Here is a 111,091-nt window from a genome sequence, read left to right as displayed (position 1 = left end):
TCAAGCTGAGACACAATTTCCCCTCCTCCTGGGACGCTTTCTCCCATTCACCGTAAAACCTTAAGTTATCACATCTATGTGCTAATATCACTTCGTTGATAAATTGATTATGACCTTTCTCATATTATTTTAGTTATTTATGTATCTGTCTGCCCAACTAGAGTTTGGACTCCTTTAATACAATGATACCCCCCACCCCAACCACACCCTCGCTGCTGTTGCTCAGTGGTTGAGCCTCAACCTATGAAACAGGTCATGGTTCAATACCCGGTCAGGGCACATGCCCTGGTTCCGGGCTCCATCCCCAATGTGGGGCATGCAGGAGGCAGCCAATCAATTATTCTCTCTTCATTGATGTTTCTATCTCTCTTCCTCTCCCTTCTTCTCTGAAATAAATAAGAATACATTAAGAGAAGAAGAAGATGAGGAGGAGGAGGAGGAGGAGGAGGAAGAGGAAGGGGAAGGGCAAGGGCAAGGGCAAGGGCAAGGGCAAGGGGAAGAAGGAGAAAAGAAACAGCCCTAACCGGTTTGGCTCAGTGGATAGAGCGTCTGCCTGTGGACTGAAAGGTCCCAGGTTTGATTCCCCTCAAGGGCATGTACCTTGGTTGCAGGCACATCCCCAGTAGGGGGTGTGCAGGAGGCAGCTGATCCATGTTTCTCTCTCATCGATGTTTCTAACTCTCTATTCCTCTCTGTAAAAAAAAAAAAAAAAAAAATTCAATAAAATACATTTTTAAAAAAAGAGATAAGGACCCTATCTTATTTTTTTCTCTTACCAAGCCTAGAACATTTACTCAATAAATGTTTAAAGGCATTTTATGTATTTATCAGGGACTATTCATGCTAGGCAAATTCTCAGGAAACACTTTATTTTTTTAATTTTACTTATTGACTTGAGAGAGAGAGAGAGAGAGAGAGAGAGAGAGAGAGAGAGAAATCAATTTGTTAACTTGTTGTTCCACCCATCCATGCACTCATTGATTGTTTTTTGTATGTGCCCTGACCTAGATCAAACTTCAGCCAAAACCTTGGCCTATGGGGCTTAACAAAGCAGTCATGTGACGGGTGGCCACAGTGCTATCTGTAGTTCTGTTTTGCTTTGTTTTGTTAAGAAAAGGGGAAACAGTGCCCCTATTTTGTTTTACTTTTTTTCCTCTTCATGACTGTCTTTGATATCCATTTTAAGTTGTCAGCTGTATATAACTTTGTCCCTATATCTTCTTAAGAGATGGCCTTGAAGAAACAAAATCTGAAAAATCCAAAACGGTGCTTGAAGAGTCTAAAATCAGGGCAAATAGGGTCACATGATCATTTTCTCCTATAACGTATAATATGTGTTTCTTGTGGTAAAATTAGACAACAGTTATGAGTAAAAATAAAATTAAACCTGTCTATACTCCCACACCCAAAGAGAAGCACTGTTCACATTTAACGTGTGTCCCTTTTATATAATCACACTATAGTGCTATTTTATAACTTAGTCTTATTACAGCAAGAACACAGTTCCAAGTGGTTAAATATATTTGTACAGTCTCTTCTTAAAGGCTACAGAGTGTTCTACTTCAAAAAACAATTCTGCAATTTAGTTAATCTTACCATCCTCTAGAGTTACTTTCATAAACAACACTGCAGTGGCCACCCTTCTACATAATATCTTTGTGTATCTAACCAGTTAAAGTATTAGGCTAAGTACGAATTGGAAGAGTTTAAGAAAAAATTTTCCTTTAAGCTCTGATAATACCTGAGAAATTATCTATCTATATATAAAAGGCTGCCCTAACGGTTTGGCTCAGTGGATAGAGTGTCGGCCTATGAACTGAAGGGTCCCAGGTTTGATTCCGGTCAAGGGCATGTACCTGGGTTGCAGGCACATCCCCAGTAGAGGGTGTGCAGGAGGCAGCTGATTGATGTTTCTCTCTCATTGATGTATCTAACTCTCTATCCTCTCCCTTCCTCTCAGTAAAAAAAAAATCAATAAAATACATTTTAAAAATAAATATATAAATAAATAAATAAAAGGCTAAGTGACCTACCGTACATCCATCTGACCATATGACTGTCTGGTACATATGACGCACACTAGCAATCCTATATAATCCTATATAATAAAAGCCTAATGTGCTAAGTGTCCGACCATTCGCATTCAACCAGTTGCTATGACGCACACTGACCACCAGGGGGCAGACGCTCCAACCGGTAGGTTAGCTTTCTGCTAGGGTCCAGACAATTGGGACTGGATGAGACGGCCGGACATGCCCTGGAGCCCTCCTGTGGTCCCTCCCCAGCCCCAATCAAGCACTGGTGGGGTCCCTCGGCCTGGCCCGCACCCTCTTGCAATCCAGGAACCCTTGGGGGATGTTGGAGAGCCAGTTTCGGCCCAATCCCCACAAGCCAGGCCGAGGGACCCCACTGGTGCACAAATCCACGCACTGGGCCTCTAGTTTAAAAATAAACGTTGACTCTCGCATGCGCGATACATATAAAGCTCTCACTGGTGCCAGTTGCACGCATGTGTTTTGATCTGTCATTGTTGATCCTGAATTTGGTTGTTTTTGTTGACATTCTGAAGCCGAAAGAAAGCAGCATCATAGACAGAATATGTCTGAAGACCAACTATTGGCACAACGTACCTCTGTTGTTATAGCACGTTGTTATTGTATATTTATGAATCAATTTATATCTTATTTTCATATACATTTTACTAATTTTCTTTCATCTCTGACACTTCTATAATAGAGAAAGGGCAAATAGCGATATTAAAAACTTTCTTCTAATTAAATTTTTTTCAATGTGCACAAATCCATGCACCAGGCCACTAGTTGTAAAATAATATAACTGGTTTATTGCAAAATAATGTAATTCTCAAAATTGATATTTGTACCAACTAGATAATGTCTTACCCTTGGGGCTGCCTACAAGCTAATAAATTTGCTTGAGAGAGAGACAATAACTAACGTTTATTTAAAAAGCCTGAGTTCGCCCAGCTGGCGTGGCTCAGTGGTTGAGTGTCAACCTATGAACCTGGAGATCACAGGTTCAATTCCTGGTCAGGGCATACGCCCGGGTTGCAGGCTCAATCCTCAGTGTGGGGTGTGCAGGAGGCAGCCGATCGGTGATTCTCTTTCATCATTGATGTTTCTCTCTCTCTCTCCCTCTCCCTTCCTGTCTGAAATAAACTCAAAAACAATATTAAAAAATAAATAAATATAATAAAATAAAAATAAAAAGCCTGAGTTAGAGAGAAGACATGGTATTTTGAAAATTTTAATGGGGCCATCTTTTGGATGCCCCACCCTGTGTTTAGTATGTACTTGTCACTTTATCTACATTTTCATGACATGCCCCTGCAAAACAGGCATTTTTTTTTCCCTTTTCAGAGGAAGAAGCAGGTTAGAGTAATATTTGACAAGGTTACACAGTCAGCAAATAAGAACAAGACCTTAGATTTAAACCAGACATATAAGATAGTCAGAATCCAAGCTCTTCGGCTGCGCTGCTCTGTATGAAGGAGAGGGCAAAAGAGAGATTCTTCTGGAAAAGGAGGCAAATAATTGATGGAAATCAAGGGTTGGTTTCTCACCTGAACACCCGGAGAGAGAAGCACATTTCCGTAGAATACGAGGGCAAAGTCGCTCGAGTCTGGCTACAGCATGGGAACAACCAAGGCTAATTCCATGGAGATTCCAGGTACAAGTACTCCCCATTCTTCTGATTCAGACAGGGGAAGGATACACGTGACCCAGACTCTCTCTAGGGTAGGGATTGAGGTTACCTGCTCTGGAATAAGTGGGAAAAGTCTCAGGAGCAAGGATGACTAACCAGGCTGGCTCTAAGGATGAGTCACTTTCTGTGGGGAAACACTCCCCACCTTATCCAGCCAGAGGAACTTCAGTCTCATATCTGAATAGCATGATTTAGGTTTCTTTTTTTTTTTTTAATATATTTTATTGATTTTTTACAGAGGAAGGTAGAGGAATAGAGAGTTAGAAACATCGATAAGAGAGAAAAATCGACCAGCTGCCTCCTGCACACCCACTACTGGGGATGTGCCCACAACCAAGGTACATGCCCTTGACCAGTATCGAACCTGGGACCCTTCAGTCCGCAGGCCGACGCTCTATCCACTGAGCCAAACCAGTTAGGCTAGGTTTCTTTTTTAAATATAATATACTAGTGGCCCGGTGCACGAAATTTGTACGGGGGGAGGGGGGGAGTGTCCCTCAGCCAGGCCTGTAACCTCTCCAATCTGGGACCCCTCGGGGTATGCCCATCTCACAATCCGGGACCACTGGCTCCTAACTGCTTGCCTGCCTGCCTGCCTGCCTGCCTGCCTGCCTGCCTGATCGGCCCCTAACTGATTCTGCCTGCCAGCCTGATTGCCCCCTAACTGCTCCCCTGCCGGCCTGATTGCCCCCAACTGCCCTTCCCTGCTGGCCTGATTGCCCCCAACTGCCCTCCCCTGCCACAACCTGCTTCCTCTGCTGGGAATCGACCTCCTTCACGCCACATGGAGCCATGGGACCCCCAGGCATCACTGTGCGGAGCAGCTGCCAGGCCCTGCCTCCACTGTGTGCATGGTCATCTTGTGACAGCCATCTTGTGGTGGCCATCTTGTGACGATGTTGCATGCAAGTGCCACCCAGGCTTTTATTAGTATAGATATTTTTATTGATTTCAGAAAAGAAGGGAGAGGGAGAGATAGAAACATCAATGATGAAAGAGAATCATTGATTGGCTGCCTCTTGCATGCCTCCCACTGGGGATCGAGCTCCCAACCCGGGTATGCCCTGACTGGGAATCGAACCGTGACCTCCTGATTCATAGGTCAACACTCAACCACTGAGCCACACCGGCCGAACTAGCTTTCCATTTTGTCATTAATTTAACAAATAGTTGAGTTCCTGGGCTAGCCTAGGACCACCATGAAACCCCAATTCTCTGATCCTCACCATTCTGGTTCTGTTCTCCCAGGCTCTGTGAAGTCGTGTTTTCCTTCTGTGTGTGCCTTCTATTGCACCCTCCAATTACAACTTAGAATTCAAATCCTGCCCTATCTGGTTTGGCTCGGTGGATAGAGCGCAACCTGAGGACTGAAGGGTCCCAGGTTCGATTCCAGTCAAGGGCACATGCCGGGGTTGCAGGCTCGATCCCCAGTGTTGGGCATGCAGGAGGCAGCCAATCAATGATTCTCTCTCATCATTGATGTTTCTATCTCTCTCCCTCTCCTTTCCTCTCTGAAATCTATAAATATATATATATATATATATATATATATATATATATGAAAAAAGAATTCAAATCCTTCTTTTACTACCTCTAGGCTAATTATTTCAACTCAGCCACTCAGACCCTGAAACTCCCAGGACTTTGAATCTTGGGTGAGAGGGGATGCCAGTGATTGGAGCCATCATTGGGCCAATGGTGGTGCTAGGGCCAGATGTTTCTAAGTCATGAATTTCCTGTGGGTTCTATGCCAAGTCTCCATTACTACCTTGATTCTATGACTTTCTACTCTCCAATAATCAGATCCTTAATTTCAGGAGCTCCTGATACTCTTTCAGGATTTCTCTATTGATTGGCATCATATGGCTAGAGTTGGTTCTGTTCTAAGCAGCACAGAGCTGCATCTGAAGCTCCCATCTATTCAACTAAACATGCAACAAATATTTATTAAACACCTGTCCTATCTCAGGCAGTCTCATTGTCTGCCAAAGTGGTTATCCAAACTGATTCATGGCTGTATGCCCTGGAGAAGTCTGAACCATAGAAGTCCAAAATCAGCAGAACCATACCCTAAAACCCTATTGCTTGAGAAACTTCCCCAAAGTCCTACAACCAAGCCAGTAACTGGAATCTGCAGCAGCTAAAAATCATGAAAGCCACCACAAGACAGAAATTTTTCCCCCTCCCAGATGACTTAAATATGCTTTGATAGAGGTCTTCTGAAACAAATAGTTTTTTTTTTACTTTACACTAGGAAACAAACCAGATAGGTTGGGAGGAAGCACTGTGGCCAGGGTATTTTGGGACAAGTGAGTCTGTGGCACTTCTCAAATAATATCGTACATATGAGTAATAGCTTACCTGTAAGGTTACTTTGCAAACAATGCTTGGCAATTGAGTTTCTAGAAATGGAGAATTTTCTTTGATATTCATAAGCTGTCAGACTACTGATCTTTGTTTGAAAACTAGGACTGTCTAAAAGTTACTGAGGACTTATTACATAACTAGAGGCCTGGTACATGAAAATTCATGCATTGGAGGGGGGAGGTCCCTCAGCTAGGCCTGCCCCCCTCACAGTCTGGGAGCCCTCAGGGGCAGGAGGTGACCCGGCGATCAGGGGAAGGTGATGCCCCATCACACCTCTGCTGCTGCCACTGCTGGCAGCGCAAGCCTTGGCTGGCCCTGGTTACCTGAGCCTCAGGCAGCCCTGGGCGGCTGGGAGACTGAGGTGACTGGGGGTCTCCGGAGGCAGGCATGCAGAGCAGCTGGGCCTGCCTAGGGGTGGGCCTGGCCTTGCTGCGCACCTGCCAACCTGTGGGGCTGAGGGGACTGGACACTGCCATCTTGTGGCTGTGGGTGCCACCATCTTTGAGGGCATGGCAGTCAATTAGCATATTCCCTCCTTATTGGCTGTGGGTGCTGCCATCTTTAAGGGCAGGGCAGTCATTTTGCATATTCCTTCCTTATTGGCTGTGGGCGCTGCCATCTTTGTGATGGCATGAGGGTCAATTAGCATATTCCCTCTTTATTAGATAGGTCTGGATTGATTGTAATGTGGGCTTTTTTGTTTTGTTATTTTTCTTTCTTCTCCAAAATTGTATTAAACCCATTTGGGTGTTTCTTTTTGGGAGTTTTTTTTTTTTAGGAGTTCAAAGTCAGGTCATACTATTCCTCTCCTCTCCCTACCCCAAACAAATATGTAAAGAATGCTCTGAGAGGAATAAAATAGATCCCAATTTGGGGAAACACTATAGGTTATAGTTTTGCTGCCAGAACAAAATCACATTCAAATGTGTTTATGCTGAATGAAATTAGTAGTAGATCTAGGCACATCACATATATTCACTGTTTTAAGGGTCCTCAGGATTTGTTTCCATCAGGAATGGTAAGACACACAGTCACAGAAATGGCTGTCATGAAGGAAGAAGATCCCTAGAAGCAGGAGGCACAGAGTGCTGTGAGTGAGGACCACACAGGGAAGCAGAGTGAAGGGGGAAATCACGGGCACAAGCCTCTAGTGTGGTTTCAGTGGGAAGAATGGGTGAGGCAGGGAAAACAGATTTAAGATTGGTTAGTTTGAATAATCTCAGCAACTCTGGTGTATGGGCTGTTCCTAGTTGTCTGGTAGCTGGCCATAGGGTAGTTAGGAAAAGGGAATTTTGGCCCAGAGAGTAAGAGCTCATAAAAGAGGTGGTTGAGAGTTTGGAGTCTGGATTGGTTGGTTTACATATGAAAGGTGCCCATGTAGGCAGTCATTTACTATCTCTAAGAATTGACTGGCTCTGAGAGGGCTAGTGTGTTCAGCAGGCAGCTGATGATTGATTCTCTCTTGCCAGAAGCCAATTCCAACATGTCAGCAGGGCTGAATCATCTGGAGATGGCTGAGGGCATTTCCCCAAACCTTTCTGAAAAGGATGCATAAAATGATTGCTTGTTGCCAGACAGCTAAGGGCATCTTAATTTACATGTTATTGCCTTCTACTGGCCAAATTCCTGAATAGCCATAGGCAAATTCCCCAATCTGACAATGGATTGTGTATACGAAACCCTACCCTTTGATGTGTATATCTCCATCTTGCCTTAGGACAAATTGTATTAATAAAAAGCAAGGGGTCCTGAGACAAGAAGAACTTAGTTCCTTTAGCTAAGTCTTCTCTGACTCCCCATAATTATGTTTGGGCTTGGTTGGTTAGAGTATCATCCCTTACAGGTTCATTTCCTGGTCAGGACACATAAATAGGTTGTGGGTTTGATCCCCAATTGGGGTGCTTAAGGAGGCAACCAATCTTTCTCTCTAAAATCAATAAACATATCCTCAGCTGAGAATCTATATATATAAAAGCCTAAGCGACCATTACAACTGAACAACCGGGAGGACCGTTGACCAGTTGCTATAAAGCTCACTGACCACCAGGGGGCAGACGCTTAATACAGGAGCTGCCCCCTGGTGGTCAGTGTGTTCCCACAGCGGGAGCACCGCTCAGCCAGAAGCCAGGCTCATGGCTGGCGAGTGCAGTGGTGGTGGTGGGAGCCTCTCCCGCCTCCACGGCAGCACTAAGGAGCACCAAGTGGCCGAGTGATGAGTGGCGAGCGTCGAGTGCCCGCGCCGGGCCCAACTCAGGCTCCTCCCCGGCCAGCTGCTGCTTTGCGCACTGTGGGAATTGGGTTGAAACTGGCAGTTCGACATCCCCCGAGGGGTCCTGGTTTGCGAGAGGGCGCAGTCCAGGCTGAGGGACCCCAACAGGTGTGTGAATCCGTGCACTTGGCCTCTAGTTAAAATATAATAAAACAAATTTATTGGGACCTGTTTTATGGCCCAGCAAGTGACTAAGTTGGTGAATATATCATGCATACTTGACTGTATTCTGTAGTTATAGGATACTAGAGGCCCGGTGCATGATAATTCTTGCACTGGAGGGGGGGAATCCCTCAGCCTGGCCTGTCTGCTCTCACAGTCTGGGAGCCCTCAGGAGTGGGAGGCGACCCGGCGATCAGGGGAAGGCGACGCCCCCATCACACCTCTGCTGCTGCCACTGCTGGCAGTGCAAGCCTCTGCTGGCCTGGTTACCTGACCCTCAGGCGGCCCTGGGTGGCTGGGCAGCCACCATCTGAGGCTTGCCTGCATCTTGGGCTGGCCCTGGGTGGCTGGAGGGCTGAGGGAACTGGGCATTGTCATCTTGTGGCTGTGGGTGCCGCCATCTTTGAGTGTGTAGCAGTCAATTAGCACATTTCCTCCTTATTGGCTGTGGGCGCCGCCATCTTTGAGGGTGTGACAGTCAATTAGCATATTTCCTCCTTATTGGCTGTGGGTGCCTCCATCTTTGTGATGGTGTGAGGGTAAATTAGCATATTCCCTCTTTATGAGATAGGATTAGTGTTCTATAAATAAGAATTAGGTCAAGGTGATTGATAGTGTTTAGATCATGTGGCTTTGCTGACTTTTTTGTCTAGTTGTCCAATCAGCTACTGTGAGAAGGGGTTAAATTCCCAACTATAATTATGGAATTATCTATTTCTCCTTTTTTTAAAAAAAATTTATTTTTATTGCTTAAAGTATTACAAAGGGTATTACATATGTCTCCTTTTCCCCCCCGCCCTATTTCTCCTTTTAATTATGTCAATCAAAAGCCATAAGGTTGCTTCATGTATTTTGAAGCTATATATTAAACACATTTATGATTGTTATCTTTCTTTTTTTTTGGCTTTAAATTTTTATTTTCAATTGAATTAGGGTGATATTAATAAAATTATATGGGTTTCAGGTGTACAATTCTATAATACCTCATCTGTATATTATATTGTGTTCACCCCAAGTCAAGTCTATTTCCATCACCATTTATTTCCCATGCCTTCTTCTACCTCCCCTACTCCCTTTTTGTTGTCTTTCTAATGTAATCAACATTTTTATCATTATGAAGTGTTTATGTCTGCTAATACTCTGTCTTCACAAGTATTTTGCCTGATATTAATATGGCCACACCAGGTATAAATTGGTGTGATGATGACTTTTCTAACTATTTTACCTTTTCATTGACATCTATAGAACAACAAAGGACTTTCTAAATACTAGAAATAATTTTAAGTAAATAAATTTATATTGAATCTTCTTTGCACCGTGTTTATACTAGTTCTGTTTTCCCGACTTGGGTTTTTCCATGACCTCCTTCCCATGCTCTCAACCCCCTTCATTGAAGGCTGACTTTTCTCTGTTCTGGCAATTCTCATCTTGGTTACTAACTATGTATCTTTCCTCTTCTGGGCCACTGAACTCAGAGCAGAGTCCGTACCTTAGTCCTTTGTGGCCCCAGTGCTTGGCACATATAGGTGGTCAGCACAGGTCTGCTGACTTAATGAATGATTAGAGGGATGTGGCAAAACAAGCAAACAAATAATAACAAACTGCATTTTTATTTCTTGAAGCCATTCAGGTGAGAGGCTCCTGGTCTTCTGTCCACTGTAGCTCTTACTAGACCAGTGATGGCGAACCTGTGACACGCGTGTCAGAGGTGATATGCAAACTCATTTTTTTGGTTGATTTTTCTTTGTTAAATGGCATTTAAATATATAAAATAAATATCAAAAATATAAATCTTAGTTTTACTATGGTTGCAAATATCAAAAAATTTCTATATGTGACACGGCAGCAGAGTTAAGTTAGGGTTTTTCAAAATGCTGACATGCCGAGCTCAAAAGGTTCGCCATCACTGAACTAGACCAACCAGGCCAAAGGAAAGCCTTTGCCCCTCCATGCTTTGCAGGTATCTCCTCCTATCTGAACTCTCCCCAGCTGCAGAGCGTAGGGAAGAATGGTTATTCGGGATAGTGGCCAGTGCTGCCTCCTCTGCACCCCTTCCCCAGGCCCAGGATGGGGCCTCCTCCTCTAGCCCCTTTCCTGTGGGCGTGGTCCTGTGAGGAGCCAGCTTGGTTCCTATGTGAACATCAATTCCTCAAGCCAAGGGAGGCAGCACCCTTGGGAGAGGCAAGCAGCAGTCACCAAGTCCTTCTCTGCAGAGAGGCTCCTGCTCATCAGTCAGAGCTGGTCTCTCTCCAGGACAGGGATAGCTCTAAGCAGCACTCAGATAGAAGTGCTGAAGCTGTCTTGGACTTCTTAACATACAATTCCTAGTAGCCAGAAGGAAAGTATACATTTAAAACGTTAGCCCAGAGTTAATGGGGGGGGGGGGGGGAAAGGAGGACGTATGTAATACTTTCAACAACAGAGACTAAAAGAAAAAAAACAAACAAACAACTTTAGCCCAGCCCTAGCCAGTGTTGCTCAGTTGGTTGGGCGTTGTCCTGTGCACCAAATGGGGGCAGGTTCAAGTCCCATCAGAGCACATACCCAGGTTGCAGGTTTGGTACTCCGTCCATGTTTCCCTCTATTTCTCTCTCTCTCTTCCTTCCTCTTTCTGGAGATACAAATATGTAGCAATTGCTACAAAGACTCATTTCCCTGGCCAAATATTAAAAAGGTGTAGCTAAAAATAAAATAAATAAAACAAATAAACAAATAAATAAACAGAAAAAGCCCTAGCTCTTGTCAGGTGGATAAATAACATGGGGAGATTTCACTAATAAATGTACTGTTTTTCAGAAGAATTTTAAACTCATTAAATTTACTCCTTTAAGAGATTCCTGAAGATTTAAAGAGAAAAATTAATGTCTTTCAAATGAACAGGGCAATAACTCAACTAAAATATCAAATTCCTATTTCTTTCCATTCATAAAACAGACAAAGGCATTATTGTTCTCTAGTTTTATTATTTTTCAATCTGCCCAACACATGAACTATAACTTGGTTTGAGATTTTTTTCAGTGCATTTCACAGCAAAAATGAACAAGGGAATCATTAAAATGGTTGTACATAAACCAATTATTTACAATTTGTTGAAAAAATTATTTTGCTGTTTTTCTCCTATTAACCCCTTCAATAAAACACAATTTATCAGAGCACAAAGCTTAAATTTCTAATGATGATGCAACAGATACAGCCACCTTCAATGGCTGGTGAATAACAGGTATATATTACACACACTGATTGGAAGACCACATCAGAAGAAACAGAATAAGGCACCACTCTTGGAAAATTAAGGTAGCTTGCAGTAACAAGTATTGAGCACCATAAGTAGGTACTCAATAAATACTTGAATGAATGATGAGAGCTGTAATTAGCACTATTCTTTTAGTTGCCAGAAATTCTTTAACCTCAATAAAACACTTATTTAAAAAGATTTGTACCTGGATATAATTTCCTTGTATCTTTTAATTTCATGCTCTTTCTTCAGCATTTGAGTTTCCTTGAAAAGAAAATAAAACCATACTATACACGCTCTCAGTCACATATATAACTTCTGAATTACTGACAAATAGGAACAGTTGTTTTAAATTTTGAGTGAACAGAGGTAAGATAAAGCATACTCATCCAGAGGGTAACACATAATACTGTATATTAACCTACAAGTGGAAAAAGGTAACAGTTTTATTTCTTAATATCTGCTATGTTCTTTAATGCCTCAGTTCTTGAGAAAGACCAAAATCTCATCATATTGACATGAACACATTTAAAAAATTGTCTCTCAAGTGAAATATTTAATAAAACTAGGTATTGAAAAATGTTCTGAAATTTTTCAAGTCAATGTTGTTTTCAAGTATATTAAAATGCTCAGAAGAAAAAGTTCTCCATGGTTATAATTTGAATCAAAAGAGAGTTCTGACAGAGGTGGATAATGCATAAGATCCTGACACAAGCACACAGTCTCTTTGAAGGAATAGAATGCCTTGTTAGTACGACCTGGTTGATTTTTTTTTTTAACACTGATTTCAGGCACAATGGCTGAATCCACTTCTGGGTCGTCTTTCTCCTCCTCTTGGTTTATGGGTAGTGAATACTTAAGTTATTGACAGAAAGCAAAGCACAGACTCTGAAAGAGACTTCACTTTTCACTATAAAGAAATGAAAGTCATTGAGTTTTTCACTGTTGTGTTTATCTGCTGCCCCCATGCAAAAACAGGGGATTTAAATTTAGCTTTAGGAACAGGAACTAGATAAAGATCAATCATCTAACAAGTCAGGTGAAAGGTTTTCAGATGATATTGCTCACGTCACATGGACAGGTTGGTGAGAGGTCCATAGTGCTTCTTCAACACTTTGGTCTCGCTGTAGTTCTATGGTGCCCTAATAGATACATTCATGTTTAGCTAGTTTCAGTCTGCAATCAGGAAGTAGGTCACTCAGTGCAATAACTCCATTCTGGGAGGGTTTGGGTAAACAGAAGAATTTCATTTGGTTGAGTCTTAGTGTGTGTCACTCTGCTGGTTGTGTTGTTGGAATTATTTTCCAAAGGGGTTTGTGATAAACCCAGCCATCTCCCTGAAACAAGTAGAAGAATAAGTTAAAGAACGATTCCTCTAATATTTTCAGAAGCAGTAACCAGAATTAGAAGCAACACCTTCATTGAAATGGCATTCTGTTCTCACATTTAAAAACTAGAGTTTCTGTAAAGAAAAAAAACCCTCTGTGGTTAATTATGACATAAAGCAATGCCTGTGGCTTAGCTAGAATTGGGTGAGCATTCTGGTTTAGGGGGATCTAGTTTGTGCCCTACAAACACTTTCTTTTGCAGAAGTCATCTGTAGTAATTCTGCCAATTTTGCCAAAATGTTGCAGATTGAGGCTCACCCAGAGTGATAGATGAAAGGGCGAGGGCTATGCTCTCCATCTTACCCCGGATCCTCCATTTTTGGGCAGCAGCCTTAGCCACGTGCTCAGCAAGGAGCTTCTTCCCGGAAGCCCAAGCCTCTGCTAGCCACACCCAGGATTTCTTTAAACTAACCAATGACAATCAAGGGAAGTGTGCGCCATAGATATGACCACATCCTGTGTAACAAGACACCGACTTGCGCCTGGCCAATCGGCAGGGCCCACAGTCCTCTCTCCTCCTCTTACTCCATACCCCATAAGACCCCTCTTCCCACAGGGCTAGCTCTCTCTGCCGCTTGCCGCTGCGTCGGTGAGTGTGGTCGGGGAGCCGAAATAGCTCGAATAAAGACTCTTTGCTTTTGCATCGGACTTGGCTGGCTCCCTGGTAGTCTTTTGGGGATCCTGAAATCTGGGCATAACAATAGACAGCAGGCGGAGCATGAATAAATAGTCATGAACAGACTACCTGTTCTCTCCATCTCAACTGGCATCTCTAGTATCTAAGTATTGTTTCCTAGTTCTTTCCTGACTCAACTCCATTAGTTTTCCCTTGTTCCTGTGAATAGGATACCACAAGGAGATTAAGTCAGAGACTGAACTAAAGACCAAGTGAGGAAAAGAGAGCTGCAGCAAATGCATAATACTAGGGTGGGAGCTTGGCAGAATTGAGGTCCCAAAAGCTATGACTGGAGTTCAGTGTTTATGGGAGTAGGAGAAGTCAGCAGGATTTGAAACTCTGTCCTTAACCCCAACCTCCTTCAGTTTATTTATATTTTAAAAATATTTTTTATATATTTACTCTACCTTGTTCCAAAAATGATTTAAGGCCACCAATTATTTGGCTCGTAGTGACAAGGACTCTCTCCTTGACTAAGCCTTATCTTGGCCTGCTGAGCCCAGTTTTGGCAAAAGCACATCCTGATAAACCAGTTTATCAAGAATCACCTCATTCTTAATAGCTAATCAAACTTCTCTCATCCTTAATATCTAATCAAGTGCCTCTTTTCCCTCCCCCCCATCCATGATATCCAAACAAGTTCCTCTTAGTAATTTTCCATTCACTTCCTCACCCTGCCCATTGGCTATAAATTCCCACTTGTTCTATATTCAGAGTTGAGTTCAATCTCTCTATTCTATGGCAATAGTCTTGAGTAAAGTCTTCCTTGCCATTTTTAATGTATCAGAATAATTTTTCTTTAACAACAGCAGCCATTAAGTTGTTTATTACAGCAAATCACCTGGTTGTTAATTCTCAGCACCTATACTTGTCTTTGAAAAAAGATGTGGCTACCTAACTACATTACAGAAGGCTGGTTCAGAAATTAAGACATGCCATCTGAACATCCATCTCATTTTACAGATGAAGAAACTGAGGCTCTGAGAAGTGAAACGAGTTGCCCAACTTTACTAAGGAAGGAGCAGAGTACTTTTTAGTGCACCTTCCATATATTTATCCACATTTTACAATGAGGAAACTGCAGTTCTAAGCGTAAATAAACTATACAAGGTGAGAGCTGGGGCTCACACTTAGTCCATCTGACTCCAATATGGTCTATTGTACTATAAAAGCCGTCCTGCTTAAATTTATATACAACTTAAGAAATGTTAAACATTCACTTAAGAGGACACAAGTAATAGATCCTGCTGGACATGTATAATAAAAGGGAGTGGAAGACATCATACATTAAATCTCAGAAATAGGAAAAGAAGGTGGGTATAATTAAATGATTCTAGAACCACTTTAAGTTCCTCTATACCTTCTAAGGTTACTCTATCTTCCTCTTATACCAACTGACTCTATTCTTTACTCCTCCACCTAATTAAGATCAACTCCTCCCTGGTCTGTAAGCATGAAAGTACAAAACAAGTGGAAAAGCCTTTGCTTTCAGGCTTTATGAAACGTCTAAATGGAGTGCCTTTTTCCATTTAGGACCACAGGGGAGACAAAATCAACTTTCAATAACATATGATACTTCTTAGCAAAGGGCCATGCACAATGACAATAGCTCCAAATCTGCTATGAACTGTGTGGTACCAACCAACTTCAGCTAGCTGCCATCCTCATCAGAATCACTTGTACTCCACAGTGCTGTTCAGATGTGATGGCAACATGGACCAGCTGCACATAGGATGCAACCTGGCTGCTCCATGGACTTAGGGAATTAACATATGACACAAATCTAATGTTTCTGCTGAATGCTGTGCCATGGCATATCATTTAGGAAGCCCTGCTAATACCATAGTACCCAAAGGGGCCCAAACCTGAGTCAGCATCTCTAATCTACAGCAATTTTCAACCTTTTTCATCTCATGGCACACACAAATGAATTACTAAAATTCTGCAGCAGCAAAAATATATTTCTTTGCCGATCTGACAAAAAACAAAACAAAACAAAACAAAAAACAGTTGTAATTTTGATTGATTTACAATGATAATAATAGTAACTACCTACACTTTTTTGCTCCAAAGTGACTTTTTAAAAAATCAGGTGTCTATGTTTGTATATAAATAGGATTTCTGGTACTAAGAATTAACCAATCAGAGACAACCTTATTATGTGACATAACCAATAAGATGCAACTCTGTTATATGACCTATATATTTATGTTTCAAGACACCGTTTGTGTTGGCTATTGTCATTTTTTTAATTGACAATCTACAGGAAAAGAGGTCAGTGTTCCTGACTAAATAGGCAGGTACTGCATGTTTTAAAAATTCTTGCAGCACACCAATTGAAAATCACTGTCCATACTATCAGGTAGTAACTTATGATTGAAAGAAATTTACTCTTTTATTGGATATCTTGCCATCACTTTCTTTTTTAAAAAAAATATATTTTATTGATTTTTTACAGAGAGGTAGGGAGAGGGATAGAGTTAAAAACATCGATGAGAGAGAAACATGGATCAGCTGCCTCCTGCACACCCCCTACTGGGGATGTGCCCACAACCAAGGTACATGCCCTTGACCGGAATCGAACCTGGGACCCTTCAGTCTGCAGGCCAATGCTCTATCCACTGAGCCAAACTGGTTAGGGCTTGCCATCACTTTCTACATTTGTCTATCCAACACAGCAAAATGTAATAAAAGATTAAGTGGTAGGCTCTTAATTACATCTGTCAAATAAAGAATTGAGCCCTGGCCAATTTGGTACAGTGGTTACAGTGTTGGCCCATGTTCCCCAGTCCCTGTGGGGGTGTTTGCAGGAGGCAACCAATTGATTTGTCTCTCTCACATCAATGGTTTTCTCTCTTTCCCCCTCCTCCCTCCCTCCGACTCTCTGGAAATCAATGGAAAGGATATCCAGAGGATTAAAATTTTTTTAAAAAGAATTTTTGAGAAGAAACAAGTATACATGCAAGAAACAGGGTGTCTATCTTTTAAAATCCCATTGGTTGTATCTTTCTTTTTAGCCCCAGAGTTCATTCTTAATGATTTAAAGAAGTCCTGCCTTATAAATTTTTCTTTCTAGAACCTATTTCTGGTACATCTGCTTTCTTAATGAGCTTGAAATGAAAAAAAAAAACCACAAAAAACAACAACACAAAAAACCAAGGTTACCAGACTAGAATTTGAATAGTAATTAAAGGGCTTATTCTTATATATAAAAATGCAGAGATATAAAATACTTTCCCTTTTTATTTCTATTCATGAAATGGTATTTATATTAGATATCCAAAGACTAGAAAATGGAAGCAATGAAACTACTATAACAAACTATGAGATTTTAAGAGCAATAACTATGTAAAAATCACACTCAAATTACTTTTTCCAGATTCTATCCTGATGGACCAACACGAAAATTCAATGTGTGTCCTTAGACTTGGCTATAGACAAGAAAACTTTTCTTGATATCAGATCTGGTTCATTATTCACCTTTCTGAGTCCTACCAGAAAGTAATCAACAAAACAAAACAAAATCTTTAAATTTAGAAAAGACTTCAGAAATCATTTAGTCTAACTGTAAATAGTGCATTATACTCTTCTTTTGTATAGGTCTGGGGGTGGAGATCACATTACCATAAAATCTACTCTGCTATTACTGTATTTTTTTTTTTATTGTTATATAATGTCTTATGTTAAACTCAAAATGTGCTTCTTGGGCTTAGCTCAAGCCTGCTGTTAGAATTGATTAAAAAGTTCTATGTGAGACCAGCCAAGGTGGTTCAGTGGTTCAGCATCAACCTATGAACCAGGAGGTCACTGGTTTGATTCCTGGTCAGGGCACATGCCTAGGTTGTGGGCTTGATCCCCAGTAGGGGGCATACAGGAGGCAGCCGATCAATGATTCTCATCATTGATGTTTCTGACTCTTTCCCTCTCCCTTCCTCTATGAAATCAATAAAAATATATTTAAAAAAAAGTTCTATGTGATATATTTGAAGATGATAATGAATATATGTGAAGATGATAATAAATAGCCCTTATTTTCTATTTTTTAGGCTAAATACGCCACTTCATTATTTTTTCCTTAAATGCTGCAAAAATTCTAGTCACTTCACTATCCCTTGTGTAGCTAATTAAGTTTCTCATGTCTCCCTTAAAATGTGGTCTCTGGACCCTAGCCGGATTGGCGTAGTTGGTTGGGCACCGTCCATGCACAAAGGGGTTGCCAGTTCGATCCCAGGTAGGAGGTGTGCTGGAGTCAACTGTTTGATGTTTCTCTCTCTCAATATCTCTCTCCTCCCCCTCCTTTTGATCCCTTCCCCCCGCTCTCCTCTTTAGGATCAATTAAAAGAAATAATCTAAATCATTTGAACTGCTGGTTAATTATTTTAACAAATTGTGAGAAGCTCATAAATCAGCTCATGCTTAAGCTGGGCTATTTTCAGAAATGGAGGTGTGTAATGACAATCAAGAAAGCTTAGTAAGCTAAAGTGCCCACTAAGCAGACGAGTTTTGGTCGGAAGACAGGGAGAACATACCTCTTTAATAAAGTACTTGGTTTTCCAGGGTGTGCCCGTTTCAATACGATGCCTTTCTTCAGCCCTCTGGCGTTCTTCCAGGGTGCGTTTATGCTCTGTGGCCTTATCAATTTCAGATTCCCTCAGAGAGTCAGTCACATTTTTCCACAATCGCCTGAAATCAGAAAATCACACATTTCACATTCTTTTTTTAAAAAAAGATAATTTATTGATTTTTTTACAGAGAGGAAGGGAGAGAAATAGAGAGTTAGAAACATGGATGAGAGCCCTAACCGGTTTGGCTCAGTGGATAGAGCGTCGGCCTGCAGACTGAAAGGTCCCAGGTTTGATTCCAGTCAAGGGCATGTACCTTGGTTGCAGGCACATCCCTAGTAGGAGGTGTGCAGGAGGCAGCTGATCAATGTTTCTCTCTCATCGATGTTTCTAACTCTCTATCCCTCTCCCTTCCTCTTTGTAAAAAATCAATAAAAAAAGAAAAAAAAGAAACATGGATGAGAGAGAAACATCGATCAGTTGTCTCCTGCACACCCCCTACTGGGGCTGTGCCCGCAACTAAGTTATTGCCCTTGACCAGAATCGAACCTGGGACCCTTCAGTCCGCAGGCTGACACTCTATCCACTGAGCCAAACCGGTCAAGGCGTCACAAACATTCTTAAACAAAGATAGTAAATAGAACTGATACCCTCAAAATTAACAGCAATTTTAAAAAATTACATTTCCTAAATAAGATCTATAATTTCATGCCTATGAGTTATAAGAAATACTGATATCACATTGCTGATGTTAATGTCCTGTTATCAATTTTTTGCAGAATATCCATACTATTTTCCATGCTGCCTGAACTAATTTATATTCTTACCAATGGTGCAGTGTTCCCCCTCCCCCACCTTGGGTTCCACATACAACTGACATCATATAGTGTTTGTCTTTGTCTGGCTTATTTCACGTAGCATAATGCCCTCAAGGTCCATCCATGTTGTCACAAATGGCAGGATTTCCTTCATTTTTTTATGTCTGAATACTATTTCCTTATATATGCGCATGTACACACACACACAAACACACACACACACACCTTCTCTATTTATCCATCGATGAACACTTAGGTTTTTTCCATTTAAATTTTACTATTTGCAACAAATACTCAATTTTTTTCTTTGAAGTGCTATGTTTGCACTCTTTATTTGTAAGAAAATCTAATAGTGAAATTAGAACAACTACAGTTTGTCAATCATTCCTTTAAGAAAAATTGGTGTTTCATAAGGAGTAACTTGCTTGTAACTAAGACAACTACACAAATGCTTTCCCTCCAGATAACCAACCACTGTGCTTCAGGATTTAGCACAAGTGCTTTATGCCTACTCCCAATGTGTCATGTAAAATATTAAAAAGATTTATTTTATAAGAAACTGGCATTTTACAAATTGCAAGTACACAGTAGTGAAGACTACAATGACTACTTGGTGTCCAATTTGGTGCCATTGCCTTGATTTGTGTTAAGGCCCAGCAGTGCTATACCATTGCTTTGGCACCACCAAAGCAAGTGGCAGCAGAGTGAAATAGGTAAATAACATCTTAGCATTATTATGAAAAAAAAGAAAGAAAGAAATTGGAGATACTCTGAAAAGATCTCAAGGATACCAAGGGTCTGCAGACCAAACCTGGAGAATCTCTTCTTTAAGATAAATACCTAGAAAAAATTTTTACTTCAATCACTACTGTTTTATTTTTTGACCCAACCCCAGTCTTTGGTTAATGGGTATTTAATCCTTTTACTCATCTAAATTGTATGGTTCCATTTATGTGATTTAACTTAATATATTTAACTAGAGGCCAAATGCACAAAATTCGTGCAAGGGGCTCGGCCCTGGCAGCCCCAGCTTTGTCCAGAAGGTCGTTCGGCTGTCTGGTCTAATTAGCATGTTATGCTTTTATTATTATAGTGCTTTCCTGTATTTTCTTTATTCCATTTAAAATTGATACAGTAATACTTCCACATGATACAAAATGCAAGCAAGGGTGATCTCTTTCCTATCTCAGATCCCTGTACTCCTTTCCAGAAGTAACCACTGTCAACACATTTTGGAGGCTGTACCTTATTAACACATTTAGATCCATTTCACTTACTTTTAAAGGCCTATAACATATATTGCCAAAATACTCTACAGGAAGGCTGTTCTAATTTACCTTCTAACCTGCTGTATGAAAATGTCTACTTGCTCACTTTTCCCTCAAAAGGGAATTATTTTAAAAATTTGTCTTATTGTTTAATTCATATTTCTTTGAATTCTCATTACACTGAACATTTTTTTCATTTTCTTAATGGGCATTTTCCTCTCTATTTTTGTGAGCTACCTCTTACCTCTTTCTGTCCTTTGCCCATTTTTCTACTAGTGGGGAGGGTGGTATCTGTCTTTTTATTAATAACTAGAGGCCCGATGCACGAAATTTATGCAGGAGTAGGCCTCCCTTCCCCCGGCTGCTGGCACCGGCTTCCCTCTGGCACCCGGGACTCAGGCTTCCCTCGCAGCCCTGGCTTCGTCTGGAAGGACGTCCAGTCTAATTAGCATATTATGCTTTCATTGTTATAGATGTGTATGAGTTTCCATGGTAAGGATAGTAGTAATACTTTCTGTTAAATGTTAATATTTTGCCCAGTTTAGCAATGTTTGACTTTTACTAAAATGTGACTGTGTATATATAATGCCATAGCTGGTAAGGGGTTTAAGAGCATCCGATCAGACCAAACTCTTTGAATTTACAGATGAGGAAACTGATGCAAACTGGTGAAGTGACTTGTCCAAGACCGTAAGTAAAAAGGCTTAGATTAAGATCCAGAGTTTCTGACTCTTTGCTGGGTGGATGCACAGATGACGTACCTGGATTCAAATGGGTCCTGCTGCTCCAGAGGCCTTACTCTTTTCTTCGTCACTGCCAATTTAGTCAAGTCCACATTCTTTGTCTCTCCATTGCTGTAAGTGAACTCAAGAACACTATTCCATTCCCCTTGCACTTTGCACACCACAGTGTTGCTACTATTGTGCTTTACTTCACCGGTAACCCTAGAAGCACGCAGAAAAAAAGATTTGCTATAATAAATTGATATTGTGCTTTTTCTTCAGATTCTGAAACCCAAGAACATACTCTGGGAATTCTTTAAATTAATTAGTTATCCAGCTCACTTCAATGTCAGTGCCAAAGTCACTCTGTAAATCCATGTTAGCTTCATAGTAATTTTTTCAAATAACATCAACTTTAATCTTTAGATAGAACACTGGGACTCTTTGAGACTTAATTATCATAAATAATCACCAAGTGTGATCTTTAAAAATGCTTGCTACTAACAAAACTATTATAATATTAAAACTAAATAGGGATACGAAAAATATTAACATTTATTTTTTTTTATCACAGTTGGAAAATGTTATAATAAATAACCTATTTAACTTTTTAAAAACTAGTCCTATTTATGTAAAAGTTTAGAGTCTCTATTTTGAAGTGCTGGCTATATCAATTCTGTATAAAATCACATAAGCCTAATTTTAAATTAAATATAGAAACCAGAAAAATCAGTAAGAGGTAGAAAGACAGCCCTAGGCGGTGTGGCTCAGTGGACAGAGTGTCAGCCTGTGGACTGAAGGGCCCTGGGTTCGATTACGGTCAAGAGCATATGCCCAGGTTATGGGCTCAATCCCCAGTAGGGTGTGTGCAGCAGGCAGCCAATCAATGATTCTCTCTCATCATTGATGTTTCTAGCTCGTTTCCCCTCTCCCTTCCTCTCTGAAATCAATAAAAATTTATTTTTAAAAAAGAGGTAGAAAAACAGAAGTCATATTAAAATTTAAAAATTCTCTTGACAAACAAAATAGAAAAATTAAAAGAGCACTAGTATACAAAACCTATTATTAACACAGAACTCAGAACTCAAACACTAAAATTGTTGAAAGATGAATAAAGATTTAGTTATCTGGCTGGTTTATCAACAGACAGGATGCAGTACAAATGAAGGAATAGGAACAGGTCTAATTATTTTTAATGAAGTATTTTATGTTCACCAATGAACACAAATAACAACAGGGTCAGGTTAGACAGACATTCAGAACTCAGAGAACAGTGGTAGTTTAGGGTCTAATCAGTGTGACAGATTATGGTTTATCTGAATTCACAAGGGAATCCAAAAGGCCAAAGCCTGAAGGTGAAGCTCAAGAATCCTAACTAGCCTTTTTCAGTTACAAGCCAAGGGCCGAGGCATCAGAAGGACATGTTGGATTCAGGGAGTCCATAGTTCTTTATCAAGAGAAGTCAATGGTCTATAAACTCAGAGCTCAAGGCAGGGGTATAGGAGACAATAAGCAAACGATCAGTGAACCAGATTTTAAAGATCAAGGTTTACACAGGTTTGGAATCCAAGAGGAAACCAAACATTCAAAATCAAAGTAGGCATAACTATAGCTCAGAGGACACAAAGAACACTATGACTATAAGTCATCTGATTACAGCAGGGGTGGGAACTCTGGGTTATACTTCAAAGCATCTGAACATAAGTAATTACATTGCTAGGGGTTTTGCCTGACTGAATGTTTCTTATGATATCCATATTTCCTCTTTGATCCCACTTGCCAACATTGTTCCCGCCCTTGGAAATTTATCTCTAACCAAACAGAGTATGAGGCGATGACATTGAATACTTTATCTCTTCCCTTCTCCGCCCACACATACCCAGAACTATATTCTGAGAACCGAAGAACAATAATCCATCATATATATATATTTTATGGGTTCAAGATTGGTTTTATTCTAGAGCCTGTGATGGCTGGTTAGCAGTGCTAGCCACGCCGTACCTGAAGGCCACCCACCTCCTTCCAGGCACTCAACCAACAGAATCCCCACGAACAAGATCAGAGACCAAGTGGATGTCTCCCCTCCTGCTCCCCATAATCCCCCCCACACCACCACTACCACAAATTATGCGGTCGCGTTTCCCACATTTGGGGAAGTCGCAGGGGTCAGCACATCCGGAGTGCAAGGGATAAGCCTCGCCCTGGGAAAACCACCTTCGTGATCATGGTATCTCCCTTGCCAGGTAAGTATTCCCCATACTTTTCTAACAAGATTGTTTTATAGTCAAATATCCTCACTTGATCTCTCTTTTACTGCCACAGCACAATTTCTCAAGTTATCTTATCTCCCTCACAAGCCTTTCCACTTGACAAATAACAAGCCCTAGGTCCCTGTTCATGCATGCTGGGTTACATGGGATCCTTGCTGCTTAGTACAGCTCCACAGCAAGGGCAGCATGAAGAGAACTGGAGAAGGGAAGAAGAATCACACATATTGCCCGGCCAGCGTGGTTCAGTGTCAATCTATGAACCAGGAGGTCATGGTTCGATTCCTGGTCAGGGCACATGTCTGGGTTGTGGGGTCAATCCCCAGTGTGGGGTATGTAGGAAGCAGCCGATCAATGATTCTATCATCGATGTTTCTATCTCTCTTTGTCTCTCCCTTCCTCTCTGAAATCAATAAAAATATATATATAAAAAGTACTATCTCTGTAATCAACTGGAAGAGCCTTTAGCTGGAGCTCTGTCCTTCCTCAGTGCACACAAGACAAGACAACTCATATTGGGGAAAAATCCTATACACACAATAAATGCGGAAAAGTCTTTCACAGGAGAAAATCTCTTGTTGAGTACCAGAGAATTCACACAGCAGACATAAGATTAAATGAAATAAGTATGGGAAACCCTTTACTCACTGAGCCACACTTACATAATCTGAGAATTCACACTGGAGAACACTTTGAATATAATGAAAGAAGGAAAGTCTTCAATAACTATTCATTAAAGATCTTAATTAAGATCTCTTCCTGGCCCTAGCTGGTTTTGCTCAGTGGGTAGAGTGTTGGCCTGCAGACCGAAGGGTCCCGGGTTTGATTCCGGTCAAGGGCATGTACCTTGGTTGGAGGCTCCTTCCCAGCCCGGGCCCTGGTTGGGGTGAGTGAAGGAGGCAACCAATTGATGTGTTTCTCTCATATAGATGTTTCTCTCTGTCTTCCACTCTCTCCAAAAGATCAATGGAAAAATATCCTCAGGTGAAGATTAACAAAAAAACAAAACAAAAAAAGGGAAAACAGATAAAAAAAATAAAAAGATCTCTCCCTGGAGAGATTTCTAGTCACAGAACCAATGTAGAAAAGCTTGTAAATGGAACTCTCAGTTTATTTAACATGAAGAAAGCTTAAACAGCTATTTTCAAACCTCTGAATGGTTATCCTAAAGGAGATAAAGCTCCAAAAAAATCTAATCCAAGGTTTCATATCTAAGTAGTAACCAGTGATAGGTCAAAGGATCATCGAGAAAGCTATAATTTGATACAGTAGACTGACTCTATCCCAAGGAAGAAACTCACACTTAACCATATTTCCCAAGAAAAATACACAAATCACATACTACATACACAGCACTGTATAGATGCAATGAAAGCACTGTACAGATCCCAAACAGTACCAGTCTATCAAAAGCTTACAGCCATATTGTGGAAAATAATACAAAACAATCAAGAGAATAAGTCTGTATATAAATATCATTTTAAAAAATGTTTTTATAGGTAAGTCCTGTGGGATTTCAATCTCAATCTCTCGTCTCTCCTTCTCTCTCCCTGATTTAATTCCCGGTCAAGGGCACATACCTCGGTTAGGGCAAGTGTGGTAGCGAACCAATCAATATGTCTCTCTCACATTGATGTGGTTTTTATTTTCTCTCTCTCCCTCCCCCCTTCCATTTTCTCTAAAAAAAAGAAAGAAAGAAAAAAATCAATGGAAAATATGCCCTCGGGTGAGAATTAACAAAACAAAAAAAAGTGCTGGGTTTGGAAAATTTATCCCTGTATTTGTTTTCCCCTAAGCATTTTATTCAGTTCTATACTTTGGAAAATGGTTTCACCAGTGCTAAGCATGTTACAGAGATGTAGATTTCAGCTCTAACTTCATATAAGTAAAGGGAGTCTGAAATGCCATGGGCTGCCAATGACTTCTGTTCTGATAATGTTCCAACACATACTGAACAATCAGTTGTTAGGCATGTCGCAAAGGGATTTATGTGCCTAGTAAATGTCAGTCCAGTGACTTCCAAAGTCCCTTCTAATTTTAAGGTTTGAATCCTGTGGTTACTATAGAGCCTAATTAGAAGTACATATAACAAAGTGTGAACCACCTTCTGTAAGGGTTCTGACAATGCCTAGTGGTTCTGTTTGGGTTATCTGTATTTTTTTTTTTTTAATCTCTGCTTCAGTGTTTTGGAATCCATAAATTAAAGGCTTATTCAATGCCTGGGAGCTAATTAGTCTTTCTTTCCACTTCTAAGATTGTTGAATACTACTCATCCAATGAAAAAGAAGTAAAATAGCTATATGGACCTAAAAGTCTCATACAGGATTGAAGGGAGAGTATTTTGGTATACCCACTTAAGAAAAACTGGCAGTGCCCGGCTGGTGTGGCTCAGTGGTTGAGTACAGACTCACAAACGAGGAGGAGATGGTTGGATTCCCTATAGGCTACATACCCGGGTTGCTGGCTCAATCCCCAGGAGGGGGCATGCAGGAGGCAGCCGACCAATGATTCTCTCTCATCATTGATGTTTCTATCTCATTCTCCCCCTCCCTCTCTCTGAAATCAATAAAAAAAGAAACTGGCAATATCTAATGAAGTTCAACTTCATATCCTACAACCAGCAATTTCACTCCTACATATCTACCTCAGAAATTCATATATATGTTCACCAAACACTGACCTAGCAGCACTATAAATTGTGGCAGTCATACAATAGAAAAAAGGCAGTAAGGAGAATAAACTACGACTTTACATGGATGAATCTCAAAAACATAATTTGAGCAAAATGAGTCAGGTATGAAAAAGCACAGAGTATATGATTTAATTTATATAGACTTCAAAAACAGGCAAAACTCATCTACAGTGTTAGATAGTGGGAAGAATGTAAGTGGTTAACTTAAGAGTGTGTGAAAAAGAAAAAAAAAAAAGTGTGTGTGTGTGTATGTGCATATCTGTATAACTGTAACAGGGCAGGAGGAAGGACTCTGGAATGCCAGTAATGTTCCATGTCTAAATCAAAGTGCTCAAATACTCACAAAATCAAATTAACTTGTATACTTTTGTATATGTGTTATTCTTCAATAAAAACTTTGTTGAAAAAGAAAACTATCCTTTCTTCAGGAATATCTCATAATAGACATCAAAAGCTTAAGGAAAGCCCTAGCCGGTTTGGCTCAGTGGATAGAGCATCGGCCGGTGGACTGAAGGGTCCGGGGTTCGATTCTGGTCAAGGCCATATGCCCGGGTTGTGGGCTTGACCCCTAGTGGGGTGCATGCAGGGGACAGCCGAACAATAATTCTCTCTCATTACTGATGTGTCTATCTTTCACTTCCTCTCTGAAATCAATAAAAATATTTTAGAAAAAAAAAAAAAAAGCTTAAGGAAAGAGCCAGTCTCCTTTTGAGGATCCTATTAGAAGGCTTGTCCTCATATAGTTTGGGCGATCTGGACTAGTGCTAAAGAGACCAACAAGCCATGAAAAAAATATACATAATTGGCCAATTCCTGGATGGAATTAAAGATACAATTCAATACTGGTGCTTAAAGACACTGGCTTCCTTCATTGTATTTCTTGAACCATTTCTAATGGCTAGATGCAGTTTTACACTAACCTGTAGCAATAGCTGCCTCCACGGAGATCTGGATCCAAGTTTAAATCCCTTTTAAAGGCAGAAATTGAGCCAGAAGTTGCATATTCATGTTATGAATTCTATTCTACATCTTGTTAGCTATTTAACCAGGAAAATTTTACAAGAGTAGATAGATCTGTCACTATTTGTTAAACCAGGTCATGATTTCCAGAATGCCTTGAAAGATGAAATATATTAAAAAATAAATATGAATAAAAATCCAACCCCAATTCACATAAAACAAAGCAGAAAAACAGTAAGGAGTTATAATAAAAGGATCAAACTGATAGAATAAGAGCCAAATATCATTACAATGTTCTTACCGGTGCAGTTTGCCACCATAAAATGGCTTAGTATGAAAAGTGATGCTGGCTGAATAACCAGTTTTTGCACAGTTGACACTGACTTTGCCACCCAGTTCCACCCAAGGAACAGTTAAAATTGACCGGGCATATGCACAAGGTAGAGAAAATGTATACTCTTCTCCATGCTCCAATAGACTAAGGATACCTGAATGTAAAAACATGAAGGTTGTTAATATAGTAAAAATACAGCTATGAAAAATCCATATTATGTTTTCTCCTGTTTAGTAAATAAACATAATTTTGCTTAATTTTCATTTAGCTTTGGATGAAACTGGCTTCATTTACAATTGTATTTGACACCAATTCCTGCTAATAGTGAATTAAGGTTACTTCTACTATGACCTGTTTCTGTGGGGCCATAAAACCAGAAAATGTTCAGTGGAAATAGTACAAGAGTTCCCTCTAACGATCCTAAAAATAAAAACCCCTGCCCTAACCGGTTTGGCTCAGTGGATAGAGCGTCAGCCTGCGGACTGAAAGGTCCCGAGTTCGATTCCAGTCAAGGGCATGTACCTTAGTTGAGGGCACATCCCCAGGGGGGGGTGTACAGGAGGCAGCTGATCGATGTTTCTGACTCTCTATCCCTCTCCCTTCCTCTCTGTAAAAAATCAATAAAATATATATTTTTTTAAAAAAATAAAAACCCCTAAGTCAGAGTTTAAGGCCATGCTATACTGCATTATACTAAGATCTGATCATTACTAATTACATAAAGTACTTAGTACTAACAACTTTTTCAGCAGTTTGGAAATAACTTTGTTTAATGTTATGGAGTCGTAGACCTTAATCTTAGATGGTATGATGAAAAGTGTTCTTCATTCTATTTTATGTATATTAAGAAAAAAATAAAATTTTATGACAAAACTATGGTCACCAAAATTCTGTTTGCCAAATTCTGAGTATTTATGGTAAAGTTACAAGAGACAGAAGTGGTAGTTCCAAAAAATTACTCTAAATGGGCTTTTTACATATTAACTGATGCCATATTGAAGATAGTTTTAAAAAAACATGTAAAAAGGGAATTAAATTAATGACTAATCAATCTACCTATATATATAAAAGGCTAAGGGACCGTCTGACCAGTAGCTATGATGTGCAATGACCACCAGGGGGCAGACACTCAAAGCAGGAGCTGCTGAGCTGTGGTGACTTGGCAGCAGTCGTTTTTTGGGTGACACACCCAGCACCAGAGAGGAAGGACCCTGATTCTGGAGTGCGTCATCTGAGAACTGCCCTCTTGCAATCTGGGACCCCTTGGGGGATGATGGAGAGCTGGTTTCGGCTGATCCCGGCAAGCCAGGCCGAGGGACCCCACCTGCCAGAGGGACCCCGCTCACTCCGCAGATGCCCTTTGAGCCCCAGCACAGCCTCAGGTGCGGCGGGCCGGGGAGGGACTGAGGGAGGTTGGCTCCAGGGCGTGTCCGGCCCGTCACGCCCAGTTCCACCCCACCAGCCACTTTCTAATTAATCTCTTTTCGATGTGCACGGATCCGTGCACCAGGGCACTAGTACTAAATAATTAAGAGACTCTAAGAAGACTTGAGCTCTATTACCAACTTTAGCTTATTACCTAGTTACCATCAAAATAATTACTGAACTGGATATGTACCACTGGTCCGAACTGTTCCAGTATCTCTCTCTTAATGAGTGCTCATTAAGTACTCTGTTCTTAATATTCACAAATTAGGGCAAGAGTTACAAACTATTTTAATACAGTTAATTTTTAGGATAAGCAAATAGACAAACTGAGAGTCTACTTTACATGCAGTAACACCAACTTTTTTTTTTTATTGCCCTTAGTAGTTTTTAAAAAAAAGATATTTTTACTGATTTCAGAGAGGAAGGGAGAGGGAGAGAGAAACATCCATGATAAGAGAGAACCATGGTTCGGCTGCTTCCTGCATGACCCGTACTGGTGATCTGGGGATCGAGTCTGCAACCTGGGCATGTGCCCTGACCGTGAATCGAACCTGTGACCTCCTGGTTCATAGGTCGATGCTCAACCACTGAGTCACGCTGGCCGGGTACCCTTAGTAGTTTTCATAAAGGGCAACAATAAATCAAGAATTATTGCCCTAACCGGTTTTGCTCAGTGGATAGAGCGTCAGCCTGTGCACTGAAGGGTCCCAGGTTCGATTCCAGTCAAGGGCATGTACCTTGGTTGTGGGTGCATCCCCGGTAGGGGGTGTGCAGGAGGCAGCTGATCAATGTTTCTCTCTCATTGATGCTTCTAACTATCCCTCTCCCTTCATCTCTGTAAAAAATCAATAAAATATATTAAAAAAAAATTATCGAGCCATTTCATAGGGGATATGGTTCTGGCTATATTTATATATAATGGGAGATGTCAGAAGACATAATTTACTTGGGTATACTTCGTGTTTAATAATAAATTGATTAATTCAAAGTTGGAAAAGATATATTTTTATTACTTTTCTAAAAATATATGATCTTATAAACTGGATTTATAATCTTTTTGATTTCTAAGAATACATTTTACCTAAGTAGCATACACTGTGGAATTTAAGATCTGAAGAAATAAATACCCAGTTTCAAATGTATGTGATAATATACTAGTAGAAACAACTGAGATCCAAAGAATTCTAAAATCTCATTTATCTAATAAACAGAGCTTTCCTCAACTATTAAATAAAAACATGACTTCTGCCTGGCTGGTGGGGCTCAGAGATTGAACCAGGTCACGGTTCGATTCCCAGTCACTGCACTTGCGGGGTTGGGTTACAGGCTCGATCTCTAATGGGGAGGCAGCCGATCAACGATTCTCTCTCATCATTGATGTTTCTATCTCTCCCTATCCCATTCTCTCTGAAATCAATAAAAATATATTTAAAAAAATAATAAAATATAAAACATAGCTGCTGTAGGAGCAAAATGAATTGTCATAAGTCCCATTCTATGATTTAATTTACTTTCTTTTGAGGGTAACCAATAACAATTTAATTTCTAAAAGGCGATTCATGAATACTTAATTAGGACTTAAATAATAAAAAATTATCTATTATATACCTCCTCCACAATTAATTCATGGTTAAGTTATTAATGCTTTTCCTCATATCTTGAGGTATTTCCTTTCTTGGAGTGGGAGAGGCTACCATTACCAGTTTCCTTCTGTTATATGAGCTGATAAGATAACTGTCCTCAGGAAGAATGTGCCAAAGAATGAGGATCTATGCCTCCTTCTGGCTATGCCTTCCTTAACCTGAATTACCCAGACACATCCCATCATTTAGACTTCAGTTTTTTAATCTATAAAATAAAATGTATTTATGAAGAGCTCAGGGCTAATGTTAAAAGCTGTAGGTGGCAAACTTTATTTTTTTTATTTATTTTTTTTAAAATATATTTTATTGATTTTTTACAGAGAGGAAGGGAGAGAGATAGAGAGTTAGAAACATCGATGAGAGAGAAACATCGATCAGCTGCCTCCTGCACATCTCCCACTGGGGATGTGCCCGCAACCCAGGTACATGCCCCTGACCGGAATCGAACCTGGGATCTTTCAGTCCGCAGGCCGACGCTCTATCCGCTGAGCCAAACCGGTTTCGGCAAACTTTATTTTTAAACTAAGAAAATATTTTCTAATGTTATAAAACTCTTGCTTAGTTTGAAACATTATCTGAAAAATGGTTAGATTCACAACAGATGTTAAAAATACTATAGGAAAAATTGAAATGGGGATAAAGTATTTTCTTTGCAGCTACAATAACACAATCTCAAAATGTTAGAGTCACAGATTTAATTATGTCCTACACTGTTAAGTTTACATTCAGAACAAATTATTCTATGAACAATGGTGTTCCCTTAACATTAAAATGGTAGTTTTTTTTCTGCCTTTATACAGGGTAGGACAAAAGTAGGTTTTACAATTTTGAGTATGCAAAAGTTTACTCTTGTATTATTATTTATCATTGTATTATTTTCCATACAAACAACTGTAAACTTACTTTTGTCCCACCCTGTATTCTGCAATGATTTCTGTGGAGGTTTTTTTGTTTTGTTTTGTTTTGTTTTTTTGTATTCTTGGCCAAAAAACACTGTATTTCCTAAATTATTTTTTTATAATCTTTAGCTGAAGTAGAATTAAAGTTTGGCGATGTATTTTAAAATAGTCTGTGAATATCTCCTTACAAATGTGAATATATTTAAACGAAATAGAAAAGATGAAGATTTACCTACAAGTTATTTCTTGAGTGCTTTTTATAATAATGAAAACATATTTTAAAGGACTATCAGTGACATGGGAAAATTAGTATTTAGTGTAAAAAATAGTGGGACAGAAAACTATATGGAGAGAATTACTCCTAAGTTTATAAAACTAAAATAAAAGTATGAACATACACAGAAAAATACAAAATGTTAGCTAAATTTATTCATTTCTGAATGGAAAGATTAGAGATGCTTTTATTTTCTCCTTAATACTCTTCTAAATTTTCCGAATTTTCTACAATAAAAATATTTTACAGCCCTAACCAGTTTGGCTCAGTGGATAGAGCGTCAGCCTGCGGACTCAAGGGTCCCAGGTTCGATTCCGGTCAAGGGCATGTACCTTGGTTGCAGGCACATCCCCAGTAGGGAGTGTGCTGGAAGCAGCTGATCGATGTTTCTAACTCTCTATCCCTCTCCCTTCCTCTCTGTAAAAAAATCAATAAAGAAAATAAAAAAATATATATATTTTACATTTAAAATCAGGAAAAACTGATGTAAAAGAAGAAGTTATATTTTTCCATAAATACGCCCCATCGCCCCACTAGCATTCTGGAACATACTAGGAAACGGAAAAAAAAAGTAGTACACATAACATTTCAAATTTATAATTAATATTCATCTAGATTCCCAAAATTTAATATTATAGTTTGATATTAAAAATTGGAGAACAATTTTTCTACTTACCTTCTCCAACCATCGTCACGCCTATTGACATGCCTAAGAATTTGCTCTTAGTCCAGACATGCGCATTTACGCACATCTTCCTCTCTGCACATTCTGCATAAAATCCTGATACTGGAGGATGATGGGAAACCTGTTCAGCAACAAATCTGACCGTATAGCAGTCTGGTCCGACCTGGCTTAAAGCCTCGTCTGATAGAGGAGCATGATTTGTGACTGCCTGGGTGGAAGAGTTGCTAGTAACACTGGATGCTACCTCGCTTTTTGGCATCTTCCAGGAACAGTGAAAGGTTTCTCCAATGATAGGATTGTACGGTTTCTTAGCAATGGCTCCCTTACGGCCTTCATGAAATGAGGTAAGGTAGTACTCAACAAAACGAATCATCCTGTCCTCAGGTGTGGCTCCATTACTGATGGCTATAAATAGATCTGGATGAGACATAAAGTCTGCATACATTTCCAGCAAGGAACGCTTCTCTAGGATAAATGTAGGAAGCACCACCTAAAACAATAAAAACAACAAAATAGAGAAATGTTAATCCAATGTAGATAACTATTCTTATCTCTCAAAAAACATTTCAGCCTAAATGGGTATTAAACACAAAGCCACAAAGCTCATTAAAAAATAACTATTCGTTTTACCAATTATACATAAATAAATTTTTTTTAAAGATTTTTAAAAAGCATGCTTAGCCCTAGCCGGTTTGGCTCCGTGGATAGAGTGTGGGCCTGTGGACTGAAGGGTCCCGGGTTTGATTCCGGTCAGGGGGACATGCCTGGGTTGTGGGCTCAATCCCCAGGAGGGGGTGTGCAGGAGGCAGCCGATCAATGATTCTCTTTCATCACTGATGTTCCTCTCTCTCTTTCTTTCCCTTTCTCTCTGAAATCAATAAAAATATATTTTAAAAAATAAAAATGAAAAGCATGCTTAAAAGGAAACAAAAACCTTCCCAAGTGGAGAAAAAAGAAGAAAAAAAAGAGAGAACCGGGGAGTCCAACAGCCATGTAATAAGAGTTTCAGAGAGAGAGAGCAGCAAAAAAATGGAGAGAAAATTACCAATGAAATAAGATTTCAGAGGACTGAAAAATCTGAGTTTTCATACTGAAAAGGTTCACCAAGTGCCCAAAGACAATAGATAAAAAGAATCCTATCCCAAGGCATGTTACTGCTGTCGGGATGGGCTGAAGACACTCACTTCACCCACAGACACGCTGTGGCTTCCATCTACTGCTGAGAGTTGGAGTAAGTCATGGCTGGCTTAGAAGCAGAAAATACTGGGCAGCTTACTCTCACTGCCTACATTCCTTATACACTAAGCTTGTGCTGGCTGTTCACTTTTCTCTAAGAGAAATAACTCTGTTAAGGGACACATATATAAGTGGTAAAACTATAAAGGAAAGTATGAGGATGATTAACACAAAAGTCAAGCAAGTAGTTGCATCTAGGAAAAAGCAGGGGACTAAAACCAGGAGGAGCATTCAGAGAGCTTCCAAATTCTGACAATCCTATATATATAAAAGCCTAGGTGACCAGTCGCTATGACGTACACTGACCACCAGGGGACAGACACTCAAAGCACAGGATTGGGCTTCCTCCTGTCTGGATCAGGCCTGTGGGGATCAGGCTCCCTTCCTGTCTGGATCGGGCCTGCGGGGATCGGGCCAAAACCGACTATCTGACATCCCCTGAGGGGTCCCAGATTGTGAGAGGGCACAGGCTAGGGCCCAGCGGTCGGCAAACTCATTAGTCAACAGAGCCAAATATCAACAGTACAACGATTGAAATTTCTTTTGAGAGCCAAATTTTTTAAACTTAAACTATATAGGTAGGTATATTGTTATTAACTTAATTAGGGTACTCCTAAGGCTTAGGAAGAGCCACACTAAAGGGGCCAAAGAGCCGCATGTGGTTCGCGGGCCACAGTTTGCCGACCACTGGTAGGCCAAGGGATCCCACCGGGCCTCTAGTGTTCTATAACTTAACCTGAGTTGTGGGTACATGGGTAATCGTTTCACCATTGCACTTTGAAATATTTATATGCATTCTATTTAGTCTTCTGTGTGTATAACACATTTCACCAAAACATCTAAAAAAGTAAATGCAACAAAACTAGATATAAACTATAATTATATGAAAGATTGCAAGGGAATCTCAGAAAGTGAGAGTAAGGTCGTTAAGGTGGTAAAATTATAGGAGATTTTTCCCCTTTTATTTTCTAAAACCTTCTGTGAAATATTTAATTATACTAAATTCATAATATTATTTAAAAAGGAATAAATGAACAGTGGGGAAAATGTATGTTATTTATTTGCAACATGAAGGCTACAAACATGGTTACCTTCTTTTTCTTGCTGTAGTCCCAGCACCTAGTACAGTGTCTGGACTATAAGAGGGGTTCGGTAAATATTTGTTGTGTCAGTGTTATTGTAGATAAGAGGTGGATGTGACTGCAGTTTAGTCACCAGGTTCTTTGATGTTGTTCGAAAAGCACCATTTAAAAAAAAGTTATGTGAATGTTTATACTCCGTGATTGGTAAATATTAGTGACTTTATATACACACCTTTTGCAAATTTATTTATTTTTACTGACTTTAGAGAGAGGAATGGGGAGAGAGAGAACATTGATATTAGAGAGAAACATTGATCGCTTGGCTCCTGTATGTGCCCTGACCAGATATCGAATCTGCAACCTTTTGGTGTATGGACGACACTCCAACCAATTGAACAACACCAGCCAGGGCTATATATACATCTTTTTCTATTTTTTAAATACATTTTTATTGATTTCAGAGAGGAAGGGAGAGGGAGAAAGAGATAGAAACATCAATGATGAGAATCACTGATTGGCTGCCTCCTGCATGCTACACCCCACACTGGGGATGGAGCCTGCAACCCAGGCATGTGCCCTTGACCGAAATTGAACCTGGGACCCTTCAGTCCGCAGGCTGATATTCTATCCACTGAGCCAAATCAGCCAGGGATATGCATCTTTTAAATTAACAAGGCACAAATGTGGGGAAAGTATATTATATACCAGTGATGGCGAACCTTTTGAGCTCGGCGTGTTAGCATTTTGAAAAACCCTAACTTAACTCTTGTGCCGTGTCACATATAGAAATTTTTTGATATTTGCAACCATAGTAAAACAAAGATTTATATTTTTGATATTTATTTTATATATTTAAATGCCATTTAACAAAGAAAAATCAACCAAAAAATGAGTGTCCTAGGTTCGCCATCACTGTTATATACAGTTATTCATGCCAAGAGAGCGCTTAACCATCTGCATTACTATCATAGCACATTCTTTTCAAGTGTCTTATGCCTCATAAACCACAACACTGTACTTATGCCTTATGTGCCCACGTCTACTAAAGGACAGCAAATCCTTCATATGATTACTCGTTCTAACTAATTTTAGAACTAACAGTCTTTTCTGAACCATTAATACGAAAATATTTCTAGAATAAAAATGATACCCAGTTGAAATGTTAGATGAAGATGAAAGGTTAATGGGTTTCTTTATTAATTCCAAAAATGTCTGCTTCTTAGCAGGCTATTAATTCCATTCTTTTTATTTTTTTTTAAGCTTTAATTAGCTTTATTAAGTGATTCATGAATTGGGCAGTATTCCATCTATCAACTAGAAGTGTACTCCCCAATCCACTTACTTTTAAACTCTCCTATAATGACTGTAAGTTTAAGAAAATAAAAAAAGAAAAATAAAAAAAGAAAATGAATACGTGTGTTTTTTCAAAATTTGAAATATTTCTAATTAATATAAAAGGCAATGTTTTCTATTTAAATTGTATCTTCAGATGAATAATTTGCTGACTCAAAACAACCTTTTAACCTACTTTCACTGGCATAAAAAACCTCAATTTGAAATACACTTCATAAATCAATTTTGAAATGCCATTCTAATGCAAAGTAATATCAGAAGTAATTCAAAGTACATAATCCACAGTAGTAAATATTTGACATATATAGGTTTTAAACCTGACTTTGTGTGTGTGTGTGTGTGTGTGTGTGTACATATATATATATATATATATATATATATATATATATATTTATTTATTTATTTTTTAAATCCTCACTCGAGGATATTTTTCCATTGATTTTTAGAAAGAGTGGAAGAGAGAGGGTAAGACAGAGAGAACATTGATGTGAGAGAAACATATTGATTGGTTGCCTCCTGCAAGAGCCCCAACCAGGGTTGGGGCCCGGGAGGAGCCTGCAACCAAGATACGTGTCCTTGACCAGAATGGAACCCATGACCCTTTGGTCTGCAGGCTGACGCTTTATCCACTGATCCAAACCAGCTAGGGCTAAGTTTGATTATCTTTTTAAGTTGAGATATTTTAGGCCCTATAGCTCAAGGGTTAGAGCACTGGTCTTGTAAATTGACATATTTTAACTGTTAAATACAAATTAAGGCATACTAATTAAATAATCTAGGAATGGAGAAGACTGGCTTAAAATTAAAAACCATAGATTAGTGCTAATCAAACTTTAATGTATATATGAGTCACCTTGGAGTCTTATTAAAATGCAGTACCTGGTCCTCTGAGTCTGGGACTGGGGGCTAAGATTCTGTATTTCTAACAAGTTCTCAGGTAATGGTGATTCTACTAGTCTTCAGACCACATTCCTCGGCCCCCACACCAGTTTCATTGATGTATAATTGACAAAACTGTAAGATATTTTAAGTATACATTGTGGTAATTTGATATACACATATATTGTGAAAGGATTCCCACTATCCAGTTAATTCAGACATAGTCAGCAACCTATATATGGCCTTTGGGTCAAATCTGGCATCCTGTTTTTATATCTAAAGTTTGGTTGAAACATAGCCATGCCCAATTCAACATATTACCTATGGCTACTAAGGCAGAGTTAAGTAGTTCCAACAGAGACCTATGCCCATGTAGCCAAAAAAATAATTACTTTCTGGTCCTTTACAGAAAATGTTTGTTATAGATAATACCCAAAATGTGCTATCCAAAATGGGAAGTAAGAGTAAAGTAGAAGCATCAATGCCTTTCATGGTTTTGTGGGATTATACATGGTTGTGGGATTATACATCCTTTTCTTTTTCTTTTTTGTTAATCCTCACACGACGGTATTTTTCCATTCATTCTCAGAAAGAGTGGAAGGGTGAGGGAAAGACACAGAGAGAGAGAAACATAAATTGGTTGCCTCCTGCACACTGGGACCAGGGATGGGGGATTGAGCCTGCAACAGAGGCATGTGCCCTTGATCAGAATTGAATCCAGGACCCTTTAGTGTGTGGGCTGACGCTCTAACCACTGAGCCAAGCTGGTTAGGAACATCCTTTTCTTTCTTTTTTTAAAAAAAATATATTTTATTGATTTTTTACAGAGAGGAAGGGAGAAGGATAGAGAGTTAGAAGCATCGATGAGAGAGGAACATCGATCAGCTGCCTCCTGCACACCCCACACCGGGGATGTGCCGGCAACCAAGGTACATGCCCTTGACCGGAATCGAACCTGGGACCCTTCAGTCCACAGGCCGATGCTCTATCCACTGAGCCAAACAGGTCAGGGCAGGAACATCCTTTTCTTTAGATATTAGTTCTGTCTACCAATGGACCTCTTTAATTTTGTACAGAAGCAAGAATGTAAGCCCTCATTTGCTATGCAACTTCTTGCTGGCAATATTTTTTAAAATAAGAAATCACTTTAATAAAAATAAGAAATGCTGATCAAGAGACTAAGAAACAAACTCATAAAGACTGAAAAGCCCTGACAACGTTAATGAGTACAGGTAGAGCAGGTATAGTCCTGACCCAATGATCTCCACAGACAGTTTATCCCATTACTTACTCTTGTTAAATCCATGCCCAGCTTGAGCTGTGACAAGAGATGTAGGATAACACTGTGTTGCTCTTCCACAGCTCCCAGGTCATCCTCCTTGTTGTCACAGGTATCCTCCACCTCATCATCTGTATTTATTTCTTCAGGTTCCTGGATGTAAAACAAGTCTATTGTTACACATGCTTATTAATATCCTTTAAGAAAAAAGTTTAAACATCAGACTTGAAGGGATTAATGTTGGGCCTAAATCAATCTGAGAACAGGCAAAAATCTTTTTACTAATGTAACTTCTGACATTTGGTCATGCAATAGATTTACTTCAATGAACCCATTATTGCTGATGCTGAACTTTTTAAGATATTGACATATATGTCACATATACAATACATATATTTTGCAAAAGTAGGGTATTTCAAAAAGAGTGAAAAATGTCACTTCTGAATCTCAGGCTTTGTAGGCATTGACCACCTTGCCTGGGAATACCACCACTACCTATAACTTAAGTTCAAGATATTTTGAGACAAATATTTGTCCTATTTTAAGCTAAAACCAAAAAAGTAAGATTGTAAAATGACTGCATATCAAATTTAACTACTGTAATCTATACCCATTCATTCTTGGAGTTGTCAAGAAGAAACCTAGGGTATGGAAATCCTGCAGTTACTCATGCCTTCTTCTCCTTCTTTTTTTTTTTTTAAACAGATGGGAATTTTATTTTATTTTATTTTATTTTTAAAATATATTTTTATTGATTTTTTACAGAGAGGAAAGGAGAGAGATAGAGGGTTAGAAACATCGATGAGAGAGAAACATCAATCAGCTGCCTCCTGCACACCTCTACTGGGAATGTGCCCACAACCAAGGTACATGCCCTTGACTAGAATCGAACCTGGGACCCTTCAGTCCGCAGGCCGACGCTCTATCCACCGAGCCAAACCGGTTTTTTGTGTGTTTTTTTTTTTTTAAATTGATCTTAGGGAGAGGAAGGCAGGGAGAGAGAGGGAAGAGAAACATCAATCAGTTGTCTCCTGTGTGCACCCTGACCAGGTGTATGGGATGATGCCCAACCAACTGAGCCACACCAGCTAGGGCCCTCATGCCATATTAATACCACAAAAAGTTCTTTGCCTAGCTCTTCAATTAGTCCATCAGTCAGTCAATCAAACAGCCCCTTGGAAAACTGAAAATGTTTACCTTTATCTCAATAAGGTCTTAGCTGCAAATAATTGGTTAATAAGAAACTTAATTTCTTATTTATTTCTATTTAAACATCAAATACCAGTTTCAAATTCCAAGTGCCGAAAGCCAATTTCAGCATGTCATAATTGCAAGAGTTTCATCAAAAGGTTGATGGAACTTGGGGACTCAACATGGGCTGAGTCACATATGTTGTCACCTGTTGGGAATGGCTGAGGGCATTTCCCCAAACCTGAAAAGGATACATTAAATGATTGCTTGCTGCTAGACAGCTCAGGGCATCTTAGTCTACATGTTATTGCCTCCTACTGGCCAAACACCTGAACACCCGTAGGCCAATTCTTCCAATCTGGCAATGGATTCTGTACCTAACCCTACCCTTTGAAGTGTGTATCTCCACCTTGCCTTAGGACAATTTGTGTTAATAAATAGCAAGGGCTCCTGAGACAAGGAGAACTTAGTCCTTTAGCTAAGTCTTCTCTGACTCCCTATAATGCCTTTCAAAATTATGTTTCGTCTCTGGACTCTTCAAATTTACGCATGGCGCCTTCTCCAGATTGCTGAACCCTTCTAGATGCTGGATCAAGACCACTGGCGTTACCCAAGATTCTAAAGAACCTTATCAGATGTCACTTTCCGTGTTTACCTCGGGGTGGTATCCCATCTCTCTCATGGTACCTCTTCTTACTACCTCTATGCAAGACAGTTTCATATATGTATATTGCCTTCAGTATTGTATTAGATTTCAAGTTATGAGGATTTTAAAAAGGAAATAACTTTCCTTTTTTTAAGGCAAGATTTCTTTCTTTTAAAAAATATATATATACTTTTTTTATTGATTTCAGAGAGAGGAAGGGAAAAGGAGAGAAAGATAGAAACATCAATGATGAGAGAGAATCATTCATCGGCTGCCTCTTGCATGCCCGACACTGGGGATAGAGCCCACAACCTGGGCATGTGCCCTGACCGAGAATTGAACTGTGACCTCCTGGTTCATAGGTTGATGCTCAACTACTGAGTCATGCTGGTCAGTCCGGCATAACTTTCCTTTTTAAAGATGTCTCTGCCTTTGGTTTTCTTGTCCCATAACCAAATCCTATCATACAAGAAGTCAATCTATTTTGTGTAGCTAGGCAAAGAAAACCAATCCTAATCAGGCACAAAATCAAGAACTTAATGATCTCTCAAAATACTACAAAATATCAAACACAGTGACAGAGTTAAACGGTAGTGTGTTTCTGGCCTTCTTCTGCCTCTTTCTCCTTTTTTCCTCTTTTCTTCTACCAAGGAAATCTGTATCTGCTCAAATACTGATAAATCAATTAAGGGCGTAGTTTATTTCCTCATGTTAAGACCACACAATTATTGTTTGTATAAATCAGAATCACTTCTGTTTTTATGAGCTTGAAGAGAAATTCCAAAGGCTTTCTCACTTCCTCCTTTCAATGACTAGGAAGTCTCTCCAGAAAGTATTTCCTGTTATCTATCCTAAATCATTTGCACAACATAGTTTAAGTAAGCATTCTTGGGAATGTCTACTCACCATAAAAAGGGGGCGGGGGAGGTGATTATCCCCCTCTCTATGTATGGATATTAACTATAATAATTATTCACTTGAGAAAAGTTGAAAAACACACACACACATACACACACACCCTAACAGGTCTTGATTATATAATGTTCTCCAACACTCTGAATAGGTACCACTGCATTGGGGTCATAACCTAAGACACAGATTAATAATGCAAATGTAACCCTAACATGATTATACAAGATAAAGTTTACTTTGCAGTTTCTCCTAATAAAATAGTATTAAAGAAATAAAGCATAATCTGGCAGAAAACCTACTTAAAGAAATATAGTTTTTATTGTATTTATAAAAATAGTCAACTCACTTATTAGGATAGAAAAAAAAAGAAATTCTATTGACTAATACTGATTCTAAAACCTGGTATGAATAAAAAAATTTGGAAGGTCTCCTTTCTTTTTAAAACGGCTCTTCTTACAGGTAACCATGTCTTTCTAAAGAAAAGCTTAAGGTAAAAAAATAAAAAAAAATAAAGCATTACCAAATTTCAAATAAATATGAGCAAATGTATAAAATCCCTACAAAACCAGAATGGTTAGCAAATACAGTAGTACAAGGAATTCATACAATTTGGAGATTGCATGGCAAAAACACCCCCCCATTTTTTGTCCTGATTTCTGACTTGGGCACAACAGAACCAGGGGCTTCATTCTAGCCTCAGTAGGGTTTATTTCCTCCATTGCCTGACATGCAATCTCCACTGCTATACATCTCCAGCTTGCATCAGCACTCTATTTCAAAAAAAGGCATACGTGAAATTTTTTGATATTCATGTCTATTATGGTATGCTTCAATTAAGTCTAATGTCTTGTAATTTAGTAAAATATGTACTAATTTTTTCTACTTAGATGTGATATACTTGGTCTACTCAACATTTCAAAAGATTTGAAAATATAACAATCTTCTCCTCCCCACCTCTGTGCTGCATCTCCAACATAAGTCTCTATCCTGACCTCCAGCCCACTTTGTATTCTCATTTAGGAGGATAAAGATGGAATATATAATCTATAGTTAATAGTTTTTTGACGTGCAAATTATATCTCAAGTCCTAATCTCTCTCCAAAGCTTTAATTTCATCATTTGCAATTGCTTTTTATATACATTTATAATCACTTAATCCTTTTTTCACATAAAATCCAATCATGTTCATAAATCATACTAAACCTTTTTTTCTCAAAAAGCTTTCTTCCTAATTTTCCTAGCTTGTGACTGGTACCACAATCTTATCTAGTCATTTAGGCTAAAAAACTTGGGATCAACTTTGATCCAATCCTATTTCCAGTCAATTATAAGTCCAACTGATTTTTCATTTGAAGTGCATGTTACCTATTCATTTGTCTTCACTTTTACTTCTATAGCTTCTATCCACACTTTAATTACAAGTCACATATAGCAGTCTTCTTAAACATATCCATCCCTCCGCATGCTCATGACCCTATTATCTATCACATTAAGAAAATTATTCTACATGATTTTTATGTTCCTCTGGGCACAGTTTACATTGTATTCTATGGAGCAAAACTCCAGGGATTATCATTCCACACAGAATGCAACATGAATGGTCATTGGATTTGTAAAAGCCAACAACCCTGTGGTCATTTTCCATAAACCAGGTGCCCTGCTAAATTTATTTTATCTTCATAACAATCTCATACACTATTATTACCATCCCTGCTTTACAAATGAGAAAACTGAAGCTAAGAGAGGTTAATTAATTGGCCCACGTTAATAAAAAACAAGATCTGGATTCAAAACCATCAGGCAAGCATTCTCCACAATAAGTATACATGCCTTAGTATCCCTGCTTGTGTTCCTCTCCCATCTTTGAGATTCCTTCACTACTCCTATTCAAGTCTTGTCTCCTTTCAAAGCCCAAGAACATTTCTTATACACTCCATCCAGTACATCTCTCTGAATACCCATATCCCAGTAGTCTAAACAATATTAATTAAGAAGAAAAAAATTCTGCTTCACCTCAATTTTTCAGTATATGTGTCATGATTCCAAATCTCTTCAGTAAAAGAACTGTCTATTTTTGTGTCTCCTCTAATTCTTAACATTGGGCTTGCCATATACAACTACATAGCTTAATATTTACTGATTGACTTCACAAATGACCTTGTCAAAAAGCTGGAAAAAACCCCAGCATTATATACTTTTTTCTTCTCTCCTGCCCACTATGCCTGCCTCATTAAGTCAAGGCCTTTGCCAGTTTTATTTTATTTTATTTAAAAATGTGTTTTTATTGACTTTAGAGAGAGGAGGCGGGAGGGGGGGAGAGGGAGGGAGGGAGGGAGAGAGAGAGAGAGAAACATTGATGCGAGAAACATCAATCGGTTGCCTCCTGCACACATCCTGACCGGGTATCGAACCCACAACCTGGGTAATATGCTCTGACTGTTAAGTGAATTGATAACCATTTGGTACATGGGATGATGGTTAACAAACTGAGCCCCACGGGCCAGGGCACCAGCTTTAGAAGTCCCGGTGTCAGCCATAGCAGGTTTTGCTTGCAGTGGTTTTCAACCTTCTGGCCCTTTAAATAGTTTCTCATGTTGTGACCCAACCATAAAATTATTTTCGTTGCTACTTCATAACTGCTATGAATTGTAATGTAAATATCTGATATGCAGGATGGTCTTAGGTGACCCCTGTGAAAGGGTCATCCGACCGCCAAAGGTGTCACAACTCACAGGTTGAGAACCACTGGCTTAGTGGATAGAGCTTTGGCCCAAGGACTGAAGTGTCATGGGTTCGATTCTGGTCAAGGGCACGTACCTTGGTTGCAGGCTCAATCCCTGGCCCCAGTCGAGTGTGGGAGGCAACCAATTGATGTGTCTCTCTCATATCAATGTTTCTCTCTCTTTGTCTCTCCCCCTTCCTTCCACACTCTAAAAAAATTCAATGGAAAATATATCCTCGGGTGAGAATTAATACCAAAAAAGTCTCTGTGTCATATATTTCTTTTAAGAAGTAATTTGTGCCGAAACCGGTTTGGCTCAGTGGATAGAGCGTTGGCCTGCGGACTGAAAGGTCCCAGGTTCGATTCCGGTCAAGGGCATGTACCTTGGTTGCGGGCACATCCCCAGTGGGAGATGTGCAGGAGGCAGCCGATCGATGTTTCTCTCTCATCGATGTTTCTAACTCTCTATTCCTCTCCCTTCCTCTCTGTAAAAAATTAATAAAATATATTTTTAAAAAAAGAAGTAATTTGCTAATATACAAATTACCATAAACTGTGCATTACTTTTGACTCAATAATTCTAGTTAGAAATATAGCCTAAAAATATAATCCAAATAAAAAGGAGGGGGGAAAAAAGTACACAAGATGATAGAGTGCTACTATAATAATAATAAAAAAAATCTAGATATTCATTAGCCTATTTCAACCTTTAATTATATAGGCCAAAATAACATAGAAAAGTGCTTATGAGAAATATCAAGTAAAAAGAGCTTAAACCCGCCCCCCCCCACTATCTCTGTAATTACAACCATAAAAATAACAAATGTGAATCCAAAGGCAAAAAAACCAATATGATTTGCTGCAGTGGTGGAATTATAAATAGAATAAAATACTCTAGCTTCTGAGAAATGTGGGATAACTAGTACTTTATAAAAATACAAAACCCTAAGACTGTGTGCTATTTTAAGTAGAATAACACTTTCAAAATTTGGTTTGGTAAAGTGCTTACTATAAAAAGACTTAATAGTAAACTTTAAACCTGTAAACATAATAATAAAATCTAGTAAATAATGTTAAATTAAGAATTGGAAGAGAGAAACATGCAAATAATCTTATATTAGATAAGCTATTTTTTAGAAAAAGAAAAACATGCAATTTCAATCTTTAAATACATTTTTATCAAGCAAAAGTAACCAAAACTTAAAAGGGCACATAATTTAACATGAAAACACAGTATGTATAGGTTTTATACAACAGACTACTTTCAAAGTCAAAGCAGGTAGAGTTTGCAAGAATGTTGCTCTGGTGTTAGGTTGACTTGCACATCCTGACAACAGAGAACTGACCCCTTTTGAGTGATTTCTAATTTTACACCAAAATCATATTTTCATTAGCAAATTACGTCTTACCCTTGCTAATAGTCCAGATTCCGCAACACACTGCTCTTCTGGGACTGCCATTGGCTTACTCTGCTCGGCTGCAAAGGGCTGGTCAGCTCCATTTTTATAGTGGTTTGATAAAGGTATCTTTGGTTCTAACCACTCGATTGTCGTTCCTGATGAAGTAAGAGAAAACTTTCCCTGAAACTTGCTCATAATCTGGAAAGTTCAGCAGATGTAGATTTTATTAAACAATTTTGTGTTGAGCCTACAAGACTAAAAGCAATTCAACCTGTTAAGAGACTGCCAAGACAGCCATATGTAGCTCATTAGCATGCGCACCATGATTGGTGTTTTACAAAAGAGTAATTTGCAACTTGAAAACAGATATCACTGTTTAAAAGAATCAACCCTGAATAGGACTGAACTCACTTCTTGGGCAAATCTGTGAATCATAAACGACATTCCCGTCCTACCAGTTGACTTGTTGACCTTTCCCTATGAACCCTGGCCCCTCTAGTGATCACAACGTGTGCAATTAGGCTTTAGTGAGTCACAATGACAGTAGGAGCCCGAGACTGTGAAACAGTAAAATTTGCTTCAATTGGGTTGAATTTTATTCTCAGTAGCAATTCTCTAACCAAGCAATATAACCAACCCCTTGATCTAATTTAAGAATTGTAAATACATGTCCATTCTTTTTTTTAGTCATATAAAAAAGCTCCATATACTTTTAAATTGAAACTCTTCTACTGAATAAATAATAGCTGACCCAGTGAAAGACAGTAGTCACATTTACAGACCTGTCATCTTCTCAATTAATGACTTAAATGTCTCTTATTACCCTTAACTAGTTTAACAAAGTGGATTCTATGCCTAATCAATAATGGAAAATGTTCCATTTGATTTCAGAGGCTGATCTAGGTTTCACAGAAGCTTGGTTATAGAGTGCTACAATAAGGATACTCAGTCTACCAAGCAGAAATTTTAAACAGTGTGGAGTTTACTCAGTCTATAACAAAACCCCAGGCTTCTTGCAGAGAAATAAATTACACAGTTATCAGGATGCCAGAGCATTTTGCCCTACCATGCAGTTCAGTTTCACTTGGCAATTGGGGAAATCCATGACTGGGGCAATGCCTTGGGTAAGTTCATGGAGCTTCTTCCAAAATTCCAAAGAAAACACCTTGCCCCTATTTTAAAATGATTATTTTTAATATATTTATCTAGATGTCTTTACTTCTAAAAATAAAAGGCACACAGACACTAAATTTTTTTTTTAAAATATATTTTATTGATTTTTTTACAGAGAGGAAGAGAGAGAGATAGAGAGCTAGAAACATCGATGAGAGAGAAACATCGATCAGCTGCCTCCTGCACATCTCCCACTGGGGATGTGCCCGCAACCCAGGCACATGCCCTTGACCGGAATCGAACCCGGGACCCCTCAGTCCGCAGGCCGACGCTCCATCCACTGAGCCAAACCGGTTTCGGCCACAGACACTAAATTTAAGAGATCACTCAACTAATTAAAATTTTAACAAAACTTGTTATTGCCCAGCTGGTATGGCTCAGTGGTTGAGCGTCAACCTATGAACCAGGGGGGTCATGGTTCCATTCCAGTTAGGGCACATGCCCGGGTTGTGGGCTCGATCCCCAGTGTGGGGCATGCAGGAGGCAGCCGATCAATGATGCTCTCTCATTATTGATGTTTCTATCTCTCTCTCCCTCTCTGATCAATAAAAATATATTATAAAAAAAAAGTCCATATGAGACTAAACACTAACTGGAAATTAGAGTTCATTTCTTGTGTCATAATAACACTTAAGTGGGAAGATAATTTAGTGTTTCATTTTTTTTCATTAAAAAGGTAATTTATATTGTACACGCTTCATTAATCATAAAGCAATCATTTAAAACAAGACTGTATTCATTTAAACTACACAAATGAAATTTCTAAGAACTTTAAAAACTATATAGATTTAATTAATTAATCAAATATTTGTTAAGCATCTAGTATCTAGCATTATATGCCTTGATGTACTTTAAAAAATTAAGTAGCATAAACTGGAAACATTATTTCATTTAACTGACAAAATTACTACCAAACCAGAGTTAACCCAAATTTCATAACTCAGAGTAATACAATTCATCCAATGTTTAACACAGGGAATAGTTAAGTAAACTAAATTACATCTATCCCCTTAAAAGAATATAATGCAGTCAATAAAACTTATATTACCAAAAGTATATCACATACTGAAAAATTTAAAATACAAACACATATTTTCTAATAATGGGGTGAAATAAACAAAAACTAAAAAGAAAAATAGAAAAAATGGTAGAAAATAAACTAATACATTAACAGTGGAAGTTTCTGGTTGATAAAACAATGCATAATTTTTGTTTCATCTTTCAATTGTATGGCAGCTTATAAGTTCTTTATAATATGTGCGTGTTGCTCTGTAATAGAAGAAAATTTCTATCGGACTTGTTAGAATTTTAAGGTAACAGTTCATGTTCATAACTCACAACTTAGGATTTTCTGTCACTTTGGAATGCTGTTTCCCTTACCCCTTCCATCCCTAAGCTAATTGGTTTTTGTAGCTTTTCTGTGTCTTTCCAAGACCTTTTAATGTCAGAAGTAATAGTCCATTTATATATTCTCCCACAGTACTTTGTTCCCATTTAAGTTGCACTTTATATATTATAGTTCACATATTTACATACTGTCCCCAAGTGCACTATTAGTTCCTTAAGGGGACTACACATACCTTATTGGCCTCTATAATACTGTCCTGACCTATACCTACAACTGACATTAAAAATAGCTTTTAGCTTCAAATATTGAATTTAGGCACATGTGAGGATGGGATCTATACCTGACTATGGTAAACTTTCCTGAGCAGAGACTCAGTATCTTTCTAAAATACCTTTCTTTCACAAGTAAGTGGAGTAAGCTGAGTAAGAGAACAATGAGTTGTTGTGAAATATTAAGTTACTACTATTAATAAAGTATGATGGGGTAGGGGGGTTACAGAGATGTTGTTAAAGGTACAAACTCGCAACTAGAAGATGAACAAGTTCGAGAGATTTAATGTACGGCTTACTGATTATGGTCAACAATACTGCATTATATATGTCAAAGTTGCTAAGAGACTAGAACCTAAATGTTCTCACCACAAAAAGAAATGAGAATTATGTGACACGACTGAGGTGTTAGCTAATGGTCTGGTGCAGCAGTTCCCAACATGGAGCACATTTCCCATAGGGGGGCAATTTGATATTCAAGGAGGGCAATTCGAGAATGAGTTACTAACAGTGAATTTTTTGCATTTCTTATGGTTCCAGGGGCCTCACTTAAAGTATATAAATATATATTGTGACATATTTATGCATTTCAGTCCTCTATGTTTTGAAACTTTATTTGCTATTTTTTTTCATATCACTTCATATTATTATTATTATTTTTTAAACTATTTCTTAGTGATTTCTTCCTCAGTACTTCAACTGTCCTTTCGTTCATTTTTCTCTTTTATGGATGCCAAGTTCTTTGGAAGCTTGTTTAGACCAGGTTAATGGCCTTTTAGGTTTCCTCCATGGGAATAGGAGTTCATTATTGGAATAATAAGAATTATATGTCATGGGCTGGGGGGGGTGGGGGTGGGGGGAGGGCATCAGGATTTTAGAGAGGCTTAGGTGGCCAAAAAAAGATTGGGAACCACTGATTTGGTGGTAATCATATATATGTACCTACATGTTGCAGTATTTATTAACAAATGAACAGGTATACCTTAAACTCAGACAATGTTTCATATCAATTATATCTCAATTAAAAAAATGAGTTCATTCATCTCATTTAGTAGAAAAATGCACTTTTTGTTCTCTCATGCAATAACAGTCTTTTTTCTAGTAAATAAATTTTAACAAATAGGTGCTCTCAAATACTAGATGTATACCTCATTTTTCAAACTAAAAGGTGACTTAAAGGCTTTAATGTATATCTCAGTATGGAAACAATGACTAGTGGACTGAACCAAAACTCAAGAAATAATTCCAGTGTTTGTACTTTGGTCAACTGGATGAATAGTGATATTACCAATTTTAACACAAATACAGGAGATGTGGGTTTTTAGTTCAGTTTTTGATATGTTGAGTTTGAGGTCTCTAAAGAGATATTAAATGATATTAGACATTAAACCCCAAATCATTTTAGATTGAAGAAAGGGCACAATAAAAGACTTTCTATAACATTAGAGCGATCATTAAAAGAGGCTCGTTGGTTCTCTACTTTTTGTTTTTAATTAAGATTTTCTGAAGTTAGAATTACAAACAAACGCAGTCCTTTCCAGGTTTGGGGCCTTAATGTTAAGTCCTACCTTTAATCTATAACTTACCTGGAGGCAATGAGCCCTTCTGATGTGATGCATGCTGCAACTGGAGAATATGAAAGCAGTCATTTAAGCAGTTCATAGTTGCCATGGAAGTAGCTTTGAGCATTAAGAGATCCTGGTCCAAGGAACTAAGATGGCCGGAAGCAGGAAGGCATTCAATTCGTCTAATCAAGTCTCTTTGTTGTCCTTCAGCATGAGACATCATCTAAGGAAAACAACAGTTCTGTGTGTCCCACTCATGATTTCTGTAAATACTATAATACAGTTGCCATTTTAATGACAATATTCAGCTTTCTAGACACTTTTAGGATATATTAAACTTAAGAAATCTATTTTAAGTTTGTTTGGCTAGTCTCAATTAATGAGCATTTAATAATGGTTATCAACTGAGCAAAAGATGGTAACCTTTGGCCCGGCTGACGTGGCTCAGTGGTTGAGCATCAACCTATGAATTCAGTGGTTGAGTGTCAACCTATGAAACAGGAGATCATGGCTTGATTCCAGTCAAGGCACATGCCCGGGTTGCAGGCTCCATCCCCAGTGTGGGGTGTGCAGGAGGCACCTGATCAATTATTCTCTCCCATGATTAATGTTTCTACCTCTCTCTCCCTTCCTCTCTGAAAACAATAAAAAATGTATTTTTTTAAATGTATTTTTTAAAAAGATGGTGACCTTTGGTAGCTGCTTCTTTTCATATTTATATAATGACTTACAAGCAGGGGGTGGGCAAAAGTAGATTTAGCATGCCAAGAAATTGATAACAATAAAAAATTGTGCTAAAACGAGTATAGCAAGTAAACTACAAGAATGTGTAAATAATGAAGGCCAGCAATTTGAGCACTTATAAGACTGTACTTAAGTGCACTGTGCCACTGTGACTTTTTCTGAGTTAAAGCGATTGTAATAGTCATAATCTGCATATCTTTTTCCATCCAAACAACTGTAAAGCTACATTTGCCAACCCCTGTATATGTAGCCTATTCAGGTTTAACACTAAAGATCAATGACTGTAGAAAATAGTACCTGTTCTTTCTATATCCTGATAAAAATTCACCTCAAGGAGTTTCAAAGCAGTTTATCTCCAGACCCTATGCTCAGACTCTGACACCTGGGGGCATGCACAATAACCCAACCTTATCTTCCTTATACATTCCTTCCATTTGATGTAAAACTATTAATCACTGAACTATACACAACCTAACTGAAACTTCTAAAGAATCAGGTGTGCGTTTCACTTAGTCCTCTGCCTGTATAAGTACCCCCCACTTTTCCAAAGTTAGAGCACTATTTTAAGGTTTCTTGGAGGTCTGCTCTCAGACCACAGTCTGCTCTCAGATAAACACAAATAAAATTATTTCTAATATTTTCAGGTTCAGGTTCTTTTTTTTTTTTATATATATATTTTATTGATTTTTTACAGAGAGGAAGGGAGAGAGATAGAGAGTCAGAAACATCGATGAGAGAGAAACATCGATCAGCCGCCTCCTGCACATCTCCCACTGGGGATGTGCCCGCCACCCAGGTACATGCCCTCGACCGGAATCGAACCTAGGACCCCCCAGTCCGCAGGCCGACGCTCCACCCACCGAGCCAAACCGGTTTCGGCTTCAGGTTCAGGTTCTTTTTGTTGACAGAGTCCTGTCTACTTTTTCTAATAGAGCCAATGGAATAACAATGATAGGTAAGTAACCCAATTTTTAAAAATGAAACAGAATTTACTATGCTTACTTACTTTCTCTATTGTGATCAGAAGGTTCTTTGATTACCCATCCTTTGGTCACTATTTTAATTCACATAAAAATTTTATAGTGGAGAAATCCTTTTTACTTTCAGAGGCTAGCTGATCCAAGTAATTTTTTATTTTTAAAAATATATTTTTATTGATTTCAGAAAGAGGAAGGGGAAGGGAGAGAGAAAGATAGAAAAATCAATGAGAGAGACTCATTAATTGGCTGCCTCCAGTACACCTCCTACTGGGACCATGTACCCTGACCAGGAATTGAACCATGACCTCCTGGTTCATGGATCAATGCTCAACCACTGAGTCACACTGACAGGGCTCCAAATATATGAGTGTGTGTGTGTATGTATGTATGTATATATATATATACACACACACACACATATATATATTTAATCCTCACCCGAGGATATTTTTTCATTGATTTTTAGAGAGAGAGAAAGATAGAGAGAAACTTCAATGTGAGAGAAACAAATCAACTGGTTGCCTCCTGAATGAACCCTGACCAGGACCCAAGCCAGGGAAGAGCCTGCAATCGAGGTATGTGCCCTTGGCCAGAATCAAACCTGGGACCACAGTCCACAGGCTGACACTCTATCCACAGAGCCAAACCAGCTAAGCCAAGATAATTTTATAATTTTTAATATAGTACATCAGAGGGCTAGTGAAAGAGACATAAATTATCCTACCACACAAATCATGTGTGTCACACATGAAATAGTCCCTGAAAGCATGTCATAGTACTGGATCAAACTTTTTAAAAATATACATATATATTTTATTGATTTTAGAGAGGAAGGGAGAGGGAGAGATAGACAGAAACATCAATGAGAGAGAATCACTGATTGGCTGCATGCCCCCTACTGGGGATCGAGCCACAACCGGATACGTGCCTGTGCCCTTGACCGGAATCAAACCTGGGACCCTTCAGTCCACAGACTGATGCTCTATCTACTAAGCCAAACCAGCTAGGGCAAACTTTTTTTTTTTAATGGAAGCTACCAGAAAAAAAAGCTCACTCTTACCAGAAAAAAGTTTTTTAATGAGAGTATCTATACATATGCATATATATGGGTGCTTTGTGTGTGTATAATTGTATTTGTATAAAAACTATGGAACTAACTTTCAATAATCCAACCTTATGAATTACGTACAACCACTTGGAAAAACAGCTGGCAATATCTACTAGGGTTAAGTGTATAGAGTTAAGTAAATGGAATCCATTATTGAATAATTATACCCTTAGATATACATATATATGTTCATCAATTCAAGTGTCCATCAACATTGGAATAGATAAATAAAATTAAAATATACTCATACATTAAATACTGTACATCAAAGAAAAGAATTGCTACACTCAACATCATAAATCTCAAGCATAATGTTGATTAAAAAGAAGCCATACCCAAAGGAATACACACTATTTAATTCCAGTTTTAGAAATTTCAAAAATACGCAAAATAAACCCATGGTGTTAGAAGTCAGTGTAGTAAGGAAGGGTATAGTGATGGAGAGGTATGAAAGGGTCTTCTAAGGTACTAGTAATATTTTTTTAAATAGTAGCTTATATTGCAGTTTTTCTTTTTAAATATGTTTTTATTGATATTTTTAGAGAGACAGGAGGGAGAGGAGTAGAGAGAAACATAGATGAGAAAGGAACATCATCCATCGGCTGCCTCCTGTATGCCCCCTACTGAGGATCGAGCCTGCAACCCACTTGCCCTGACCGAAAATTAAACCAGCTACTTCTTGGGTCGACGCTTAACTGCTGAGCCACACCAGGTAGGCAATATTTCATTTCTTAATCCAGGATGTGATTACATGCAAATTACATCAAGATGTACACTTATGCACTAGCTGGTTTGGCTCAGTGGACAAAATGTTGGCCTGCAGACTGAAGGGTCCTGGGTTTGATTCTTGTCAAGGGCACAAGGGTCCTCGGTTTGATTGTTGTCGGCTCGATCCCCAGTAGGGGGCATACAGGAGGCACCTGATCAATGATTCTCTCTCATCATTGATGTTTCTTTTTTTAAAAAAATATATATTTTATTGATTTTTTACAGAGAGGAAGGGAGAGGATAGAGAGCTAGAAACATCAATGAGAGAGAAACATCGATCAGCTGCCTCCTGCACACCCCCCACCAGGGATGTGCCCACAACCAAAGTACATGCTCTTGACCGGAATCGAACCTGGGACCCTTCAGTCCGCAGGCTGACGCTCAATCCACCGAGCCAAACCAGTTAGGGCTCATCATTGATGTTTCTCTCTCCCTCTCCCTTCCTCTCTGAAATCAATTAAAAAAATTATTTATTTATTTATTAAATATATTTTTATTGATTTCAGAGAGGAAGGGGGAGAGAGAAAAACATCACTGATGAGAGAGAATCATTAATCAGCTGCACCGAGCCCTGCAACGTGGGCATGTGCCCTTGACCAGAATCGAACCTGGGACCTGTCAGTCCCCAGGCTGATGATGCTCTATCCACTGAGCCAAACCGGTTAGGGCTCATCATTGATGTTTCTATCTCTCTCACTCTCCCTTCCTCTCTGAAATCAATAAAAAAATATTTTTTTAAAAAAATGTACACTTATAGTTTATGTATTTTTCTATATTATAAGCTAATAAAAGTTTAAAAAGGAAAAATAGTAAGTAGGATATTCGCAACATAATCAATTATCACAATATAACGTTTCAGAGAAAAAAATGTTTCTTTGTGCAAATGGCCGTCCAAAGCCACCTTCTAGTGCTGATGTCAGAAGTAAAGAGGCCTAAAAAAGTGATATTCTTGGCTAGAAAAAAATTAACTTTAAAATATAATTAGAGCACAAATGTTAAAATTTGGTAATGGCTCTTTCCAAAGCAAACAAATGATGTGATCATATATTTACAAAGCATTCAAAAACTGATTTGTAAAGCTATTTTGGTAATTATTCCTATGAAACCAGTTCCTCAAGAAAGAAAACTGCAGGAAAGCTGAAAACTTGGTTAATCGTGTTTTGTAACCAGTTATGGTGAATATGATGATAACAGAGTTACAGGTGAGTGAGAAGCTAGGAAAATTCCAGGGCAGGAGGAATAGGGAAACTGAGGCAAGAAAATTAAACAAGGCCAAACATGCAGCCAGCTTGCTTAAAAAACCTTATCTTGAGAACAAATGGTTAACCAAAGAATGCAGGAAAGAAGGGGGCGTTTTAATGCTTCTTCTCCCTCTCCTCCAGAGAATACATAGCATACATCACCCTGAACTGCTAAGGCAGGAGGGGGAAGGAGGAGAGAAAAGGGAGTTTTCATCTCACTATTTAAACAGAAAAGCAGCAGTCTCGGGACTTGTTAAAGATAAAATCACCAGATGCTTTTCATAAATTCTTGAAAAGCCATAAAGTAAAAGGAAGACCTTGAGAGTTAATCTGTGCCCAAGATATCCAGCAGAGGAATTTGGAAACCTATAGACAGAAGGATATATAACCTCCTGAATCCCCACCAGACTGGCTTCTTGGGCTAGCTGAGAAACCTATCTGCAATCTAGGCCAGATGTAGTCTAATAGATTTGTTTCCCTTGCTTCTTTAATAAAATCACTTGGTTTACTTTTTAATAAATTGCTTTGCCACAATGCTGAGTCACTTGTTTGAATTCCTTCCTATGAGACTGACAAGAACTGAAGAGGGGACAGCTATCTCCCTTCACCTCAGGCGGCTGTCCAACAACACCTTTTCTGGTGTTTCTGGTGCCTATAACAGTAACACATCACTTAGGAGGCATCTAGTTTGCCTGAAAACCAAATTAGATCTTATCACTTGCATTTTAATTGTCTGACTTTGTTACTAGACTGGTCATTTTAGCTACTCGTAGGGCATACAATAGCACCAGCATGAAGCATGCACTGAATGGAGTGATTTGATAAATAGCACTAACACTAAAAAATAAATACTAACATAGGTCATTTTAATTCTTTAAAATGCTTTAGTAATAAGTTTATGTTCAAGCACAATGACTATTCTCAGTTGCTTTTGCCAGCTGCTACTTAATCTATTGCTAGACTTTTCCATGAACTTTGGTTAAAATGTTTCCTGGCTGCCCTGACCTGTTTGGCTCAGTGGATAGAGCGTCAGCCTGCGGACTCAAGGGTCCCAGGTTCAATTCCGGTCAGGGGCATGTGCCTTGGTTGCGGGCACATCCCCAGTGGGGAGTGTGCAGGAGGCGGCTGATCGATGTTTCTCTCTTGTCGATGTTTCTAACTCTCTATCCCTCTCCCTTCCTCTCTGTAAAAAATCAATAAAATATATTAAAAAAAAAATGTTTCCTGGCTGTAACTGGTTTGGCTCAGTGGATAGCGCATCAGCCTGTGGACTGAAAGGTCCCAGGTTCGATTCTGGTCAAGGGCATGTACCTTGGTTGTGGGCACATTCCCAGTAGGGGGTGTGCAGGAGGCAGCTGATCGATGTTTCTCTCTCATCGATGTTTCTAACTCTCTATCCCTCTCCCTTCCTCTCTGTAAAAAAAATCAATAAAATATATATTTAAAAAAAAAAAGTTTCCTGCCCAGCCGGCGTGGCTCAGTGGTTGAGTGTCCACCTGTGAACTGGGAGGTCACCGTTCGATTCCCGGTCAGAGCACATGTCTGGGTTGTGGGGCATGTAGGAGGCAGCTGATAAATGATTCTCTCTCACTATTGATGCTTCTATCTCTTCTCTCCTTTTCTCTTCCTCTTTGACATCAATAAAAGTATGTTCAGGAAAAAAAAAAGTTTCTTTCAAACTAGGTGTGAGTTATAGCTTTGCATTACATCCTCCTATAACTGGATCACTCTAGAAACTCAAAGTATGAACTAGCTGTTTTTTCCACAGATTACCATTTTGACATGAATGGATATGTGATATAGTTAAGAAATATATGTTCGGTTCGTGCCACCCACTCCTTCCTGGCACGCTGAAACTAAACCTGGGTAATTTCCTAAATGTTTAGAGCATAGGGGTATCTTTTGTTATATCTGGTTTTGTTCCTGAAATAGTTTCAGAACATAAAGGTGAAATGGGTGTCTTGTTATTCATTACAAACCTATTCAACAGACTAGAATTTATGGCAATGAGGTGAATTTTGGTGAGTCCCACTCTACCTAGGTGCTGGTTGCCAGATAACACTGTGATTAGAGGTTGACATTTCTCAGCCCACACCCCACTTTCTCAGGAAGAGAGGAGCAGGAGCTGGAGGTTAAATTAATCACCAATGGCCAATGATTTAGTCAATCATGACTACATAATGAAGCCTCCATAAGAACCCAAAAGGAAGAGGTTAGGAGCTTCTTGTTGATGAACACTTGAAGGTATTGGGAGGGTGGTATGACCAGAGAGAGCATTCATACTCCATACTCCTTACCCCATATCTTGCCCTATACATCTCTTCCATTTGGCTGTTCCTGAATTATACTCTTTTATAATACACTGATAAAATCTGATATAATAAAAGGCTAATATGCAAATTGACCAAACTGCAGAATGACCAATCACTATGATACGCACTGACCACCAGGGAGTAAACACTCAACGCAGGAGCTGCCTCCTGGTGGTCCGTGCGCTCCCCACAGGGGGAGCGCTGCTCAGCCAGAAGCCCTGAGCCAGGCTCACAGCTGGCGAGCGCAATGACAGTGGCAGGAGCCTCTCCCGCCTCCGCAGCAGTGCTAAGGATATCCAACTGCCAGCTTAGGCCCGAGGGCACAGGCCGGGCTAAGGGGACAACCCCTCCCCTTCCCGAGTGCATGAACTGCTCGTGCACCAGGCCGCTAGAAGTAAAGAAACTGTTCGCTGAGTTTTATGAGCTGTTCTAGCAAATGATACCTGAGGAAACCTCAGCTGCTTGTCAGAGGCACAGGTGACAACCTGGATTTGTGACTGGCATCTGAAGTGGGGACAGTCTTGTGGGATCTGACACTATTTCAGGTAGATAGTGTCAGAACTGAATTACATTGTAGGATACCCAGCTAGTGTCCACAGACAATTAGAGAACTGCTTAGTGTGGGGGAACCCCACACACATTTGGTGACCAAAGCACAGAAGTGTAGAGTGCTGTAGTAGAGGAGAAGCACAGGGGTGTCTTTCCTTCATGGAATGACTGTTAGAATCTACACATATGCAGATCTGGTGGTTTGTGTTAGACATTTTCTCTAAATTAAAAAAAATGAGCCTGAAACTTGCTTCAAGAAAAACTGACAGTATTTGTTGCCAATTATAACTAGAATAATAAATTTCTAATTTCAGGGGCCCAATTTAATCTGAGCTTTAAAAGGAAAATTTGAATTTTGGAAAACCTATCTCTCACCGTAAGCATGACAGCTTCCCAATACTGAAAGCTTTTTCTGATGAGATTGGTGCAGATGTTAATGAACACGAATTTTTGATATTATACAATGATAAAATAGATCAACATTCGCAAGACCTGCATGCTTTCCAAATGACTGATGTATAATACTATTACAAAATTATGCATAGTTTAGGTTCCATTTCAAGTGCAAAACATACCAACAAACTGTCATATAACAGAATATGAGAAGTTCACTGACATACATTATATTCCACACTGCATCTAACATTTAAGAGAGCACCACTGTCAAATTTCCATGCAGTGCTAAAGAATAGCCACAATTAACTTAAAATGCTATTAAAGTATTTCTTTAATTTCCAATCACATTATCTGTGTGAGGCCACATACATAGATATCTAAAAGCTCTATCAAATTTAACTCGGCAAACAATACCTGGAATATTTAGAACCTAACAACTTCATTCTTTATTATCTAGAACTAGAGGCCCAGTGCACGAATTCATGGACGGGTGGGGTCCGGCTGGCCGGGGGGAGGGGCCGTGGGTGGTTGGCCGGCCAGCCCTGCCCCCTGATCGAAGTCCCAGTCGAGAGGACAATTTGAATATTAGCCTTTTATTATATAGGATTATATAGGATTATTTGGCACTCAGTTTGAAAAAGGAAGAGGCAAATGTTGAGATAAGGCAACATCAAGGACTGAACTATTTTTGTATATACTTGAAATTTTCTCTCTCTATATATATTTATATATACATGTATATCTTAAAAGAGTCACTTGTGCCCTGGCCAGTTTGGGTCAATGGTTAGAGCGTCAGCCCACAGACCAAAGGGTCATGGGTTTTTTTTGTTTTTTTTTTAATATTTTTTATTGATTAAGATATTACATATGTGTACCCTCTACCCCCCCTCTCCCCGCTCACCCCCTCACCCCTCCCGTTGTCCGTGTCCATTGGTTAGGCCTATATGCTTGCATATAAGTCCTTTGGTTGATCTTTCCCCCTTGCCCCCACCCTCCCCTACCTTCCCTCCAAGGCCCGACAGTCCAATCAATGCCTCTCCGTCTCTGGATCAGTCCTTGTTCATCAGTTTATGTTGTTCATTATATTCCACAAATAAGTGAGATCTTGTGGTATTTATCCGCTCTCCAGTTCCATCCATGCTGTGGCAAATGGTAAGAGTTCCTTTTTCTTCTTCCTCTTCTTAAAGAATACCTTTCAGCATTTCATATAATGCTGGTTTGGTGGTGATGAACTCCTTTAGCTTTTTCTTATCCGTGAAGCTCTTTATCTGACCTTCCATTCTGAATGATAGCTTTGCTGGATAAAGTAATCTTGGTTGCAGGTTCTTGCTATTCATCTCTTTGAATATTTCTTGCCACTCTCTTCTGGCCTGCATGGTTTCTGTTGAGAAATCAGCTGACAGTCGGATGGGTACTCCCTTGTAGGTAACTGACTGTCTTTCTCTTGCTGCTTTTAAGATTCTCTCTTTGTCTTTTGCTCTTGGCATTTTAATTATGATGTGTCTTGGTGTGGTCCTCTTTGGATTCCTTTTGTTTGGGGTTCTCTGCGCTTCCTGGACTTGTAAGTCCATTTCTTTCACCAGGTGGGGGAAGTTTTCTGTCATTATTTCTTCAAAAAGGTTTTCAATATCTTGCCCTCTCTCTCCTTCTGGTACCCCTATAATTCTGATGTTGGTACGCTTGAAGTTGTCCCAGAGGTTCCTTACACTATCTTCATATTTTTTGAATCTCTTTTCTTTTTTCTTTTTCGGTTGGGTATTTTTTGTTTCTTTGTATTTCAAATCTTTGACTTGATTCTTGGGATCCTCTTGTCTGCTGTTGGAGCTCTGTAAAGTATTCTTTATTTCAGTCAGTGTATGCATAATTTCTAATTGGTCCTTTTTCATGACCTCCATGGTCTCACCATACTCCTTGAGGGATTCATTAAATTTATCGGCGGTTTCCATAAAATTCTTGACAAACCTTATAAACGTGGCCTTGAACTCTATATCCAGTCGTCTGGCCTCCTCCGTTTCTGCCAATTGTGACCTGTTTCTTTGTCTCCGCATTTTGGCTGCTTCCCTGTGTTGATAGAGTGGCCTGCGCGCCAGGTGTCCTGTAGGGCCCAGTGGCTCAGCCTCCCCAGTTACCTGGGGTGGACACTCTTGGTGCACTCTTGGTGCCTCGCTTGTTGTAGGATCACTGGGAGGAATTGACCTCCAGGCCAATTGGCTGTGGGAAGCAGCTGTGTCTGAAGTGGGAGAATGGACCCCCTCTGACCACTGGGTACAGTGGCTCCTGGATCTAAGGAGGTGCTAATTCAGCCCCTGCCTGAGGCCACACAGCAGGAACTACGAAGAGGCTCAGCTGTGAAGCAATGCAAGCCGCTGCGGGGCCTTGGGCCTTCTCTTGGAAGTTCCGGGTCTGGCTGGCCCGGCTGCAGTTAGGTAATTATCAGGTTGCAAAGTTCTGGGGCATTCACATGCAAAAGCCTCTGAGGCAGCCCGGGTGGGGCGGGGTCTCAGGGAGTCAAAGGCCGCAGAAAGAAGCAATGGCTGATTCTCCGCGCCCGGAGTCGCGTGTCTCAGTGTCCCGGCAATGACTGCAAGCACCTCTGAGGGAAATCTGCCCCCGAGTTCACCCGCTGCCGCCTGAGAGAGCAGCCTCTCCCTGTATGAGACCTGGGTCACCAGAGACTTCCCGGAGCCGGAGATCAGAGCAGTCGGGAGCTTGTGATTCAAAAAGACAGCCGCGTCCTCAGGTGCCACCCCCTTTCCGCGCGCGCGAGCCGCCGTGTACCTCTGCACTCAGCCTCCGCAGCTCCTCTGGCTCTCAGCGTGCTTTTCTTTTCTTCTAGTTGTAGAAATTACACTCAGCCAGCCTTCCTGTTGTTTTGGACGATGTTTGCTCCGTCCTTTGGGCTAATTTTCAATTGTTGTGTGGGGCGACTATTTCCCGGTGTTTATCTATGCCGCCATCTTAGTTTCTCCTCCAGGGTCATGGGTTTGACTGCCATTTAGGTGCATGTACCTCGGTTGCAGGTTCAATCCCCAGCCCAGTCAGGCGGCGAGTGGGAGGCAACCAATTGACATGTCTCTCTCACTTGTGTCTCTCTCACTTTGATGTTTATCTCCCTCTCTCCTCCCTCCCTTCTACTCTCTCTAAAAAAAATAAATGAAAAAATACCCTCAGGTAAGGATTAAAAACAAACAAACAAATAAATAAAGGAGTCACTTGTTTGGCCATATGGTCTTACCACTAGACTTAAATTTTACATTAAAGGAGTCTGTACCTTTACTTGAGAAATAAAAGACTTTTGAAAAATGAGAGTTTAGCTATTACATAGTTGACAGAGTTGAGGAAACTTTGGACACCATATATAATCAGGAAATACTTTGTTTTTTAAAAAATTTGAATCAGCCGAAACCGGTTCGGCTGAGTGGATAGAGCGTCGGCCTGTGGACTGAGAGGTCCCAGGTTCGATTCCGGTCAAGGGCATGTATCTGGGTTGCGGGCATATCCCCAGTAGGAGATGTGCAGGAGGCAGCTGATCGATGATTCTCTCTCATCGATGTTTCTAACTCTCTATCTCTCTCCCTTCCTCTCTGTAAAAAATCAATAAAAAAAAAATATTAAAAAAAAAAAATTTGGCCGAGACCGGTTTGGCTCAGTGGATAGAGCGTCGGCCTGCGGACTGAAAGGTCCTGGGTTCAATTCCGGTCGGGGGCATGTACCTGGGTTGCGGGCATATCCCCAGTGGGGGATGTGCAGGAGGCAGCTGGTCGATGTTTCTCTCTCATCGATGTTTCTGACTCTCTATCTCTCTCCCTTCCTCTCTGTAAAAAATCAATAAAATATATTAAAAAAAAAAAATTTGAATCACAGTCCACATTCAATATCATTCTGTACCAGTTTCAGACATATAGCATGATGACCAGACAACCACACACTCCACAAAGTTGGACACCACTAATACTTCAAGCACCTACCCCAGCCCCACATACAGCCATCATAACATTGCTGACTATATCCCCCATGCTGCAGTCCACATTCCTGGGACTATTCTGTAACTATCAATCTGTACTTCTCAATCCCTTCAATTTTTCACCCAGCCCAACTCCCTTCCCTAATCAGGGAATCGTTAAGACTTAAAAATTATCTCAGCATACTAGATGGGAAACATTGAAGGCCCAGAAGACACAAACAGAATTTTAAACAATTTTAGTGATAAAACCAAGTAGGTAAGATTATTTTGTGCATTTTAACTTGACTTCAATTCATACTTACTTCTCTGACTTCTACAAGATGGTCTGGAGGTAAGTGAGCTCTTTTGCTCATTGATTGTAGTTTGGAATGTCCAACATTAAAAAAAGAAATGGCATTTTGACTTGGCCTCCTTTGGGATATAGGAGAATTACCACTAGATGCAAGTGAGAAGCTCCGTGATTTCAGAGGAGGGTTATTCTATTAGACAAACAAAGAAAATCATTCCTTTTAAAAACAATTTAGGCTCTCTAACCCTGAACCTATGAGTTTTAAAAATTAAATTAATCTCAGAATTGACTATAAGAACATTTCTGAAAATGATAAATTTTAAGGCACACAAAGTATAAGCATTTCACATACCCATAGTAAACTAATGTATTTAGAAACTTAATTCCTGGTGTGCTATCAAGAATGCTTTTTCACATTTTATAAATATTAGAATAACTTTCTAATTTCAGATTTTTAAACATCATGATTGAAGCAAAAAATATACTTAGCAATATTCAACATAAAATTTCTAAATGTAGCATGCAAGTATCTTTGGAACAAACTGGTACTTTCTGATCACTGCCAATGATTGTAATCTTGCAGCATGAGTAAAGTATTTATATCAAATTTCCTATAGACTGTGCAGTAGACCTAAATCACAAACAACTTTTTAAAACTCACTTATGGGGAAAAAACACTAGAGGGAGAAAAAAAATTTTTAAGTTAAAAAATTTTAACCTGTCACCTAGGTATAGAATCCTTTATTCTTCCCAGATCCTAGTTTTTAGATATCTCTAAACTCAGATATCAAGTACTAAGACTCTTCTTTTCAACTTAAAAACTAAAAACAAAACAAAACAAAAAAACCCCTCCAAAGATATCCAAATGACCAATAAGCATGAGAAGACTTTCAACATTAGTCATTAGGAAATGAAATAAAAAACTACACTGACATTCCATTTCATACTCACTAGGATGACTATAACAATAAGAAAAAACACCCAGCCGAAACCGGTTTGGCTCAGTGGATAGAGCGTCGGCCTGCAAACTGAAAGGTCCCAGGTTCGATTCCAGTCAAGGGCATGTACCTGGGTTGCGGGCACATCCCCAGTGGGAGATGTGCAGGAGGCAGCTGATCGATGTTTCTCTCCCATCGATGTTTCTAACTATCTATCTCTCTCCCTTCCTCTCTGTAAAAAATCAATAAAATATATTTTAAAAAAAGAAGAAAAAAAAAGAAAAAACACCCAGATTACAATAACAAGCATTGGCGAGAATGTGTAAAACTGAAGCCCTCATACATTGCTGGTAGGAATGTGAAATGGCTCAGCCTCTTTGGAAAGCAGTTTGGCAATTCCTCAAAAAATTAAACAGAGAACTACCACATGACCCAGTAATTTCACTCTTAAATATATATATATACCCTAAGAACTGAGATCATGTGTTCACCCAAACTTAAACACAAATGTTCACTGTAGTATTATTGATAATAGCCACACCAGGAAATGCAAATGTCCATCAACTGATGGATGCCTAAATAAAACATGGTATAGCCACACAATGGAACATTGTTCACCCATTAAAAAGGAATAAAATGAGATACATGCAATGACACAGATGAACTTCGAGAACATCATGCTGAGTGTAAAAAGCCAGATACACACATAAAAACCACATATTGCATGATTCCATTTATATGAAAACCCAGAATAGAAAAGTCATAGAAATAAAAAATAAATCCACGTTTTCCAGTGGCTAGGAAAGGCAAGAACAAGGAGTGACTACTAATGGATATAGGTTTTTTGGAGGAGGATGAAAATGTTCTAGAATTAGTTAGTTGCAATGGTAGCACAATCCTGCAAATATACAACGGCACCTTGGTTCTTGAACTTAATTCATTCTGGAAAGCTGTTTCAGAAGTGATTTGTTCAAAAACTGAATTAATTTTTCCCATCAGAAATAATGTAAATTGAATTAATTCATTCCAGACCCCCAAATGATTCCCTATTTTAACCTTTCTTACAAAATACGGAAATACTGATACAGTACATGTCTAAGATACTGCTTAATCTACAAACAAACACTTCTTTTCTTAAATTTATGAAACCACCCCCTACTATAGCCTTAAATCAAGCATGTCAAACTCTCAGCCCATGCTTGCCTTAAATGAATCACTTTCAGCACTCATGCCGCATCTTTCACTGCCTCTGAAAAGCTGTCACTGGCTACCTACTTTTTGTATATCCAAGTCAGTAACAGTTTTTCTTCCTCTTCAACTGCCTGTGATCATTGTTTTTTTCATATCCATAGCAACATTAGCACTTGATGGCCTCTTTATGTTTTAAAATTGTGCTAATTGTCCATTTTGCTAGCAACAAAAGAAAAAAAAAACCCAAACAAAAAATATTCACATCAGGATTTCCTGAGATGTTAAATACCCAAGGTTTAGCAGTAAACTAACTTGCATTCCCTCCTTTGTTTGTGGCATGAGAGATGCCTTTTGTTATGCTGATGTATCAGCAAGAAAGGACTGATAGGATCCAGAATTGAAATTTTGTTCAAAGACTGAGACATTTTTCCCATGAACAACTTGGTCGAGAACCAAACTGTTAGAGTAGTGGTCCTTAACCTTCCTAATGCTGCGACCCTTTAATACAGTTCATGTTGTGGTGACCCCCAATGTCATTGTTACAAATTGAACATAATTAAAGCATAGTGATTAATCACAAAAACAATATGTAATTATATATGTGTTTTCCGATGGTTTTAGGCGACCCCTGTGAAAGGGTCGTTCGACCCCCAAAGGGATCGCGACCCACAGGTTGAGAACTGCTGTGTTAGAGACTAGAGACATCCGGGAACTGAGGTTTGACTGTACTAAAATACCATGGAATTACACACTTAAAGGAGTATATGAATAGCATCTCAATTTAAAAATGTGAAAAGAAATTTAAAAAATTATTTCCCCATTTCTGTGCATTAATATTGTGCATGAATCCACATACCTTGCCAATAGCTTCAGTGTGATGTTGTGTACATATCTGAAGTCTGCTAACCCAATGCTGTCGCTCTTTAGCATCTGTAGCTGATAAAAACAATCTACAAGTTACTCACTTTTATAATTATTTTTGGAATACAATTGTCTACAGCAGGAAGAAGAGATCACTGAAAACCAGGGACTGACTACTCTCCCTAGAGCAAATGTCCCTGACTGCAGGGAAGTAGAAAAGAGACCCAAGCATCAACCTTGTTAGGTAACACAGTAGCTGGATGTGGCTATTTCATAAGGAGGAGAAATTACATGCAGCTAGATGGGGATATGACTCTTGAGATATCGTAAGTTTCTCATAAAAATATGCTCTTATTTAGTCCTAGCCAGTTCTGCTCATCGGCCTGTGGACCAAAGGGTCCCAGGTTCGATTCCTCCCTGGCCCGGGCCCTTGGTCAGGGCTCATGCAGGAGGCAACCAATCGATGTGTTTCTCTCACATTGATGTTTCTCTCTTTCATTCTCCCTAAAAATCAATGGAAAAATATCCTCTGGTGACAATAAAAAAAAAAAAAAGGTCTTATTTAAAGAAACAAACTTTATTAAGCATTTAATGTATACTGAATACTTTCAGATCTTCATTATACTTTATGTATATTAGAAAAAAATCATAAACTTCTACATAAATTAAAATTATCTAAATATAACTATTTTATTTTAATGAGAATGAACATTTTAATAAATCCCAGCTATGTACATTACTTCCTGAAAACCACAAAATACAAATTAAATCAAGAAAAGGGGTAAACTACTAACCAATGCAGACATTAAAAAGTATCATTTAAAGAAACCTGTATTTTTAGATTTTTCAGTAATTAGGGTTTCATCTCTACAAATATTTTAGAGGGTTCAATCTTTAACAGACCTGTTCATTGTCCCATCTAAAAAAATTAATTTATTTTTTTCATAAATTCTTAAAGTAATTTCAAGGTTTAGAATATTGTATCTACATCATCAATGACAGTAGTTCTGTTTCTAAAACCCAAATGAAAGCAGGGAAGTATACCAACTTCTCAAGGGAAAAAAACAATCACACTATTAATTTTCGTATCTCAATCATACCTCTGAGTTTATACTGTTCCCCACTGGCAGCATTTACAGTGAAGGTGTGAGAGTCTTCATCACTGGGTGATATTACAGCTCCTGCAAGCTGCAAAGTACCTCTGGGTTTTTGATTTCTAGACTGTTCATTCACAAAGTATTCCAATAACCCAGCTTCATTGTTTAAAACAAAAAATCTGTAATGAGTTTAAAAAGAAAAGGTCATAATTTTTAAACATTTTCCTTAGCCAAACTAAAGCAAACCAAGTTTTTTTTTAAATTAATTTTGAGAGAGAGAGAAAGAAAGACAGAGAGAGAGAGAGAGAGAGAGAGAGAGAGAGAGAGAGAGAGAGAGAGAAACATCAATGTGAAAGTAAATATCAATCTGCTGCCTCCTACATGCCCCCTACTAGGGGTACAGCCTGCAGCACAGGCATGTGCCCTGACCTGGAATAGAACCAGCAACCTTCGGTGCACAGGATGCTGTTCAGCCATCTGAGCTATAGCAGCCAGGGAAAACAAACCAAGTTTTAACCACTTACACACTTTGGAGTTTTTGCCATTAAAAAAACTAAAATTCAAAAGTATTTCAAGAAGTACTTGTAAACACTAGGTTGAATTTCCTAGCAGTGAAGATTATTGACAAATTGAATGAGTTTTATAAAAGATATAAAACAGCCAGCTGAGAGAGAGGCATTTAATAGGAAAAAAGCATATCAGATACTACAAAAAGGAAACAAAGATATAGTATCCTTTCAGAGGAAGATTTCTCTCCAGAATTCATTAACAGGGAAGGTAAACTGCCCAAGGACAAATGGTAATGAGAATTTTTATTTAAAATTCATTGCAAAAAAATCAAAACATGAGTTTTGAGGTTAACTAAATGCTAGGTAAGAAATGAATCTAGGTTAAAATTTAATAAATAAGATATACAATGAGAATAATGTCAGGGTAGAAAGATTTTGTGACTGTATCATTAAATAGGTCACAACTAAAGATTACTTATCCTGTTTAAAAATGAAAAAGCTGCAACTGGAGATGCAGAAACATAAGAAACTTGAAACTAAATGATGAAATACTGATACACTTTGGAAAAGAATTTGATGTTCTGATTTGCTTCTAGATTAAATACTTTAGGAAATATATTAATTCAGATTCTAATTTAATGAATATAACAGCTGTTTTCTTTAAAAAATACAAAAAGTTCCAATTTCAAAAAATTAACCTTTGGACTTGGAGCAGTTTGGCGTTCTATATGTTAACGTGCTCTATAACAGTAAACAATTTGACCCAGTTCAAGGTCCTAGAAGATATTATCTTAAGCAATGCGGCAACCATATCAAACTGGGAGGTAATGGAATCAGACTTATTCAGGAAAAGAAAAAACAATAATAATAAGAAGCAAGCAAAAGGAGTTGAAAGTAGTGGCCTGAGAAGGGAGATGGAAAAGCAAAGAACTATTGTTTTTCTTGTTCATCTTTTAGTATGCTTCTTATTTTAAAAATTATAAAATTTTTAAAGTTAAAAAACAAAATATGTTCACATATTTTGGTAAAAAATATAAATTAATTTTAATATTTTTGAAAGTTTTAAAACTTCCATATCATTAATTACTACAGGAGTTAAACACCTTTTCATGTGTTTTATTGACCATCCATGGTTCTACTTACAGTGAACTGCCGGTCAAGTTTTGCCCCTTTGTAATAGGTCATTTTATTTTCCCAAAGATTTACGGGATTATTTGAATTAACATAAGATGGTCACTGACACCATCTTAAATTCCTGAAACATAAGACCTGTCGTAAGGAAAATGCACATATGAATCTGCTCTGGTCTGAGTGTGTCCCCCCCGCCCAATTCCTATGATGATATTCTGACCTCTAACGTAACAGTATTAAGAGACTGAGCCTTTGGAAAGTGATTAGGTCATGAGGGCAGAACCTTTATGAATGAGATTAGCAACCTTATAAAAGAGATACAAGAGCACTCCCTTGTCTCTTTTCTGGAAGAGGGTCCTTATCCGACTATGCTGGCACCCACATCTTGGAATTCCAAACTCCAAGAGAAATACATTTGTTGTTGATAAGCTACCCACTCTGTGGTATTTTGTTATAGGAGCCCAAATGGACAAAGACATGAAAGCAATTTATTCAATATACTAAAAACCATTAAGTTGTACATTTAAATGGGGAAATTGTATGGTATGTGTATTATATCTTAACAAGACTGTTAACAGAATGAACAAACAAAAAAGAATAGAAAGAAAGAAATGTCTTCCCACTGCTGTAAGCAATAAGGTCAATTTATTTCAACGGGCAAAGAAAAATGACTGGTCTCTCCTACAAGTAGTCAATTCAAAGAGTACAATATGTTTGGAAATGTAAACTCTGTTATGAACACATATTTCTTTTTTTTAAAAAAATATATTTTATTGATTTTTTTACAGAGAGGAAGGGAGAGGGATAGAGAGTTAGAAACATCGATGAGAGAGAGACATCGATCAACTGCCTCCTGCACACCCCCTACTGGGGGTGTGCCTGCAACCAAGGTACATGCCCTTGATCGGAAATGAACCTGGGACCTTTCAGTCCGCAGGCTGACGCTCTATCCACCGAGCCAAACCGGTTAGGGCTGAACACATATTTCTTATCCCAAAAGCATTACCACTTTTTTAACAACATGGGAGGCACTCACCTAGATATACAGAAAGTAATACTACGAAGAGACTGAGCATGGAGATTCCAGTTAATACTGTATTATATAGTTTAAAGATACTAAGACAGTAGGTCTTAAAAGTTCTTATCACAAGAAAAGAAAGTGTAACTTTGTATGGGACGAATGTTAACTAGACTTACTGTGGTGATCACTTCCCAATACAAGCATACCTCAGAGATATTAAGGGTTTGGATCCATGCTATCGCAATAAAGTGAATATTGTAATAAAGCAAGTCACAAACTTCTTTGGTTTCCCAGTGCACATAAAAGTTACAGTTATACTACACTGCAGTCTACTAAGCATGCAACAGCATTATGTCTAAAAAATGTAAATACTTAATTTAAAATACTTTATTTCTGAAAAAAGATAACCATTTATCACATTAAGCCAATAACTGATTATCTAACACCAAGCTGATGCTATGAACCCACTTGCAATAACAGAGCACTTCGAGCTATCTTTCATTATACATGGGTTAATCCCAAATATTCTCCCTTCACCCGTTCTAAGGAGAGATATTTTACAAGATATTAAAAAAGGAGATAAAGAGGCAATCTGCATAGTGAGGAACTTAACAAAGCTATTTTTCCAGAAGTGTATAGACTCTTGATTGAGGCATTTTAATTTATTTTTATTTTTTGTGCACCGTTCCTGGAGGTACTGCAATACCAGATCGATGTGTGGAGTGGACGGAGCAAGCTCCTATTCCATCTCCTAATTCCAAAAATCCATTTAATATATTGTCCTCAGATAGAGGACGTAACAGATATTACACTGATAAGAACAGATACTACACTTGATCTTAGCCAAAAGGCCGAGAAGCGATGATTGAGGCATTTTTAGCCAGTTGGCCTACCAGTGGTCGACAAACTGCGGCTTGCGAGCCACATGCAGCTCTTTGGCCCCTTGAGTGTGGCCACGAAGTTTCAATCGCACTGTATGTGCGCGCCCGCATGTGGTATTTTGTGGAAAAGCTACACTCAAGGGGCCGCAGTTTGCTGACCACTGGCCTAACCAATTAGCTAACGAAATATTAAACAAAGGCTAAGCGTGTCAGGGAAATTTAAGATTCAGCTTTTTGCCCTAGCCGGTTGGGCTCAGTGGATAGAGCGTTGGCCTGCGTGCGGACTGAAAGGTCCCAGTTTCGATTCCAGTCAAGGGCACATGCCTGGGTTGCAGGCTCAATCCTCAGTAGGGGGTGTGCAGGAGGCAGCCAATCAATGATTCTCTCTCATCATTGATGTTTCTATCTCTCCCTCTCCCTTCCTCTCTGAAATCAATAAAAATGTATTTAAAAAAAAGATTCAGCTTTTTATAAATCTTCACCTGCAGAAAATTCACCTAAGTTGTTAAAAGAAAATACTGTTATTTTGGCAATTAAGTAAATTGTCCTTTTTCTGCATTTTCAAAATAACAAAGACTGCCAGTTTGGGGAAAATAACTAAACTTTAGTCCACAACTTACGTGAAGTATTCTGAAAAGCAACTTTAATCCAAAAATATTCTGACTCAGAAGTTTATCTTATAATGATAAGAATAAACGTTAGTCAAGATTTTGGAAGGAAAGGTAACCATGTGCTTTGTTCCAACCATCCCAGAGCTGTAATGTTAAGTGTATGTATAAACTTCTAAGCCAAATGGGAAGTTATCTCATCTTCAGGTATTTTAGTTGAAGGTGGAAGGAGGTGGGTTCAGAAGAGGATCTTGTTGCTGTGTACTTTCCTAGGGCAATACATCACAGAGCAAGCAGTTATAAGTATGCCCATGCCAGATTTCTAAGTCAAGTTCTAAATTGCTCTAAGTTGCCTTTAGTCAAATAACATGGACTGCAGGGAAACTCTTGAATATCTGACACAGGTGCAGTGCTTTTGTTAGAGGCTTCACATGTAGCACAAGGACAAAAGTGGCTAGACATGCCAAAGAAACTGAGCTACTAAGCCCTTAACATGGGGTCCCTTAACATGGTCTTAACCTTTCTGTTCCTCTTTGATCCTTCAATCTACATGTTCCATGCTGAGGACCCGGTATATCTCTGCTGTACCAAGGTGACCGAAAACGGAAGATGCAAATGTTTTCTAAAGTTGGCCTACAGCAGTCAAATTAACAAGGTGAGATCTCTCTCTGATGGGGAAGATGGTAATAGATTCTGTGTTTTTAGTAGCAAATAGGAAATTGTCATCATCATCCCCACACTTTCTGGCGCTACTAAAATGGGCCTCTTACACAGCTGGAGGGATTATACTGGTAGAGTCAATGCCTCTCCCTATCCTAGAATGTTTACGTGGGTCAGGAGGCTAACTCCCCAGGCAACCAGTGGCCAATAAATCTTTATAACAGGCTCCCTGTACAATGATACAAACACCTGCCCCTTCTTCCCACATTCTCAAGTTGTCACTGACCAGAAATGCCATCTTGAACATATACTAAACCAAGCATGTTAAATAAATGAGGCATGTAGCCCGACGGCCACGAGTTTGACATGCTTGTACTAAACCTTATATACTTGGGTATGTTTTGGAGCTTTCTTACTATGTTCCATTCTGAGACTTTCTCAATAATATTCTATGATATTATATGAATGAAAGTTGTTGAATATTTGGGGAGAAAGTTAACTTATTCTCCTTATAACAAAGAGGACAAAGAGCCAGGGCTTTATAGCTCAGTTCGTTGAGCATCATCCCATGTACCAGGAGGTCGAAGTTTAATTCCCAGTCAGGGCACATGCCCAGGTTGCAAGCTCAATCCCCAGTATGAGGTATGAGCTTAAAAGGTATTAAATCAAAGTTTCTATCTCATCAATGTTTCTATCTCTCTTCCTCTCCTTTCCTCTCCCTTAAATCAATAAAAAAATATATTTAAGAAAAAAGAAAGAGAACCAAGAATAGAGCTAAGAGCAAAGTGACAAAATTTTTAAAAATTAATATTTTGTATGTCATTTGAATATGTAAGCCTCCAACAAATTACCAAAAAACCGAGGTGGAAAAATACAAAATGAAAAGTCTCCCTTGACTTTTTTTTTTTTAAATAAAAGATGAGAACCCTGCGGAACTGCCCTTTTCACTTCAATAAGAACAATCCCCTTCTAACTGTTCATCTCCAGTTTTGACCTTTCATATGACCTCCAAGTTTCTGCACATTACCTCTATTTGGACTCCCTAATATTATTTCAAACTAAGCATAGCCCAAACTGTCGTCTCTTTTAAACAATCACATTTTTATCAGTGCTTCTACTATTCTTTACAATGTCTGAAAATCATTTTTTCATATAACTCATTTTATAGTTGTTTAAGGTAAGAAGGAAAATTCAGGTTCTGATATTCTATCATGATTAAACTGTTATTCTATCATAGTCCAAAGCAGAAGTCTCCAAATGACATATGAATTAGAAGCAATATGATATAATATAAAAACACAGACTTTGGATTTAGAACTGTTTGAGTTCAAATTCTAGCATTATCATTTTTTAAAAGTTTAAAGTCCACAAGGAGATACACTTCACACCCACTAAAATGACTATTAAAAAAAAAAAAGAAAGAAAATAAGTGTATAAGTGTTGGTGAGGATGTAGAGAAACTGGAACCCTTATGCATTGCTGGTGGAAATGTAAAATGGTGTAGCCACTAGGGAAAATGGTATGGAGATTCCCCAAAAAGTTAAATACAGAATTAGCATATGCTCCAGCAATTCCATTTCTGGATATATACACAAAGAAGTGAAATCCAGGATTCAAATATTTGTACAGCAATATTCATAGCAGCATTATTTACAATAGTCAAAAGATAAAAGCAACCCAAAAGTCCACTGACAGATAAATAAGTAAATAAAATGTGGTATATACATACAATGGAATATTAACAAGTGATTCTAATCCTAAGATAATAGTAAACAAGTGATTCTAATTCTAAGATAATAGTAACTTCTGAGGCATTTGGAGGCTGTCATTTGGAAGATGTCAACTCCTCCACCCTCTAAAAAAGAGAAGAAAGCCATCAGACTTTTAGAAAACATGATAAACCTTTCCCTAAAAGCTTTCCCAGACCTGTTTATACTTTAGTAATAGCAGAATAAAATTACCATCCCTAATTCTGGTCTCTTAGGAGAATGATACGTCATAGAATAATCACACTTACCTGTACTGCCACCCAGTGACAAGGTTGGTGTACTTCATCAAGTAGCCGCATACACTTTCCATGTGATCACTGTTTCAAAAAATCAGAGTGCCAAAGTCAGTGAAAATTACAAGAAATATCAGGAAGTTAACTGTCTAGTTTTAAAAAGAGCTATAGGATTGCAGTACACTGAGCTCCACAGAGACAGCACCGGGCAATGCGAGCTGCACTGGGTGACTGTGTGCTCGCTGAGGGAAAGGAATTAAATGTGGGCAAAGGAGATCCTAAGAGGCCGAGAGGCAGAATGTCATCGTGTGCTTTCTTTGTGCAAACTTGCCGGGAGGAACACAAGAAGCACCCAGATGCTTCATTCAACTTGAAGTGCTCAGAGAGGTGGAAGACCATGTCTGCTAAGGAGAAAGGAAAATTTGAAGACAAGGCAAAAGTGGACAAGGCCGGTTATATAGGAGAGAAATGAAAATTTATATTCCTCCTTAAGGGGAAACAAAAAAGAAGTCCAAGGATCCCAATGCACCCAAGAGGCCGCCTTCAGCCTTTTTCTTGATTTGTTCTGAGAATCGCCCCAAAATCAAAGGAGAGCATCCTGGCCTATCCATTGGTGATGCTGCAAGAAGCTGGGAGAGATGTGGAACAACACTGCTGCAGATGACAAGCAGCCTCATGAAAAGAAGGCTGCTAAGCTGAAGGAGAAACATGAAAAGGACATTGCTGCAGACCGAGCTAAAGGAAAGCCTGATGCTGCCAAAAACGGAGTTGTCAAGGCTGAAAATAACAAGAAAAAGAAGGAAGAGGAAGAAGACGAGGAAGACGATGAGGAGGCAGAGGAGGAGCAAAATGAAGATGATAAAGAAGATGATGATGATGAGTAAGTTGGTTCTAGCGCAGTTTTTTTTTTTCTTGTCTATAAAGCATTTAACCGGCTCTGTACACAACTCACTCCTTTTAAAGAAAAAAATTGAAATGTAAGGCTATGTAAGATTTGTTTTTAGCCGAAACCGGTTTGGCTCAGTGGATAGAGCGTCGGCCTGGGGACTGAAAGGTCCCAGGTTCGATTCCGGTCAAGGGCATGTACCTGGGTTGCGGGCATATCCCCAGTAGGAGATGTGCAGGAGGCAGCTGATCGATGTTTCTCTCTCATCGATGTTTCTAACTCTCTATCTCTCTCCCTTCCTCTCTGTAAAAAATCAATAAAATATATTTTAAAAAAAAAGATTTGTTTTTAAACTGTACAGTGTCTTTTTTTGTATAGTCAACACACTACCAAATGTGTCTTTAGCTAGCCCTGTCCTGGTGGCATTTTCAATAGCCACTAACCTTGCCTGGTACTGTATGGGGGTTGTAAATTGGCATGAAAATTTAAAGTAGGTTCTTGTTGGTGCACAGCACAAATTAGTTATGTATGGGGATGGTAGTTTTCCATCTTCAGTTGTCTCTAATGCAGCTTATACGAAATCATTGTTGTTCTGCTGAATACCACTCTGTAATTGCAGAAAAAGTTGCAGCTATTTTGTTGACATTCTGAATGCTTCTAATACCATTTTTTATTTAAAAAAATAGCTATAGACATATTTGTTCTACAAATGCCTCAAACTTTCTTCAAAAGTAAAATTTATAGGTTAATAAATAGAGGTATTTAAACCCTCAAATTTCATATGCTTGGGACTTTATTTTACCAGATTTCCTCAAAACAAGTATAACTAACATAAATTATTATCCTATATAATAAAGAGCTAATATGCAAATGGTTGCCATGCCCTCACACCATCATGCCGTGATGCCCTCACAATCCATCACCAGGAGGTTGCGTGCACAGCAGACACGCGTGGGTGGGCGGGGACTTGATGCTGCGTGTGTGGCACAGAGGAGGCGGGACCTGGCGGATCTGCACAGCAAGCTGCACGGCACAGAGGCAGACCCCCGGCTCCAGCCTACCTCTTTGGGGCAATCCATCAAGGAGCCCCGGATGGGTGGGCAGGGCCTACCTCTTTGGGGCGATTGATCGCAGGGCTCCTGGACTGTAAGAGGGCACAGGCCAGGCTGGGGACACCCCCCCCACATTGCACAAATTTCGTGCACCGGGCCTCTAGTATATTGTACTATTTCAAATATAAAACCATTATATAAATATAAAACTATGTAAGTATAAACAGATATACTATAAATATAAAAATATTTTATAACAATTATCAGTGCTGAAGAAAAAAAATGTAGTTTTACGGTTCTAGAATAAACTAAAAAAGGTCTCTATATCGAGTAGTGCTTCCTCACTCTGATAAGACACACAAGAGGCCAATCCGTACTGCCTCTGATTGCTTGGGCTCCCACAGTGAAGATCCTGTTTTGGATAAAAGTGTGACAGCTAATTCCCACTTCCTCACCCTGTACAGGCATGAGGCAAAATGCTCACTACAAGTCTTGCCACTGGAAAGGTTTTATTTGGGACCTGTATCATTAGCCTTACCACAACTGAATTTCTTTACTTACTGCCCTCTTTTTTCAGTTTTTGCAGATAAGTTCTGTTTTAGTGGTTCATAGAAAATATCTCACTGATATTTCTTTTCCAACATTTTAAGTTTCCTTCTACTTAGGAAAATATATTGTCATATCTTTTTTATATATGGGCTTTTTATTTTATAAATTACATTAAGAACTCCTTTTAAAGGTACCTAAAATTTTAACTTTACACTATAAAATGCAATGGATATTAAACATTTATTTTTTCTACTATCCCTGAGTCATGCAGCATATTTAGTAAAATTTCAGCTAACCAGGCAATCGGTCACCTTTGAAACATCAAAGGCAAAAGAGCAAGGGAGAGTGGACACATCCAATATAATAAAGTCCAAAAAAGATTTAGATTGATCTGAATGACAGATGAAAAGGGTTGAAGATAAGGACATTCTCAGGCAAACAAAATAACCAAACTGACTATAAGATTCTAGCAGTTATTATTAGAGAGCGAGTAGGGGGGTGTTTCAGGAATAAACTCAATGTGGGGTGCCTTTCTAATCTCATTTCTTCAAAGTGCTTGAAAATAAAGATCAAATCTGAAAATAGAGAACTGATCCCATGATTAAATATGTGGGGGTTTTTCTGTATCTTTCTTCCATTGTAAGGCTAGCAAGACACTATTTATTAATGTTAAGTAAAATGGCTCAGGTCCTTTTGGTTTCATAAGGTCATTAATCTCAAGAAGATAAAGCTTTGTCTACTTCTAAAATGCCGGCCTGATGTTCTGATAATTACATATGTATTCTGACATGTTAAAACTGCTGCCCCAGCTGAGGAGCAGAAAGTGGAGGCAAAGAAAGAAGAATCTGAGGAGTCTGATGATGACATGGGCTTTGGTCTTTTTGACCAAACCTCTTTTGTAACACATTCAATAAAAAGCTACACTTTGTTCAAACAAACAAACAAACAAAAAACAGCCCCTTGGGTTTTTACTAGAGTTCCTCTACTCCCAGTCCCAGGTCAGAGCAAAGTTAATTCTTTCAGTTCCACCAGTACTTGAAAAGGCAGAGATACTTAAATTGCTGGCTCTCACATCTTTCCCCGTCTTCAGGCTTAAACAGTTCTTTGGGACCACAGGAATCCCAATGCCCCTGGACTCTGCCCAAAAGTAATTTCCCTTCCTGTTTTAGATATTTAATGCATAGCTCAGAGTCCCTCAACTGTTCTTGTCCTCAAAACATTCCTTCACTTATATGTGGAAAGAGGAGAATGAGGAGGAGGAAGAGGAGAAGAAGTGAGAAGGGGAGAAAGAACTCTAATACAAAGAAGAGATTGATGTCCAGCCCACATGGCTCAGTGGTTGATCATCAGGAGATCACAGTTTGATTCAGTATTGTTGTGGGCTCGATTCCCCATGGGGGGCGTGCAGGACGCAGCCAATCCATGATTCTCATCATTGATGTTTCTAACTCTCTCTCCCTCTCCCTTCCTCTCTGAAATCAATTAAAATATATATCTATATATATATCTATATATAAATATATATCACACACAAACCAAAAAAAAAGAGATCCAAAAAAAAGAGATTGGTGGGTTGGGGGATGGATGGGTAAAAGATACAAACTTCCAGTTATAAAATAATTAAGTCCTGGGGATGTAAGATACAGCATGGTGACTATAGTTAATAATACTGTATTTTATATTTAAAAGTTACCAAAATAGAACTTAAAAGTTCTCATCACAAGAAAAAAATGTGATACTATGTGTAGTGATGGATGTTAACTGCACTTATTGTGGTGATCATTTCACAATACTGTATATACAAACATCAAATCATTATGTCGTGTGCCCAAAACTACTATAATGTAATATGTCAATTATACCTCAATTTAACAATATATTCTTTGTCCACTCTGTCCTATAGCTCCATAACCTGAATAATATTTATTTATTTAGGCTCTGTAAATCTCTACACCAAGTCTCATTACATAGCTATTAGTGTGTAATAAAAGCATTAGAACTCAATTATGGTTCAATTTCTCTGGTTCTAGGACTATATGTATTCTTCAAATGCACATGTGCAATGTGGAGAAAATGCAAAGTATACCCAGAAAAAAGAAGACGGAGAAAAAACAATTCAAAGTACACTATCTACAACTGAGAAAAATAAAATTTGCATCTGAAAGCAATCAAAGATAATGCCTCATCTCCTTTACCTTTGTTCAGTTTCTCATATTACTAAAGAAAGGTATTCCTCATATCTAAGTTATTTAACAGCTATCAATAAATTTTTAAAAGTACAATTTCAGTAGCATCATTCACTAAATAAAATCAAAGTAGCCCCGGCTGGGTGGCTCACTTGGTTGGAGCATTGTCCTGTACACCAAAAGGTCGAGGGTTTGATTCCCGGTCAGAGCACATACCTAGGTTGCAGGTTTGACCCCCAGTCAGGGTGCACAGGAGGCAACTGATAAATGTTACTCTCTCTTCTCTCCCCCCCCCCCCCCCCCCGCCCCCTTCTCTACCTTCCTCTCTCTCTCTTTAAAATCAATAAAATCATATCCTTGGCCGAGGATTAAAAAATAAATATAAGTATATTTTCATATTTCACAGTATAGTAATGTTCAGTTTTTAATGTTATTAATATTTTGTTGATGGTTATATCTAAAAAGAGTTAACTTTCTCACAAAAATTATGAGATGATATACTTTATTTGACAGTAACATAAAGCCAGCCTCTAAAGAATCAGAGATTTGAACATGTGATTATAAATTGCTGCCTGCTTTTACTATATAAAGCATTCACTATCTGAGGTTACAAAGCACCAACTTAAGAACATCCTGTTCTTTAGAACAGCAGGTTATGCAGTCTCTCCTCTCTCATCCTTCCCCTTCTGTAGTCAGTGCAACCAGCTGACGTGGAACAACTGTGCCATCTGGTGGCCAGAATAAAGAGCGTTGTAGGCTTGTCTCTTTTGTTCACTTTTCCTTTCTTTTACTTCTTTATAATTGAGTTATCATGGAATACCTTTAATCCTCAAGCTTTGCTCCCATTTAAAATGTGCTAATTTTTATATTTTAATATACCTGTTAATATGAATTAAATCTAGTTGTTAAAGTGGAAATACACCCCATATCTGATTATACCATACTCCTATTTTGTGCTCTATGAAGGAAAACATGATGGTCCAAAAGACTAATACACTAAAAAATAAGTCATGAAAAGGTTAATTTCTTCATCAGTCCTCCCTCAACTCTACCACTCAACAAATTGTGTATATTCTGATCTTTTAAATTCGTTAACATTTAATTGGGATTAGCTCTAGAAGCTGACAGTCTAGAAAAATAGTTGATTAACTGAATTATGCCAAGTGGCATTATTATATTTAGTCTGAGGCTCATCTCCTTCTATAAGCCTTAACAATTATTGCTTCAATTCCTAAATCTCCATTGCTATAACACATTTATTTCTTAGTTTCCCCTTCTTTATCAGACTTAAGGAAGATACATAGCTTTAAAATAAGTCTCAGGTATACCACATTATAATTTGAATCAGTATATGCCACAAAATAACCCCCAAAAGTCTAGTTACCATCTATCACTGTACAATTGACCCCTTAACCCCTGTCACACATCCCCCAACCCCATTCCCCTCTGATAACCACCAATCTATTCTCTTTATCTATGAGCTTGTTTTTGTTTTTTAGATTCCATATATGAGTGAAATCATACAGTATGTACCTTTCTCCATCTCTCTTATCTCCCTTAGCATTATACCCTCAAGGCACCATCCATTTTGTCACAAATGACAAGATTTCATTCTTTTCTATGGCTGTGTAGTATTCCATCACGCCATCTCACACACACACACACCACTCACTCACTCACTCACCTTTACCCTATTTTTGAACAGCTTTGAACCCTTTTATTTCAGTTCAACACAATTACCAGTATCTTTTAAATGCAAAGCATTCTGAAAATCCATTGAAAAGAATGGGAAAATTTTTTAAAAAGGTAATTCTCCAACCCTAATCCATAATCTAAAGAATTATGTCTCCTGAAGAAAAAGACAGTAAGAAGGGCTCCTACTGGAAAGGAGACACACCGAGACTGTTTTTAGCTGTCATAGAAATGAAAGGAATTTAGTTGAAGATACAAGGTTCACTAAAAAAAGGCAGGATTAAATAGTGATTGAGGTTGAAGTTATTGGTCTTGATTGATTAGATGTAAAGTGAGAAAGAGAACAAAAGTGAGAATAAGGGTACGAGAGAAGGAACAAAGACAACATCCAGATTTCCAGATGGAACACTGTGTAGATAGTAATGCTTCAGAGAAATTAGGATGATAGAGGAAGTTTTGGATTTGTTCCAACTTATGCTGAATTTAAGGGACCTGTGGGACATACATGCTACCCAATAATAAGGTAGCATGGTGTCGGGAGCACTCGCTCCTGAGTCTGCACATACTCCTGAACCCTGCTCGCTGTGCCAATTGTTGGAGTACTCACTCCTTGAATTCTGCTCCACTATGCCAATTGTTGGGTCCAAGTCCCTCTGCCAGGGACTGGACCTCCTTGGATGCAGGGTATTGGACAGAGAAGACATAAGAAGTCATCTATAATAATAAAAGTGTAATATGCTAATTAGACTGGACAGCTGAACGACCTTCCAGACGAAGCTGGGGCTGCGAGGGCCGAGCCCCTTGCACGAATTTCGTGCATCAGGCCTCTAGTATAGGATAAGCTCAAACAAAAGAGGCTTTATGCCAAATAGTGACCTCAGTATTTGGGCTACAGAAAGGTACGCCTGTGCTTGCTGCATCCTTGCTTTTGCACCTGCATATAGTAAATTAGCCTTGAACACGATTAGGATTCCCACAGTCAGATTGGCCTTGAACATCTGGCGTACTCTGGACAGGGCCCCTACTCTCAAATTAGCCTTGAACATCTAGCATACTCTGAACCGCGTTCCCACACGTGGTTTGGGTTGGACACAGAGACTTATCTTTTGTTTTATTTGTGTGCTTTTTAAAATATTTTTATTGATTTCAGAGAGGAAAGCAGAGGGAGAGATAGAAACATCAGTGATGAGTCCAGCTGGCATGGCTCAGTGGTTGAGCATTGACCTATGAACCAGGAGGTCACTGTTCAATTACCGGTCAGGACATGTGGGGTATGTGTCCAGGTTGTGGTCTCAATCCCCAGTATGGTGTGTGCAGGAGGCAGCCTATCAATGATTCTCTCTCTTTATTGATGTTTCTCTCTCTCTCTCCCTCTCCCTTCCTCTCTAAAATCAATAAAAATATATTTTAAAAAAAACAAAGAATGTTCAGTGCTGCCCAGCCGGTATGGCCCAGTTGACTGTGTTGTTCCATGCCATAGGAGGTCACCAGTTCAATTCCAGGTCAGGACACATACCAGGGTTGCAGGCTCGATCCCCAGTAGGGGGTATGTAGGAGGCAGTCAATCAATCTCTCCTCTGTTTCTCTCTCTGCACAGTCAGTTGGAAAGACTATAAAACTAAGCAACCTGGCCCTAGACAGTTTGCTCAATGGTTAGAGCATCGGCCTGCTAACTGAAAGGTCCCAGGTTTGCTTCCGGTCAAGGGCACATGCCCGGGTTATGGGCTCGATCCGCAGTGGGGGGCGAGAAGGAGGCAGCCGATCCACCATGATTCTCTCTCATCATGGATGTTTCTATCTCTCTCTCCCTCTTCCTTCCTCTCTGAAATCAATAAAAATATATTTTAAAAAATTTTAAAAATAAAAATAAGCAATATGAATGGGAAGCATATTTTAATTGGCATTCTGAAGCCTCCAAACACATAAGTGACTCAAAAATTGTTTCCCTCCAAGACACAAATTATATAGTAACCAAAGCAAACTGAGTTATCTCAGAGGCTTATTAAGTTTGAAAAAAAACTTTTAAATGTTCGAAGATAGCTCAAAACCATCCTACTGGCATGTTTCTGGCCTGAGTAGAAGTGAGTTTATGGAACTTTACACCACGAGTCTCATTATCTACACCTTTTGCTCTTTGCTGCTAGCCGGTCCTCCCCCCTCTTAACCCTTCACTGAATGACTTCCCTGTCCACAACAATGAACCCGAGGCTCTTACCGCCCCATTTAAAGTCAAACCATTGGATGGGTCTGGCCCAGGATAGCAACCCCTTATTTCTTATAAGCCCATGGACTAAAACTGAGCTCCATGCCAGTATTAAAGATTTCCCTAGTGCCATTATTGTGGACCCCATTATTGTGTTTGCCAGAGTATTTCTGCTCATATCCAAACATGAGCCAGGGTTCTCTGACCTCTATTAGCTAATCTGGGCTCATAGAGAAAGTCGTCTAATTATCAATTGCCCTTTTTCCTTTTCATCCATGAAAGAGAAGGAAATGCAATAGGTGTTTTGGCCCAATGACATGGAAGTCAACATGGAAACCAACATGGACCCCCTGGATACTGCAGCCAACAATTAGATCTGGCAGCCAAAGGTCTCCTTCTCTATATGAGAGCTACTTGTAGCCACTGCCAATTCAGCATGTAGAAAAGATAATAATAGGCTCTCCACTAAGTCTTTATGTGCCTCATGGAGCCTATCTGCAAGCATGCTATAAACTTCTTTTATTGTCTCCATCTAATGTGACTACTGCTCACTGTAATACTCTGAACCCTGATACTCTCCCGCTCTGATGAAAGCCCTCATGACTCCCTGACATTAAGAGGCTGACTACTAGCTCCTTGAATTGATTTACAGAAAACATCTCTTGACAATGCTGAATTAGTTTGGTTTACTGATGGTTCTTACCTAAAGGATGAAATAGGCCACTATCAAGCAAGCTATGCAATCATCTCTCTAAATAAAACCACTGAAGCCAGTCCAATGCCTCAGGCAACTTCTGTTCTATACATTACTTTGAACTTGCAATTTGGCCAAAGATGGCTAACATTTATACTGACAGCAGGTATGTTTTTGGTGTTGCCCAGAACTTTGGTATGCTCTGGAAATGAGAGGATCCCTGACTTCTTCTGGACAAAGGATAAAATACAGTTATGTTTTAGAACTCTTAGAGGCTATCCAATTACCTACATCTTTAGCAATCATAAAAATCCCTGGACATTTAATGGCAAACACTGACGAAAGTGGAGATAATCATTTGGCTGCTGTTGCTGAATTAGCAGCATTAGAACAATCTTAGCCCCTAACAAAAGTACATATGCTACCAGCTGAAATAACTGGAGATTTAAAGAAAACATTATGGCCCGGCCAGTGTTGCTCCGTGGTTGAGCATCGATCCATGAACCAGGAGGTCACAGTTCGATTCCCGGTCAGGGCACCTGCCCCAGTTTCGGGCTCCATCCCTGGTGGGAATTGTGCAGAAGGCAGCCAGTCAATGATACTTTCTTATCATTGATGTTTCTATCTTTCCCTTCCCCTTTCTCTGAAATCAATAAAAACAGGATCTAGCTGTTTGACAAAATATAGAAAGAAATGGTTAGAACAAGGCTATAAATTTGACCCCAAAAGAAACATATCAGTATGCCGAAACCGGTTTGGCTCAGTGGATAGAGCGTCGGCCTGCGGACAGAAAGGTCCCAGGTTCGATTCCGGTCAAGGGCATGTACCTGGGTTGCGGGCACATCCCCAGTGGGAGATGTGCAGGAGGCAGCTGATCGATGTTTCTCTCTCATCGATGTTTCTAACTCTCTATCTCTCTCCCTTCCTCTCTGTAAAAAATCAATAAAATATATATTTAAAAAAAAACAAACATATCAGTAGGTCAAAAATGTCTGACCACTCCTCCAATTGCATACAACATCACATATTGCAATATGAACATGACTTAACTCATTCCAACACTTACAAAATGGTTTTATGGGGAACACAATACTACTGAAAGCCACCTCCAAAGATAACTTCCCTGGTATGCTATTAATGCTGTCCCAAGCACAACCCTGGAAAACTCATTCACACCTGTATGGGGAATTTCACCTTGCCTTTGGGATTCTTTGAGGTCTGACAAATGGACTTATTTAGTTGCCCCCTTCTCAAGGATAACTGTGTTAGGAAAGATTTGTATGATTTCTCATTGGGTGGAGGCATTCCCTTGTGGCAGAGCCACAGCCTCAGCAGTAAGTAAATTACTCTTAGAGAAGAGCTTTCCAACTTGGGGAATCCCATAGAGCTCCACTTCACAGGACAGATTACATAATCTGTAAGATCTGGCTGATTTAACATTTCCATTGTGTTTATCATTCCCAGTCCTCTGGTCTTGTAGAACAAACTAACCAGGTAATCGAAACTCAACTGGCAAAGCCCTAACCAGTTTCTCAGTGGTTAGAGAGCATTGGCCCTCAGACTGAAGGGTCGAGATTCAATTCTGGTCAAGAGCACATGCCTCATACCTCAGTTGCAGGCTCAATCCCCAGCCCTGGTCTGGGCGAGTGCAGGGAGGCAACCAATCGATGTGTCTCTCCCACACAGATGTTTCTCTGTCTCTCCCCACTCCCTTCCACTATCTCTAAAAAAAATAAATAAATAAATAAATGGCAACAAACTCAATTGGCAAAACCCATAGTATTTTTTATTTTTTTTTAAACACATAGTCTTTTAATCTGCCTTGGCCTAAGGCTCAACCTAAGATGTACTCCCTTCGCCCAAAACAGACAGTCTCCTTTTGAAATTATTATCAGCAGACCCATGAGATGAAATCAAGTGATGTATAAGTCTGCACTACTGAAAGGAGACCAGAGTCACTGTTAGGGAACGGTAGCCCAATGTCTAAAGATGTTAAAATGAATGAATCTGACTAAGACCACCTCTACCAAGGAACTTCTGATTCGAGGACTATGACTTAGCTCTGCTCCCAACAAGCTTTACTGTCAAATGTGGCCATAAGCTCTCTTACTGTACACTCAGGAGATTACTTTCCCTTCTACCTGGGACATGACAAACCGGTGTGAGCCTTCCAGCGATGAAGGATCAATGTGGCTTTGTTAAAGATGGACCAACTCTAGTTACTAATGGTTGACCACTGATGTTTTCTAAGGAAAGACCTTGATCAAAATGAGAAAATGTGAAAGAAAACCCACAAAATGAAATTGATATTGTCAAGAGAACAACCTAAAATAGAGCCTGGAGGTCTCTGGGAAGCTGAGCTAACTCACCCTCCTCATGTGAAACAATTTAAACTGGGTTAAACCAAATGGCAACATACTGATACAGTTTCTGGAACTGGCTCTGCAGTATTGAACTTTCTATTAAAAAATAAATTTTCACCTAGCAACAGACATAAGCAATTAATCATGTATAGCATAGTGGAAGTGTGCTTGCCAGCCCAATCACAGCTCTTTCAGAGTAATTTATGTAATCCCTTTGAAAGCCCCTGCCCCTTTTCTGTCTTTATAGACTCTTGTCTCTTTCTTTCCCTCTCAGAACACAGTTGGGCTTCTCCCCAAATCTGACTCTCCTGAATTCGCAGATCACATTCTCAATTCATTCCATTCCCTTCCCTCCCTCGCTCCTTCCCTTCCTCCTTCTACCTCTTTGCTGTCCTTTTTCTTTCCTTGTTTTCCCTCTTGTTCATCTGGTTTTCTCTCCTTTCTATCCCTCAGACTAGGGTTTCCAGCTACAGCCAGTAGCAGCTACAGACTTCAGTTTATCCCCTCCGGGGACCTTCTAGCCAGCCTCAACAATAGCAACGGAAGTAAACCGGCCAAAACTCAAGTTCAGGGAGACACCAAGTGGGAAATCATACTTTGTTACAACACCTAATAAACCAAAAGGAAAATCCCTTCTTTCACCAGCAAACTAAATTGCTCTATAAACTGTCCTAAAACCCAGAAATGGTAATGCCAAAGCAATAATGTAACTATTTAATCAGGCTATTTTTAAAAAAATATATTTTATTGATTTTTTACAGAGAGGAAGGAAGAGGGATAGAGAGCCAGAAACATCGATGAGAGAGAAACATCGATCAGCTGCCTCCTGCACACCCCACACTGGGGATATGCCCGCAACCAAGGTACATGCCCTTGACCGGAATCGAACCCAGGACCCTTCAGTCCCCAGGCCGATGCTCTATCCACTGAGCCAAACCGGTCAGGGCTAATCAGGCTATTTTGTTTTAAGTTTAATCTGAATAAGTATGGACACAAAACATTTTATTAAGCAAAATCAGTACAGGAGACGTTTCAGTACAGGGAAGATGTTCCTTCAAAGGGAACAAAAACGTTCCCTCTCTTCAAGGTAGTATGATTTACATCAAGAATATTTTGCAGCCTGGCCAGTGTGGCTGTGGTTAAGCATCGACCCATGAACCAGGAAGTTGGATTCGAATTCCCAATTCCTGGTCAGGGGATGTGCCTGGGTTTCAGGCTCAATCCCCAGTCAGGGGAGCATGCAGGAGGCAGCCGATCAATGATTCTCTCTCATCATTGATGCTTTTATCCCTGTCTCCCTCTCCCTTCCTCTCTCGGATATCAATAAAAACTTCTTTAAAAAATAAGAATATCCCTGTGAGGCTGAGACGGTCCCTGTGTGGCCAAACACAGGGACACGTTGCGGATGGAAATAGCTACATTTTCCATGTGTATGACCCAGCAACAAAAAGTGTACACCTATGGATGAGGACAGTGCGGGGGTAAGGGCAGAGGGTGGGGTGGGAACTGGGTGGAGGGGAGCTTTGGGGGGGAAAAGGGGGAACAACTGTAATAATCTGAACAATAAAGATTTATTTTTTAAAAAATAAAAAATGAATAAAAGATAAGAATATTTTCCACTGTTTTCAAAAGCAAAAACAAGAGTTTAAAAAGCATAGCTCAGTGTTTGAGTGTCGACATATGAACCTGGAGATCATGGTTTGATTCCCAGTCAGGGCACATGCTTGGGTTGTGGGTTCGATCCCCAGTGTGGGGAGTGCAGAAGGCAGCCAATTAGTGATTCTCATAATTGATGTTTCTATCTCCCTCTTCTCCCTCTCCCTTTCTCCCTCTTTGAAAACCAATAAAAACATTTTAATAAAAAAATAAAAAAATAAAAATAAATAAAAAGACCTAATTTCCCACAAATTTATTTGATGAACAATTTTCTCTGGGACCTAAACTATGTGATTTTTTTGAAAAGGACTAAAAAGACTAATTTGCATAGTCTAACGTTAACCTGTTTGTATAGTTCTGATACAGTATAACTTCTATGGAAAATATTAACTCAAATGGACTGTATTGAGACCTGTAAAGCAAAAATATATGGATATTAAGAAATTAAAGAATATCATAATACACCAGATCTTATTCCTCAAGGCTTGGTATAACTCTCACTAGATTTCAGGAACAATGTTTTATAGTTTTCAGTTATATGGCTACAAGTAGTCCTTCTATTGTTTTTACTAGCATCTATAGCAGATTCCAGATAAAGAAAACAAAAATTAGGGTACAGAAAAATAGATTCAACTTTTCTTTAACCCCTACAGAGAAAAAAAGAAACATTTATGACTTTTTCTTTAAATCATCCTAAAAAAAAGTGGCAAAAACTAGAAGACAGTAAACATTAGGTTATATTTAGGAGATCTCCTTTCCTATTGGTAAATAAGTACCTTTTCTTGTAATAGGGTATTTAGACTGGAAGACATAATGTTTGACCACAAAAATTCTTTCTATACTATACATTTGTAGACTTTTACCCATTTACTGAAACATACAACTATCTGCTAATGAAGAAAAAAGATCTGCCTGTTTGTGAATGGTGGTTAGCCAAAATAGAGCCTAAATAAGAAAAAGCAGGCCCATCGTATACCCAATTTGCTTTTCAGTTCCTCCTCTGGGTAGTTCTCTTCTGTCCACTTTGACAAACAAGTGACAGATCTGCAGATCTGTAAATTTTCCTGACAGCTGACATGCAGAATATAAAAATGGAAACATGCACATTTTATAAACTTTGAACATTTACTTTGAAAAAGGAAGAAAGAATTCAGAATTAAATTTTCTTTCCTCTTAAATGGTGATCAAAGACCACATCATAATGTTAGGGTCGCCGAAGGAGGAACGCAAGAGGCCAAAGGGGCCCTCCTTTAGTGACCCTAACACATAATGAGTATCAATTACTCAGGAAAGACAAAAATTTAAGGCTAACCTACTAAATTCACTTCTCAGCTTTGGTTTGAAAAACGATCATCATGACAAATTTTGCAATTGAAGCTGAGGTTTTTCCCTTTTCTGATTCATTTTCATGATCTTCCCCAAATAAGCCTTGGGGTCCCTACTTTCATTGCTCTAAGTATACACATTAATTTAAGCTTCAGAGGGCTTCACACATGATAGAGGCTCAAAAATACTTGCTGCATGAGTTAGAACACTAGTAAATGATAAAACCACCATGGCCTAAAAACTAATTATTTATCAATAATTATTCATTCCTTTAGAGAGCTTATGTACTTTTAATACCTAGGAATAAAAGTTCTATTCACTGGCTATGTAACTTTGGCCAACTCATTTGATTTCCATTTTCTTCAACTGTAAAATGGGAATAACAATGCCTTAAAGAACTTTTGTGAGGTTTAAATGTGATAACAGAAGTAAAAATATTCTAATATTATGAAGGCAATTATCCACATTTCTAATGCCTTATATGTCTAAGGTACGGATGAGTATGCCACTTACCCATTACAGCAAGTTAAGCTCAACATACCTAAAACCAAATGCATCACATGACTCCCAAATCATTTTCTCCTGTAGACTTTCCGAAGTTTCAAATCTGGATGAGTGAAGTCAATTTTACTTCTTTGTCTCACTACCACTCTCCACCCAATCCATCACCAAGGTCTAACCATCTTCCTCTAATGCAGTGATTTTCAACCTTTTTCATCTCATGGCACTCAAATTACTAAAATTCTGCAGAACACCAAAAAATATATTACATCTTTTGCCAATTGACACACACACACAATTAGATATAATTTTGATTCACTCACACCAGACGGCTATTGTGCAGGCTGCTGCTATTTTTTCACTTGACCATCTAAGGGAAAAGAGGTCAGCGCCCCCGACTAAATACCAGGTATTGCATGTTCTTAAAAATTCTTGCAGCACACCAGTTGAAAATCACTGCTCTAACAGTTTCCTTCTTTTCCAGCATTATTAACACCTTGCAACTGATCTCCTAATACTCCTCTTATTCTCCAACAATCAAATTCAGTTCCAAACTTCCGACTTTAGAAACAAATTTCCAACTACTTAGTTGCCAAATCTATCTCAATAGATGACGATCTAGAGTACATTTATATTGACATCTGAAATAGGCACCTTCTTGCGTGGCTCTCAGTGATTCCAGCCTGCTGTTTTTTACACCCTTTGTGTGGGCTGAACCTCATCACTTGGTTCTAGTGACCAGTGAAAAGTGACGTGACTTCACTTCGACGCTTAGGTTACAAAACACTATGACTTCCATCTTGCTAGTGCTTTCTTGCCTTCTTCTCACTTCCTCTCTCCCTCTGAGGAATCAGGCTGCCAAGTAGTAAACTGCTCTATGAGGTGGCCCATGTGGTCAGGAACCAAAGGAGGCCACCAACAGTCAGCCATGAGGAACTATGGTCTTTGTCCAAAAGGCAAAAATAATTGAATTGTGCCAAGACCCACAAGAGTGAGCCAGGAAGTGGCTCCTTCCTAGTTGAGCCTCAAGATGACTGCAGCCTTGTGAAAGACCCAAAGCCAGAGAACCCAGCTACGCTGCACTGAGATTCCTGACCCACAGACACTGAGATAAAAAATGGTGCCCTAGCGGGTTTGGCTCAGTGAATAGTCAACCTGCAGACTGAAAGGTCCCAGGTTCAATTCCGGTCAAGGGCACATGCCTGGGTTGCTGGCTGCAGGAGGCAGCCAATCAATGATTCTCTTCCGTCATTGATGTTTCTCTCTCTCTCTCCCTCTCCCTTCCTCTCTGAAATTAATAAAAATATATATTTTTTAAAATGGTGCTTTTTCAATACACTAAATTTGGGAATACATGATTGCGGGAAGCCACCCATTGTCTTCACTAGCAGAGAGGTGCAGACAAGGAGCCGGAATGCTGGTGACCCTTGAGTCCTGGCAAAGGTCAGGGCTATGCACCCACTGTTTAGTCCAATGGTAGTTGAAGCAACTTCCCCACCAGATAGTCATGTAAATCCTTACTGATAAGACAGTCTGCCTGTTACTGGAACTTGCCTGCCAACGGGCTATAAGTGTATCCCAAACTGAATAAAAGGATGGCCAGGCCTGAGCCAAAGCGGAGTGCTTCCTCTTGGGATGGGCTCCCGCCTGGCCCCCCAATTTCCAAATTATTATTTCTTGTCTCGTCTCTTTCATTTGCGTGCGGCCCCTTCTCCAGATTCTGAACCCTGAACCACGTAGGACATGGGGGTCGTCACACATCGTAGCACAGTAATAGATAACACACTATCTAACAGGATTTAAAATAAGTTCCAGATAGATTAAAAATTAAATGTAAAATGACCAAATCATTTTAAAACTATATGAAAGCAAGTATTTATAAAAATAACTTTCTATACTAGAAGTGAAAGGAAAAAGAGTAAGAGTTCTGACTTATAAGTTTTCTCTGTGCCTGAAAATATGTAATAAATCAAAATACAAAGACTAGAAAAATCTTTGCAGCAAGTTTAGCAAAGAACTTAACCATACAAAATTAAAATATATTCTATGCAGTTACATAGTTATTATATAAAGGTTTAATATAAATTTTTCTGGAACTATAATGAAGAAATCAATAAAAAAACAGTGTTTCCAGGGAAGGAAACTCAGTGGCTAAGACAAGTATGTAAGGTAAACACTTAACTCTTTTACCTATTCAGGAAAAAAAAAAAATCCAACAAAATATTTTTAAGGAGCCTTAACCTGTTTGGCTCAATGGGTAGAGCGTCGGCCTGAGGACTCAAGGGTCCCAGGTTTGATTCCGGTCAAGGGCATATACCTTGGTTGTGGGCAAATACCCAGTGGGGAGTGTGCAGTAGACAGCTGATCAATGTTTCTCTCTCATCGATGTTTCTAACGTTCTATCCCTCTCCCTTCCTATCTGTAAAATATCAATAAAATATATTTTAAAAAATATTTTTAAGGAAATACTGATACTAAAATATTAATATGTAAATTTGAAAAATAACATTGGGTATATTAACAAGAAAAATAACAAAAATAAAAAACAGCAGGTATTTCACAAAAGAAAAAATAAGATTAATCATAAAGAAAAATTAACTCAAGCCCTGCCAATATGGCTCAGTGGATTGAGCGTCCTCTCATGCTCCAAAAGGTTGCTGGTTTGATTCCCAGTCAGGGCACATGCCATGGTTTTGTACTTGAGCCCCCAGAGCGGGTGTGCAGGAGGCAGCCAATCTATGTTTCTATCTCTCTCTCCCTGTTACTTTCTCTCTTAAAAAAATCAATAAGAAGATATCTATTTTAAAAAGAAAGAAAAATTAACTCAAAATGGATCAGAGATCTAAATGTAAGTGCTAAAATATATAATTCTTAAATTAAAACGACTGCATAAGTCTTTGTGATCTTGAACTTGGCAATGATTTCTGAGATATGATACCAAGTATAAGCAAAAGAAGAAAAAATGGATTAGGCTTCATAAAAATTAAAAGCTTTTGAGTTACAGACAATAACATCAAGAAAGTGGCAAGGGCGGAGTGGGAGAAATCAATGAGGGAAAAAGGGGACATATGTAATACCTTCAACAATAAAGATTTAATAATAAATAAAGTAAAAAAATAATAAAGTGATTACTGATTTAAAAAAAAAAAAAGAACCTGGAGAGCATTATGCTAAGTGAAATAAGCCAGTCAGAGAAAGATAAATATCACATGATCTCACTCATTTGTGGAATATAATGAACAACATAAACTGATGAACAAAAACAGATCCAGAGATACAGAAGCATCAAACAGACTGTCCAACCTCAGAGATCCACCAAAGGGCTTGTATGCATGCATATAAGCATAACCCATGAACACAGACAGTAGGGGGTGAGGGCATGTGCTGGGGGGTGGGAATGGCCAATGGGGGAAAAAGGAGACATATGTAATATTTTAAACAATAAAGAATTTAAATTTTTTTAAAAAAAGTGAAAAGAGCCCTAGCTCAGCGGATAGAGCGTTGGCCAACACACTGAAGGGTCCTGGGTTCGACTGCTATTTTCTTTGAAACTGTTCACCATTGTGTCATACAGTTCTCTACCTTCTTAAACAGAGTGTGCTTTCCTGGGTGACTGAAGGTCATTGTGACCATGATTATTGTACTAGGGAGTAATATAGCTGAGCCTGCATGTTAATTTTTCAAATCTTCCTTGTCCTACACTGTCAAGTGCCATTTCCTCTGTTACATTTCCCATGATAACCTTTTCCATTTGTGATTCCAATGGATTCTAGTTTGAAAATTATATAACTATTAAATAATACCCTAAGTAAGGGATAATAGGGTTCTGAATGAAAGTACAGCACGGCTTTATAAGAATTCTCTGCAGTGCTTCTAAGAAACTTGTTTAACTTTTCCATTCAATTGAGACTGGATTTCAAAAAAAGATCTGAGGGTGTCAGAAAATTGACCTCAGGCTACATGGAATATTACCTTACCTTGCTTTCTTTTTTTTTCCCTTAAATCCTCACCTGAGGCTATGTTGCTGTTTTTTTATTGATTTTTAGAAAGAGAGAGATGAGAGTGGAAAAAGAAGGAGGGACTGAGAGAGGGAGAGGGAAGGAGGGAGGGAGAAATGGAGGGAGGGAAGGAGAGAGGGAGGGAAGAGGGGAGGAAGGGAGAAAAATAGCGATGTGATGATCAGTTGCCTCCCTTGCATGCCCCAACTGGGGATCGAACCCGAAACCTAGGTATGTGCCCTGATGGAAACTGAACCTGCAACCATTTGGTGTACAGGACAATGCTCCAATCAACTGAGCCACATCAGCCATGGTTCTTTCTTTCTTAAGTCATATAAAATATCCCTGCCAAGTAATTAATTTTATATGGTTAGTTTTAAGCCACATACAAAAATGCATCATGCTGATTCCAAAAGTGGGCCTAGACACCTCACAGTAACTATATATATTTTTCTGTCATACAGTCAATAAGTTATAATCTACACTTTTTTTCTGTATGCTAATATAGTCATATATGTCCACATATATGGATACTAGAGGCCCAGTGCATGGATTTGTGCACCGGTGGGGTCCCTTGGCCTGGCCTGCGGACATGCCCAGAGAGGCCCCGGACTGCGAGAGGGTGCAGGCCAGGCCGAGGGACCCGGAGGGACCCCACCTTGCACGATCAGGGCCTGGGAAGGATGACGGGAGGGCTCCAGGGCATGTCTGGCCGGGCCAGACTCCTGCAGCAAGCTAACCTACCTGCCGGAGCCTCTGCCCCCTGGTGGTCAGTGCGCGTCATAGCTACCAGTCGAACAGTCACTTATGCTTTTCCTAAAGAATTCATCCCTTTAGTTCCATTAACATGGGATATCCTCATTTTATCCATTCTTAAGATTCTGGAAGGGTATTTTCCTCTATACTTTACATATCAAAAAAACAAACAACAACAACAAACTGTTGCTTGTCCAGGACTCTCTTCCTGCTCCTTAAGTTTTTCATTTGTATTAAGGAAAATTAACAAATGTAGAATTTCTTACCAAGACAGAGCGCTAGTAAGTGGCCTGGTCAACTCAAACTGAAACTCAAGTATAACTGGTTTAGAGTATCAGAGGCACCAGCATATGTCCCTCTGCCTTTGTATTCAAACCATTTATGTACCTCTCCCCTTTTAAGTCACAAACACCCGGAGGGCAAGAATCCTTCTGATTCATTAATGTCATCCAGTCACTCGACAAATACCTTCTGAGCACCTAGTGTTTGCGAGCTTCTGGGGAGAGCTGAGTTCAGCAGACCCTGCCCCGACAGTCAAGCAGAGGAGGCAGGCTTGTAAACAAATTGCAACACGACAAAAAAAAAGAGAGAGAGAGAGAAGCGGGTACGGAATTAAATCAGAGGAAAGAGTTACTCTAGGGCTGCAGAGGAAGTTCAAGGATACATGTAGGCATTCTCCAATGGGCCTCCATACATACCTGTTGAGCGGACAAATGAATGGATTAAATCTCGGTAGGGAAAGATGTGATCCCAGGTCCAAAGGAAATCAGTTGCGTCGGGAAGTCGGTGGAAAAGCTTTTACCTTTCAACAGCGGCAGGCACGCAGGTTCCAGCACCCTCACCTCACCCCCACCTCCACCCCAGGAGATCACCTCGGAGAAAGGGCCATACCTGTACTGCCAGCTTTTCGCATTGCCTCCGCGGCCGCCGCCGCCGCCGCTGCTGCCGCTGCTGCTGCTGCTGATTCCACCCCCACCGCTGCTGCTGCTGCTGTTCTTGTTCGGGGTCACCGCCGGGGCCGGGGCCGGGGCCGGGCCCTCCAGCCTTCCCTCGCTCTCTGAGACGTTCATGGTTGACCCGGGGTCAACCCCCTGCATCTTAACTCCAAAGTCCATTTGCCCTTCTTGGGCGCGGAGAACGACTCTGCCCTGGTGTGGGTGATGGTTCCTAAGATCGGACCTCAGGGGATCCCACGAGCTCAATCAGACGGTGGCCGGAGGGGGACCCATCAGAGGGTCCCGGGGAGGAAGACAAGCGTTCCACGGGCGGGGAACTTTCCAGCGGGCGAGGGGAGCGCGGACAGGAGCCTTTCAACATGGATCTCCTTCCCGGCAGCGCCGCGAAGAACAGTCACCCCGCCAGAGGGCTTGTTGGCATACTCGGAGCAGAGGCAACGCGGGCAAGTCGGGGGCCGGTGCCAAGAGGGCCGGGCGAAGGCCAGAGGACCACGGACCGGGACCGGCGGCCTGACCTCGGGGCGGACGGACGCACCGCCGCGCGCCCTCTTCTCCGGCACGTCCTCCGGGGGAGGGCCCGGTCCGGCCGGCTAGGCGGTTCCCGCCGCAGCCCTCGAGCCCGAGTGGGCGCCGCCCGCGCAGCCCAGGAGGAGGAGGGTCGGGGAAGGAGACCGCCGGGGCGGGACGCCGGCTCCCAGGGCCGCCTCTCCTTCCGCCAGAGGCGAGCCGTTCGTGGTGCCTTCCTCCAACCGGCCCGGTGCTGGGCCCTCGACTGTGTTCGAGAGGCGAGAGAGTCCCACGCCCTCGCTCCAGCCCTCAAAATGAACACCGCCGCCCCACCCACAGCCCCACGGGGGTCATCCACCCGCGGGCTTGCTCCCCGCCTTCCCTTCCGGAATGGTGTGAGCTCACTTCCCCCAGAGCTGAAGCCACTGGCGCCATCTTGGAGCCGGGCAGGGGCCCGGAAGGGGGCGGGGCCTCCAGGGGTAGCGGGGCCGGAGTGGCTGAGCGGGAACCGCGAGAGGGAGGAACCGCGAGGGGCGGGAGGAGGGGCGGGGCGGAGGGAGGGTCTTGTGGAGTGTGGCTTCCGGCGATCCTGCCCGGGTCTGTCCTTCGGATCCAGGGCCCATGGCAGGCATTTTAGGAAGAAGGCTTAGGGAAATCATGTCATGTCTATCAGAAATTACTAAAAAAACACACACACACCCAACCCTCATTTTAGTAATTCTGCAACAAATGCATGACACTGAAATAAGGCAAATAAGTGTTGTAAGTGAAAAAGGAACTGTGAGAATATTAGTTCTCAGAATGAAAGCTGGGTACGCCTCCTGACCCCAAGCATATCGTTCACCCTCTTTAGAGACTGGTTTTTGCTTCTGTAAAGTAACAGTGGCTGATTAGGTGATTTCTAAAGTCCCTTCTAATTGTAAATTCTCCTTTCTAACAACTTGTGAGTTGAATGTATACCCTATGCAAAACAGTATGGTAGAGGCAAAGAAGTATTACTCAAAGTGAAAAAACAAAGCAGCAAAATAAATACAAATATGCCGATAATTAAGGCTATGGAGAAAATAAAAGGGGATCGTATAGCCCTAGCCAGTTTGGCTCAGTGGATAGAGAATCGGCCTGCGGACTAAAGGGTCTTGGGTTCGATTCCAGTCAAGGGCACATGCCCAGGTTGTGGGCTTGATCCCTAGTAGGGGGCATGCTGATCAATGATTCTCTCTCATTATTGATGTTTCTCTCTCCCCTCCCCTCTCCCTTCCTCTTTGAAATCAATAAAAAAATCTTTAAAAAATAATAAGGGATCATATAAGAAAATAAATGGGATGAGATGGAGAACCTACTTTACAAGAGTAGTGGAGGAAAGTCATCCATGAGGAGACAACATGAAAAGTCAGAGATGAAGAAAGATGAGGAAGCTAAGGAAAAGGCAACCTTTACTTTGCCGGGAGCTGGTCCATGCTTGCTGTTTCAAGGGACCTGGCATATATGGCATGCTGTTCTTAATATGTTTGCTCACCTTCTAGGCACTATGTGTTTTAACCAAGGTCTCTGAGAAAGGTCGTTTCCCCAGGTAGGGATTTTCCCCTGAAGTTAGGGAGGGAATAAAACCTCTTAATTAAGTGCCAGGTGGGTAATTAATCACTTTAACTACGAACAATCATGCTTAAGCTACATAATCTTTACTCCCTGGAATGGAGATAAGAAACGCCCTAACCTTTGAAATAGAGATTGATAGGATTGGAAGCAACTGGTATAAATACAGATGTAAGAAGACAGAAAGAAGAGAGACAGAACCTAGGCACAGAACCTACACAGAACGTTCTCTAGAGACAGAAGAACTTCGCTGGAGAGAACATGGCAAAAGATCCTGGACAGAAACTGGCCTCAGAACCTAGAGACAGAACCTAGTGAGAGAACATAGCAAAAGATCCTGGACTGAACCTGACTACAGAAATTGGCAAGAGAACCTGACTAGAACCTGGTGACTGAACCTGGCTGGAGAACCTGGACAGAACCTGGCTGGAGAACCTAGCGAGGGAACATGGCTACAGAACCTGGCTGGAGAACCTGGAGAACCTGGCTGGAGAACCTAGCAAGAGACCATGGACACAGAACCTGACTGGAGATCCTAAACAGAACTTGGCTGGAGATCCAGACCAGAACTTGGCTGGAGATCCAGACCAGAACTTGGCTGGAGATCCAGACCAGAACTTGGCTGGAGATCCTGGCTAGGCTGCTGATCAACTGAACGCTGTCTCCGTGTCACTCCTTCTTCGCCGACTCCGTCCACACCTTTGGGGACCCCTGGACCCGCTGGGGTTGGACCCCGGCATTACTTATTCTGAGAAATGAGACATCTGGGAGCCTGGAATATGGTGAGCAAGAGAGAGAGTGATGTGAAATGAGAGGGAAGTGATAGGCAGAGAAATTTATATTTTATTGTAACTGTAATAGAAAATCACTGAAAGTTTTATCAGAGGTGAGTTGTGATCCAATCTACATATATTTAAAATATCTCTCTAGTCTTTTTAACAAATGGTGCGGAGACAACTGGATATCCACATGCAAAAGAATAAAACTGGACCATTTACCATAAATGTAAGAGCCAAAACTAAGAAAAACTGTTGTGAGAAAAGTATAATTCTCACAATGAAAAACAGAGGAGTAAATCCCCATGATCTGGGGTTAGGCAAAGCCTTCTTAAACACATCATCTTACCTAATAATAGACAACATGGTAATTGACCGTACCTCCGCTATACCTCCCATTGGCTAATCAACAAGATATGCAAATTAACCGCCAACCAAGTTGGCGGCTGGCAGCCACGGAGCTGCAGCGAGCAGGCGGCTTGCTTGCTCCAGTGATGGAGGAAGCCAACATTCCCCGCCTGCCGCAGCCTGCTCTAAGCTACACTCAAAGCAACAAAGTTTCAATTATAGAAGGTAAATAAACCCCAAATACCTGCTTTCAGCCAGCCGTGGCCACGGAGCTGGAACCTAGGGTTGCCCCTGGTGATGGAGGAAGCCAAGCCCTGGCCGGCTCTGAGCTCCACTCCAGGTTACAAAGTTTCAATTATAGAAGGTAAATAAATCCCAGAAAAAAAAAAGAATAAAAGGAGAGGCTAGGAGTTTCCATTGCTGGGGAGGCTTGGTCAGCCTGAAAATGGCCCTCAGCCCCTCACCCAGACTGGCCAGGCACCCAGTGGGGACCCCAACCCTGAAGAGGGTGTGACCAGCCTGAAAACATCCATCAGCCCCTCACCCAGGCTGGCCAAACCTCCATGGGGTGAGGTCCCCACTGTGTGTGTGTGGGGGGAATTGACCAGCCTGCAAACAGCTATCAGCCCCTCACGCAGGCTGGCCAGGCACCCCAGTGGGGACCCCCACCCTGAAGGGGTGTGACCAGCTGCAAACAGCCATCAGCCCCTCACCCAGGCTGGCCAGGCACCCCAGTGGGACCCCCACTCTGAAGGGCAAACCAGCCAGCCACCACCCGAGCACCAGGCCTCTATCCTATATAATAAAAGTGTAATATGCAAACTGACCCTAACAGCAGAAAGACTGGGAATGACTGGTGATTATGACACACACTGACCTACCAGGGGGCAGATTCTCAATTCAGGAGCTGCCCCCTGCTGGTCAGTGCGCTCCCACATCGGGGAGCTCTGCTCATCCACAAGCCAGGCTGATGGCTGCCAGTACAGCGGTGGTGGTGGGAGCCTCGCCTGCCTCCTCAGCAGCACTAATGATGTCAGACTGCAGTTTAGGCCTGCTCCCCACTGGCAAGTGGACATCCCCCGAGGGCTCCCGGGCTGCCAGAGGGATGTCCGATTGCCAGCTTAGGCCCAATCCCCCGGGGAGCGGGCCTAAACCAGCAGGTGGTCATCCCCCAAGGGGTCCCAGACTGCGAGAGGGCACAGGCCAGGCTGAGGGCCCCCCCCCCCCCCCCCCGTCCTCTGCCGAGTGCACAAATTTTTGTGCACTGGGCCTCTAGTCAAAGTATAAGTGACAAAAGAAAAAATAGATAGGTTTTACTTCATGAAAATTAAAAATTGTGCTCCAAACAATACCATCAAGAAAGTGAAAACACAACCCAACAGAGAGAAAGAAAAATATTTGCAAACATATATCTGATAAGGGACTTACAGCAAGAATATGTGAAGAGCTCTAATGGCTCATTAATAAAAAGGTAAGTAAGCCTATCAACCCATATCACCCCAATAAATTCAATTTTTCAAAAAGATAAGTAAGACAATTTAAACATAGGGACAGGAGCTACACAGACATTTCTCCAAAGAAGATACACAAGGGAAACAGATGCAGTGGTGGCCAGAGGAAGCAGAGAGCAGGGCCATGCCCATGACAGTGCTGACTGTGGGGCCATAGTGGCCACCTGGAGGGGCACCGGCAGAAGTTTGTGGAGAACATCTGGCAGCTCAGCAGCATCATCAGCCCAGCAACCAGGCTGAGCTCAACCAAAACCTGAATTTACTGTGACTGCCTTACAGGACATTGATAGAGCAGACAGTAACTTCATGATACTACTGAACCTTTAGAAGTTTTTGAATATATTGATTAAGGTCCAAATCTGCAACTCCATACCAAAGAGGGCCTGGAGAAGGCTCTGGTATGATGAACAAGTTAAAGGCAAGATTACATGAGGAAGGGTTGTGGTCCATTCATGTTCTGCCCAGTCCTGCTATTCTTCTCTGCAACACAGCCGCAGGCTGAAGTCAGACAAGGCTCAGAAGAAGCTTCTGGCTGACCAGGCTGAGGCCCGCAGGTCTAAGACCGAGGAGGCCCACAAGCACCCTGAAGAGCGGCTCCAGGCCAAGAAGGAGGAGATCATCAGGACTCTGTCCAAGGCAGAAGAGAACAAGAAACAAAACTCCCCCTCTCTTCCCTGTACACAGTGGCCTCGGCAATTACATCGGTGAGTCATTCAATAAAGTAGCCTTCATCTTTTAAAAAAATAAAAAGGAAATATGTAGAAAGTGCATAGCGTAGTACCTAGCATCTAGTCAGTGCTAAACAAATGCTATTTTCATTTTCTTTTAAGATTTTTTTTTTTTTTTTTTTTTTTTTTTTACAGAGAGAGGAATGGAAAGGGAGAGGGAGAGAGAAACCTCCAATGTGAGAGTGAAACATCAATAGGCTGCAGGAAATTAAACCGGCAACCTTTGGGTGCACTGGATGACACCCAACCCACTGAGCTGCACGGGCCAGGGCTCATTTTCACTTTCTACGCCTAATAGACAGAGAATGGGAGGGTGATTTATTTTCCCGAAGCACAAGAGACCTGCTTTCTCTATGAGCCTGCAGCTATGGCAGCTGCAATGAAGAGGACAGGCCACAGAGAAGCTGGGGGCAGGGTGGAGGGGAGCAGTACAGAGACACAGTGAGAATAAACCTGTGGACCCACAATTTATATGTTTTTTAAAAATGAAAGAAGGAAAAAGGAAGAAAGGAATTTTTAGAAGGAAATAGGTTCACATTCACAATAGATGTTACTTCTGTGTTGAAACAGAGTTTCAATTAGCCAGGAGCCCCTCCTCCCGACTCTAGTTTAGGCAGGGATCCTTAGGTGATCCCACAACAGGGAGCAAGCATTTCATTGGAAACACTCCTCTGCCAAGCTCAAAGCTCGTTGTGGGAGCAAAACAAATAGACACACTCAGAGCTTTTGTTGGGGAAGAGAGCATGGACTAGCTGCTGTGTTCAGCTTTGGATAAAATAATTTTTTCCTCCCATTCTTTGCTTCTCCCAGTACCTCTCTTCTGAATCCCTACTGAACCTGACTGTGGACGAAAGAGGCCACCCGCTAACTTCACAAGCTCAGGGAAGGCCTGTGTGGCCGTCTTGTGAACTCAAAGACCTAAAGCAGGGGTGGGCAACCCCTGGCACGCGTGCCAAACATGGCACGCCAGTAACTTTTGCTGGCACGCGAAACCCTCTCTTATAATCTTTCATTTACAATTTTTTTCTTAATATCGACTTTTTTATTTTTCAGATAAATTCAGTGTAGGTGCATCCTAGATAAATAAATAATTTTACATAAGTTATCTTAAAGACCATAGACATGGATTGACGAGAGAGGGGAAGAGCAATTTCTATGCCTCCGCCTTAACTCTCCCTGCCTTCCTAGATCCGACCAGTGTTTTGGTTTCATCCACATACACTTGTGAATCTTTGTTCTCAGTGATGAATTTTGTTAAGTCTCGTAATAGGAGTAGCCTGACGGATGAAAGTAGTAGCTCGTGCATATCTCTGAAGGCCACGAAATATAAACCTGATGTAAAATCTGTCATCAGTGATGCAGCAGCAAAAGTCCCACTGATAATATCAAATGGAGTCATAAAGTTTTCTGTCGGACTATCAATGTACATGTATACATTAAAAAATAAATGTATTTTTCATCATCATATACTGTGTTTTTGTCGCTCGAGTGAATTTTACTATTTCTTCAAGGTTCTTCACATACGTACACCTTAAGAGATATCAAGTAGGCATAACATATTCTCAAAAAATTAAGGTTGGCACGCAGAAGAATTTTGAGTCAGAGATTTTGATGGTTTTGGCACGCATTCACAAAAAGGTTGCCCACCCCTGACCTAAAGTAACCACAAAAGATGGTCTGAAAATTAACTAACAGCAGTTATGATAGGTAGTCACCTCCTCAGCTGGTATCTTCCCTGACAAAGTCAACCTTTACCTTCCCTGAGCCTATCTGTCGGTTTGCATCTACAATAACATATCCTTGAAATGTCAGGGTAATGTGTAACTTCCCCTTTTTCCAGACTCCTCAGGCCACAACCAAATGCCCTGGGCACCAGGACAGGAGACCATAAATTCCTTCATTGTTATTGTTATCATGTTAATTGTTGACTGTTAACTATCCTGCACCCACCTAAGTATGTGTCTATCATTTTACTTTTTATCCAATCCCAGAGGTCCCCCCACCTTTGCTTTCTCCCGCTTCTCTAACCTATCACCAATGGATTTCATGTAACCCACCTATGCCTCCCGCTATGTAGAAAAATAGATGAAAAACCGCCATTCTCCAGAGCATTATCCCAATACGTTGAGATTCTGCTTCCCCGCAATTGTGGACAGTTTGGCTCAAATAAACTCACAAAAATTCTTTACAGGTTTGAAGTATCCATAAAGTTTATAGTGTTAACAGTGTCTGTAAAGTTTATAGGCTGGGATACCATTAGAAAGTAAGTGAACTCTTATAAGGAAATCATCCAGATTAAATTCACCTTGTTTTTCAAGTTTTAGCATCATTTCCCTCCCTGACATCCCCCTGCTTCTGTGTGGCTTGGGATCACTCTCCTGAGAATAACTCCCCTGGGTGGTGGTTGGGCAGAGGCCTCAGATGTGCCCATAAAGTCACTGGCAGGGAAGGAGTTGCACCTTTGGGGCCTTAAGCATTGAAAGATGATGTTTATCATATATGTTCAAAATAGTAATAATAATCTATATATAGAAAAACCTAATATGCAAAGTGTCCCCACGGGAGTTTGACCGACAACCGGGAGTTCGATTGCTTGCTATGACATGTGCTGACCACCAGGGGGTGGCGCGGAACAAAGGAAGGCCCCGGCCGGCAGCTGGCAGCTGGGGAAGGGAGGTCCCGGCCAGCAGCCAGCAGCCTCTAGGGACCCTGCCCATGCACAAATTTCATGCACTGGGCCTCTAGTAATAATGACAACCTGTGAAACAAATGAAAAATGCCCAACAAAGTTTGCATTTCCCCCATAAGAAACTGTTTTGAAATGTCATATTTCAAACTTGAGACACTTGGGAGAGGCAGGGCTTTCCTGGTGTGCTTCCTGGGTAACAGCACTGGATCGGGAGAAATGCCTTCTGCCTGGTGGTGGTGGTATGGGGTGGGGGCGGAGTTCCTAACCCCCTGGCTGCTCTACCCTGGAACGAATGGATTTAGTTCCGTCTCTTCTCCATCTGTGAGAGCATACTTGGAATGGTGAAGTAGTAGAAAACTGTGCCACAGGAAGGGACTCAGGGGTACCAGCCATTGAGGACAGGCTCATGGCAACCGGGAATTTGGGGTGGTTTGGCTGCATCGATGGTGAGGTGCCTATTTTATGGCTTTGCCTTGGGCCCTCTTTTTAGTTTTCCCCCCAGGATACTGGATAACTGTTTTGTGTTCTATGTTTAAGATCTCTGTGTAAAAAAAACAAAAAACAAAACAACTAAAAAAAGATCTCTGTGGGACTATATTTGCATTAACATGAAGTCTTTAACGTCAATCTTTCATCTCTCTCATATAGGAACTCCTCCCTCCTCACCCTCACCCAAGGCTGTGAGCGACTTAGAAGGCAGATTCCGAGGTCCTGAGCAATTAACGCAGCCTGGTGCAGAGCAGGCCTCTGTAAATGCTTGCGGGATGAAGGAATGATGGGAACCTTTCAGGTTACAAAACGCCTTATCCCTTCCTGGTCTGGCATCTCCTCACAGCACTCAGGCCAAGACTCTGCATCATGGGCCTCAGCTATACGGTATGTTCTGGGCTTGCTCTTGGCACCCTTTTGTCCTCAGTGCCAGCAGCCTCAGTGTCTGGGGATGATGGCATTTGTGATGTTACTCACACGAGCCAGAGAACGAGATCCTCTCATCTTTCCATACATTAGCCACCAGGTCTCCACCAGGGGAATTGTTAATTTTCTAAATATTGAGCTCATAGAGTACAATGTCTAAATGAAAACAAGCCTCTTTTGTCCTGTGGAAGCTGGAAGATGGCTGAGTCTGTTAGAGCAGGGAACAAAGAGGCAAGGTCAAGTGATTAATGATGGGGGAAGTAACTTTCTATTGTAAGTTTATTGGCAAAGAACTAGAGTTTGGTGATGTGCATAGTCAGAAAGAGAATGGTAAGATCTTGCAGTCGAAGGGACTTAAGTCAGATTTATCCAAAGGTTCCCCATATGGGGCCCAAAGATGAACTATCAAGAGTGCTATGCTCGGCCAGTGTTTTCAGTGGTTGAGTGTCAACCCATGAACCAGGAGGTCATGGTTCTATTCCTAGTCAGGGCACATGCCCAGGTTGTAGGCTCAATCCCCAGTAGGGGGCCTGCAGGAGGCAGCCAATCAATAATTCTCTCTCATCATTGATGTTTCTATCTCTCTCTCCCGCTCCCTTCCTCTCTGAAATCAATAAAAAAACAATATTTTTTAAAAAGAGTGGTATGATTTCTCTTTTTCTATGGGAGTTTAGGATGAAGAAAGATCCATATCTTCTTGAACTGAAATGAGATCTGGCTAAAGGAAAAGAGAGAAAGTGGTCTCAGATTTTCAAAACTCACAAATGTTATTTCTTATTTCTTCTCCAAAAACCTTTACTGTAGTCATTAACTGAAGATACCTAGTGCACATGGATTATATGCCAGGCACTCTGCTAGTTGCAAAGGATACTACAATAAACAAGGTACAGTCTCTGCCCTCAAAGCCCTCACAGAGAGCTGGGAAACCAGTTATTAAACAAGAAATTTAAAATAAATGTGAGAAATGTCAAGATATATGTAAGTATGGAGCTGGAGGAGAAATGGGTGGGTGAGTGAGTAGGCGGTTGTTTACCTACTGTAGCAATCAGAGAAGGCCTTCTTGAGAAAACTGATATTTAACCTGATAACTGCAAAGATGAGTTGAAGGCAGAGTATGGCAATGATCTAGGTCAAGGGAAAAACATATCCAACAATGAGAGAAGAGGTATAAGAGGAAATCAAAGAAGGCTGGGGTGACCAGCGCTTGAAAGGATATAACAGAAGATGAGTCTAGGGATGTTGTCAAGGATCAGATGGCAGGCCAAGAAATTTGGAGTTTTTTCTAAGCACAAGGGGAGCCATTGAATGAGTCTAACCAAAATAATTAACTGCATGATGAGATTAAGGTTGTTTAATATAGAATGACATTATTTCTAGCCCTAGCTTCTTCCTGGATCTAAGTACAGCCTTGCCCTAAATTAGGTTGTTAGGAAAATATTTCCCACACACATTGCTGGATTTCAAGGAGAAAGACCTCCACTGCCAGGTCTTGCAAGCCATCAGATGGGCACAGAAACTTCCAGCAAGATTCTGTAAGAGAGTGAAGTAATGGATCTTCATCCTACCTGTTTACATTTCTCAATGTCCTGACTCATTTGACCATAAAGACATGTCAATTCTCTTCTAATTGTTCTTTTCTTCTCCTCCTACCATCTCTACAACTTTCAAAGTGGTATTGGGGGCACCATACTGCCTTGTGAAAAGTTGCTTAATACAATGGACATGGCATAGAGAGACATTCTTCTGACTTTTGAGGCAATTTGCTTTCATCATAAGCTCTTCTTTTTATGGCAATTATAGTTGTTCATAGCTCTTTTGCCTGTGATAAACCTATTTTTCTCTTTTGAACCATTCCCAGTGTTTTAGAATTTAACTGATCAGATCTTTAAAGCAGTTTCTCATGTGTTCTAGGAGAGAATGGATGAAGACATTTTGCGTAGACCACAGCCCAATGGTATCAATTCATCTCAAAAAAAGCATAACAGACAGTTTTCCTCATTCAGCCATGCAAGGTGTGATTCTACCTTCTTTCAATTCTGGAGAGTCTGAGGCAAGATTTCCTCATTGTTCTTGGCAATTTAAGTTATTCTTTGCAAATGCAGTACTGTTGGGAAACCAAGCTACTAATTACTTGGAGCATTTGGTCAGGCTGCCGGAGGCCAAGGTCAGCTAGTCCTCTGACCTTCTACCTCCAGTCTTCCCTAAGCTCAAGCTTTCCATTTTGCTGTGATCCTTTCTCATGGCAGTATGCTCTTAGTTTCCTGTTCAACTTTTAATCAAGATCCAAAGTCTTTGTTATAGACTTTGCTAGTTGAACAAAAGACAAAGAAAATATCAGGCTTCTATTGTATCTATCTTGCTATTGAGGAGGAATTCTGTGATGACCCTTGCAGGTAACAATTCTGTGTAACAGACTTGTGGCCTTTTTAGTTGACAGGAGTCACAGATGCAAATGCTGAAGAGAGTCAGGTGAATGAATGCAGAAGGCCAGGTGGGAAGTGGAGGGTGCCTGCCCCACCTAAAGAGAGGACCACCACTCCACTCCAACAGACTGTTGCCAGGAGGGCCCAGTGAAGCCATATCTTCTAATTTGCTAAGAGAAGCCAGAAATATGGGCTTTAATGTGATAGACCCTCAAGTTTTAAATGTTTCTCCCAAAGAAGTTTAATATGTAGGAGCCAAAACAAAGCATGTTTCATGACCAGATTCAACCCAAGTTCATCCCACATCTGCATGTCAGAGCTCCAGCTATTTCAAGACAAATCATGTCCCCATAAATATTTGTTCTTTTAGGTAAAAATCTTCAATTCTAAGTAAAATGCTCAATTCCTTTTAAGACATGATTTCAAGTGTCGTTATTGTCCTGCATGCCCCCAGCTATGCCCAAAGTAGAAAGAAGCAAACTTGTACAAGTGTCCAGACTTGTATAAAGTGGATCAGGTCAATCACCTCCCTTACTCTTGACAGTATGCCTCTATAAATACAGCCTTAAGTCATCTTAGCATGTCTCTGCCTGTGTGCATTAACCTCATCTTAAATCCTTCACGTGTTTGCTATGAAAAGCCCATCTCCCCACCTAGTGCCTGGTACGTGGCTTTTCTCCTGTTAACTTATATCTTGCCAAATTCTCCTCATTGCTCCAGCCTGATGAGCTCTCTTTGGTTTCTGATCCTGACATCCTCTCCATTCACTCCTCTGGCTTCATATCGACTGCAGAATCATCAGATGGTCTCCTGTCCTCATCCAAGTCATGGACAACATTTTCACCAGGACAGAGTCTAAGTAGAATCTTTCCCCTGGATTCATATGATCCCATCAATCAGAACTCTTTGGTGAGGTGCATTGTCTCCATCCTCACCCAGCTTGTGTTTCTCCACCTAATAGGAAAGAATGTAGTAAGAGATCTGGCTGAAATCCTGTGGTTACAGCATTTCCCTACCCTATGATCTAGCAGCCTTAATTTTTAATAATCACCCAACAAGTTAGTGGCTGAGCTAAAGCAGTGTGATAGCTGCTGTCCTAAATCTCCCAATCTACTTGGAGACATGAGACACATACAACCGAAACAGTTCAGAGGATGGGCTCTTCTCTCCTCCATCAGCAGAGAGGAAAGGGATATGAGAAAAGAGGGCTTTAGAGTAACCTGTCCATGATCCAAACGTCAGAACAGAGCTGCAGGCAGAATTAAAACCTCTGGCTGAATCTGAACATGCCAGGTCCTTTCCCATGTTTCTTTCCTACAACTTGGGAAAAAAATGATATTTTCTTTTCAGTGTGGGCTGTTGATCATTTGAAACAGTTCTCCTGCGGAAACAGTCCCTGTGGAATCTCCTTCCTAGAAATGCTGTTAGAGCTGGCAGGTCTGGCAGGAGATCTGGGCCAGATAACTATTCAGTCGCTACAGCCGTGTTCCTTTAGCAACGAGGGCCAAGAAAGAGGCATTTGTTTCAAGCATTCATGGCAAGGGAGATTTTCCAGAGCCAAGTGCTGCTCGCTTGCTGGTCAAGGAGGGTCAGGCTGTATTCCCCACACTGTGCTTATGTCAAAAGTGGACCCAGCACTATAGTCTAAAGACACTTCATAGGAATACTCTGTTATCGCAAGTAAAAGAATGTTTTTGTGCGACGAGTTACGGGAACTATGGGACAGTTCTGGCCTAGGCCAGCGCTGAAAAGTGTCTAGGCCTGAATCGAGTCCCATCCTCCTATGCTGTCACCACTCTAATGCCACAGCGTACCTCCTGTCCTCAACTTTGTTTCTAAAATATGAACAAAGAAAGGTAAGCTTCGCTTAGGTGGGAGACATCAGGGTATCTCCTGACTATGAAAGTACGGGAGACCTGAGACCAGTCTACAAGGAGGATACAGGGAGTTGCTGGTCCCTGTAGGGCCTGAGGCAGAGGATGAATGCCAGTTTGTCAGAGATGGCGTTGGTACAGAACCTAAGGAAGGCGCCGCCCGCAGCAAACCTGAGCCCAGACTTTGGAAGGTTTTCGGTTGTTTCAAGGATTAGGCCACTTGTAAGAGAACTGCCACAGAGGGGAAAGTGGAAGGCACCGCGTCTTAACCTCCTGTGTTTTCAGCCTCGGGTATCAGGTGACCTTCCTCCTGGATGCCACCTGGACCTTCATCTTCAGGCGCCGCATTTCTCAGAAAGCCGCTTCCACTCAGCCTGACTTTTCCTCTTTGCCCCTGGTTTCCTTGTTAGGTCCGGGCCTTCACAGGAAAATACATCACATGTCCATCAGGTTCACCTTTCCTTCCCAAGCGTACATGCGTGAGAGCTGTCTTAGTCCTTTCGGGCTGCTGTAACAAAAGCACCGGAGACTGGTGGCTTAAACAACAAACGTTTCTTTTTTTTATTTTTTATTATTATTATTTTTTTCTTGGTGCCCTTGACCGGAATCGAACCTGGGACCCTTCAGTCTGCAGGCCGACGCTCTATCCACTGAGCCAAACCAGTCAGGGCCAAACATTTCTTTCTCATAGTTTTGGGGGCTGGAAATCCTAGATCAAGACTCTGGCAGATTGTCTGATGAGGGCCCACTTCCCAGTTCATAGATGGCCTTCTTCTTGCTGTGTTCTTGTGTACATGGTGGAAGGCTCAAGAAACACTCTGAGCCCTAACCGGTTTGGCAGAGCGTCGACCTGCAGACTGAAAGGTCCCAGGTTCGATTCCGGTCAAGGGCATGTACCTGGGTTGTGGGCACATCCCCAGTAGGAGGTGTGCAGGAGGCAGCTGATCGATGTTTCTCTCTCATTGATGTTTCTAACTCTCTATCCCTCTCCCTTCCTCTCTGTAAAAAATCAATAAAATATATATTTTTAAAAAAGAAACACTCTGAGGTCCCTTGTATAAGAGCACTAATCCCATTCGTGAGGGTTCCATCCTCACGACCTAAGCACCTCCCAAAGACCCAACCTTCAAATACCATCACGCTGAGGGTTAGGATTTCAGCATTTGAATTTTGTTGGGAAATAAAACATTCAGTTCAGAATAAGAGCTCTGAGAGTTCTTCCTCACCTCAGACTGGACCCTGAGTATATTCTCTGTGGTCTCAGTCAGGCTGATATTAATTGGGTCTTAAGTAATCTCAAAGTTATCGTATTGTCCAGTCGACATGGCTCAGTGGTTGAGCGTTGATCCACGAACCAGAAGGTCAGGGCACATGCATGGGTTGCTGGCTCGATCCCCAGCAGAGGATATGCAAGAGGCAGCCAATCAATGATTCTCTCATCACTGATGTTTCTATCTCTCCCTCTCCCTTCCTCTCTGAAATCAATAAAAAGATATTTTTTAAAAAGAATTATCAGTCTTTTTAAAAAGAATGCCCATCATATACATTCTTTAACTCCCAGAAAAATCTATTTAGCCATGCCAAGAAGATGGGCATCTAGCTTTTTTAAAGTACAGTACAGGGAATATAGTCAATAATATTGTAATAACTATGTATAGTGTCATGTGGGTAATACAATTATCAGGGGGAACACAATGTAAAGTATACGATTGTCTAACCACTATGTGGTACACCTGAAACTAATGCAAACTGTAACTGAAAAAAATGAAATAAATGCTCTTGACTGAGAGAGAAAAAATGGTGGTCACTTTGGCCAGTGTGGTTCAGTTGGTTGGGTGTCATCCCATGCCCCAAAGGGTTGCCAGTTCGATTCCTGGTCAAGGCACATGCCCAGGTTGCAGGTTTGATCCCTGGTGAGGAGTGTGCAGGAGGCAGCCAATCAGTGTTGGGCTTTCACATTGATGTTTCTCTCTCCTTTTCTCTTTCCCTCTCTATAAAAATCAATAAAAAGTATTTTTAAAAAGGTGATCATCTGGTTTTTAAAGACCATTTTAAGAAGTAATATTTTTCATAATCAATCTATTGAACACCTATACAAGCATGTTCATAGTTTATCCTAAGAAAATTAGAAATTACCTAAATATCCATTAGTAAGATAATGTGTTGTTCCTTATAGCTTCTGTACTACTTAAAAAGAATTTTTTAATCCTCACCTGGGGATATATATATATATATATATATATATATATATATATGAACCAGAAAGACAAGCATCACCCAGATAAAATACTCATCAGGTTGCTGAAAGTATCTGAACTCCCATACCAAATGTATGGGAACCAAATTTCATTCTTCTTTCCAGACTGGTTGTTTTCCTGTCTACCTTGTGGCAGTGCAGTAGTGTCGCTCTTTCATAAAGCTGCATAGTGGAGATGACATGGTGTGGTTGAATGACCATGGACTAAAGTCAGACCATCCTGGCTCCACATTTGATAATTGTGTGACTTGGACAAACTACAAATCATTCTTAAGAATCAGTTCTCTAATCTTATTAATACTTACATGCTGGAGTTATAGGGAACAAAAATGAAATAACAGCTAATGTTAGTTACCTTCTCACATTCTTTCAGGTAAAGAAGCTTGACCTAAATATTTCTAGGCAGAATTCACCCAATCTCTGCCATTGATGACATACTGGAAAGTTGATTACAGCTATATTTACAAAGGATTTTCGTCAGCTTGCAGGTTTCCCTCTTGAACCCATGTGCCAGATAAAAACTTCCTCCTTATTACCTTTCAGCTGAATCTTTCGTTGGTAGCTTTATATTGCTTTTTAACCTCTATGGCAGCTAATTCCTACATATGGCATCCATGGAGTCCTCTTCACACACACTTTTAAAAAAATCCTACTTAATTATATGTCTTTCTTGATTTTTAGGGAGGGAGAGAAAGAGATACATCAATGTGAGAGAGAAACATCTATAGGTTGTGCCCTGACCTGGGATTGAACCTGCAATCTAGGAATGTGCCCTAACGGGGAATCGAACCTGTAACCGTTGGGTCTATGGGCCTCTGTTTTTCCCCTTGATTTAATTCTAGAGACAAATCACTAGGTAACGATGGCTCTTTCCCAAACAGTAAAGACAATGTTTAAAAAGGAAAAGAAAAGGGAACTTCCCCATGGGGTCATATCCAGTAGTTTACAGTAATGTGAAGGCTTTGTATTCTTTTCTAAAGTACCTACCATATTTCAAGCAGTTTGATTTCGTTCTGTACAAACAGTCCCCACTTCTGAAACAGGCTATGGATTCCTAAGTGTATTTACAAAGCCGTTAATATGTGACGCTTAATTAATTAACATGGAACGCTTCACAAATCTGTCATCCTTGCGCAGGGCCAGGCTGATCTTCTCTGTATCGGTCCAGTTTTAGTAGATGTGCTGCCGAAACGAGCACCGACGCCTGTTATTTAAAACAATGCCGGTGCCCATGAAAATGAGGTTACCTTGGGTCGTCAGGTGCTCAGGGCGGTCCACAAAGTCTATCTAATCCTGAATGTTGCCAGCCGGGCACACTGGATGCACTGTTCATTTACTCCCAGGAACTCTGCACAGCCTTGATTTTGTAAGGGAGGGAGAAAGGGCACTCTGTGTTCCAACTTCGCGTGCCAGGGACACAGCTCTCCCCTCCTCCCTACTTGGCTGGGCCAGCAGCGAGGGGTGGGGCTGTGCAAACGAGGGGGCTGGAGAGAAGGGCAGATAATCCTGGCGGATAATCCCACCAGCGCCAGAAATTTGATTCTCTGCCTCAGGACATCTTTCTAGTCCTTTCGCTCACAGGAATTCTGAATAAGAAGCAATAGTAATAGTAATGACATTTGTAAAGTGCTTTATAGTTTCCAGATAACATATTTTCATCTTTAATATCTCACTGGTCTCATTTGGTACTTTTAAGAACCCTCTTGAGTTAGTGATTGCATGATTTTTGTTTCACAGGCAAGAAAACTGAGGTTTAAAACGACATGATTTTTCTAAGGTCAGGGAGATATGAGAGTGTGAAAAAAAGCTCAATTGCCACCCAAGGGTGGGGGTTTCTAACTAGGTCTCCTCCCACACCCACGTGTCAACACTTTGTTTATGAAATACACAACTAGTGTTCACTGGGTGCCTGGGGCTGTTCTTTTTTTTTTTTTAATATATTTTATTGAATTTTTACAGAGAGGAAGGGAGAGGG

The 111,091-nt window shown here is 40.2% G+C and overlaps 1 protein-coding gene and 1 pseudogene across 2 annotated transcripts; one reads left to right on the top strand and one right to left on the bottom strand.

Annotated features, from left to right (window-relative positions):
• Window positions 1-11,491: 11,491 nt before the first annotated feature.
• Window positions 11,492-94,375, bottom strand: OSBPL11 (oxysterol binding protein like 11). Its single transcript, XM_081085388.1, has 13 exons — window positions 93,431-94,375; window positions 72,693-72,761; window positions 65,869-66,044; window positions 64,764-64,843; window positions 61,792-61,968; window positions 49,449-49,650; window positions 45,082-45,227; window positions 38,214-38,354; window positions 32,364-32,862; window positions 27,411-27,597; window positions 21,230-21,412; window positions 18,350-18,503; window positions 11,492-13,093 (listed from the first exon to the last, which is right to left on the bottom strand). Exons 1-13 carry the CDS (start codon window positions 93,652-93,654, stop codon window positions 13,028-13,030), a joined length of 2,304 nt encoding a protein of 767 aa, XP_080941514.1. The 5' UTR covers window positions 93,655-94,375; the 3' UTR covers window positions 11,492-13,027.
• On the top strand, window positions 72,949-73,561 carry LOC308515008 (high mobility group protein B1-like; annotated as a pseudogene). Its single transcript has one exon. The product of its transcript is annotated as a high mobility group protein B1-like (transcript).
• Window positions 94,376-111,091: the final 16,716 nt, after the last annotated feature.

The sequence above is a fragment of the Myotis nattereri genome (genome assembly GCF_964212035.1).
Source record: "Myotis nattereri genome assembly, chromosome: 3".
Classification (NCBI taxonomy): domain Eukaryota; kingdom Metazoa; phylum Chordata; class Mammalia; order Chiroptera; family Vespertilionidae; genus Myotis; species Myotis nattereri.
Note: the sequence above shows the minus strand (reverse complement) of the source record. Positions and strands in the feature narration are given on the sequence as shown.

Bases quoted from the DNA above. Each gene is read 5' to 3' on its own strand.
- OSBPL11 (XM_081085388.1), bottom strand. From the start codon at position 93,654: ATGGACTTTGGAGTTAAGATGCAGGGGGTTGACCCCGGGTCAACCATG. The intron at 49,651-61,791 runs GTAAGTATGAAT...TGTTTTCCTTAG, and splicing joins ATCTTGTAGAAGTCAGAGAA to ATGATGTCTCATGCTGAAGG. The intron at 32,863-38,213 runs GTAAGTAATGGG...TTATTGTTTTAG, and splicing joins TGGGCATGGATTTAACAAGA to GTGGTGCTTCCTACATTTAT.